The sequence below is a fragment of the Halictus rubicundus genome, chromosome 1 (assembly GCF_050948215.1).
Source record: "Halictus rubicundus isolate RS-2024b chromosome 1, iyHalRubi1_principal, whole genome shotgun sequence".
In the NCBI taxonomy this organism is placed as follows: Eukaryota; Metazoa; Arthropoda; class Insecta; order Hymenoptera; family Halictidae; genus Halictus; species Halictus rubicundus.
Window position 1 is genome coordinate 8,819,556 of NC_135149.1, and position 143,562 is coordinate 8,963,117.

The 143,562-nt window shown below is 36.7% G+C and overlaps 12 protein-coding genes across 26 annotated transcripts in view; 7 read left to right on the top strand and 5 right to left on the bottom strand.

The window, feature by feature from the left end:
* The first annotated feature begins 28,776 nt into the window (after positions 1–28,776).
* On the top strand, positions 28,777–32,626 carry Tum (Rac GTPase activating protein tumbleweed). Its single transcript, XM_076787163.1, has 10 exons — positions 28,777–29,227; positions 29,606–29,808; positions 30,013–30,167; positions 30,231–30,636; positions 30,698–30,867; positions 31,150–31,276; positions 31,365–31,597; positions 31,662–31,959; positions 32,023–32,198; positions 32,270–32,626. Exons 1-10 carry the CDS (start codon positions 29,143–29,145, stop codon positions 32,331–32,333), a joined length of 1,917 nt encoding a protein of 638 aa, XP_076643278.1. The 5' UTR covers positions 28,777–29,142; the 3' UTR covers positions 32,334–32,626.
* A 199-nt stretch (positions 32,627–32,825) lies between these two features.
* Iml1 (GATOR complex protein Iml1) lies at positions 32,826–45,884 on the bottom strand. 8 transcript variants are annotated; one of them, XM_076787104.1, is made up of 26 exons: positions 45,412–45,884; positions 45,097–45,330; positions 44,607–44,966; positions 44,413–44,538; positions 43,873–44,344; positions 43,607–43,803; positions 43,254–43,540; positions 42,948–43,177; positions 42,651–42,866; positions 42,117–42,263; positions 41,903–42,049; positions 41,300–41,308; positions 39,892–40,109; positions 39,592–39,794; positions 39,326–39,500; positions 39,049–39,249; positions 38,184–38,279; positions 37,069–37,142; positions 35,403–35,510; positions 35,117–35,324; positions 34,753–34,861; positions 34,449–34,682; positions 34,219–34,379; positions 33,798–33,966; positions 33,423–33,739; positions 32,826–33,367 (listed from the first exon to the last, which is right to left on the bottom strand). In XM_076787104.1, exons 3-26 carry the CDS (start codon positions 44,949–44,951, stop codon positions 33,170–33,172), a joined length of 4,647 nt encoding a protein of 1,548 aa, XP_076643219.1. In that variant the 5' UTR covers positions 44,952–44,966; positions 45,097–45,330; positions 45,412–45,884; the 3' UTR covers positions 32,826–33,169. The 8 variants fall into 8 exon arrangements, with proteins under 8 accessions (XP_076643219.1, XP_076643227.1, XP_076643210.1 ...); XM_076787112.1 differs by lacking the exon at positions 37,069–37,142 and adding an exon at positions 36,086–36,156 and having other exon boundaries at positions 45,097–45,884; XM_076787095.1 differs by having other exon boundaries at positions 45,097–45,884.
* Positions 45,885–53,212: 7,328 nt separating this feature from the next.
* LOC143353680 (uncharacterized) lies at positions 53,213–55,596 on the top strand. 3 transcript variants are annotated; one of them, XM_076787193.1, is made up of 5 exons: positions 53,213–53,399; positions 54,099–54,288; positions 54,365–54,727; positions 54,821–55,124; positions 55,212–55,596. In XM_076787193.1, exons 2-5 carry the CDS (start codon positions 54,154–54,156, stop codon positions 55,469–55,471), a joined length of 1,062 nt encoding a protein of 353 aa, XP_076643308.1. In that variant the 5' UTR covers positions 53,213–53,399; positions 54,099–54,153; the 3' UTR covers positions 55,472–55,596. The 3 variants fall into 3 exon arrangements, with proteins under 3 accessions (XP_076643308.1, XP_076643299.1, XP_076643290.1); XM_076787184.1 differs by having other exon boundaries at positions 53,214–53,461; XM_076787175.1 differs by lacking the exon at positions 53,213–53,399 and having other exon boundaries at positions 53,525–54,288.
* A 563-nt stretch (positions 55,597–56,159) lies between these two features.
* Positions 56,160–60,206, top strand: LOC143353741 (uncharacterized). Its single transcript, XM_076787290.1, has 4 exons — positions 56,160–57,485; positions 58,202–58,620; positions 58,679–58,819; positions 59,343–60,206. The coding sequence occupies exons 1-4, from the start codon at positions 56,878–56,880 to the stop codon at positions 59,498–59,500; spliced, it is 1,326 nt and encodes a 441-aa protein (XP_076643405.1). The 5' UTR covers positions 56,160–56,877; the 3' UTR covers positions 59,501–60,206.
* On the bottom strand, positions 60,031–92,340 carry LOC143353732 (uncharacterized). Of its 3 annotated transcripts, XM_076787276.1 has the most exons (21): positions 92,181–92,339; positions 84,930–85,088; positions 84,634–84,843; positions 81,630–81,831; positions 77,045–77,205; positions 76,262–76,390; positions 75,993–76,169; positions 75,487–75,723; positions 74,424–74,996; positions 71,684–71,893; positions 70,260–70,423; positions 69,709–69,856; positions 69,078–69,192; positions 64,274–64,333; positions 64,059–64,186; positions 63,311–63,451; positions 63,035–63,239; positions 62,497–62,645; positions 62,156–62,371; positions 60,505–60,606; positions 60,031–60,433 (listed from the first exon to the last, which is right to left on the bottom strand). In XM_076787276.1, exons 1-21 carry the CDS (start codon positions 92,196–92,198, stop codon positions 60,350–60,352), a joined length of 3,588 nt encoding a protein of 1,195 aa, XP_076643391.1. In that variant the 5' UTR covers positions 92,199–92,339; the 3' UTR covers positions 60,031–60,349. The 3 variants fall into 3 exon arrangements, 1 of the variants encoding a protein (XP_076643391.1); XR_013082200.1 differs by lacking the exons at positions 60,031–60,433; positions 60,505–60,606; positions 62,156–62,371; ... (1 more) ...; positions 63,035–63,239; positions 63,311–63,451 and adding an exon at positions 65,485–67,190 and having other exon boundaries at positions 64,124–64,186; positions 92,181–92,340; XR_013082201.1 differs by lacking the exons at positions 60,031–60,433; positions 60,505–60,606; positions 62,156–62,371; ... (2 more) ...; positions 63,311–63,451; positions 92,181–92,339 and adding exons at positions 65,485–67,190; positions 87,345–87,596 and having other exon boundaries at positions 64,124–64,186.
* A 405-nt stretch (positions 92,341–92,745) lies between these two features.
* Positions 92,746–95,002, top strand: LOC143353763 (uncharacterized). Its single transcript, XM_076787328.1, has 4 exons — positions 92,746–93,371; positions 93,443–93,585; positions 94,055–94,180; positions 94,755–95,002. The coding sequence occupies exons 1-4, from the start codon at positions 93,308–93,310 to the stop codon at positions 94,884–94,886; spliced, it is 465 nt and encodes a 154-aa protein (XP_076643443.1). The 5' UTR covers positions 92,746–93,307; the 3' UTR covers positions 94,887–95,002.
* On the bottom strand, positions 94,930–97,965 carry Pgrp-s2 (peptidoglycan recognition protein S2). The gene is made up of 4 exons (XM_076787318.1): positions 97,817–97,965; positions 96,085–96,248; positions 95,610–95,772; positions 94,930–95,202 (listed from the first exon to the last, which is right to left on the bottom strand). Exons 1-4 carry the CDS (start codon positions 97,893–97,895, stop codon positions 95,018–95,020), a joined length of 591 nt encoding a protein of 196 aa, XP_076643433.1. The 5' UTR covers positions 97,896–97,965; the 3' UTR covers positions 94,930–95,017.
* Positions 97,966–99,607: 1,642 nt separating this feature from the next.
* LOC143353750 (peptidoglycan recognition protein) lies at positions 99,608–102,056 on the bottom strand. The gene is made up of 3 exons (XM_076787303.1): positions 101,743–102,056; positions 100,904–101,227; positions 99,608–100,462 (listed from the first exon to the last, which is right to left on the bottom strand). The coding sequence occupies exons 1-3, from the start codon at positions 101,855–101,857 to the stop codon at positions 100,200–100,202; spliced, it is 702 nt and encodes a 233-aa protein (XP_076643418.1). The 5' UTR covers positions 101,858–102,056; the 3' UTR covers positions 99,608–100,199.
* A 13,679-nt stretch (positions 102,057–115,735) lies between these two features.
* Positions 115,736–118,036, top strand: LOC143353715 (histidine protein methyltransferase 1 homolog). Its single transcript, XM_076787244.1, has 6 exons — positions 115,736–115,935; positions 116,136–116,378; positions 116,774–116,934; positions 117,007–117,257; positions 117,532–117,647; positions 117,895–118,036. Exons 1-6 carry the CDS (start codon positions 115,896–115,898, stop codon positions 117,933–117,935), a joined length of 852 nt encoding a protein of 283 aa, XP_076643359.1. The 5' UTR covers positions 115,736–115,895; the 3' UTR covers positions 117,936–118,036.
* A 92-nt stretch (positions 118,037–118,128) lies between these two features.
* Positions 118,129–121,725, top strand: LOC143353695 (ATPase WRNIP1). 4 transcript variants are annotated; one of them, XM_076787213.1, is made up of 5 exons: positions 118,129–118,353; positions 118,789–119,156; positions 119,215–120,037; positions 120,124–120,351; positions 120,454–121,725. In XM_076787213.1, exons 2-5 carry the CDS (start codon positions 118,929–118,931, stop codon positions 120,549–120,551), a joined length of 1,377 nt encoding a protein of 458 aa, XP_076643328.1. In that variant the 5' UTR covers positions 118,129–118,353; positions 118,789–118,928; the 3' UTR covers positions 120,552–121,725. The 4 variants fall into 4 exon arrangements, with proteins under 4 accessions (XP_076643328.1, XP_076643337.1, XP_076643320.1 ...); XM_076787230.1 differs by lacking the exon at positions 118,129–118,353 and adding an exon at positions 118,590–118,714; XM_076787205.1 differs by lacking the exon at positions 118,129–118,353 and having other exon boundaries at positions 118,549–119,156.
* Positions 121,726–123,002: 1,277 nt separating this feature from the next.
* On the bottom strand, positions 123,003–124,828 carry Srprbeta (signal recognition particle receptor beta). The gene is made up of 4 exons (XM_076787255.1): positions 124,607–124,828; positions 123,651–123,817; positions 123,443–123,582; positions 123,003–123,377 (listed from the first exon to the last, which is right to left on the bottom strand). The coding sequence occupies exons 1-4, from the start codon at positions 124,698–124,700 to the stop codon at positions 123,044–123,046; spliced, it is 735 nt and encodes a 244-aa protein (XP_076643370.1). The 5' UTR covers positions 124,701–124,828; the 3' UTR covers positions 123,003–123,043.
* A 17,178-nt stretch (positions 124,829–142,006) lies between these two features.
* Positions 142,007–143,562, top strand: part of Dpn (bHLH protein deadpan) — a 13,486-nt gene continuing 11,930 nt past the window's right edge. Inside the window, exon 1 of the mRNA XM_076792807.1 lies at positions 142,007–142,229. Within this exon, the coding sequence (XP_076648922.1) occupies positions 142,215–142,229 (15 nt within the window). The 5' untranslated portion in view covers positions 142,007–142,214. The remainder of the gene's footprint in view (positions 142,230–143,562) is intronic.

The window sequence follows — 143,562 nt, forward strand, 5'->3', positions numbered from 1 at the left end:
CTATCGCGATTTCCTGTCTGTGATCTGTTGCTCATACGCGGTGCACGCTCCCCGCCGGAGGCAAAGTGTGCCGCTTACCCTATCGGCTTCTAGTATCGTAAATTTTTACGGATCCTCGCCGACCCCCATGGATATCCTCTCTCCCTTTGTCTTTCTCCGGCTTTCTCTCATTCGCCTGACCGATTACCTATCGAGAGTGAGATCCAGGAACGGCGACGCCGATAGGGAACGCCGCAGGAATTTCGATCGCGAGATACCTCGGATACCATAAATATTGGAATTTGATGCCTGTGTCGCTAAACCGGGGACCAAATTAGCGGAATCTTGAATGCTGAACCGACGGCCCAGAGTCTTCAGGGTGTAAATGAGTCGCCGCACAAGATGCTCTCGGGTTCTGTCAGGGAAATTCGATTTGGTTTGTGGTAATGATCTTCTAACCTTTCGTAAATATTTCTATTGTATCTTTAGATGAGTCGAAGGTGCTTATTCTCTCTGCGAGGCTAGATAGCAAAAGTATGCATACATGTAACTTAAAGCTTCTACTAAACCATTTTCCTACTATCGGGCCGTAACATAAATTCGATCGCTTATCTATTATTAAACTGCGGATTTTATAAATTTATGGAAAATGCGAGCAAGCTGAGCCCAAAATAGCAAAAATGTCGGGAGAATTTGAAAATGGTCTTACATTAATTTCAGACCACAACAATTGTTGACCCTGGTAGAGTACGGTAAGCGTGAGCATGGTCTTCGTACGTTACGCTTTTTGAAGAATCTCTTTCGAAGGTCATTTGAAGGTCAACATATTATACATGGTTGAATTTGTCTTTTCATTAGCTATAATGTTGCACTAATCAAAATTCGTCGTTCCATTAAAAAAAACGACGATGACCTTGTAATATCGGAAAATATGACCTAGAGAAAGAAAACTTCTCCATCACAATAATTGCAACACTAAGACAAACATTTCCTTCCTGAAACATTTTTTCGTATTACTAAAAACAGCGGAGATGTTTTCAGTGAAAGTCTTAGGTGCCTCAGCTAGTGTTCCTAATTTCTCAACATTTTTCATTTCTCGAGAAATGAGAAATAATATATAGTAATAGTTTATTTCTCGAAACTCGAGAATTCTCGAGAATTTTTAACGAAATAAAAAAATATTGGGAAACTTACAATATTTGGAATATCGTTAATAATATTTATCGAAAGGGCAAAAAATTTTAATTCAGTGTTTATTCCTGTTCAATATGTACATAACTTTAAAAACAAGGAAAAAATAGACAGTAAATATAACCGATAAATGTATTTATTTAAAACCAAACTTTTATCAAGTGAAACGTTACGTTTTTGTTTTGAAATGACTTCTTAAGAAACATAATGCGTCTAATGTAGAATCAGACAATCTACTTCTTTTTTTATTGTAACAAAATCTATAGCCGTAGAAAAATTTCTTTCATTTTGTGTGGATGTTGGCTTTATTGTATACAGAACATCCAAAAGTTGCTGAAGATTGAGTATCCTTTTGGGTGTGCATTACCTCACATCGACATGCATTCGCAACAATTATTATAAATTTTCACATTGCAAACATGCAATCGTAGGCATTGATATGCTGCCTGTAGATATGCTTATACGTACGCGATTGATTAGTAATATGCAATTTGATTTAACTGAAAATTCGTTTCCAAAAATATGTTATAAAATAAATGAGATTCATAAGAATTTTCCTAGATTTAAATTTCTCGAGAAATGAGAAATAATGAATTATAAAATTTCTCGAGAAATTCTCGAGAAAGAATTCTCGAGAAGGAACACTAGTCTCAGCCTGTATAACGAATTATTAGTAGATATTTACTATTTAATATTCTAGATCAGACCACACCATTGTATAATAACTTCTATTGCCAATGGTTACCTCAGCAATTTGAACAGTAAAGAAACCACAAAATATCAAAGAAAACCGAATTTTGTTCATTAATTTTATTCCATTACGTCCCAAAAATATCGGATTGTGGAGGGCGTTGACGGTTGACCATCGTCCAACGGAAGCCAGGATTACTATCATCAAAGCTCGAGTTTTATTCCGCGAGAGAAAACACGGCCATCGAGGACACTGTGTTCAAGGGTTTATTTGACATTTACGGAAGGGTTTAGGCGCCAGAGGAGACAGTGAAGACGTAACAAATCGATTTCTAATGCCTCGATCCTAAGCTTTTAGCTCCTCGCCGTTGTTTCTTGTTAATTAGAGGTATACGTTTCGACGGGCCAGAGTGCGACTGAATAATGCACAGTGGTTCCAAGCCGACAGTGTCCATTAGCACTGATCAAGCGAGATTATCGATTCCGCCGCCTGTTTGTGCTACCGATTTATTCCCTGATTTAGATGTGAGAACTTCTGCTACGGAATTCGGGTCGTTTTAGGTAAATTGGACACGTCTCACCTTAGTCGGTGTGTTGATCCGTGTAGAAAACGGATCCACAATTATTGTCAACAGAGGGGAATTTTAATATTATCGCGTTTTTTCGTTTTAAGCATTTCTACGGACAGGGGTCTTAAATACTTTGGTAATTGGGTGCGGTTGGGTCCAACAAGCCGATTTTAATGACGTTGACGTATTTTATCGAGATAAGTACACGGACATAAATTATTTTATGATACGTACAAACACCAATGAGATTTGGAAATGTATATAAAAGTCTTTTTATTAATATGTACTTTGCTGTTTGAAGGTTTTGATTTGTCTCGTGTTAAATTATTTTTTAAACCAATTGAAGTATTTCGCATTATATCGTTCAGTATAGTTTTTGAAGTTGTTGCATTTGGTTATAGACAAATTAAAGTAAAATTCGTACACTCCTCCCCTGAGAATGAAATTAAACCACACACTTTTGAACTGTGATGAAATTATTAGACTGTGGATTTTATGCAGTTATGGCAATAATGACTAGATGAAATACAAAAATTAAAAACATTGAAAGAAATTCTAAAATACTGTTATATCATTTTCAGTCCATTAAATCCATTAAGAGTGGAAATACATTTCAATTTTACTTTTGTTTGTTATAACTAAAAAAATGTTGATCACAGTCTAATGATTGTTCCCATCGTTTACAAATAATACATTGACGTGCGGGCATTTTTTCAGAACCATTTATGCAGTGAAAAATGTGTCAACAGTTTGAAAAATGATTTTATTTTACTCCTCCTATCAGATCAAACGCTATTCAAAAGATGAAACGAACGCAATTTTTGTAATCTCCCATCGTAGGCGATTCGGCACCGTCGAAAGATCAAGTTATTTTTTTTTTTTGTTCACATTTTTACAATCGAGGGACTTGTTTCGCTATCCCTTTCCGCCTCCGCGATACCGGTCCAGCCTAAACCCCCAATTTTCGCACAATGGAGCGTCTCGAGGATCCTTATAAAAATTCGAGATACAATGAGGCTTTTGTGCGCGGACTTAACCCATCCGTTCGATTGAACCGGACAATTTTTTCGTCCCTTTTCCCGACGGGCGTACAACACGGCGTGGTGCGCCGATTTCTCGTAAAACGTCCGAAAATCGGACACACTCGTGAAGAGGTTAAACCTATTGTGCGAGGGGAATCATCGTGCGAGCCATTCAACCAAACCTTGTTTCCACCTTTTCCTCGTATCCCGTTTTTATGATACCGACAGAGGGAAAAAAATCATGAACCGAAAACGGAGTGAGTGAAAAATACTGTGGTACACGGTGTTGCCGTACGCAAAGGGGTGGATTTTTTAAATTAACTTTTTAACGTTTGTGCTTGAGATATTTGGCAAACAAATGGACAACATCCAATCAAAAGAAGTCCGTGTATCATCGGATCAGAAAAATTAAATTCGTAAAAATTTTGGAGAAGAAACAAGGGTTTGAACTTTGAGAAAATGTGTACCAGTGGAAGAGAATACGAAAGACAATTTAAACATTTGATAATTAGATTTTCAGAAAGCTTTAAACATCTTTCCAAATTCAATTTTTACAAAGAATTCTATTAGTTCGGGTGAAACATGTTTGGATTAGGAATTTGGAACAGTATTGAAGACTATAAAATCGAGGACAAAGTTACATTAAGCATTTCACAAAAGTTTGAAAACAATGTTTAGTTATAGCTGTGCATGCCCTGCCATCGTTCATATATAGGAAATTATTGGTTCAAACTCGAAAAGAATAAAAAGTGTTTGTATCGAACAAATATTTAATAAATATTTAATGTTTAATATTTCTAAATATTTAATATCTAATATTTATAAATATTTTGATTTCCTATAAAACTGAAAGAGTTATTTAATCTCAATTAAATAACATTATGAATTATTTAAACGAAAGTCTGAGGCTCATTACTCTTACAAAGTGGATTAATTAAGAACCTTGCGAAACCCGGAAAATCCGATCAAGGGGAATCAATATTTGGACCGATCAGAATCAAACACAGGATCAATATTTCCAAATAATCGTTTAGCCGAGGAAGAGGCTCAGCTTTCTCGTGGAATCAGATCGAGGAGAGGAAAAATCCTTTCGGAGACTTCACAATGGCGTCCCCGCGACCACGCGTGTCACTCCATATCCGACAAAGGGGCATTGACGACTCTCGGTGGATATAGAATTTCCAGAAATCTGGATTCGCCGCGGAATAGGAGGGTTGAGATTGGGGTTTCTTAAGGGTTCGCTGCTTTTCTCGGTGAAATAAAGGGTCGGTTAGCTAGACTTTCATCCCACGCACCACCTGCGAGATCTTTTGCTTCAAAAGACGTTGCGTGGAGTTTCTCACGCGTTCTCGACGGAACCACCAGCTGCCCTATGAATCAACCCTTATTCAATATTATCAGCAACACTCCGGTACAACTCGAAAATCTTAGAAATTAAACTAATTCTAAAAATTTTGTTGTGCCCTGTAATAATTGATGGAGTTGACGGAGCTGAAGAAGTGAAGCTTAAAGTATACTTTAAATGGACGAAAAAATTTTGCTGTAATAATCTATTAGGCTGATAAAAATATTAACCACTACTTTTGCCGACTCTGCACTAATAACTATTAAATGAATATGAAAATAAATTAGAAACGGTATGGTTTATCTATAGAAGGTCTCAACGACTCCAGGGACCGTGTTCCGTACACAAAAGCTGTTTTACGTCTTCAATCCTTTTCGCACATGCCCCAAACATTCGCCCCATTCAACCCGCGCGCTTCAACAAAACGAAATTCTCAGAGCGTGCATCCCTTCAACGGACAACCTCCACCATAAATCACGAATGCTTCCACTCCATAAACCTGGATCGACGAGCTCCCAATTAGTGCCACCCTCCGCGCGGCTGAATTTGTAACATTTTAACTACAAAAATTGATACTTTGAAAGCCGGTGGCCCCGCAGCTTGGCCTATAACATTATGATTTATGATAACCCAGAGTGAAAGGGAGGAAACACTTAACCATCGGGTATAGTGTATCCGTCTTACGGCAACGGTGCGTGGAAAGCCGCCATGAATCTCGATCTGTCCCGAATGAAATCGATTCGAAGTCGCGACAGTGTCGCAGAAACCCAAGGCCGATGTCGTTTCGGAGGCCAGAAGCTGTTATACAAAGCGTCGTGTCGGAATAATAACGCCGCGAGGATACATAAACGCGTCGCGAGACGATGAAGGCCTCACACGCGCCATAAACTACCCCCTGCACGACGAATTTGTAACATTTTATTAGCGGACTATCCGCGGGGAGGGTGCCACAAGGCTACATTGTAGAGGAACGATGTGTTTTAATGGCCGGACTTTGTTCTCATGGGGGCCCTGTTAGGCGGTTATGCCCATCGGTTGCATTCATCCGCGGAGATTTATGCTCTTAGGCCCGCACGAGAAGAAGGATACCAGAACGGGAACACTTTTATGATCGGTTCTGTTGCAAAGTTGACTCTTTATGCCGGCATGGGAGAACCACAAAGAAACCGGGAACAGGAAGACGCCTTTAAAGGAGCGATCCGCACGAACTTCGCGGTGGATCAGCTATCCTGAGACGCTTTCTCTTCCTGCTTAGATCCTCCGGGGGATCAATGATTTTTCGACCATTGTTTGGTAGAAGACGTTGCTTCTAGAAGCTGAATTCGATGGAAGCACTCTCTAGTGTGCCACGTGTATTCTAGTTCACATCACTGGACTGCGGATTTTTATGCGAAATCAAAATTATTTATTGCAACTTACCGGAGCCGTATTGAAGTATGTATGCATTTGGAAATTCGTTGAGCATTGTCACTGTTGTCAATTTGATCTACTCATTTCTGGCATTCTACATAAAATCAGCAGGCTCCGCATCACTCTCGCTTAGTCAAATCTGTTTCGAGCAAATTTTTTCTTTGTATCATACTTTGCGATTTGTTACTGAACTCTGCTTACAGCAGAATTTGGTTCCTATTTGACTGCAAAGTGCCAAGGATCCATGACAAATCGAGGCCAAACTTTGGCTTCGTAGTAGAGGACAGGTTTACGAGTACATATCGGGCAAAATCGGAGTAAACATTGCTGTAGGAGGAATAATAGAATTTTATTTAAACTTCTGAATTATATAGTTTTAAGTTTCATGTATTTTCAGTAATTTAATTCCGTTTTCCCTTCTGCAGCAAGGTATACTCTCAGAACAAGGTTAGGTTGGCTCTTACTGCGACCGATCTGCCCTCTGCAACGAAACCAAGGTTTGGCTAGGATTTGCTCTTGATTTGGCAAAGAATTCTGCGTACAAACGTTCCACTCAAACACCGAGCCTAATGCGGAAACCGATGGATCGGAATTTGTAGCTAAATTTTGGTGGCAAAGTCATAGCAAGTTGCTTACTGGGTTATAACGTTAATATTAGAATCGATGGTCTTATTAGGTATTACTATAGATAATTATTGTATTTCTATTAAGAGATAGGATGTAGGGAATGGTGTGAGATATGGAAGAACGAGTGAGAAAATGTAAACCAAGTCCCGTTTCTTGACTACGAGGTAAAAATTCAATAAATACAGTGTTTTTGAAGAAGCAACTATAATAAACGTACAGTTTTTCATTTATTAAAAAATGCCGCATCTTCGACAAACACTTTCAGACTTCGCATATTTCAGTATCTTTAATGCCAAACAGGGTAATCATGTGCAGCCTTTCAAGAGAACTACTCAATACACTATTTTAATTGACACTTTAGAGCACCGGATACACGCTAATGAGCTTCAATTAGCAAAAAGGACGCCTGATTTCGAGCCGGTAATGAAACACACTAAAAAGGCTCGGTGACTTTCTCGAAATAGCATATGGCTTTCAGCATGAGGACCTTCATAAATTAAACAAGTAACGCAGACGGATTTTCAATTTAAACAGAAGTTCACAGAAATATAATTCTAGGCATGCCTAGAAGACACATTTCCTTCAAAATTCTGCAAAGAATCTATACAGGTTGTTTCGGAAATGGTGGGCAAAACTTTAGGAATAGATTTCTAATGCTTAGAGAAGACAAACAAGTTATATTAACATAGGTCCGGAAATAATTAGTTTCTGACAAGGGAAAATATTCCCTTAATATAAAGATGAAACTTATGTGAGATATAGTTCTTCGAAAAATATTTCACACGTGTTTTTTTTTTATCGGCAACCATCCACTTTGAAGGGGTGAAAACAGCCCTCAAAGTTGGGTGTCAAAACCACATTTTTTTAGATATCTCTAAAAAATTAAATATTTTTTAAATTGTGTGTTTTCTAATGGGAAATGTAGTCGCACAAGAAAATTTTTGACAACAGTTTTTTCTTTAAACAATATATTAAAAATTTGATTTTTTTTTGCAGTTTCTCTCATTTATTGTTAGTTCATTTGTATGTAAACTCGGGTGTGTGATCTTTGATCCAAAACAGGGGATACGTGTTTCAGGATTTTTTTCTTTTTGCCATTTAACAATAATTGTGCATAATGAAAGATAGTCTTACACGTCTTACGCGTGCGGAGGAACGAATTCTGGCTTGTTTTGTAGAAGTATAAGCATTTAGTATAAACGTGTATAGTATTTTGAACAATGCCACTGGGTTATATGTCGTTTATTGTTTTATTAGTAGCTAAACAAGATGGCGCAAGTAGCAGCGTGACGCAGTGCTAATCACCGTGGCATGGCGCGGCGGTGTGAGGATATCGACTGTTATAGTTAATTCGCCTGCGAATTTCAGCGGTGGTTGGGCCTTCGGTCAAAACAAACCTGGAGCCCTTTTAAACTGTGCATAAATGTCTATTTTGATTTTCTGGGTCAAGATAGACCCGACATTTTAAGGGTTAATGAATGTATGAAACTGTTGAGTATGAATTAATGTCTCTGTTGCGTGTACAAGTTTAATGAAAATACAACGCTAAGTCTTTGTTGGCCGGGACAACAAGCCCGGGAAAATGATCGTGCTTGTCACGTGATATTGTCCACTAGACTAGCGTACTCGCCGTTAAAAATTACAGGAGGGCGTGGAGAGCGTGGAATTATACAAGGTAACGGCCGATTTACGTGCGATAAAATCGTGCACCGTAGAGGGCAACCCAATATATATATACATATATATATGCAATCCATTTAGGGGCAATTACGGGCTAATTCGCGCCTTCGTAAATCAGCCCTGCGATCCACGCGATCCCCGGTTCGTCTTTCGCCGCGGACGGATCGGGGCTTGATGGGATATTACAGAGATACATGTACCGGCTGTTCTCGGACCCTTATCTGATTAATGACACGCTTCCATCTGCGACGACGATACCGAGACAACGATCGTCAAGATTTTATACCGATCGTGAAATCGGCCCGGCCCCGTACTTCCTATTATTAAACACCGATTTATGCGACTCCGGGCCTCTTAATTGACCAGTTCGGCCAGTGTTTCAATTAACTTGAAGCCCGCACGGCCTTATCGCGTAGAAAATTTCGCAGCTGTAATGCGATACGCTGTTGCTTTGCTCGCCACGATGCCTACGTACTTCCTACAAGTGCAACGAGCTGCGTGTAATTACAGCCCGGCCTCCAACGCTAATTTGCCGAAATAACTGTAATTTACGCACTGTAAATCGCTTATGTTAATTTATGCATCGATAGAGTAATTTATATTAACGGGTATCTTGTTCCTTTCGATGGGGATTCTTGTCAGTGGGAGAGAACTGAAAAGCGTTGTTAACCGCGTATTACTGTTGTCGTTTTCGCGGTGTTGCGTAGGGACGCGTGCTATGAATTCGGTGCTGGCGATTCTCATAAATAGTTATGAGGATTTTGTGAGATTTCCCGTTGGGAAATTATGTGAATTTTCTGAGTTAGACTGCAGCAGTTTATGCAAATTTATGGTTTAGTGGGCCAGCGTAGATTGAAATTGAATAATGTTCTATTTGGGAAATTCTATTTGGAAGATTTGTAAATATTATAATAATTGTATAAATTTCGACACCGTAATAATTGTCGAGATAAAGATTCTTCGATTACGATATTGTCCTAAAAATTAAGTTTGTAGGTGCACTATTATATTCGTCATTTTTACTTCATAGAACTAGATTTTAATATATATTATTTTCAATTTATTGAGACCATGAAAGAACAAAAGAATGTTTAATCTGTCCTCTGCTTCTCGCAATTGATCCAAACAATTTTTATTTTGCATAAAGATCTGAGATTTATTCATCAAATCTCAGATCGTACATCTAAGAAATTCGATACATTACGCTCGATCATTTTCACTTTTCATCGAAATTCTTCGCTTCTTCAACAAAACGAAATTCAGAATATTTCTTTACCCCGTCAACGCTATAATTTTTACAAACCGCGTGCTCGAAACTTTTGCCCATCAGCGTACTCAAACCTAAGGCTCCCAACCATTTGCCTTCGAAACTCCAAGTCCGTCAAATCATTTCAAACCCAGCAACTTGAACGTCCGACCATCCTCCTCCTCGTTACTTCGCTTTTGATTCTAATTTACTTCAGCAAAAAGAATCCTCCAGCTAACCCGAAGCAGACCCTTCTTGCCAGCAACCTCCAAATATATTAAGTCGGCAAAAATTCGACCTCGTTGGATCTCCGCGGTCCGCTTATCACGCAGAAAAGCCCTTAATTAACAGAGCGGCTCGTCCCATCATGCTCGGACTCGTAGTATACAGAAGAACAAGAGTGGAGAGGATTTTACAGCCTGGTATCCTTGTTAAGCCAAGGCAGCGTCTCAATAAGCTCGCGCATCCACGATCGTAAAGTTCGATTGCGAAAAGGGATTCTTTTTCGTGGGCAATAATTTATGATAACCCGGCCCGCCGCGGAGAGGGACGAGCTCGCGTCAAGTCGTAACCGGATATCGTCTTACGAGCGGTGTAATTATTTTTCAACGAGGCCGAAAGAAGCAGACAAGAGAGAAAGAGAAAGAGAGAGAGAGAGAGAGGTTCTGTCCTACGTGGAGAAGGAAAGGAGAAAACCGGAGAGAGAAATGCGAGTGAGGCCAGTGACGAGAGGGCGAGGCGCGGTTTCGCGCGAGATTTCGCGCTTCACCCCATAATTACGCGATGCTGGGAATTCATTAGCGTGTTAACCAGGTGCGAGCATCGGCCGAGAGCCGATAATCGAGAGGGACGGAGAGAAGAGGAGAGAGAGAGAGAGAGAGAGAGAGAGAGAGAGAGAGAGAGAGAGAGAGTCCCGAGAGCATAGCCCCAGGGAAAAAATTAATCCCATCAGATTAACCGGCCCATTATAATTACGAAGTACAAAGCGTTAACGCCTCGGCTCCGAGCTTCCACGGCCGAGAGGATCTGCGAGGGAAAGGGCTGGCCAACCGAGGCCGAATATGTTCGCGATACCACCGGATTAATTAGGTTCCTCCTTTCATTACGTGCCTTCTTACCCAAGGGCGAGGTAGGACTTGTGGGCTTCGATGTATGTATATTTCAATCGAACAAATGGCGGAATAGTCTTGCATTAAACCTGATGGATAAATTGCAATTGAAATGACCGTTTTTCACATTTGAAACTTCCCGTCTTTATAGTTTAGTTTCTTCGCGACAGATTGCGTCGAAGTTATACAATATGAAAAGTATATAGGAGCCGTTCATTGCACAAATCGATTAACTCCATAAAACAAAAAGTTGAGAAATGCGATGAAATAATGTACATTGTTTTTTAAAATTCCCTTTATGATATTGTTACGGGTTCGGGGCAACTTCAATGAATAAAACGTGTGAAATACCAATAAACCTTTATTAAATAGAGGAGAAGTACTCAGCGACGCACAGTGGGCAATTTGGACGAAATCGGATTCAAAATCAAAGAACTTTCGATAGAAATGAGGTAGAGCGATGAAACTTTTTTTTAATTAAAGCTGAAACTTTGTAGAATATGGGAACAATAGGGAGATTATGGTACGAACGTTTTTTAACCTTGAGAAAATTCGTTAAACTTGCACAATTTCAAGAAAATTATGGTTTTTCCAATACCACGCGCGGAAAAAATTTTTTTTAACATGCTATACATCATTTCCCATAGATTTTTTCACGCTGATTTCAAATCTGGTCTCAAAATTTGTCTACGACCTCAGGATTTTGCAAAAAATAGATTTTTGTGACAAAAACTAATGAAGTCATTTTTTCGTTGAAATGATTGGATGGTAATAATCTCTCTATTTTTCCCATATTCTACAAAGTTTCAGCTTTCATTTAAAAAAGATTTCATCGCTCTACCTCATTCCTATCGAAAGTTCCTTGATATCGATACTCGTAACAATATAAATTCAAATAAATATTGTAGAATGCATAAATACAAATGTAGCTTTCATCTAACGGTATGTAAAATTAGTAAGAAAGAATAGCCAAAAAATAATCATCAGTAATGTTACAATTTTTATGTGACTGGTGGAGTTAATCGATTTGACAAGTGAAAAAAGTAATAAAGTTAAATTCAGTGTTTAAATTTTTAATTTTTTTATTACAGAAAAAGTTAATTATTATATATTTTTATTACAGATTTTCCATAAAAATGAATATTAACAGTTCTGTTATAATGTATTATTTGTGATTAATTCATCAGCAATATAAATGATGTTTTCTTCATCAGCTGTATGTGAGGACTCGTCATTTCGATTTGTTGTCAAGTTTTTATAGTAATCATTTTTAACAGGAGGAATGAATTTTAGCAGATCCATCATGTCTCTCTTTTTTCCCCTTGTCACAGCTCTACCTTGAGGATATAATAAAAGCTGATCCACATTTTTCAAACTTTGTGGTCTACCTGCTACAGATTTCCTTATATTAATGGCATTAAATTCTGAATCTTCATTATAGTCACATTTGAATTGTATGAGGTGGGGTTTGGGCCTTTCTAACTATTCAACGCTTGCTAGTCCATTTGAGTTGCATTATTGCAACGATTTACATTAGAGTACGGAGTTAATCAAAATGGCCTCTGAAATAAATTATTTATTATTCAATGGCCAAAAAAATTTTGTCGTTTAATGGTGTTATTCTTGATTATTGAGGAAAGTTATTATAAATATAAAAAGTTATGATTATACCAAGTGCCTTGACACTTAAATTTAAGATTTTTCAAAAAGTGGAGTTAATCGATTTGTGCAGTGAACGGCTCATATTTCGTACATGAATTTGCGCGTATAAGTTTATTGATATTGCACAGTGTACATGATTCGAAGTCGATTTTCGTTCACCATGGAAAAGGGGAAATTAGTATAATTTACTTGTACGAGTTCGATCTTGGACATACTGCGTCTGAAGCAGCGAAAAACATAAATGCTGCTGTTGGTGAAGTTAGAACAAGTGATCGGACCATAAGGCGTTGGTTTGAAAAATTTCGTTCCGGTGATACAAATCTGGAAAACGATTAAGCTATGAACGATTCAGGTTTAAAAGAGATAGTTGAAAGGGATTCACGTCTAATTCTACGTTCTTCATTACTTTTTCAACAGAATAATGAAGGCATATTAAACAGTATAATTACCTGTAACGAAAAATGGGTTCTCTACGACGACGTTCTGCACAGTGGCTAGACGCACAGATGAAACTCCAAAACATATGCTGAAACCAAACCTTCATCCGTGTAAGACATTGGTATCTGTATGGTGGTCAGCAAAGGGTGTTGTACATTACTCATTTTTAAATAAAGGTGAAACCATAAACGGTGATAAATACTGTCAGGAAATTGAAATGACGTGGTGTATTATTACTGTATTATAAACTGTAAAAAAATTAGCAGAGTTGAAGTATGAAGTTCTCTCTAACTTATTCTCCTTATTCGCCTGACCTGTCACCTACTGATTACCATTTTTTCAAGCACCTAGATGTATTTTTAAATGGAAAAATATTTCAAGAACAATGTGCTGTAAAAACTACATTTGATGAATTTATTGCCTCACGTTTATTAGATTTCTACCGGAAAGGCATTGGCACACTTGTATCACGATGGAAGAAATGCATTGATGTCGATGGAAATTATTTCGATTAATGGAATATGAATAAGGTTTGTCAAATACAAGTTTATGTTAAAGATTCAAAAACGGCCATTCCATTTGCAACAACCTAATACATTAACAATATGTGTTGGAGAGATGGGATTATCGTGACGAGATTCGGAATGGTCATTGAAAACTTTTATCGGCTAAATATTTGGGGCATATATCGAGTAAAGACTGTATATAAGTCCCAGAACTATCTTTTGAATATTCGCTGTCCTTTTCTACGTTCGGCAAAGAATAGAATCTCCTCTTCAGATCAAAGAATAGTATCTCCTAGCCGATATATATCCCTGGGTAGACCCGTGTTGTGGACATATATTGAGTGGACACTATATGACTGGATGAACAAAATGGATCATCTTGCAACACATGCAACTGTTGTCGACATACCACCTCTCAGGTATAAATATATTCCAAGTTGAACAATTTAGTTGTGACTTATTGGAAATACAGATAACTATAACTCAATAAAACCTATAATATTTATAGTCAACGATTTTACAATTGATTGATTATAATTCTCTACTTTGTTAATAAATGAAAAGAAGATATCAAAACATAATAAAACACAATTTACAGTATGTAAATGCTCTGTGATGGATTTTTGCAATTATATAATTAACTTAAGACCATTCACAGCTCCATTTATCAATTGAATGGAAACCTCGAATAAGAGTCTACGTTGCATGTATTATGCACATAAGGTATAAGGCCTTCATTCGAGGTTTGTATTCAATCTTTAAACACATTTTTGAACTTACATCTTGCTGACACATTACCCCTTCCACCGTCCTTAATATAACAGCAATTCGTTCAATTTAATCGCGAAAAACCAATTAATTATAAAACAATTTAGATACTGTGACTCAAAATAAACTGAAACACCGCCGTCAACCAGCTTACTGTTATCTCCCAGAACCAGGCATCACCGCTAAACCATTCCAGTCTCCGACTTGAATATTTCGAATTCAATAGGTGCCTAAATCGTCGTCCGGGGAACTCATAAAACTTTTCATATCGTAAAACGAGTTCCGCAGCATCTTATCAAGGATAATTATCCTCGCGAATGCAATAAAAATCCCATGGAAACCAGACGAGAAGCCAAAGCTGTGTGGAACAACGCGTTAATGGTCCTCGAATGGACCTCGGCGAGATAGTCCTTCACCTTCACCCGAGGGCCTTATTTAATAGAATCGATCGATCGTATAGGACATCGATCGCTATTTCAACTCCGACAGCAAGAAACTACAGGGTGGTTCCAAAATCGTGGTACAAGCAACGGAATTACACCATCCTTTTTTCAGGCAAAAGGGTATTTTTAAATCTGAAGGTCGGGATTTTAAAACGCCACCAAGAGTGGGAAGAAAGTATAATTTAAACTAAAGTTACGATTGATTGAAGAAAAAGGCATCGAACTTATTTGCGCGCTTAATCGATAGAAATCGACTGATGCGTCCGGCCATGACTGTCCAGTTCTACTTACTGCAAATACAGTGTTTTCTCGATATATGTCCCAAATATCTAGCCCATAAAAGTCCCAGAACTATACCCACTGCCGCGGGGTATACTCCTGAGGGGCCGCGAAGCTCGCGAGACCTCGACTTAGCAGTGGTCTGCTGCTCTCACACCGATATACCCGACCCGCATTATGTTACACTCCTCGGCGACCGAGGCCTCTAGAGCTTCGCTGTCTTTTCTATGTTCTGCGTGGATCAAAGAATAGTATCTCCTGGCCGATATATGTCCCTGGCTAGACCCGTGTTGTGGGCATATACCGAGAAAACACAGTGCACAAACTCTGAAGATGTTCAAATTCGTTTTTTCTCGCGAACGAGGCATCAAACGAGAAAATGTTGTTACATGTTTTCGACTTGTTCCTGCATGCAGAATCACCAGCTTGTACGACGATTTCGGAAACACCCTGTACATCGCAATATCTGGCCGGATAGAGAGCATGGTCGACTCGTAAATTCGAATCTCCCGGGTCGGCCACCCGTCTGTTCACTCTTAACCGGGGTGCTTTCAAAGCGGCGAAATAAAGAGTTTAGCGATCGATTGGCTTTTTATCGTGTGGATTGGGTAGAGGCCTCTTCGGTGCTCGTGCGATCGAGAAGGCCACGAGGAGAGGGCCGCCCGAGAACGATTTATGCCCGGCGACTTATTTGGCAGCATTGTTTACGGGCCAGGAAGCAGTTTGTCCCGGACACTCGGCTCCTTTTTTGCGATATAATTGCAGATTCTGCGCGTCCACGCAGCCAGGGCGGTCCTTTTTTGCGGCGGATCTTTCTGTTCGAGCGCGCCATAAGAAACTCGCACCGGCGCGACCATGCTCTCATGGTCCCCCTTCGTCACCCCGTACGCGCCGTTCCTCTACCCCGTGTCTTCTTTGCCCTGTACTTTATCACAACGCCCTCCTTTTTCGACCAGTCGCGAGATTTCCCTCTCCTCGCCTGCCTCCGGTCGCTTTTACGGTAGCTCGAACACCGACGTGTCCTGATTTTTTCCCTTTTTGCTTTCCTACACGCTGGTCCACCTACCGGACTCGTTCTGCTCTCTGATCCTCTGCTGATGCTAACCTCCTTCGTCTTTAACCCCCTCGTCACCCTCCGGTCACTCGGGAACTCGATCATTCGGATCCCCGGGTCCGGGACAAAGGTGGAGAAAGTATATGAACGGAATCGCGAGCGTTCCGAAACTTAATAGCCCGCTCCCAAGGACGTGGTAATAAAGAAACCGGACCGACCGACCACTGATTGCGGGCTTTAAGGCTCGAATCTCGGTACCGTGGACCCGGACCCACGCGATTCATTAACTCCCCGATTCCCTGAATCAAGCTGTTCCGTTTTTTTGCTGACGGATCCGCGCGCTTCAACTCTGTGTATCACCTTCGAAACGAGCGCCGTTTTCTTTCGTTCAAGCGTCGATGAGGATCCAATCGTGGTCCGAAATGAGTACAGTAATGTCTCGATGGACGTGAAAGAGATGTGCAGGATGTTTGTCAAGAATTTGCCCTTGATCCTCCCGAGGCGGATGCTTTTGACAATCTCATGGCAGCCATTGCTACATTCACTTAGATCCTCTACTCACTACTATTTATTGTTAGAAACTTTCCATATTACAGTGATATTACGTCGATAATCGTCTAGAACCGATACGGAAAAAGTTTCCTCTTAGCGGTGGAACTAGGAAACATTTTAGTCCAAGAGCCGACGGATTAATACCTGACCTTTATTTGCTGATAACTGAGTTAATACGCTTCGTAGAGAATTTGGAATTATGATATTTATTGTTAGAAACTATGCATATTTCGGTGACATTACGTCGAAAATCGTCTAGTGCCGAAACGGAAAATGTTTCCTCTTAGCGGTGGAACTAGGAAAAATTTTCGTCCAAGAGACGACGGAGTAATACACCTGGCCATTATTTGCTGATAACTGAGTTAATACGCTTCGTAGAGAATTTGGAATTATGATATTTATTGTTAGAAACATTATTATTTACATTACTTATTTATTTTATGTATTTTCGAACATGGTTCTTTAAAATCAACGTTACTCTTCTTATTGAACCTAGTACAAATAGATACTACGAATTGACTACTAGAAAACTAGAACTTAGACGGAACGTTTCTGATTCTGAGTCAAAATGGACGCAAGTCCCGACATTCGAAGGTTAATACCGTGGGGTGTAACCCTTTAGGGGCTTAGAAGCTTTTGATTATTTTGTTATGATACTTCTATTATCGTGTTTGTGACACTTTTGTGGTTCAAATTAGATCAAACGTGACGTGATTTGAAGCATGTTTGCTTATTCAATTGACGATTTAGTGGAAATTCGATTATCCGAACCAGTAGTATCTGAATTCTCCATTACCCAAATACTAGCACTATAGCTAGGTAACTTTTCTATTAGTTCGGATAATCGTGGATTAAACTAGTATTTTAATCAAAAGAAGTGTGACGAATATGTTAGAAAAATATTATTCAACGAGTAATACTAGAATAAGTCTAATCGAATAATACTAGTCCGTCCCTTTTTCAAATGCATGTTAATTACCAACTTTACTACTTCTACTAGTTAACTATTTTCTGAAGAATATCTAAATCCCAAAATTAAATCTAATTGTAAGTTCCCAAAAAGAATTATTGTCTTTCGTTGATTTCTGGCCCCGTTATTATCAAATTGTAGGATATGCCGGTGCCCTAATTAAAAAATTCGTCCTAATTGCAAGCCCTAAAGATACGAAACGAACATGTTTGCCGTTCAAGACGTGCTATTTCCTTCAAATTTAGGTTTTACGCACTCGTAAACTAAACTCGTGCGCAAACGATCATTGCGTTCAGGTGAATTTATGTGACCGGTTGTTGTCAATGCATTAACGATGGCTATCATCGTCGGTAAGCATGCACAAATTGACGTTATCTGATATATAACTCGACTTCAAATCACGGCGGTCTAATATTACGCTAATTAAGGTCTGTATTCAACGAAGATGACATATCTTACCTGGTGTAATTGGAGCAAGATGTATTTACGTGATGGAACCTATCATCTTCTCGCCGTTCACCGGGGCTGATCGACTCGATGATAATTGATGCGTGCTTAATAAGGAACGATGCACAAAGTAATTAAGAACAAGCCCGCAGAATTTATCAAGATCGTTTTGGGACATGCTATTAATGTCGAGACGTCTAACGCGCGGACATGTAAAATAGCGGTTCCCAACGTTCGAGACGAAGACATACTGAAACTACGGATAATCTTAATTTTAACTGCACTGAAACGAGAACAAAATTAAATTGATTTGTATTAAAAAATTCACTACGTATCTACATAAATGTTCTAATAAAGAGTTTCAACCTTAATACCTACAAACTTTTAATAGTACAATTCTATCGCAATAAAGATTTGATCATTCCCTTTCTAATTTACTAGCGTCTAAATTACTGCATCTCTAACAATCTACTGAGAGAATTTGATCGTTCCTCGTCAGTTTCATTACATTTCTTAACTTATCGATATAATAAATATTATGCGTATCATATTCTTTGTTCTTCTATTCCATTCTACTTGTAGATACATAAACAGTTTATTTTTCAGACTCCTGGCCATAAAAAAGGAAATCGGTTTACAATAATTACCCTATTGTCTTGTACTCTCATTTATTAATTCATCCTTAATTACGCCGTATTATACATAATACATACACTACAGAGTAGAATAAAAAGTAACTGAATCATTTAAAATTCGAATTTGTTCGTAATAGAATAAATATGAAGTTTAAAAAAATAAAACGGTCATTCCATTTTAAAATGGTTTAATAACTTTTGGACCACCCCATATTTTTTACCATTATTATTTATGTTAATTATTTCTCTTCTATTTCCCAGCATACTACTTTTAGAGTCGGTCAATACCAACTTCGTTTAAATGAATATAAAATGGCTCGCACAAAAGCGTGATGAAATGGAGAGATAATCGATGCAAGGAACAGTGTCATGACCATAGAGAGGAATTGACACACAACGCGTAATCCTAAAGGGAATCCACCGAGAGAGATCGTGGGCCCCGGAGAAGCGAAGCCATAAATTCGCGTACACGTCGCCGACAAAAGGATCTGATAGCGGCAAAACTTGTATAAAACCCTTTTTATCGCCAGCCACCAAGTATGGAAACGCAAGACCCTTCGTTAAAACGATGTGACTCCGATACGGGTGCCAATGATTTCGTCGGACATTAAAAAGCCATTGAAAAACTGCAATTGTGGCGATTACCATTCCTATTGCAGATTTTTAGATATCACAATTAAGGATGTATTAGAGTTCGAAGATATTTGTACTACCGGTTCAACAAATAGGAGCAAGTCACTCGACGGATTTAATCGAAATGAAAGATTGTTGAATTAGAATTCTAAAGATTTTTATCTAATCTGATAAATTGAACTTCAAAGAATGTTAATTAGTGGAATTAAAATGAATAATTATTTGAGGGATGACTAGAAAAGCTCACTGTACAGCGACACCGAGTAAGAATGGACTGAAGGTTGTAATGATTGAATCTAGTTTTGAGCCTGTGATCTTCACAGAATAAATATACTTCTACTTTACCAATGATGGATAAGAAGATCTGAAATCACAGACACAAACCACAGACGTGTAGATCTGTGCTATAAGCACAGACGAGGTATAGGAGCACAGACGAGGTACAGGATTACACCAATCAATCACCCAATATATTTTTTTGTCTCATGTCCGCGGGGCTCAAGACTCGTGAGTCAAGAGCCCCCTTACCATTTTTGTGTCACATCCTACCGTATCGGTCGGAACTGATATTGTGGAACTAGTATCACAGACGAGATGTAGGAGTACGCCAGTCACCTTATTATACTGTTTCGTGTCGCACGATATACACATATTTGTTTCGGATTACCTTGTCTTTCAATGAACATCGTCAACTTTTTTCTGGATTTCTAATTGAAATTTGCTTCTAAACTTTTCCAAAGTTCCTTTTCTTAAAATGGATATTTTTTGCTTAAAATTGGTATTCCTCCGATCGGAGGTCCCCCCGGGGCTCACTCACGGGTGGGGCCCGTGTGTGAGTACGGGTATTTGCGAACCCTAAGCGCCTTTAGGTTGTTGCGTTCCCATTTTAGTTAGTAGTTTGAAGTTCTGACTTCTTCTACTCTTGTTGAATTCTTGTTGGTTAGGCCCTCCATTTATTATAGCAGAGAGGAATGAGAGTGCTCACGCCCGGGGTTTCGGCGTTCCCACTTTCGTGACATCGCCGCTTTAGCATGGCACAGAACCGGTCAGTCTTTCCTGGAACAGAACCGGTCAGTCTTTTAGCATGGCACAGAACCGGTCAGTCTTTCCTGGAACAGAACCGGTCAGTCTTTTAGCATAAGACTGAACGCACATTATTTTTTTAACCAGGATTAGAACGTACAGCTTAATTGTTGTATATGAAATATGTAACTAACATGTAAATCTTGTGTACAAAATCTCTAATTAATATAAATTAAGAATAATATTAATTGTAATGATACGTATTTTATTTTTTTCCAATTTTGTAGTTGCAAACTCTAGTTGTAAAAAATGGAAAATCCGGAAAAATTCGAACAAATACAGATTTCATATCGAAGTTTAAAAGCGACCAACCTGAATATTAATTTAATAATGAGCTATTGTCATCAACACTATCTTAATTTTTTTCATATATTTAGCTACTGTTATTACTAATTAAAAAAAATTTTCTTTCATGAATAAATATTTTTTTCCGCCTCAACACCATAAGATTTTTACTAGATGACTTTAAAAACACATTAGAACTATTTTTAAATAATTTTACTCGAAAACATTCTAGTTTACTCTTTATTTCACCGTTCTACTAATTTTTTATGGGCTGCATTGCAGCTCTGTTTAACACTCTTTTACAACTCAATACCATGGTACCATCCATATTCAAGGAAGAACAATTTTTTGCGACGATCATTGAAAAAACAAAAGTGTTTCCTTCATTTCAGTCCTTTAGTGCGTTGGTGACGTAGCGCCCAGCACACCTATTTACCTGTGTTCTGTGTCATATCTGGAGTTTTATGGTATTCTAACAATCCCTATTGAGTCGCAAGCCAAACCATACAAGCGAATGCATTCACAACTTCCAGAGACCTGCCTCCAAAACTAATTAAAGGAAGGCTAGACATGCAGTGTGTAATAAACTCCTCAAAAGAGGCGGATTCCAGTCGCTCGTGTTATAAACCTCATTCGATACTGCATCGAAAGTGCATACACTTTGTTCATGATACACTCTTTGTAATAATTAAATTCAATAAAATATGAAGTAAATCTTTCACGCTGCTAACGGCCCTCGCAGAGTTGGGCATTATTTGGGATAAAAATTATTTAAATAAAAATTCGAATAAAAGATACTTTATCTTTATTTGTTATTTGAAGGTTCGAATAAAAAAAGCATCTTTATTGGACGAGTGTCGAATAAATAATTTTATTAGATGAGAATTTATCCGACGAATAAAAATACTTTTTTATATTCGAAGCTCCAAATTAAATTTTCATTTTTTATCTGTACTGTTATTCGGAGGCTACGACTAATTCTTCCGAATTTCGAATAATTTCTTCAGCTCGAATAAGCGGCTTGGAGCCCCGTCGGCCCAGGCCCAGAAGCCTCGGTCGCCCAGCGGTGCAATAAACGGCAGCCGCGCGATCCGAGGCGAGAACAGGTATATCGGTGTGAAACTCCACCAATCAAATTACAAAACTTCTTTATTTTTCATTATTTTTTATAGCACTTCCATTAACCTATTTGTGGAGTTTTTCTGATTAAAATGACACTAAACACGATATAATTTGATGTGTATTGCTATTCAAACGCTTCGAATAATTTTCTTCGAATAATCTTTGCTAGCTGTAAGCTGTTAAAATTTTTGTACAATTTGATTGTGTGGAGTTATACGTGTAGACAAAAGTATTTACTTTGATTGTAATTTAACTTAGTTTAAAAATTAACTTATCTTATTTAAATTGAAATGTAGGGAATTTAATATTATATTTTTCTAGAATTGTTTAGGCATCATGATTGCCCATGCTCAGACATCATGTCTGAGTCTGTGTTACGAATGAGTGGGACACTGTAATTTTTTAGTTATTTATTGGCATGCTTGGCCCTAAGAATTTGTTACGGGCTTGGGTACGGGTCTAGAAACAAGAAGACAGACCAGCCGTACTCCACTCAATGACAATTGACACATCGCAGGCAGACACTCAGGAGTAAGGCGATACAAGTTTCGGGGAAAGATCCTTGAACAAGGATCTTTGTGCAGTATCCTGCAAGGCTTACGTGAGAAAATGAATTCACGGCGTCAGTAGGCGTTGCACAATTTACGTAAGGTTAATGATAGTTCAGTAAGTTAAATAACACGATATTAAGCAAGCCATATAGCAGTTAATAATAACATCACCCTCCAAAAAATTATGATGATTTACCATATTTATATACCTTCTATGTGTATGTAACTCCGTAAGGGTATTTTAATGATATTATCGATTCATATGTAAGTTCATTCGAAACAAATTCGTTAGAATGCCGGGAATATTGTCTTTTAAGTTTTTCACGTGAATTATTTCAAATATTAATACAAATAAAGATTACGCACATACTTGCCGAATATACCTAATGTAGTTATTTAAAAAATCAAATATATTAAAAATCGCGTTATAAGTTACAAATGAAATACTATTATTACCATTGTCTATTTCAAAAAGAACGCAGAGTTGAATCTTGGGTATTGCGATAACTCGCTCGCCCGAACTTTTCCGATTCTTTTCGAACGCGCTCGATGAGGTCGGGTCATGGGTCGTCCGAAAGGCTCGGGCCTCTCGACGTGTCCCGATTCGAGTGCCCGATTCACGAGCCGGCCCGCACATCCCTACTGTGTCACATCTGGAGTTATATGGCACGCTAACAATCGACATTGAGTTGCAAGTCAGACCGTACAAGCAAACCCATTCGCAACTTCCAGAGGCCTGACTCCAAGGCTAAAATAAGTAAAGGAACACAGAAAATGCCGTGTGCCAAAATCCTCAAAAACACTGGATTTCAGTCGCTCGTACCGTAAATTCTGTTATTCGTTAACAGGGGTTCGAACCGTCGCTTAACCATAACCAAGGGGTTAAATTGGGTTAACCAAGGAAGGTTAATGTAATCCATTTTAACTGTATGGGAACGGTTCTTAAATTCTAGAAAGAGCGGGCTAAAGTTACTTAAACTTTATTTTTTAAATTTCAGGAATTATTTATTCCAAGAACTGTTTTATGTCCGTTATGTACCGTTATGTTATGTACTGTTATTACTGTCATTCGAACAACAAAATAATAAGTATTATCTACTTATTTAAATAAAGTAATAAATATAATACAGATAATAAACAATACAATGAATGTAATAAAATAAGAAACGTTATCTAATTTAAGGAGAAAATAAATATAATACAAAAGGTGAACATAGATATAGAAAAATTAGCACAGAGCAGATTATAGAATATAAATATGGAACCCTTTACATATATATAAACAACAGTGCAAGTGAATATTTTAATTACTTGGATATGTAACTGAGGAAGTATCTTCTCTCAATTATCGAACACGATTAACTCTGTGTTCGCTCATTGTTCCGTCGTGGAACAAGAAAGGCTCCAAATTAAAACAAACTAAATTATTTTACAGCCACGAAAACAGCTGGTCACGACCATGTACTGGGGTTCGGGTCAACCTTCCCGCCCGTCTTCGGCAGCGCGTACACACCCGGTGAAAACCCGGAAAATTTTGCCGTCTCAGCAAGCTACTCTATGTACAAACCTGGATCGCAGATCGCATTTTTTACTATACAACAATAAATATTTTTTGAATTTGTTAAACAATAATTTTTAATTAATTCTCATGGATCTTTTTTATTAAAACGTAATTGTTTAAATATAAACTTCCGAACTATTTTTTACTTTCTAAATATGTATTTTATATGTATTTTTTTTATGTTTCACACATGTAATGTTTTATGGAATATGTAAAATACAAATTGGAGAAGTCTTTTTGTAATAAACGCATACAAAAATTACCGAGAAGGTATGATGATTTGAAATCTGGTGTTATGTCCATTTCCTTTGCAACTTTATTTGCTGCGATCATAGCTTTGCTAAATCCTTCATTTCTGTATTCCGCAAAGAATGACAAAACACAAAAGACCTTTCAGATGCTTCGTGGCCAAATCGATGTGCATCTTTTGATTGTGCAATACTTTGCTGACGATGTTAATTTTTGATAATATTTCGTACCAAATGATAAAACTGGTAATAAATTCAAATTCATTTATCTTGCGCATAATAGACAAAATCTCAATTTTCAATTTATTGTCAGATGCGTTGTTGCCAATTTTGATCAAGGCGTTTCGAAATTGGCGAATTTGAAATCGAATAGCCTTTACACTATCAAAACGGCATTCCCATTCCCATTTTCTGATAATGGTTTAGGTGTAATGTTTTCAACGTGTTTTTTTAGAACATCCCAACGCGATGTCGATGCTGCAAATATCGTGTAAATCTTTTGTATAACACCAAAAACATGTAGTGCTTGGGTTGATCATTTTGCTATATCTCCCAATAACAAATTCAAGTTGTGACTACCGCATGGTAAGTAAAACGCTTTAGGATTTACACGTAATATATTTGCTTGTACTCCTTGATACATTCCCCTCATATTGGCACCGTTATCATATCCTTGTCCGCGACAGTCGGATATTTTTATTCCCAACTGATCAAGAATGAGCATGATAGTTTCAGATAGTCCTTTTCCTGTTGTAGCGTGAACTATTTCAAATTGCAACGTAAAGGATTGCGGTGGTTGCGGAATGACAGGAGTCGGAATATCTGGAGACATAGGATATATTTTCCAAACACGTTAGTACAAAGGATGAGGTGATAGGTTTTGCCTAGGTTTTGTTATAAAATAGATTCTTTCAAAAGAGTGAGAGACAAAGCTAGCAACGATTAATTTAGGAAAAGATTTTATATAATACGCGATACCACCATCGGGCGTCCGGTTTATTTCAACCGTACTCTCCCTCTGGGAATACGACGACGACGCGGTTTCGCCTGTTTTCTCATGTCCGATCGGCGGCCGGCCTTCATGGCCGTCCTCTCCCATGTATCCAGAGAGGCGTCCAGGTGCAACCCCTGTCCTCTCCTGGGCTGCTGGGCGTCCGATAGCATTGCTTCGTACTCTCCCATCCTGTGGGCGGCCGTGGTCTTACTCGTCCTCTCCCACAGGTGCAGCCCTGCTGCTGGGCGTCCGATAGCATTGCTTCGTACTCTCCCATCCTGTAGGCGGCCGAGGTCTTACCTCGTCCTCTCCTACAGGTGCAGCAAGAGTGCTTGCTCCGCGGTAATCTACCGATATTAATATGGACTCGTTGCTATCTTTATCAATAACGCGTTACTAGAGGTCTAGAAGGTTCCAGACCCCGCGGTTCCCCTTGAACCGCCGGCCACTCTGCCTCGGCGCAATTCTTCTGTTACCTGGGGGGGGGGGTGACGAGGGGTCTCGACGCTTTATTGTTTCCTCGTTGCGTTACAAAATTTGATAAAATGTTCCTTGATTTCAACCTTCTCGTCTGTTATGTTGACATAACGAAGAACAACCGATAATTGCTCTTGATGGCTCACATCTGGTGTACAATCCAATAAAATGGAATAATATTTTGCTCTCCTTATTGCATCGATAATTACTTTTTGTACTTTATTTGCCACTGCACTTATTAATTCGTTTTGAATTGAATGCGATAAATAATGATGCCCTTTTATGGCTGTTCTATTTAAATGATCATTTAGAACAGAATCAAATTTTGCAATTAATTGTATTAAACCCAAAAAATTACCATTGTGCGGTGTGTTAAGACGAACGAGTTGTAGAGCTTGTTCCGATCGAAATGAGTCCAAACGCGACATCATTTGGACTGTCTTTAATGAGATTGTAATTTTTATCGTAACATTACGTATCAGTGAAACTTGATCGATTACACTCGAATTTGACCTCATTTTCACCAGGAAAATCCCCTCCATTCGCTCGTCACAATTTTATGAGGATATGTTGAAAAATCTAAACGTTTAAACTTTCATTCGTGCGCGATTCTCCATCCGCTTACATTGTATGTCGTCTGTCATCGCTGAGTCTTTGATGCTCGGCGCTCGGCAAAAGTTATTGGAAGATTTATTTGAAGCCTTCGAATAAAAGATACAGATAAAAGATGAAAAAATTATTCGAAGTTCGAATAAATCCGCTTCGAATAAAAAAAATTATCTTTATTCGTCGGATAAATTCTCGTCGAATAAAATTATTTATCTGATACTCGTCGAATAAAGATACTTTTTTTATTCGAACCTTCGAATAACGAATAAAGATAAAGTATCTTTTATTCGAATCGTTGTTTAAATAATTTTTTATCTAAATAATGCCCAATTCTGGCCACAGGTGCCTTTTGGAAGGACAGCCCTCCTGTTATCTAAACATTCTTTTAAAGTCCTTTTTTTACAGTCGCAGAGGAAGAAACGCTCTGTATTTTGGATTTCAAGTAATTGTAGACACTTGTATGATTCTGTTATATATACTACTTTGACAAAATTAGAAAATAAAAATTATGTGGCGTGTGTAATGTCGTACAAAGCAGTTTCAGATGAATGATAATGTGTTCAGGAACTGTTACAGAAATATATAAGATCACCCTGTCGATGAAGTATCGAATGCGGTTTATGACACGAGCGACTGGAATCCACCTCTTTTGAGGAGTTTAGTACACTGTCTAGCCTTCCTTTAATTAGTTTTGGAGGCAGGTCTCTGGAAGTTGTGGATGCATTCGTTTGTATGGTCTGGCTTGCGACTCAATAGGGATTGTTAGCGTACCATAAAACTCCAGATGTGACACAGAACACAGGTAGGTGTGCTGGGCGCTACGTCACCAACGCACTAAAGCACTGAAATGAAGGAAACACTTTTATTTTTTCAATGATCGTCGCAAAAAATTGTTCTTCCTTGAATATGGTTGGTACCATGGTATTGGGTCGTAAAGGGGTGTTAAACAGAGCTGCAATGCAGCCCATAAAAAATTAGTAGAACGGTGAAATAAAGAGTAAACTAGAATGTTTTCGAGTAAAATTATTTAAAAATAGTTCTAATGTGTTTTTAAAGTCATCTAGTAAAAATCTTATGGTGCTGAGTTGGAAAAAATATTTATTCATGAAAGAAAATTTTTTTTAATTAGTAATAACAGTAGCTAAATATATGAAAAAAATTAAGATAGTGTTGATGACAATAGCTCATTATTAAATTAATATTCAGTTTGGTCGCTTTTAAACTTCGATATGAGATCTGTATTTGTTCGAATTTTTCCGGATTTTCCATTTTTTACAACTAAAGTTTGCAACTACAAACTTGGAAAAAAAATAAAATACGTATCATTACAATTAATATTATTCTTAATTTATATTAATTAGAGATTTTGTACACAAGATTTACATGTTAGTTACATATTTCATATACAACAATTAAGCTGTACGTTCTAATCCTGGTTAAAAAAATAATGTGCGTTCAGTTTTATGCTAAAAGACTGACCGGTTCTGTTCCAGGAAAGACTGACCGGTTCTGTGCCATGCTAAAAGACTGACCGGTTCTGTTCCAGGGGAGACTGACCGGTTCTGTGCCATGCTAAGGCTGAGCAGATGTCAGCACTATATCGGGAACGCCGAAAACCCGGGCGTGAGCACTCTCATTCCTCTCTGATTATAGGTATATGGTCTAAGCTTCTCGTGGATCCAGTTGCAACATTTATCGTTCGTCAGCATAGAGGGCGTAAGAAATTTAGTTTTTGTTAACGATGTCGGTATTTCAGATCGTGAGACACGAAACCCCATACGGTGATTGGTCTACAGTCTACTCCTATACCTCGTCTGTGGTAAAAACGATGAAAAACGATAAAAACGACGAAAATCTGTGATAAACGATGTACTACATGCCCTTCAGATTATTCCACTTTCCAACAAAACCACTTTAGTCAACTAATAATTAACAAATTTTGAAGAGCTAGAGGAGCCTGAAGTTTCACCTACGAAGTCCGGCTTGAAGCGATAGAAGCGCCAATATAATTTTCTGTGATTAGCAGAAATTCCAATAAAAGCTCGATCGGTCGAGAATATTGCAAAACTTTGCTACCCTTGGTACTAATATTTGAAACTCGAGAACGTCTGATATACTTTTTATAAAGAAATTCTCGCAGGAACTAATGGTATAATGTTCTATTATAAGTAGACCGCGGATTTGTATGCTTTTATGTCAAATATAAATGTAAAAATACAATAAAACATACATTTCGATATGACTCAATACTGCTTACAGTTCCACGATAAAATATCATCAGAATCATTGATACACATTGAAAGAAAATTGCATTTTGCATAAATATTCAGTCTGTTAGTAAAATACCTTTTTATCAGATATACATTATTCGAATTCTGATATCAGAGGGGAAATGATACTCTGACGGTAATACGCATTGATTTCTCAAGAATTACTATATATCACCTCGCATAATCCTCCTCAACAACAATCGTCCGAAAAGAATTACGTTGCAAATAAAGTACATTTTTACATTTTTCTAATGATAGTACAAATAACAGTAATTAGAAAATTAATTTCTTCATCTTTTCGATCCGCTAGCTTCCCGCTGAATAACGATGGAGACACCTGTCGGCCTTATGTAGAACTTGACGTCGATACTGCTTCATGATTGGTCGAATTTAAATCGCCGAAGAAAGCGGTTGTTACGTGTTCAACGGTTTTATGGCGCGATACTTGGGCAGTTCGTTAGGATACAATTTTTAGTGGACAGAGTAGTGATTTGTGATGGATATGATCTACGCGAGTTGTGTTAACGAAGTTGCGAACGATATGAACGAATGAATTAATGTTTGTATCAGTGTAATCGGTGTAGGGGCGAATTAATCGACGGAAGATTGCCGCAGACCTGTTGCTTGGTCTTTATTACATGACAAGATATTGTAAGTTTGTTCGAATAATATTACACCGATTCAAAGATGACCACATCATTGTCATTGCTGGCGAGTCACGATGAAGTGGTGCGATGCAAGGACGTGCTCGTGAATGGGGCCTGCGAAGAAGGTTCGAGTTTAATGTGTTTACCCTCTGCAGTGATCGCTCATAACACATCTGTAGAAACATGCTTGGATAAGATGTGTGCATGAATTGTAGTATAGAAATGCTAGATTTTCCTTGTGTATAACATTTTTTACAGCTGCTTATTATGTATTTTCTCACGCATATTATGTAGCTGAAAAAATTCAGATTTCAAATATAAACTTTAAGACATCAGAACTTTTATTTAACAAAGTAATCATTACTGTTTCTGTAGCTCTTTTGCACATACATTAGTCTTGCTAACAAGTGCAGTAATAAAATTTTATAAAATCCATTAATGTCTCCTATGTCAGCGTTACAATTTAAATGTGAAACTAACATGGGTCACATACAACATTTTAGAATTTTTACAATTTGCCATAAATCAAGAAGAGATGAGACAAAAATGGTTGGCGTCTATACAAGAATGCCAGCGTCTCCATTCAGCTTTGGAGAAAGCTCACCAAGAAGCAGCAGATTTAGATCGTAAATTGAGTCATGCCAGGAGACTTCTAGATGAAGAGAAACGAAAGAGACGGGGTGTTGAGGAGCAGAGAAACTCATTGGTAGATAATATACTTCAATGAAAGTTATGATTAGACTGTGGATTTTATGCATTTATAACGAAAGTGGCTAGGTGAAATATAATACAGTAAAAGTAAAATAGGCCTCAGTACCTTGTAATTGATGGAAATAATTATTTTGCATACAAATCTGTAGTCTAGTTATGATTATTTAGTGGTACAATTTAATTATTCGTTTACCTATAGGAAAGACAAATCGCTATGGCTAGGGATCTTTTATTCAATGATGGTGGAAGAAATTTGAACGATGAAACCAGGGAAAAATTACAATTCCTAAATAATACCACATTGAATGGGCGTCATAGTAACATGCATATCAAAGATTTACAACAAAATGATAAGTAAGTTTGTTTTGTTTAAGGACAGATTAATTTTCTTCGGATACTGAGCAACTGGTATTTCAGATTAAATACTATAGCGGAGCTGGACTCCACTGGCTCCATATTAAGTGATTTAAGTTGCTTTTCAAAGTCAGAAGATGACTTAGATACCAGTGTACTTATTCAACAAGGTCAAAAGAAACGTGAATGGAAAGAGCACAGACCTAGTGGTGAATATTCTGCAAAGAAACGCCGTAGTGCTGTACAAAAAGTTGCAGAACTAAACACATCTGATAGAATAGTAGCTACAACTACTGTAGTTATGCCCAAAGAAGGTACTATCACTGCCTCTTCTGTAATTGAGGCTATACCAGGGAATGAAAATGTAGATCCACAGGGCTCACTACACAGCTCATCTAAAATGCGCAAGAGTGGTGATCGCAGTAAATCAAAATTAACGCCTGTTAACACAAATAATGTAAATGCAACGGTGAGTGAAAATTCTGTATGCAGAATACTCTTGAATATCTATTTAAAATATTCTATTACAGCCATCTGCACCGAAAGCTGATATCCTTACGTCGGGATCAGACTCTGAAGGTATTTTTAAACCTAGTCCAAATATAGGAGGATATACTCTAAACACGAAATCTGCTAGGGGTCATAGTTTTATAGCTAAAACCGTAATTAAGCCAGAAGTCTGCACACCCTGTGATAAAAGGTACCAATATCTAAACAAAAACTTAAGGGAATATGTAACCTTGGAAGCCTAAAAAATAGGTGAACCTGATATTATTTTCATCTATGAACAGTTGGTAGAAAACCAACGATTTTCATAAGGAATGTTAAGCAACATTTTAGTTTTATTTTCGGAGATCTACTGGATGCAAGTCATTTTCAGTGTTGTAACTCCATCATTTTTTTTTAACCAAGGTTACATACCAACCTTGATAAATTCAATTTAGATAAATAATTCAGACATTTCTAATAAACCACATTTCAGAATTCGTTTCGGTAAAGTTGCTCTAAAGTGCAGAGACTGTAGAGCAACAGCTCACACAGAATGTAAAGATTTGGTACCATTACCATGTATACCTACTGGAAATACACCTACTTTACGTGGCACTTCAGTGAGTTCTTTGCTTACAAAAGATTAATTTATATAATGATATAGGAAATACTGTTACCATTTTTTTTTATCGTTACCATTTTTTCTAGGGAACCATAGCAGATTATACTCCTATGATTCCACCAATGGTACCGTCATTGGTTGTTCATTGTATCAATGAAGTGGAACTAAGAGGGATGGGTGAACAAGGACTGTACAGAGTGAATGGCGGTTCAGCAGAAGTAAAATGTCTGAAAGAGAAGTTCCTTAAAGGCAAAGGTGCTCCAAACCTATCTGAAGTCGATATAGCCACCATATGCTCTACCCTTAAAGATTTTCTCAGGTATGTTGACCCGAAACTAAAAAACATAAGGCAAAGCATTTATCGTCACACCTCTTATCACTAGGTCTTTACGGGAGCCGTTAATTACTGTAGGATTATGGGCGGACTTTGTTCGCGCCACTACCATTACTGATAAACAGGATGCTGATGCTGCTTTGTATCAGGCGATTTCAGAATTACCTCAGCCTAACAGAGACACACTTGCTTTCTTAGTATTACACTTGCAAAGAGTATCGAGCAGTCCTGAATGCAAAATGCCTATAAGTAATCTTGCCAAAGTTTTTGGACCCACGCTGGTCGGTTATAGTTGTCAGGACCCGTCGCCAACTTCTTTACTCACAGAGACCAGAAATCAAGTTGCGGTATGTTTTCCAGCGTGATAAAATGTTCGAAATAAAAGTTGAAACGTATTAATATTTTTACAGATAGTTGAAAATTTGTTGAAAATCCCCTCAGATTATTGGGCAAATTTCGTGAATCCTGAAAATCTAAATAACGTTGCTACTCATAAAACAGCCGAATTAAGACATACACCATCCACGGAGTCTTTACTCAAACGTAGTACATCTCGTGGTTTCTTTAATACTCCTCTTGCTTCTAGGTATGTTTTTTTATTTCCTGTTTAAGCAATTGCTTAACATACATCTCATGTTTTTTTCGTAACTGTTGCAGTCGAACATTTATGAGGAGAAATAAAAAATATTTTGCAACACCACCCTCTAGAGCAGGTTTTTAAAGAGAATAGGTACGTATACGTTACTTAAACCGAGGTACAAATATATGCATTAATTGTCGATTATTTAAATATAATTACACTTTAGTATTTACAAATGTGCAACACGATAATTCTATGTTTTATTTGAAAACCTGCAAATAACATGTTGCTTAATTTGACGTTAAGAATCAATTCCATTAGGTTACATTTACTAGTATGTTCGAACTTAAAGAAATTAAACTATTAGTAATATAATGCATTAAATATAATTATTTTGTACATGTGAACAAATATATTGCCAATGATAATCTCAATATTCTTTTTTTTTTTAATTGAGATTAAAATGTAGGTATATCTGAATTTCGTACAACACGTTACATTCGTGGAGATATGTAAATGTTGTGATATTTCTTTTCTTTTATTAACCCTGACATGTGTAAAAATTTTTGACCGAGAACGAGATAAATTAATTTACTACAATGTGACTTCGTGTTCAAAATATAAATACATAGATGAGTAACAAAAATTATAAATTTATTATTACTAGTTTTGTAAAAACAACATGTGTCTTAAGCAAACTAAAGTAAACTCGCAAATGTATATTACAAACAACGTTTTTAAATTCATTTACAGCTGCTCCTTTAAATATTAGCAAATATTTTTGATTTGTACATGCTTTCTTTGTCGTCGTACTACTAATAATAATTATAATTGTATCACAAATATATGTTACAATTTAAAAGAATTCTTCAATAATTTAAAAGAGACACATAATCGATTATGGCAAAAATAAATTCTTCCATTGCTGTAACAAAAGTGTAAGCCTCTGAAATAGTACCTATTTAATACTCCATGCTTTAAAACGTTCGTGTGCCTGACTTTTCTTTGATTTCCCAACAACATTCCCAGAAGTGCTTTAATCTATTATCTCCATTCGAACAAAAATGTCTAAAATCTTGAATGAGTTTCTTCTGAAATAATTCATCGCCGGCTAGCGTCGACGATGACTTCCATTTTCGACTGACCATATGATTCCACGACCAAAGAAATCCAATCTATAAAAGGCGAAACTGTTCCTCTATTTCTCTCCAAAACATACAACTAACTTACCCTTCTATCCATGCTGTAATCATTTTTATTTTTCCCACTAACATGTCTCGTAATGTAAGCCTCGTGCGGACTAGGCTGATCAGGATGAACTGGATACCCTTTTTGTCCTGTATTTCGCCTCACGATGTTCGTAGACGTTCTGGGTCGAAACCTTGTGTTCGTTGTGGAAGGAATAAGTATAAATGCGTTGCCAGTCATATGCACATATTGGTGGTCATTTTCGGTACTCTCTATGAGACATGGAATAAAGCCGAATCTCTGTACAATCGTTTCTTGGAACAGAAATAGTCGTTGTGCGTAGGTCTCTTCTCCAAATTCTACAATCAACATCTTAATATAGTATCGACTTAATCTTGTGTAAATATTATAATGTACCTTCGAAAAGAGGTTGTTTATTTGTCACAAGACATTCTGTGTTGAGCGGTATAAATATAGGCCCTCTCAAAGGATCGCTTTTCAATGTGAATGGCAGCGCTAGTAGATCACTGGGAATAGGGACCATTTGAATCCCACATGTTTGAGCCTTTCGTTGCCATACGAAAATCTTTTTAAAATAAAATTTGTTATTTGTGCCGCATGAAGCTTTACTTTATATACATAATGTGTAAACTTAGAATTAAGACACTTAGATGCCTTAAGCATTTAAAATATAAGCAATAATAATTATTTTGCTTAACGCTAGATTTACGGAGCACTAAAAGTGACAATTTTACATTACTTTGACGTCATTTTGACGCGTCCAGTAAACCTAGTGTTAATGATTACATACATAGAATACGATTAATTATAGTCTTACAAGGTCAGCGACTATGCTCCCAGATGATGCTACCCATTGTACTACAAGCTCATAAGAATGGTCCACTTTGTATACGGACTGGTACCTCAAATGACCCCATTCAATTCTGTCGCTCTTATTATTTATATCAATATCTAAATGAGTATGCTTGTACGGTGGAGCTATAAGACAGCAGACAACGTGTAAAAACCAGAAATAAAATAATGGAATATTGTAAAGCATCACATTACCTCGCCACGCTGTGTCCTGCACGCAATCTATCAAATCCAAATCGTCTTTGAGGAACGGTGGCACATTTGACTCATCAACTGTATCACAACTGGGTATATTTATCGGAGAAGATATCGTTGGGAAGGTTGCCACAGAAGTGGGTTCACACCAACTCTTTGGTGGCTTTATTTCTACTTCCACCCATTCGTTCTCAAAGCTTTGCAAATCTCCGGTAGGAGAAAAATAATCTGTTGCTTCAAAAATGAAAATGTTACACACGATTATCTGTAAGCTTTTATGCAATGTTTGAAAAGTACTTCTTACCCCTTTGATTTTCCTTGTCTTGCACCACGTGGTACAGATAAAATCCTAAAATGAACGGTTTGGAAAAATCACCGGAAGCGTGGCAGATCAACTTGTCTTGAATCATGCCCTGGACGAGAAGATGCAATTAGAACACATTCGATCATTACCACGGCCATCGGTGGATTTTGTTAGACCCAAACATGTCTACACTAATATTTATATAAAAATGGTTATTTAATTCATTCCCTTTGTAATATGAATCCTCACTACAATTTATATGTTCTGCATTTGTTGTTTTTCTTGAAACTGTGATTTCTGGGTTTAAAAAGACTCGCCGATGGCCGTGCAAGTGTTAAACTGGTGTGAGGAGAATTTTTCTTACATTCATAATGTTAATCGCGCCTTCCACTGTCACTCCACCTTCTATACGATTATTCAACCACTGTACAGCGTCCGCGCTGACAAATGTTTGACTTGGTAGCGATGGATGTTGCGTGAGGAACCCTACTCCGGATTGCGGATGTTTCATTGCTTCCAAAATTTCATTATTCGGCGCGGTATTCTTTATCTTCATCAGCTCCATATTTGCACTATCAGTAATATTAATATATTAATCACGAGGGTAATTAGGTATGCAAATAATTTGGCAGGTTCATCGTTTATTCTACCTGTCCTCGTTAGACTCAAAATGGTCTTGCTGTTGTTCAAGCGAAAGAGGTAATACAGCTTCGCTAGCTGGTGAGATTCGACCTCTGTCCATTACTTTAGAGCCTGACCTGATAATGATAGAAAAATAAGGTTACAAAATATTCCCACGGTACAAAAGGTGCAAGACAGATAGAAGATAGAGTGATTAAAAAATTAAGCCATATGAAAAGCCACAAAATTTCTTTGCGTATGCACATCATTGCATTGATTTCAAATCATCATTGTAACAGAATCTTGTATCAACGATATGTATGCACAGTATTCAAAAATCTTTTTTTTTATTGACCCAATCAAATTTTGATTATGAAACATCTTTAACGGACATTTTTTAGCACCACTTTCTCTACAATTTATAGCTTTTGAGAGAAATAATCATATATGACTTGCTACTTCAACTTTGAGGGATACTTTCACTCCCGGGATGTGTGTATGTGGTCTAACAATATAAATTGGGAATAATAATTTTTGTTATAGAATTTGTATTATATTTTCTTTTAAATTATTGATTGGTTTTGTAAGAGTCTGTTATAGTTATAAATAAAATAGAAAAATGCAGTATTGACACGCGTGATGTGTACATACATATCCAGCCGTTCATAGCGTATATTGAGTTTATAGTTGAAATTAAAAAAGTAAAACCAACCTGTTTGGCACGTGGCGAGGAGTGTCGAGGCACGTGCGGGCAGTCGCAGCGGTATTCACTACATGCCTCTCCTGTACAGAGAACCCCGTCACTCCCTCACTCACTACCAATATTCTCTACTCTACAGAGCATTCGTATCTTGCACAACTTTTTTTTTATTTTAAACATTCACCGCAACGATACCTTTCTCCAAGTTTGAAATAAAGCGTTACAAATACTCTGTATCTTATATTTACTAAATGATGTAAAGAAAGATAGAAGCAGCTGAAAGATACAGAATGGGTACTATGTACAAAGATTTTTCAAACATTTACAAGTACAGCCTTTTTTCTGTCCCGATCACATCCCTTTCAGAAATAGTGTGCCTTACAAGTACCATTATCACCATAATGTAAGCATGTATCATTCTTAAGCACATTGTAAGGTATCCTGCTTAACACCGCATGACAAGTGTACCAAAACTGCATATAAACAGATCCTCTTATCCCCCATCCCTCGATAAAACATGCAGATGTGCAAATTGTAAGAAGATGTGTGCCTGTATCTATATATTGAAAAAAGGTACACTTATAATAGTTTACATATGCAAAATTGCATCGTTCAATTTACTATAACTCAACTGACAAACTGTTCATCATCATTATTAAAATAATTATTTCGATGACACTATATTATCGAAGGTACCATATAATATAGCTTTAGAGAAATATAAAAAATAATGTCTTTGCTGAGATAAAGGTTAGATGAATTATGCGATTGTCTGGTCGAAGATGAAACGATACCTATGTACCTATTAAAAAAGGAATTCTGTTTAACAGTCGAATGCATGTAGCACAAAGCAAAACAAGCAAAATGAAAAAAACCATCAAACATCAAAGAATTGCAATGGTCCACCATCACAAAATAGATATACTGCAGGCTATACCAATAACATTTGCACAAAGCAACAAATGCTGAAATCGTCAATTTAAGCTGGTTCAAACCTTGGTCTTGGTTTCTCTGGTAGACGATTGCTTCCGAGTCGCTCCCTGAAGGGAGAGCTGCCAACTAGACTGGTCTGAAAAGCATGATGAAGAGTACGGGTAACTGTAAATGTATGAGAAAGCTCATGATCGTGAAGATGTATATCTGGTTTGTTTAACTGTAATGATATAATCGTTAATATTATATTAAGAGAGGAGTATTAAATTATGAAAAATAAAAGAAATAAATTATACAACAATTTGCATTACATAAAAGCTTGCTAAATCATGTGCGCATTCGAGAGGCATATAACAGGCATGGTTGCATTCGTTTGTGAGATTATGTTGTGTAAGCTGTCTAGAATGTATTGTAGTATAAGGGTGTTCATGATATTACTATGTAGTCAGCGTTTTTCTTGAAAATAATAAATATTAGGAAAAAATTGAAAGAGGAAAAGATAATACTGTTTTTGACATGCAACATAATGGTGTGTGTAATTTTTTTGTGCTTATATAATTTCTTTTAGAAATGGAGCTGATCTTCAATCTTTTAAATGGTATGCTATAGATCATTGTAGATTTTTTAGATGTCATATGACAGTGTGTGTCAAGACAAATTCATTCACATATTCAAAATGTTTCTTCCATTTCTGATCTTGTATAACTTTGAAGGCCATTGTATCGTATACGAATGAATTTGTCTTGACATATTTTTTCGTATCATCTAAAAAACATGTGTAGAATTCCATTTAAAAAATTGAAGGTCGCCTTCATTTTTAAAGAAAGTAGTGCAAATACACAAAAATTAGATAGGCTATTACGTTGCATGAAAAACACAGTATTACTTTTTGTTCTTTCATTTTTTTTTTCAATATTTATTATTCGCAACAAAAACGCTGGCTAATAATGACGTGAACATCCTGTATATTCTATAAAATGAGGTGATTCAATTTAGTTGTAGTTGAATTTTTTCGAGGATAAGATTGAATGGTGTTGACGCAGAGAATAAAAGACACTGAGAGTTCGAAATTATTCCTAAATTGCCAAGAAGGCAGAGTGTAGCTAGAAGCCTAAAGTAGAATGATGTCATTGACACCTGGTTCAGCATATTGAGGCTACAGGATGCGAGGATATACCTGGTTAGTGAGGACTATCAGGCTCGTGCTGTGCCTGCGTCTGGTCAAATGAGAGGCAGGATCTCTTGGGGGAACACCACCTAGAGTTGAAGGGTTCTGAAACATATCATGCTAAATACCCCTCCCTATACTAACATTCCACTAGCCTATTTGAGCCTACTGTTATGTGTATATATTTCGTGTAATCGTGTAATTTCGGCATTTGCAACCCACTCTGTGGTAATATTATTTCAAACAAAGTTATACCAAATGAAAATAGTTAATGTCAAATAAAAATTCATTTTTTATCACTAGTATTACTTGAATACCAACAAAGCCGAACAAAATAAAAATCGTGCTCTTCTCGTCATATACTTATAGTAGACGGCGTGTTACTTTTTGTTATGTGTCCTACCTATCTAGTGCACCATGTAGGACCACACTAAATATCAAAAAGTGACAGTGTGACAATACTTTTGCACACGCACTGTGAGATAACAAGTTCTTGATATCAAATCAAAAGAATACATACTGAATAACAAATACGGTACTCAAAAATAAAACGAAAGCATTTAAATAAATTGCATTAATTAGGCATTGTACATCAGGCATGCGACATCCAATTTCAGAGTGCGACAATATAGCGTAATATATAATGATGATAATAATAATAATAACAATAATAATAATAAATTGTTGAACAAAATCATTTTATCATTTAAATAGAAAATAATGTCAAGGCACCTCTTATCGGACACTAAAAAAGGATTATCCATTTAAAATCTTGTTTACCTACATAAAAACCCAATAATTTGTAATAGTTTATCAGTTCCAACGAGTGGAACAGTTAAATTATATTATCAAATAGTTATTCCAAAACAATTACCCAGTTTTTGTTGGGATTTTGACGTCGTATTTTGTTCGGCCACAGTTCAATAAACCGCAGGAACCCATCCATTAGGGAAACTTGATCTGTGGTAGTGAGAGGTGTGTATATATCACATCTCGACGATCCTTCCAAAAATTTTCGAGTTACCGTATTATGCAAAGGCAGTAGAAATACGCGAAATCTCCAGTATTTAAGAGCCTGTAAATTTTTAATTGCAATACTTAATAGTTTAATTTTAATTTTCATGTGTTTTACTGAAATCAATGTTACACACCTCCACTAAAGCAAAATCGGTGTGACCCCTTGTACAAATATAATGATCCAGATAATTCCAATTATAATTTTCTAGTTTTTCGGTTGTAAAAGATACCCACGATACTTCATACGTATCGTGATGCGGTGCATGAAATCGATAACGATAATGAATATTAAATGGTGGATAGGGGTGCCTGCAAATGTAAATGATTAAAATATGTTCCATTAATTTCGTACGAATTATTATTATAAAATTTGTATTACTAACTTAAGGGGATTATTTACCTTGGCCGATATCTCGTAACAGTTATGCTGTTATCAAATAAAGATATTTTATGAAAAATTCTACCAATACTTAACAAATACTCTTCCTTGGGCTCTGATTCGGTTTGTCGACCGCGCATTACACTACTTATTGCTGGAACTGCACTACCAGGTGTATTACTTTGATTTTTGTTATTTGTGGGTAGGATAATCAATTGGAAACCCTTGAGAAAAAAAGTTTACCCAAATTGGTAAATACAAATGAAATATGTACAAAAGAGTTTAGATTTGGAGACCTGTTGAAATTATTGTAACGAGTACCTGTGCTAATCGTTGCGACACTAGCTCTTTAAACACCTCTGCAGTTGTTAGAGGCTTTTTATATATTGCTCGCTGTTGTGCAAAATCGGTATTAACATCATCTGGCAGAAGATTGTAATCTGAGACAACATAATCATTTTGCAAACTCCTTTTGTCTGGGAAATAATCTGTGGTAATAGGTAAACATGCTGGAATTGTCAGTGATTTCCAATCGACACCTAAAATGCAATTTACCAGATACAAATACATACATTCATTTTGAGTTCGTAGAAATAGTGGATATTACAAATGTCCGTACATAATATTGAATAGGGACGTACGTGTGTCAAAGTAATTCTATTAGTGCAATATTAAAAGTGCTACTAATATTACTAATTACTTAAACATGCAATGCAAAATATATTAATTGTAATATTATCCGATAAATCTTCAATATAATGAACAACACAGGTTCATACTATGAAGCATTAAAAACAACTGTATAGAACTTACAAAATACAGCATTTATGCATAGTTGGTGCAACCAAATTACAGTCTACAGAGAGAGGAGAGTGTGCTAAGCTAATACAGACGTAAATTACTATCTATTATTAGTTTTAAGTGCTACAAGATAATACACACTACAGAGACACATTATTCATAACAAAGAAATGTAAGGATTAAAGCTGCATGATAAAGTGAAAGGAGTATAAAGCAGATGAAAGAATGTTTGAAGTATGCAAGATCTAGAATAGAAACGACCTCGTGATAAACAAATGGAAATCTCAAACAGTGTGAAGGTACAAAATAAACAGAAATGGAACGTAACAAAAATCTTTCAAGTAGGTGTACACATAATAATAATGATAATAATAGTATGTACACAGATCGAACCGCTAAAAACAAAACACCTAAGCATCCCTAAGATAAAAGTTATACTGTTTAAAGGAACTAACAAATTTTTTTTCGATATAATTGTTAAGGTCATCAATATTAAATCGTAATAACCAATCTTTGATTGTCGCAATACTATAAAATAAAAATTCATGGTCTTATTTTTTAAAAATATCAGTGACCTTCAAATGACCTTGAAAGTAAAGTAAAACAAAAAATTGTTTACATGACTTAAACTTAATCGTTTGCATTATAAAAAATTATTTTAGAAATTATTCCTCCATCTTCAATTCCGAACAGAGGTATTTAAGCATTTTGTTTCTCGTGATTCACCCTGTATATCGTAAGGTCCAACAGACTACGTAAACAAACTACTTTGAAATTAGAACTTTCTGGTGTCTGGTGGAGAATACACATGCACAGAAGATTGATAAGAACTTCAGCAAATAAAAAACAAAACACCTATAATTTCAAGGCCCTAGAAATAAATGTGTACCATAACCGAATCAACCCCCAATAACGTATGGACGCTAACCTATGATTGCTGTATAATGTGACATCATAGTTGTACATCACACACGCGTCAATGCGTCCAGCGTTGTATCCCAATAAGACGTACCATAGCATGGAAATAAATTTAACATTATTCGTATAAATGATCAATGATTTCGAAAAATAAACATGATTACATCTAAGAATGAAAATACTTCTTATGCATGATGATTACATGATCGTGTACCAAACATATATTCAATATACATACATGACAAAAATAACTTCCTTTTAAAGTATACACCAACTATTTTCATTCTTTAAAATATAGTTCATCACAATACATTAGTCAGTTTTTTAAAGTATTAATCGTGAGTAGGACACATGATTTTTAAGAGCTGGTATTTTCCACATTTGCTAATACGATAATAGCTCTTTCAAAATACAATTAATATTATGCATTGTAAAGTTTTAGTGCTTATGTGATCGAAAATTGTTTCAAAATTCTTTCCTCAAACTGTAAACTCATTTCATAATAACTTGTGAATAATAACATGGCTAGTATTGTTATTTTGGATGAATTATATAATATTGTTTGCTAATCTATCCGTTTTATAATATTTTTATCGAGTAAACATATGCAAACCTGTAGTTAATGCTGGTGTCCACTCCTGTTCACCAGTGGCACCCCATAACAATGTCAGAGATTTGTTTCCTGTGGAAGATACTGGGTTTCCACCCTTATCATTGCTCGATAAAGACAAATTTAATTTTTGTGGTTTACTTTTAGCATCTATAAAAATATTATGTGATTACGTTCCAATCATTAACGATATACATAACCAAAATAAAATACTAACGATCGTGTAATTGATTTGCATTGGGGATCTCACCATGTTCCAATGGTGATCCACTTACAGTAGAAAAGGCATCACACTGAGGTTGTGAACACATTTGTGCTGGCACAGCTTGGTAATGGTGTTGTTGTATTAGCACACCCGTTGGTCCTATTACAGTAGTTTAATTGATTTAAATAGCTACAGTCAGTCTCATAATTAATGTCACACACTTTAAATCAGAATAACTTTTTTATAAATGGACCAAATGACTTCAGTTTTTCTGCCAAGCTAGAAGCATTAGTTTACTAGATGAGATGTAATGAAAATTTTGAAAAAACTGCGTTTTGTCTAAATTACGAAAAGATAGTAAAAGTTACTTTTTACAAATTTTTTATTTGAGTTTCTAACGAAAATTTGATCGAAGTTGGTCAATTAGTTTAAAAGTCATAAATGATGAAAAATTGTGAAAATCACCGGATAATAGAATAAAACGGCAAAAATGTACTGAAAATTGCGAAAAACTGTAATTGTAACTGTATAGTTATCGTTTTCTACCTTTTGGAAAAATATGTGTCCACCTCCGTCTGTTGCTAGTAAGTTTTATTGTAACATGGGAAGGGTCGAAAGGATTGATAAGTGCCCTACTGGGTCTAATGATACTTGTTGGTTGAGATATTGCGTTTGTTGGACTTCCCGCACTACCAACAACTGGTCTAAAGGGTGGCGATATTTCTGAATCTGTTAAATCGCTTTTAATCGATGTTCTTGATTCTATAGAATTTAAAGTAAATTTAATAAAAAGTAAACATTATTTTCAAAAGTTGCACGTCCATGAATGCTTCAAAGACATACCATTAATTTCTCCATTTGATTCACTACTAGCAATGTCGTCGGTTCTATGGGGTATTGAAATTGCTGCACTTCTTGTTGCAATTATCGGAGTAGAATGCACTTCAGGCGGTGGATGATGAATGTCAGGATCAGACATTTTTCTTTTTAAAAGTTTCAATATATGTGCATTATTATGCGTTTCCATACTAACAACACTTGTCTTCTTGGTTCTGGTCGTAACCCGTTGCAGGCTACTCGCATAAAATGTTAATCATCAATACTTTAATAGCAAACGTTGAATAATATTGAAATGTACTTATATTATACCTGGAAGTGTGAACAGAGGGTAATTGAAACACTTGTGCATCATATGCATCATAGTCGAATAAACTATTGTGTAAACATTCTCTGGGATCTTCTTGTAGAAGCTTATTTTTACATTGCAATTTTCCATTTTCTAGTGATGATTGTTTTGACACCCTTTGAGGAAGTTTTATTCGAGGTATAAACGTTGAGTAAGGAATCTTTTTATTTGTTGAGTAGAAGCTGAGATTAATCCAGTGTGGCATGCTGTAGTCGTCTGGTGCATTTACAGACGTATCCTTATTATGAAACTAAAAGTATATATAGTGTAATATTATTATGATGCCAATAATAATGTTCCAATATATCAAAAGTACCTTTAATAAAGGAACTGCATGCAATGGTTGTTCTCCAACGCACACCAGATCGCTACCCACTCCGTTATCGATAATTCTTTGTTTCGTAACGTTAGTCAACTCTCTATCAACTTCGAAAACACCTACACCAGGTGTAATTACCACTGACAATTGACCAGTTCTATCAAAACTGCGATCTAAGTAATGTTTCTCAAACACTGCAAAAGAGTCAGATTATGAATAATATATTGAAACTCAATATCATCATAATTACACAATTATATTACCATTTAATGACATATTTAAAACTTCTAAAAAATTTCCTTGTGCAGCTGTTGAATTAACTGCTTTTGGTATAACATCACCTGGCTTTTGATGGTACTCTAAAACAATTTTTTGATAATCTGTAAACAGCTTTCGCAATTGCACTAATACATTGCTCCAATCTTCAAATCGTTCATTTTGTACAACCACCCTATAGAAATCCTCATAAAATCTTCCTCTATAATCGTGTTGTAAACATTCGCGCATATGATTTGGAAATTCCTCCAAACTAGTGGCATTGTAAAATGTTCTTGAAAAGAGAACTATTGTTACTTCGTGATTGCTGCCATTTTTCTTCCATTTTTGAAATAAATCAGCCAAGAAACCATTAACTGCTTTTTCAAAGTAGAGATCACCGTGGATATCAAAGTCCCACATTTCTGAACTCATTTGAATGAAGAGATATACCATGCTTGTCGAAGAACGAAATACCACCTAAAAGCAAAGTTTCTTGAACCTACTGCTTTATACATATTTAAAGTGTTTTGTGTTAAGATAAAAACCTTAGTATCATTATTTATAACACCGCAGGCAACCCGGTCTCCTTGCGACCACATCTCGCACACCTGACACCTTATGCTACCTCCACAAAATTCAATTTTCTTGTGCATGTACACGCAAGTATTGACCTATTGAAAGTTTCTACGAATTATTAATAAATCTATACCTATAACTGGAAGTAAGTAAAATTATATACCAAGCTATTTTTCAGCCTCCACATTTCACTACGTCCCAAATATTGATCTTTGAACGTAAGTTCAACAGAATCTAAAGCTACATCATCTGGATTTACAACATTCATGTAGACATCTCCGAATGTTCTTAATTGAAACATTGTTGCTACATTATTTTCCACGCTAATCGTCTCACGTAGGTCTTCTTTAAAAGATGTGACTTGCAGTAGCAGACGACTGAATTCAACCTCTGGATGATAAATTTCGACCACATCTCCAGTTTTTATGCCTGGGTGATCTTTTGGACTAATTAAGAGGTCTTCTTCGCTAAAGGTTTTTTGATGTACTATCAACTTATAAAGCTTCATTTTTAGCCCATTACTCTGTTGATAATGAATATGTGAATTATATGTGAAAAATTTTAAATTAGCTAACATTAAATTCATGAAATGAAAAATGCAATGCTCTGCATATATAGGATTGTTGCTTTGCATACATTTCCCCAATATTTACCCAACATCAAATATTTCTTCGAAATGTCCAAAGTAAGTATTGCTTTCTGTACAATACATTCGTGTATTTGTCAACAATAAATTGTTAAACAATGGCAGTACGTTATCATTGTCAAAAAATAAACAAATATGTGTTGTTATAATTTACATGGACTTCCAACACCTTTTCCACCTCTGACTTATTTTTGTATGCATTCTACTGCATCGAAATAACGATAATTGTTGTTTGTTTATCCTTAAAGGCATATAATATATTAGCACTGTGCACAGGGGAGAAGAATTGACATCAAATTCAACATCGAAATTTGCAGTGTACTTTATTCTTCAGAATTTTGGTGACACGCATCTGTTTTTTAGAAATATGTAGCTAGTCACCACGCATCTCTTATGCGATCGATATAATTTACTTGATAACCGTGTGCAGTTGAATTAGTTATATACACATATATGAAGATATAATGGGATCACGTTATCACAGACTTGAAAGACCCTTAGCTCAGTAAAAACAGCACAAACTTGATAAAAGAGAAAAGAATCTTGAACCAAACATTATTTGAAATCAAATCTCAGATGATAAACAAATAGTTTTATGTTATCACAAACTGGTAATCCGTATACGATTAACACATAATCAACAAATTATGACAATGGAAGCTGGCTTGTTAACATTACGTAAAGTCTATTACTATTCACTATGTTTCCATGTTAGTAGAAAATTTACATTATGTTTTGACTTCGTTCTGTTACATCATGTTTTTGGTGCAGTTTATAGTGCATTAATTACAGAATATGGCTGACTTTGTTATGCAGAATTTGTACACGTATAAGAACTTTACACGAATGTAGTATACATTAAGAGAAATACACATTCAATCACTAAAAGAATATTTAAAGCATGTTTCATATTCCTGTAATAAATACATATTACACTTAAATGTATTTTTAAATATAACTAATTTTGTTAAATTTAGTAGCTCACGACGAATACATACATAGTAATGTAGTATTCAAAACTATCTATATCTCACATATTACGTATAAACGCAGGCAAAATATTCCTGTTTGTTAAATTTTCTCTATGGTGAGTATATGTACATATACAGGGATGTCGGATCACGGGGAAGTGGTGGTAGAAAAGGTATATATAGTCTGTCCAACGAGACGAGACAGCGAAGTACGAGTGTGCATCCTTTGCTAACTATCTGAGAAAACTAACTTCAACTCTGTCGCACTCGAGTGGCTATGTTTACGTTTTCTACCTCGTCTCGTTGGACAGACTATACAGGGTGTACCAGAAATGTTAGTACTTCCTTGAAAGGGGTAATTACGCCTTTCCCTCCTGATATCATTTGAAGTAACTTTTAACGAAAAACACGGACCAATCAGGGCGCGGCAATAACGAACGGTTTCCGGCTCGGCGGCACGTCCCGCTGAGTGTGGCGTTGGTATTGGCCGAGCCAGAATCGTAAGTAAGCAATGATCATATTTCAGGCTTCGGAGTTTAGGCTTGGCTTAGCAGTTTTCGAAGCATTTTCCGAGACATTCTCGAGGACTACGCACGGCCCTCTTAACCCGGCTGTGCGTCTCGCTCCCCGTGACGGTCCTGGTTCTCGAGCCACCTCAGGCCCGTACCATATGAACTGCACGTAGCGCATTAGGGTAACTCTCGCATGTTAGCACAGACGAGTTATAAGGATAGACCTAACATCTTATGGGACTTCGTGTCTCATGTTCTGAAATATCGACTGTTCAAAAAATCAGAGGTTTTGGTATGCCCTCTACGATTTAGAGTGGTGAGTTTAGGAATTATATTGAATTACAGGTATCGAAGGCGTAGTTGCCAAACCACATCGGAGAATATTCGTCGCATAGTTGCCAATTTACTGTTACTGCCGTGTAATGCACAGCGCGTATTTCGGCTATTTTCCAAGTTACAGTCGCAATTCTGGAAAAGTAAACGAAACGAGCTATTACCAGAGAGGAATGAGAGTGCTCACGCCCGGGGTTTCGGCGTTCCCACTTTCGTAACATCGCCGCTTTAGCATGGCACAGAACCGGTCAGTCTTTCCTAGAACAGAACCGGTCAGTCTTTTAGCATGGCACAGAACCGGTCAGTCTTTCCTGGGACAGAACCGGTCAGTCTTTTAGCATAAAACTGAACGCACATTATTTTTTTAACCAGGATTAGAACGTACAGCTTAATTGTTGTATATGAAATATGTAACTAACATGTAAATCTTGTGTACAAAATCTCTAATTAATATAAATTAAGAATAATATTAATTTTAATGATACGTATTTTATTTTTTTTCCAAGTTTGTAGTTGCAAACTTTAGTTGTAAAAAATGGAAAATCCGGAAAAATTCGAACAAATACAGATCTCATATCGAAGTTTAAAAGCGACCATTGTCATCAACACTATCTTAAATTTTTTCATATATATAGCTACTGTTATTATTAATTAAAAAAAATTTTCTTTCATGAATAAATATTTTTTCCACCTCAGCACCATAAGATTTTTACTAGATGACTTTAAAAACACATTAGAACTATTTTTAAATAATTTTACTCGAAAACATTCTAGTTTACTCTTTATTTCACCGTTCTACTAATGTTTTATGGGCTGCATTGCAGCTCTGTTTAACACCCCTTTACAACCCAATACCATGGTACCATCCATATTCAAGGAAGAACAATTTTTTGCGACGATCATTGAAAAAATAAAAGTGTTTCCTTCATTTCAGTCCTTTAGTGCGTTGGTGACGTAGCGCCCAGCACACCTACCTGTGTTCTGTGTCACATCTGGAGTTTTATGGTACGCTAACAATCCCTATTGAGTCGCAAGCCAGACCATACAAACGAATGCATCCACAACTTCCAGAGACCTGCCTCCAAAACTAATTAAAGGAAGGCTAGACATGCAGTGTGTACTAAACTCCTCAAAAGAGGTGGATTCCAGTCGCTCGTGTCATAAACCGCATTCGATACTTCATCGACAGGGTGATCTTACATATTTCTGTAACAGTTCCTGAACACATTATCATTCATCTGAAACTGCTTTGTACGACATTACACACGCCACATAATTTTTATTTTCTAATTTTGTCAAAGTAGTATATATAACAGAATCATACAAGTGTCTACAATTACTTGAAATCCAAAATACAGAGCGTTTCTTCCTCTGCGACTGTAAAAAAAGGACTTTAAAAGAATGTTTGAATAACAGGTGGGCTGTCCTTCCAAAAGGCACCTGTGGCCAGAGTTGGGCATTATTTAGATAAAAAATTATTTAAATAACGATTCGAATAAAAGATACTTTATCTTTATTCGTTATTCAAAGGTTCGAATAAAAAAAGTATCTTTATTCGACGAGTATCAGATAAATAATTTTATTCGACGAGAATTTATCCGACGAATAAAGATAATTTTTTTTATTCGAAACGGATTTATTCGAACTTCGAATAATTTTTTCATCTTTTATCTATATCTTTTATTCGAAGCCTTCGAATAAATCTACGGATAAAAATGCTAAATACAGTCCAATTTGTACCGTGTTTAGTGTCATTTTAATCAGAAGAATGCCACGAATTAGTTGGCGCAAGTCCCATAAAAAAATAATGAGAAATAAAGAAGTTTTGCAATTGGATTGGCAGTTGTTTCACACCGATATCTCGCGACTCTACGAGCTCGGAACTTCAAAGACCAACGACCGACCAACAACCTACAATGTAAGCAGATGGAGAATCCAGCATTATTGCCAATTTATGCTTTTATGTTTTTAATCAGAACAATATTGTTAAGACGAATGAGTTGTAGAGCTTGTTCCGATCAAAATGAGTGCAAACACGACATCATTTGGACTGTCTTTAATGAGATTGTAATTTTTATCGTAACATTACGTATCAGTGAAACTTGTTCGATTACACTCGAATTTGACCTCATTTTCATCAGGAAAATCACCTCCATTCGCTCGTCACAATTTCATGAGGATATATTGAAAAATCTAAAAGTTTAAACTTTCATACGTGCGCGATTCTCCATTCGCTTACATTGTATGTCGTCCGTCCTTGCTGGGTCTTTGAAGCTCGGCGCTCGGCAAAAGTTATTCGAAGATTTATTCGAAGCCTTCGAATAAAAGATACAGATAAAAGATGAAAAAATTATTCGAAGTTCGAATAAATCCGCTTCGAATAAAAAAATTATCTTTATTCGTCGGATAAATTCTCGACGAATAAAATTATTTATCCGATACTCGTCCAATAAAGATGCTTTTTTTTTATTCGAACCTTCAAATAACAAATAAAGATAAAGTATCTTTTATTCAAATTTTCATTTAAATAATTTTTTATTCCAAATAATGCCCATCTCTGCGAGGGCCGTTAGCACCGTGAAAGATTTACTTAATATTTAATTGAATTTAATAATTACAAAGAGTGTATCATGAACAAAGTGCATGCACTTGGAACTGTTACAGAAATATGTAAGATCACCCTTTCGATGAAGTATCGAATGAGGTTTATAACACGAGCGACTGGAATCCGCCTCTTTTGAGGAGTTTAGTACACACTGCATGTCTAGCCTTCCTTTAATTAGTTTTGGAGGCAGGTCTCTGGAAGTTGTGGATGCATTCGTTTGTATGGTCTGGCTTGCGACTCAATAGGGATTGTTAGCGTACCATAAAACTCCAGATGGGACACAGAACACAGGTAGGTGTGCTGGGCGCTACGTCACCAACGCACTAAAGGACTGAAATGAAGGAAACACTTTTATTTTTTCAATGATCGTCGCAAAAAATTGTTCTTCCTTGAATATGGATGGTACCATGGTATTGGGTTGTAAAGGGGTGTTAAACAGAGCTGCAATGCAGCCCATAAAACATTAGTAGAACGGTGAAATAAAGAGTAAACTAGAATGTTTTCGAGTAAAATTATTTAAAAATAGTTCTAATGTGTTTTTAAAGTCATCTAGTAAAAATCTTATGGTGCTGAGGTGGAAAAAATATTTATTCATGAAAGAAAATTTTTTTTAATTAATAATAACAGTAGCTATATATATGAAAAAATTTAAGATAGTGTTGATGACAATGGTCGCTTTTAAACTTCGATATGAGATCTGTATTTGTTCGAATTTTTCCGGATTTTCCATTTTTTACAACTAAAGTTTGCAACTACAAACTTGGAAACAAAATAAAATACGTATCATTAAAATTAATATTATTCTTAATTTATATTAATTAGAGATTTTGTACACAAGATTTACATGTTAGTTACATATTTCATATACAACAATTAAGCTGTACGTTCTAATCCTGGTTAAAAAAATAATGTGCGTTCAGTTTTATGCTAAAAGACTGACCGGTTCTGTCCCAGGAAAGACTGACCGGTTCTGTGCCATGCTAAAAGACTGACCGGTTCTGTTCTAGGAAAGACTGACCGGTTCTGTGCCATGCTAAAGCGGCGATGTTACGAAAGTGGGAACGCCGAAACCCCGGGCGTGAGCACTCTCATTCCTCTCTGCTATTACATGATTAATTCAACCTGAATATTTAATCTCTGTTTAAATACAATGCTTTCTGTTTCTATACTCATTTTAAAGCTAAATAAATGCTTTTTCAATTTATATAAACAAACTTTTATGCATTGATAGTAAACATAATAATAATTGTTGTTGAAAATTGAAATACCTATTTAGCGCTATTTTTATCTTGAAATTGATTTATATGAACTGTTGTTGGCTCCTTTGAACGTTCTGCTATCAAATACAATTTTCAAAAGGACGGAAAAATATTCAAAAGATTGTCAACAAAAATTTTAATGACAGCTGTTATGCGAGGTTCCATATTCGTTACAAGTTGCAGCGTGTCTGTTATTATATATTAACATTACACATACAATTATTGGTTCTTTTTTCCAAATATTTTCATAAGTTGTGCAAGAATTTATAAACAATAAATCTGTATAAAATTCTGTTTATTGCTGATCCTACTTATCGTTCAATCGTAAAAGCATACAGGAGTTCAGATTTAGTTGATCTCTTACCATTATTGTTATCAGTTTTGAAGCAATTGTTTATCAATAATAACAATATCGATAATAATTATCGATAATAACAGACATGCCGCAACTTGTAACGAATATGGAACCTCGCATAACAACAATTTCATTTGACTATTTAATTGCTACCTATTCAATCTACTTCTGATATTGATTTTTATTTGCAGCATATACAGGGTGGTTGGTAACTGGTGGTACAAGCGGAAAGGGAGTGATTCTACGCGAAAAAAGAAGTCGAAAATATACAATAAAATGTTTTCATCCGAAGCTTCGTTTTCGAGAACATTGAGTTTGAAAATGCAGCCAATGCGCGTGTTATTCGATAGGAATTGTCTGCTGCGTCTGATCATGACCTACCAATTCTACTTCCTGCGCGTACTAAAGCACGCGAACCCGACGGATCTTTAAATTCGATTTCCTCGAAAACAAAACCTCAAACGAAAAATTTTTATTCTATATTTTCCACTTCTTTTTTTGCGTAGAATCACCCCCTTCCCGCTTGTACTACCAGTTACCAACCACCCTGTATATATTTTAATAAATTTCATTATTTGGGATTGAAAAAAGATTGAACACCAATATTTATAGTAAGTAGTTTAGAACATTTTTCAAGGGTCATTAAATTGAAAAAAAACAATTATTTAAAAATACAAAATATATTTCAGTGTACACCATTAAACCCGATTTTTTAACTTCTTCAGTGCCAAGGCGGCAAAAAATCCATTTTATAAATTTTCGATTTTAATGTTGTATAGCCTAATAGTGCGTGCATGATGTGCCAAAGTCAGATTAATATATCAAAATAACCATTTCCTCGCTCCTGGGAATTCATCAGTTTTCAGTGCAATAGTTATGTAATTACTCCGTCTATAATTGAATACTTAGGGGTCTACAGATCATATGGGTTATTGCAAATGGTTTCAACTATTAATTGGCAAAAAAAATTTTCCAAAAAAAGTTGTTTAACATCTTGTTAAAAAAGTTGTTTTAACATTAAGTAATATGGACTAACCTGAAGCCCCTTTGTATTACGCTCATTTTTTATTTATGGAGGAATACAAAAAATCCTTTGAATAGCTTCGATCTGGAACTAATCGTGTTGGCAAGTTATAATATTGATCTAGCTTTGTGCAAAATTTCAAGAGATACTTCGAGATGCTTTCGCCGCAATTTAAGTTTAAATATCAACTTTCGGAATTTCCGAGAATGAATCGCGCGGATGTCACGATTATTTGATGTTTCAGGTGAAATTTTTTAGGGATCAATAGTAAATTTCAATTTAATTTCTTTTTCAAGTTCAGTTACAAAATATATTCAAAATGGATGCGTATTAATAGTGTTAAAAAATTTGAGAAATGCGAATAATAATTATACGTATGGAGAAATGTATAAATAAAATGTATAACGTAAATTTACGTTCAAGATTTATGAAAATTGTATTTCTATAATTTGAAAACGTGGTATCTATATTTATTAATATTGTATTGATAAAGATAATTGTAAATATATAACATAATGATATAGTCATAACATCAGATACATAACTCGTCAATCATTTGTATTTGACCAGATTTGATCATTTTAGTGGATCTAGTTCCAACATTTATCGTTCGTCAGTGTAGAGGGCGTAAGAAAATCAGTGGTTTACGTGTGAGATACGAAACCCCATATGGTGATTGGTCTACTCCTATACCTCGTCTGTGGTACTATCATTTATTTTTGCGCACTGAATTTTGTGTTTTGTTTATTTCAGTATTTAATTATTGCATGTTTGTTTATAATATTTGTTTCTCAATATCATTACGTAGCTGTTTTATGAAGTAATTCTATCAATCACGGAATATATTTTTTATTAATAATAATGTAGATTTTCTATATATTTCATTTTTTATTATACAATTGGCTAATGTCATTATTTTTCACTTAATGACATATTAATTACGTGAGTAGTATGTATTATTAAATTAATTTATGATTGCAAATAAATATATCTCACCGATAAAATAAAATTTTGGTAATGGATGTAATTATTTTCGTAACTTATATATGTTTTATATTTTATATACTTTATTTTTTATTTACAATTAATTTAATAGTAAGCGATTATCCGTACTTTATTAAAAGTGTGCAGTATATAATTAGATTTTTTATAATAATTGAATTAATTTCTATATTTCTTTTGTTTTTAAGAACGGGAAGAGTATGAGAACGGCCGTCTACTAGTCTACGAGTAACTCAGTTTTAATCAATTGTGAGGAATTTAAATGTTAAATTTCTACTTCATTTATCTAGTTGTAGAATCCTTGTAATCGTGTAAGTATATATAGCAAGGTAGAAATAAAGGTAGAAATAAAAGTATAAAAAATTTATTATTGCATGAGAAAATTATTATTTCTTTATTTAATATTAAATGTATTACGCAGTGCAAAATTCGTAAAAAATCTATTTCATTCTATCCTAAAATTTATAATAAATTTTTTAAAATTCTTAACATATTAACTACATTTATTATTTAGAAATAATAATTAAGTCATACTAGTGTTACACAACATTGTCGCAGTTACGTAATTTATTCCTATACATATTCTACGTGCATTTTGAAAGTTATTGCGGTTTGGAAATGCAGTTGTGTAATGCAGTTATCGCAGCTATGCAGTTTCTGTTGCGCAAATGCAGGGCTACCATTTGGTTAAGAAGTTCCTAGGAATGCGGCGTCTGCTAGAGCACTGACAGTGCGTTGTTATCAGAAAGTGTCGTTTAATCGGGATCTAATCAGTTATAATAACTGAAGTATTATATCTGTAATGTGATACTCATAAGTAAACCATAAATAATGTATATTGTCGGTGTCTCGCTGTCGGTAGCTTATTCTAACTATAGTGTTAACCCTACTACGATTAGTCATACCATGGAAGATGTCTAACCTATGTACGATGTTTCTAACGTAAAGTATCAGTGTCATTGTCATCTAAAACCTGAAAAACCATCTGATTAAATGATGAGAGATGCGTACCAGGGGCCTGCTATTGTTCCTTATCTGCATAGCAGGGAGCAGTATTATCTTCATTGCTTTCAGCAGCCAACGACCCTCCATTCAGACTCTGGTTACAGAGACTCACAAGCAACTACGCAACTTCCAAGTAAGTAATCAATGCTCCAATAATACCAAATTATTCTAGTGACTTTTATAACAATGTCTATGTTCTATTTTTTCAGGAAAATCTGAAAGATGTTGAGGAGAAACGCTTGGTAACAGACTCCAAGTATCTTGCGATGCTTGGTTTAGATGGACAAACGAGCACAACACCGTATAGTCTTAAATCACAAAATGTGACTGTTATCTCTCTCATAAGACCAGGAAACGAGCAGCACATTTACGGCTTTGTTAGAAATGTCAGTCACTTTTTGCCAAATAATAGTATTGTCATTTATAGCGTTGGATTAAATGATGATTCTTTGCAAAACATTAGAGCAACTTGTAACTCCACGAAGTGTAACGTGACTCAATTCGACACAAGCCTGTTTCCTACACATGTCGAAGATGATAGACTGCATGTTTATAGACCTTTAGTTATTCAGGTAACAAATGTGACTTGTTGAGGTGTCTACGAGCACAACTGTAATTAACACGATCGATAAAAAATAGTGAAATACTCTCTTTATGTATCACAGACAGCTTTAAACACATTAGGAAACATATTGTACATGGATTCGAATGTGCGTTTGAATTCATCAGATATTTCAAAGTACCTTTCACCGAAATCTGGGATTTTAACTTGGCCTACGAGGCACGCCATTAGCTCCTTGACGCATCCAAAGATGTATGAATATTTTCACGTTTCTGCAGAAAGTTTTTTCTTTCTCCCTTTAATAAGAGCATCACACTTAGTTATTAGGAATGTTAAAGAAATTAGAGAGAAAGTAATGTTGCCATGGGTTCAGTGCGCCCTAACAAGAGATTGCATTTGTCCCATTGGTATGTATATTGGAAATGAATTCATTCAGTTCAGAGAACATAAAATAGACAAATTGATGTAAAAACAATTTATGTATGCTATTATAGGAGCTCAATCGGCAGGCTGTCGATTTAATAAAAAACCACAATACCGGTACTCTGGTTGCCACGCATATGACACTTCTGCACTGAATATCGTGCTCGGAATGCACTTTAATTTCGACGACACGTATTACGTCCATCAGGAGCGGGAAACATATTTCAATAAGGTTCAACCCGATGAAATCACAGAGGAGTATTTGATGACCGCCAGACAGAACAATGCAACTGAATCGAACTTAAAAAACTTCATATCAACTGAACGCTAATTCCTGTACGATCTCAATTCATTTTGGGTCGAGAATTAAGTGATACGTCGAACAAGCACAAGTTAATATAAGGTTATATAATAAGTTAAAAGAAAAAAACAAATAAAGACTTAAGCTTAAATAAACTATCAGTATTTACTACCTGTAGGAAATAAAAACATTTTTCTCTCATACGGTGTTTCATAGATTAGAACGTACATCATTATTACAAGCTTCATTTACTGTGCTCTAACTAGTTGGACATTGCTCATTCATTAAATATAGTACTGTTTTGAAACGTTCGAATTGCAAATCATTTTCTAGCTCGGTACTATTATATTTTAATATTTCATTTTTAATTTATACGATGTTTTTCAATACAGGGCCCGCTCTAGGGGGGGGACAACCCGGGCATTTGCCCGGGGCGCCAAAATTTAGGGGCGCCATTCTGGCTTTGGCTGTAAGTGTGAGAAAAATATTGATGTTTTAAATATTCAATTAATAGAAAATTTCAGACTACCCTTGCCAGACAATTTTGCTAAAAAAAAAAAGGTCATTTTGTTCAGCGCGGTGCTTAGTGCTTAAAAAGGGGCGGCAATTTGTTTTTTTGCCCGGGGCGTCGTAACCGCTAGAGCGGGCCCTGTTCAATATTCCTGCCATCCATTCTGATTATAAAAAATTGGTAACATTCGTTTTATTAATATTATTGTTGGTATATTCTTTTGTATGTCTTCTAAGTTCTTACTAAGAATTATAATTTTGAGTGCTGTCGAGATTTAAAAAGAATTATCCCAACGAAGAGTCTACCTTGTGGAAATTTTTTAAATAATTATAAGCGGTGCTATAATTTTTTATAGGCTACATGGGTGACCTAAAAAAAGAGAGAGTTCGAACTGAGTACATTTTTATAATGTTCGAACGCTACAAACGCAAAACCAGCCGCGTTCGAAATATCGAACATCGTCGAGCGTGATCTATTTTCGTTGCGAAAATTGTCCATGGCGAATCAACTAAACCACTGTCGAATCTTGGTTGTGTAGCGTGACCAGAAGTCGCTTAACGGAGGGTGTTCCTTCCGGCTGAAGGCGACACCCTCGAAAATATCAAAATCTGCCCGCGGATCGTGCGGCGAAACAGCTCCGTAGTAACATTGAGCGAGTAACTCACTAAATCGCAAAGCGAAACCAATTAAACGTCGCCGTTTAAGAGGGGATTCGTCATTGTTTGTGAGCGAAAAGTGCAACATCGCGTGGATGATGGACGAATGCGCATCCACGAGTTCTATCCGAACTCTTCGGAGCTAACTGGAGAACGCGATCCGCAAGCCAACGATATGTGACGTGCCCCTAGAAAAATTCGACACACTTTTGTCTGATTATCAATCCACATCGTATATTACTGGCTCAAGGTTAACAGCACTTGACACGATGGTTGACAGCGACGCTGACAGATGGTACGATTGGAAACGGGATAACTTTAATCAAATGCTGAACGGAGGGGACGTTAATGCCTCGAGTGACGTGCGTCTAGCTACATCCGAACGTTCGAATACGTTGACTTTCAACGACAGTCAAAAAGACATCAACAACGGTCTGATCCCTTCGAGCTCTCGATCCGGTGCGGAAGTTCGATTCATTAATCCAGCGATTTACGCCGAGACCTTGAACAACGAAGACGAGGAACGCGAGATTGAGATTCGCGTGAAGGTCAGCTCCAAAGATTATGGGGCCACGACGGAAGGTAATTGCGGCGATTCTTCGGAAATGAGCGACATAATGTCCACGTTGTCTATCAAGAATGATTTAGCGACCTCGTTCGAAGACCACGTCGGCGACCAAATTTCAGCCCAGGACACGTACCGTTGTTACTCGTTAAATTCGCCGGTTGCCTCTCTGGAGAACGGCCCGTTGCGATCAAAGTCTGTCGTCTCGTGCAGACCCTCCAACAGGGTTGAAAGAAGGTGCAGGATTGTTGGCAGAGCGGACGGGAATGATGAACTTTGCTCCGCTAGATTTCTCGACCCGGAAGTGCAGAGGTACTCAGTGAATTTTTGAGTATTTTTAAATTAATCCGATCACCTGATCATTTATGTGGATCGTATAAAGCTCGAATCAGTTTCGCGCACTGTACGTCACTATAGTGGCTTCTGTGGAAAGCATCAGTTTGAACAGTAACGCCACTATAGCGGCTTTTGTGTCATCCGCGGCCAGGCGTCCGTCCCTGGGAGACAGAGCTGCGGACGAGCGCGCTGTGCTTAAGAGATTAACTGGATTGATCTTTTATCATTTAATATCAGCCTCTTTGGCGGCTTTTAAGAGAGTATAGCAGTTTTGGGTAGCTAAGTAGATAGTTGGCTAAGTTAGATACTTTTAGCCACACTTCTAGCTTAACTAGCTAGCTAGGCAGCTAAAACCAGCGGTTTCTTCTCATTGTTAGTAGAATTGCTTCAATGATTAAAAAAAAATACTAGGACATTAATTAAATGCCATTAGATACCTCAAACAGATTTTAAGGTCTGGTTCGTATGGATCTAACTCAGACGTTGACTTGGGCGTAGATCACTTGTCAACACATTCAAATCTTTCATTAATTGCAACAATTTCCTTCGTGAAATATTAAAACGATTTAGCAGAAGAAGGTCATGGTTTCTCTGTATATTATGTTATCTACTGTGTCTTTATACAAGAAAGTATATAAAATTAATCCAACTATCTTTAAGTAATTTTTCGTCATTCGAACCCTGACACATAGGTTCACTCTGAACGGACATCGAGTCGTGCGAGTTTCCACAGCCTCGTTGTCCAGCATCAGTATCTCGGAGGCAAGGTCGACGAACGATGATCCCCTGAAAAAGATTCCCTATAGTGAATGGATGCGGAGGAAGCAGCAGACGGCGCGTCAAAAGAAAGAAGAAGAGGAGCAAGTCGAGAGGAGAAAGCAAATGGAGATAGATCAGCTAGCTCGCGAGAAGGAAGAAAGAGAATCTCGTGAACGCGAGAATTTTCTGAGGTGGACCGAGAGGAAGAGGAAAGAAGAAGAGAGGAAGAAACAGAAGGTAGCAAAGGAGATGGACATGCAGAAGAAATTGAAGGAGTTCGAAGATAAAAGCGTTGTGATGAAGACTCTGTGTCTTCGGCAATGGGAGCATAAGAAGAAGGAAGAGGAAAAAGGTATAGAAGCCAATATAGCATTGTTTTGGTTAAATTTATGTGTTCGATGTTCGCATAGCTCGTCAGAAGAGAGAGGCGATGAAACAGAAGCAGATTGATGAGGAAAAGAAGAAGAGACTAGAGGAGAGCACAAAGGCTTATGAAATATGGCGGAAGAACGCGCGGAACAAGCCTAAACCAGCTACGCAGGGACTTTTGCGTTAGTTTCTCTGCTTCACTTTCTATTCTGACCTTCTACTATCGATGGCTACTATGTCATGACTCAAATCGATTATGATCGTTGCTTATATTTTTTTATTAAATCAGCTATGTTCTTCCAGTGGGACTTCAAGGTAACCGATCGTTGAGAGGATTTTAATTTCAACTTAGCTTCTACCTTTTAAACATCAGTAAAGTATTAGGGATCATGGTTGATCAGGATTCCAATGGCTCGCTGAAGCTTAAGCGGTCTTCCTAGTTAGAAATGGTCCACATTCCATTTTACAGTTTCTTCTTTCATAGTCTAATATTTTAAGAATACATTCTCAAGTATTAAAACGTTTCCAATTTTTTTTCCCTGCTAACCATCTGCTAACCAGTGCTAATAATATTTTTAAAAATTTGTATGACACATGTATTGCATTCGCAGAGCTTTCCTCTGGTAAACATTCGAATACTTTCGCGAGTGAGTGCATATAGATTCGGTCTGAAAGAAAATTTAGAAAATGATTTTAACCAAGCAGCTCATCAGAAGGCGAAGCCATCGTACGTGAACCCAACGCCTTGGCAGGGAATCATCGACGACCCTGAAGAGGACGATGCGGGTACATCGAACGGCAGAAGAACTCACAACCAGCCGGCAAAGATGAACAGTAAAAAGAGTACGACGTATTATCAATGATGCGCGGACGTCAAGAGAAGAGAAACGAGAATTCGAGGACTCGAAGACCAGTCACGTTTGTCCGATCGATCGATGCCGGAGCAAGGTAGAATCCCGGAAAAAGTGGCGGAACTTTCGCGAAAGATTCCGTTTTCGGATTGCAGACTCGTGGCTGTGTCTTAGGGGTCGGAACGATCCTTGTCACGGGTTGCGTCACTAGAATAATGTTCAGCCTCTCTGACTGTAGTAGATGTCCTGATAAATAACCTTATTTCGTAGCAGATATACTTTGTACGCTTTACAACCTTCGCCTCAATCTCCTTTTTTCTCTTTCGCCGTGAATCAACGAGCGCTCAATGTACAAAGATAATGATCGAGGATCTACGATCGTTACCGCAGACGTGTTAAGAAACTAGAAAGGCAAGAATAGCAAACGTGAAGCTGACTCTATTCGAAGAAACGAGTGCACGCAAGGAACTAGTACCCTTTTCTTCTTTTTTTTTTCTTGTTTATTTATTATTTCTATATCGCTAACACTGTATTATATATATATACATTATGCGACGTGGGTACGTTATACAAAACCATCGTCTTTTTATTTTACGTCATTTTTTTTTCTTCGTTTTTACATGGGATTGCGGAGAGTAGTATCTAACCGTTTATTTGTATACCAGACGTATTTTGAGAAACGAAGTCCGATGATATAGTCATAATACAGAGAATAAAGTGGCACATTGTCGTATTGCGTTCGAATTCTATGCGTCTCCCTGTTTCTCAATGTATGTCGATCTAGACAATATTCGTTCGATCGGGACCTGTATGTTTAAACGATATGACCGACAAGCGAGTCAGCATTGTTTCGGTCGCGTTCTACTTGACCAAACTTTCCTCCTCTTCTTGAAGCCTTTCGATTTCGGACTTGTTCATGAAGTAGTAGGAAGGTTGCCGCGATTTCTGAAACGTAAATTATAGTGGTTATTTAAAGAATTGTTTCGTAGGATTAAAAAACAGATGAAATTAGCTACCAGATCTTTGACGATGCGTTTTGCACCCGCCTTGGTCAGAATGTTGCTCAACTGCTCGACCGTTTCCAGGCCCATCGCGTAATGCAAGGCTGTTCTCTCCAACTGAAATGCGGAGAATTTTTTCTTGAAAATGCACTGAGTTTATAATAAACGATAGTCAATATTTTTTTATAAAACGTGTGATCTTTATTGACTTGCTGCTTTTCACTGGTACTTGGTATCGCTAGATAAGGATTTCTGTGAACTGGTTGCGATAAAATGTTACCTGCGAAGTCTAATCGAAAATGCATTGCAGGTGCACGATTCCCTGATTTCTGTGAAAGGCAATCATTGCATCACGAACCACCGCACAATGCGGACAAATGGCCTATTTTTGGGCACTTCTCTAAATTTGGTTATTAACTCTTCACAGAAAATGAAATTTACCAATATAATTAATAAATTTAACAAGAAATTAACAATTTTTATAACAAAAATTTATTTTTAAAAACTAACATTTAAATCGAAATTAATAATAAATTAACCATATGTAAAATGAATAATAAGAAATTTAAACAAATTATAATAGTAATAAACAAAATTAACACACTTAACAAATTGCTATTCGTTATCCGACTCATTCTCAGTACTTTGAATGTGATCCCCATTCACGTTCTTCCAAACAATCTCGACCTGTCCTTACATTCTTATTACTTTTCCAATAGGTATAAAACATATGTAAGAAACAAATTAAGAATACATAAAAATGATTGATAAATAATTATTGCAAAATTGTATTATACATAAAAATGATTATTGTATGATTTTTAATAACAAATTCCATTCTAATACGAATTTTTTACAAAAGAAATGTATTTCATATTGTGATACACACGAATATTGAATTTTTCTAGTAAATTCCGCACTGTGACCGTGGCGGACAAATGACAAAATTTTGAACAAAACTCCAAATTTGTTTCCGAATGTATATGTATTGTTAATTATTCACAGAAAATGAAATTTAACAATACAACTAATAAATTTAAAAAAATTAACAATATTTATGCATAAAAATTATTGTTAAATGATTAATAATATCAATTTCGTGTAGTGAGATATGCCCCGCTTGTCCGCACTTTGCACCGTGAACCTCGTTTCCAATAACGAATAATTTTGTTACAGTGCTTTTGCTTTCATTTGAATATGTTCATTAACTATTCAATATTTAATATTTTTGTTTATACATCCATTAATGTTTTCGTGTTTTTTACTTCATAGTACTTTTTCGTGTCATTACTACTTTTGTCGTTTTGTGTGTGTGTGTGTGCGTGTGTGTGTGTGCCTATGTGCGTGCGGGTGTGTGCGTGTGTGCTAATGGTTAATGTGAAAAGTTTGCTGAATGCGACTGGGTGCAAAGAAAAGAAAAAGATTTCGATTCGGGATGAAGTTTTTTAATAGTACCGTAAGTATTTATTTTATTATAACTGTTTTTGTGAGTGTTTTTACGGTTCATGATGAAGGTATTTGTTCAGTTAGCATGGAGATGAAGACAGTATGAAACTAGTAGTAAAGGAATAATAATAATGGAATTCTTAAATAACAATAATAAAGAATAATAATTCTTTTATAATATGGAGGATTTATAACAATTTATAAAATCTATGATACTTACGTTGTCTCCGATTCGTAGAGTTTCTGGATAAGTTTTGGCAATGAATTCGACTAGTTCCTCGTTTTCGCGAAGAACAGCAATATGAAGGGCGCATCTGCTCATTGGATTCTTCCCCATTGCTAAAAGTTTTCCACCCCCATTATTTCTATGCAGTAATTCCCTTACTCTTTCAATATTGCCTGTTCGAATTTCGTGGTGCACTTCTTCGCGTTGTGTCTAAAAACAACATATTGTACAACTCGTTTGATTGAGAACACTGATTTCAATACTTGCTAAAATATACTCATTCGTAGAATCAGTAACCATTATATAATGCTTTTATTGAAGCGTTTTCATCTTACCACGTAATTTGGTATGGACTGCAGAAATTGCACTGTTGCATCTCGTCCTCGTTCAGCTGCAATGTCCACTATATTCACACCTCCGTCTTCAACATCCAAAATATGATCGTATCCTTCCAATAAAAGCTCCACCAACTTCTCCGTTTCGCCTACAAATTGCAATATTAACAAAAACATAAAAATTAACGTTGTTGCGAAAAATTGATTAAAGCAAAATCTTCATCTGTGAATCATAATTTTGTAAAAAGTACCGAACAGGGTAGGAACGGGGTTGTCAGTAGGTAGGGTAAGGGACCCAATTACTGTGCGGGTACGAATTACTGTGCCTATATTAATTACATTTATTTTTAAAGCATAACGAATATGAAAAAAGTGATATATAACATATTAACTAATTTTAATGAAAAAAAATGTAATATCTCTTCTTTAATATTCATTATGCTTTAAAAATAAGTATAATTCATATAGGCACAGCAATTGGTACCCCCACGGTAATTAAGTCCCTTACCCTAGTGTTAATAAATTTTTAATTTCTCACCTCTCGCTGCCAAAAAAGCCACATAACGGTCAATTTCGTCAACATTCTCTCGAATATTTGCCAATTCAGCAACGTCCCTAGCGGTTCTGTACAGTTCGTCTCTGAATCCGATATTAACTTGGCTTTCCTGAAGAAGATGGAACAAACCATCCTTTGAATAAGAACGAATGGCCGCGAAATGAATTACGCTTTGTCCGTGTTCGTCCTGGAAAGAGAAAACGATTCTCAAAAACAATTCTTTTAATTCAATGTTTCTTTTGATAATGATCAAAGTACTCTGTTAGGGTTGCTAAAAGCTGATTCTGGCACATCGGAACCTGGACTCTGTGGATAACCAGCATCGTCATCCGGATTCTCATTTTCTCCATCGTCTACGTGCCCTTCCTCGCGATCGGGGATGATTAAAACGTTAGGCTCCTGCATAATTTTTCAGACAAAATTGATTAAAATTGTGTGATAAATGGTCACTAAACTATAGACCTTTATACAAAACGACCAAGTCAATTGCAAGAAACATGTATTCCTTTGTTTAATAATTTCTAAATGTCGATAATAACATAACAGTATACTTAAACTCTCCGAATGTATTACAGTAAATTTCCCTTGTAAGTCAGTGTAAGCTTTGTGCTTGAAAGTCATTGGAACTACCCACACCACCGCGGGGTATACGATATACATATCGAGCTGCGTTGTCCGTTTCTACATGTAACATTGTATCCGAGAAAGACATTTTCTCATAGGTTTATGACATAGAGATGGATAGTGACATTTGGGTTTCCAGCGAGCACTGTGTATTTCAAATGCAACGTGCGTCGAAACCCCAGATTTCGTCTAAATGTCTCTCGTCAGAACCGCGCGACTGACTTATAGCGGGAATTCACTGTAACTAGTTCGATATTTCAATTATTCATTTTCATAATAAATGCATAAAATTCCGTCGAATTATCTCATATAAAATATGATGAGCCGTTAAAAACATTTTATACTGCACATTTCTATTATTCGAATAGATTAGCATGATTACCTGTTCTTGTGGACTGTCCTTGCTCTTGTTGGCAAAATTGTATAAATACGTCGCTAGATAAGTGACTGGATCTTTCGGCCTCGCATTCGCAACTTCCGTTAATCCTTTCAGCAACGGATCACCGAGAGCTATTAACATAATCCATAAAAAACATCGTCGTTCTCTCAGTTCATTTAAAAACCTGAATTTCAAAATCGAATTTATTTTGTACGTACATGACGCTAAATATCGACCTTCCTCTTCTCTAAATATCGGTATCTCCAGCTGCTGGTCCTCTGGAAACAACAATCAAATTTATATTAAACTAAATTTATACTGATCTACACAATCAGTAACGACTTGTACATCATACTTCATTAACTTAATTAATATCCACTCAAATTTCGATATCAAAGCGTTTTTAGTGATTCTTAGCTGTTGGCACGGAAGCATTCAACAATAAACAAAATCAAACGAACTTAAAACACATGCGGAAGGACGCAGTGGAAACTTTCCAATTCGGAAAACAGTGTGAATACACATGAATAAATGCTTTGCTTCACTCAGCACAAGATGATACACAATTTGTACGAGCACATATACACACGCCGATGTGACTTGTTAACAGATCGGTTTTACAAAGGATACACGAGACGTACATTAAACAATTTTTTTTTCCATATTACACGGTATCCTGTAACTGTTAAAAAATATACACACTCATAACAATAATCTTTTTAATGGAAAGTGGCCATTATTTTCCCCGAGGAACAATTTCTTAAAAAATGGAGAACGTATTCTCCATTTGTAATAGCAACGATCATAGCTTCTCATACATTCGATTTTGTAACAAAATCAGATTTCTTCTTTTCTAGGGCCAGGGATCCAATTACTGTGGGTGTACCAATTACTGTGCCTATATTAATTATACTTATAAAAGTATAATGAATATTAAAAAAGAGATATTAAACTTTGTTCATTAAAAGAAGTTAATTTGTTATATATCTATTTGTAATATACATTATGCTTTAAAAATAAGTATAATCAATATAGGCACAGTAATTGGGTCCCGTACCCTATGTTACTGTATTTCTTCTTTCTAATTCGAATTGTAATTCTTACATTTTTGTAGATAATATTCATCAGTTACAGAACACCCCGTACACGTGGAAGGATGTACAGAAAATAGTAATCGTAATAGTAAGATTTGGTACATGGAGTTGGAAAGACATGTGCTACGCTATCTCTTTTTCTGTGAACATCGAACTCGTGCGTGACACATAAAGAAGCTCTGATAGGAACTCTCTGCCGAAGCTTAGCGACAGTGGAACAATCAATTTGAAACGGACTCTGTCCCCGGATGCGTACATACAATCAATTCACGTAAGCGGTATATGGTGTCGTTGACGAATTGCTCGTAGGCCAATGATGCTCGATTTTTACTAACCTAATTAATACTCCGGCGTTCCACTCAGACGTTATAATTCGGATTCGACTACATCGTGACTCGATGCACGAGAAATAGAGAGAGAGAGAGAGAGAGAGACAGAGAGAGTAACGTTCACGCACATCTTTCCAACGCCTCCTCCCCCCAATCATGTTTTGGCTATGATCTAAGTCAATTGGCAGTCAAACGTATGTATATTGGCTCAAGAATGATCACAGAAGGTTTCCTCGTGTAAGCGTATTATACCAATATCAAAAAAGAAAATATATTAAAAACGTTCGTTCCCCCCTCCCCCCGCCCCCTTCTCGATGATCATTGATAATCCAGTCAATTGTGAAAACGTTTCGAGCTGCTGCGTTTCCGGAATATTCCCGCGAGTAGGTTCGCGATTTTCATCGAGTTGTTTATCGCCACCTCCTTCTCCAACGCCAGGATATTCGAAACGGCCCTGGAGAAGTCCTGGAGAGTCTGGATCTCCGTGATGTTCAAGGATTGCTGGTTACCGACTTTGACGGTGTCGTGTCTCGGCATCTCCCGAACGCTAAGTCCTCGCACCACGCACAAATGCTTCAGGTTATCGTACTCTTTCGACAGCTCCGGGAATCTTATGATCATAGTGAACCTCAGAGTGTTTCCTACAGCGTAAGGTCTCGAGCTGAGGAACCCCAACTTCCGGTCCGTTCTGAACGCCAGCGCCTCATCGAGTATCACCATAATCTTCGCTAGCCTCACATAGGCTTTTCCTATCAGACCTGGTCTGTTATCTCCTGTTCGACAGATGATCCTCAAATGATCCTGCACGTTCACCCAGGCAGCTAGATCACCCGCCGAAGCTACATAAACACCTCTACCGTAAGGCCAATGTCTGCCGTGTAATCGTTTCTCGTCGTGTAAATTGAAATCAGTAATTGGTAGCAATAATCCAGCGGCTGCTAATTGGGCTCTAATGGGGCTGGGTTGGTCTAGGATTTCGTTCAGAGTAAAATAGGTCCCTGGTTCGTCTTCGCTGCTACCTTCGGCCATGATCCCCGAGATGTCCGGACTCATTAGTTCAGACGTGATCACGCGTTCTACATCCTCTAATTGATTCACAGTTAGAGTCAATGGGAAAGGGTAGTTTTCTAGGTTCCTGCAGCACTCTATTGTCACAGCCTGGATGTACTTTGCCTGGACATCAAGATCATAGGTCTCTATCGAGGCTATGGTTGCATCGTCGATGTTGTCTATCGTCTCTATCCTATCGTCGTCCTCTGGCAGGAAGAATCTCGGCGGAGGATGATCGGGTAGTTCGCCGCTGGCTGTCACGCAGTGGATGTCTCTGATCAAAGGGTCGAAGAACTCCATGAAGACGGTGTAGCTCTCGTAGTCCGGCGCCACGACGGACAGGGCGTCGTTGTCTTCGAAGTTGGTGCTGACGGTAGAGTACGAGGTACTCACAATGCTGCTGCCGTTCGAGGTGCCATGCCTCTTTAAAGCGGGCCAGATCACATCAAACAGGTTGTGGTCCATGCGAGTCACACGGTGCTTGATACGATCGAACACGGGCCGTTTCAGGCAACGGTTGATCAGTGTACCAGAATTCCCCGATGATTTCACACCAGGATAGTACTTGCTGCCTGCCAGCAATCGGAAACACCTCTCCAGGGTAGCTAGGGTCTCCGGCTCGGTTATGTCCCGGCGAGCTGACACCGTGTCGCCTCCGGGAACTGTTCGCCTCGAGCATCAGGACCACGGGATGTCCGGGAACGAGACGATCAGCGAAACGTGAAAGGCCGAGGATTCGTTAATCAGGAGGTTTCTGGGGCATTGGTGGTGATGATCGGGACTGATCAGGGTGGTCGAACGATTGATTACGGGGCATGGAAGCCTAGTGACATTTTGGGTCTAATGGTGTCTTAGTTCCTGGCAGTGGGTGTAGCGTAGTCACTGTTTACGTAGTTACTGTTTACGGATTATTCTTTGATTGTTCTGCTTTAGAGTCATATTGGTATCTCTTAGGGCAGAAGCTGACTATAAACTGTTTCATTTTCTGGCAGTGGACAATGTCACTTTTGATCACTAGCCACTGACAATAGTTTGATAACTGATTGTCCAATGGAATACTTAAGTATTCCTGGGTGTATGTATTTCTGGAGTGTATTTTAGGTGAACACGTGTTTTCATTGCAATGTTCCTGAATTAATTCAATCAAAATGATTCAATTTTATAAGCTGAAATTTTGTATATATGGTTATATATGCTTGAAGCAATAGCACAAATTTTTATATGACGTTCTATTAAAAATTGTTGAAGTTAACAATAAATGTGTGGGTCACGATTGTGTTCGTTCTAGTAATCTGAACGAGACAAACAACATGTCACTTTATTTGTCTTGAATATGGCTCAATAAAAAATATTGACCAAATAATTGGACAAAGTGTCCTGGAAAAATAGTCATTTTAGAGACATTAAGAAAATTTGAGGTCCAAGTATAGCAGAAAATGTACTTTATATGTGTGCAAAGTTCCCAGTCAGTCGACCCAGTAGTTTCGTTAAAAAATTATGTATTTCCATAACATATCACGATTATCTTCGTATTTAACGAGGAAGTTGTTTGGAAAGTGAAATAATTTGAAGAGGGTGTACACCAGGGATGAACATTTTTGTCTCAATTGTGACAGAACCTTCCCTACCATAGCGCCCACTGTCCCCGTCCAGTAAGCGTCCTTACCGTAGAGCAACGAAGACACGAGACACCAGCGGACGCGACGAAAATGCGCGTTGCATGAAAGAGAGGTTGGTGGGAGAAGCAGGAGTTTGAGGGGCCCCTACCGTGGCCATCACTAATATACACTATCTTCAGAAAATATCTCATCGCTTCTTTGACAAGTAATAGATTGTTTAACTGATTAGTTTAAAATGACAGGAGACAACTTCGGCACTGTTGGCACAGATACGAAGATGAAAGTTATAAAAAGTCATGAATATTCGAAGACGTCCACATAATACAGTCGATGAAAAGTGACCGAGATGAGACAATTCGATGGATTGGTAAAGTGGAAATGTCAGCTATACAATAATTCTATGTGTATGTGAATACGTCCTCGGTTCGCAAACTGCCAGTTCCGTCACCTTCGATGCAAGTGATGATATATTTCGTGTGCATCGATTCCCTAAAATTATTTTCAAGTTGTGCGAAATTTCTGGAAACGACACCTTTAGCTCAAATTGTCACCAAACTCCTTTCAACATTTACTTTCGATGAAATGTGCTTTGGTGTATGAAGAATTTGTGGATCTCAAGAAAAGACAAGGTTGCACAAACTCTTCACAATTTCTAAATGTTTAAAAAAAAATTTTCATACGCTCTGTTCGTATAATCGTTCGAAGAGTGAGCTATAATGTGATATTATTCCGTGACTGTGTGGTAAATGTCGCATCAGGATAAAAGTGAAGAAGCAACGTGATTGTACTAGAAATATAATTTGAGTTTGAGTACATGGTTTGAAAAGAGAGTAATGCAGTGGTTGTTTCGATAGTGCTCTGAACGATCGTCGCACAGTTTTATCTGATGCGATCAATGGTGCACGCAGGTGTCACGTTTGAATGAAGTACCTTTGTCAGTCAACATTTCGTCGGCGAGACTCTCGTCCGCTCCAAAAGCACGGAGCAATGATTTATGCGAGAATTCTGATTGATCTTGCTTGTAATAGTCAGCCTTTTGCCCGAACTACGTAAGCACAAAGAATAAATTTGCAAACATTGTCACGGGGTACAACAATATTTCCTGCTTAACCCTTTAAGGTTCTCAAACACACATATCAACGTTTAATACTTTACACTCTTTAAGTTTCTAGTGTAATTGTACTAAATAATTAAAACATTTAAACTATAAAGAGGTTAAAACCACCATAAGGGTTACAAGTTCCCACCATAAATCTGATGATAGTTATTGTAATAATTTAAAAAAATCTACGTCATAAAATTAGGACTTGATGAAAGAAATTTAAACCTTAAAGGATTAAAATAAAGTCCCTTAAATATGGCGTTAATTAGTTTATTAATTTGAACAAATTGATGTTGTAATATTATAGCCTGATAAATAGGATAAAGTATGAGCTGTTAGAAACTGAGGGTGGTAAATTTTCAATTAAGAATTTGTCAATTTGCAATTTGGATGATTGAAATCGTTGCTTGATGGTGTCTTGTGTCACATATAGTCGAGTTTTCGAAATATTCTACTTACATTGTCTTGAATCTGAGGATTGGCACCTAAATGAAGCAGAAGGTTGTAGTAATGGCCGTTGTCTGCGAGCGTCGCCGCATAGTGTAAGGGTGTCCGGCCATCTAAATCGATCGCGTTTGTGGTTTCTGGAAACCTGCCTGCCAGATACCTAAAGGAAGCGTGAAACATTAATAGAATAAACGTGAATCGATGGAACTTGATCGGAACTTGTCAAGGTGACGTAACTCCCCTCCCCTCCCCTCCTCCTCCGCAACTTTTGCGCTTGTTAGCTCTATTAAAAGAAGCTAACAAAACTAACGGTGGCACAACAGTAATCATTGTGAACTCAACGTACATTAATTCTATTTTAACGATAATCGTCACTGTTCTGTTGTTGTTGTTATAATCTGTGACTATAAATAGTATTAGTTGGTTAGATTTCTTTTGAGAATTATTTTAAGAAAATCGAAGAAAATTCGGTCGTTGTTCTATGTTTCTGTCCATTGTAGCAGCATTTTAAATGAAGTGAAAAGCATTTTTTATAGGTGACATTTATAATTTGATTTCGATACCTAATGACAGCGGTGTTTCCGAAAACGGTGGCAACGTGAAGCGGCGTGGAACCACGCGGAGACGAGCCATCCCTTGCAACTGCAAACTTGCGACGATCCAACGCACTTTGTAGATCCCTGAGATTCCCTTCTCTTGCTGCCATGTGCACTGCGTGAATCTTCCCCTGGAAAGATTTCCAAAAAAAAAATATTAAAAAATCGAAAATATTAAATATTTATATCGAAAAATATTAAAGGATATTTGCATTACTTTTGGAATGAATTCGTACAGAATTGTTCTTCTGCAAAGTATATAAATAATTTGCGAATAACGTTACAGTTTAACGACATAGACTGACAGATAATCTATTTGAACTATTCATAATTAATTGCGCAGAATTTCATAATATATGAACCGCGATAAACATTTCAAACGTAATAACATAATGTCCATAATTAATAATGTTCAGAGTTAATTTTACACAGGCTAAGTAATATTTTAATAAAAAGCAAAGGTTGTGGACTTGGAAACCAGCAAAACAAATATAACAACTTGACAACAACCGGTCGTCCCTGAATTACTCAGTACCGTTCGAATCAACCATTATGATCTGTTAATCGCATAATTCCTTCAATCAAGTATTTCCATCAAGATTCAATTACGCATGAAATTCTCTTGTAAACATTTCCGCATACAGGGTGAACAAAACGTAACTTGATCATCTCGAATATATTCAAATCACTTGTTTCTGATGATAGAAAAATATTGATAGATTCAACGGTACAAATATTATGGGAAGTAAACAAATTTTTTCTGTCTCATTCATGTCGACTTGCAGCATGATGACAAAAATATGCATCCCCATTTAAAGAAACAAAATTACCAACAAGAATAGCATAATAGCCAGTATGATTAAGAACCGCGAATAAGTTGACGCGACTTTTGAAAACCCAAGAAATAAAAAGTATTAACTTGAGAAACACAATTTCGAGAACAATTTTTTTGCCTCTTATAATACAGGATGGCCCAAGAATCACTGGTCCGTTTAAAATTCGAGTTTGTTCATAAAAGAATAAATGTGAATTTTTAAAAATGGAAAGAGTTCCATTTTAAAATGGTCCAGTGACTTTTCGGTTACCCGAAACCAAACCAAACAAAGTTTTCCATTAACAGTCCTTCTATCACAAATGAAAACAAGTGAAACATTTGAAACGATCAAGCTACCTTGTTCACTCGGTATGGCGCAATGCATGCTGATTAAAATGGCGCAAAAAATGAAAGCCGCAACGAGTCGTAACTATGCATATATATCCACACAATCACCGTGTCGGTAAAAACAATAATTTGCCTCGATTTGAATGCTACAACGGATTGCAATGCTCGGTCAAAGTTAAAGAAAAAAAAAGAACAAAGATTTTTTCACGAGACGAATAACGCGTAATACCATGTAGGAAGGGACTCGATCGATGAATGCCTGGAGTTCAGGATTTCCGGAATGTCGTCCGACGAGCCTTCTGCCTTCCCCGTTGAGAACCAACATTGCTAATTGCTCCATGTTGCCGTTTTCCAGCAGCTTCTCGATTTCCGGGTCCGCCGACATGCTCGCGTCGTTCAGCTCTGCCTCTGGCAGCTCCTCGTGTTCTCCAGCGATCACCTGCCAATCATGTACAGGTGGAAAACCGTGCGCACGTGCCGATCAATAATGAAAATACTAATCGCACGTGGGAATCTACTAAATCGATCGCTCGGTGTCGTCTTTCTGTCTCTACGTTGCGTGCCGATGCGTGCACACGATGATCGATCGTGTCACGTGACGGATCCAACGAGTTTCTCTAATCGGCTCGAGAGTCTCGTGCTCGACTTAACACTAAACCTACCATGGTCAAAATGACCGGGTTTCTATTTCACAATTATTGAAATTATAACAACGTTTTCATTGGAAATTACTGAATTGACTTTTTTGTTTAAGCACATATTATAATGAAAATCGTATAAAGTTTAAGTAAACTCAATTTTCTCCCTGTTATAAGACGATTCACTTTTATATGTTTTGTGCTTGGTAGGATTAGTGTTAAGCTGTCTAGCAATTGAATTTACTCTCTCGTCGACGACCACGCGCGAACGACGAAGTTATTGTACCTTTGTGCAAACGAATTTTCGTTTTCGCTGCAAAACGTTCCGCTGGCGCGCCGAGTGTAAACTGTTTCCGCAAACTTGTAGGTTGTTTGGCGAAAGAAGAAGTTGGTGAAAGAAAAATCGAAAAGAACGTAATAATGTTGAACGTGTGTAGTGACAAATAAATTGTTGCAGAGAGAAAAGTGAAAGAATAGCCTTTCTAAAATTCGAATGCGAATTCATGGGACTGTTCAAAAGTCACATAACAGAGGTCTTCTGTTCAGTCATTTATTTATTGATATATTTGTGCGTCACAAAGAACATACTGCATAGATATTTGTTAAGTTCACAACGACAATCATCCTGACACTCTTGCTACCACTTTCAATCACTCATCGGACTAGAATCGTTGGTTAGTTTGTTGAGTTTCCTACTACTTTCACAGTTTCGTTAAGAAGGAACAGCACGGTGAGAACCTTAGGAAATTATTTCTCGTATAGCAGCTCTAACAATTAATTAATTAATGATCAATGTGTAGAATCATGTTCTGTACATAGAACTAAACTGGTCGAATAAAAACTCATACGTGAAGAATACTTCACCTAGAAGCGAAATATTGTATATACTAAACATGCATCTACCAAATTAAAAATTATGATGTACAGCCAAGTCTGGATCGAACAAGCCTCGGGTCCGTGCGGTGTCATAGATCGTATAGGGCCGCGTAGACCGCGCTGAACGTAGAAAAGGGCAGCGCTCGTAAACACGGGCCGGGCTGCCGAAATCGCACTACATACCGTCAATTAAACCACTGAATACGGTTCAAATTATATCGTGTTTAGTGTCATTTTAATCGGAAAAATGCCACAAGTAAGTTGACCAAAGTCCCATAAAAAAATAATTAAAAATAAAGAAGTTTTGTAATTGGATTAGTAGTGGGACACAGCGATATATCCGACCCAGTATCGGATTACGCGACATGTTTACACTTTACACTGCTCGGCGACCTAGGCAGCTCGAGTTTCTCGGCCCCTTGTGGGGTATGTCCCCAGTGGAGGCGATAGGCGAACTGACTAAGATCGTGTAGCTCCGTTCGGCTTACAAGGGAACATATTCAGATGCGAAAATCCGATTTTGATGAAACTTATGGAGCTGCTACCTGCGCCACCTTCTTTAGCTACTGATAAAACAATAAACGACACATAACCCAATGGTATTTTTAAAATACTATACACGTTTATACTAAATGCTTATATTTCGATGAAACAAGCCAGAATTCCTTCCTACGCACGCCAGGTGCAAGACTATCTTCCATTATGTATAATTATTGTTAAATGGCAAAAAAAAGAAAATCCTGAAACATGTATCCCCTATTTTGGATCAAAGATCACACACCCAAGTTTACATTAAAATGAACTAACAATAAATAAAAGAAACTGCAAAAAAAAATCAAAATTTTAATATATTGTTTAAACAAAAAACTTTTGTTAAAATTTTCTTGCGCGACTACATTTCTCATTGAAAAACACACAATTTAAAAAAAAAATTCAAATTTTTTCGATCTCTGGTTTCCGAGATATCTCAAAAAATGTGGTTTTGAACCCCAACTTTGAGGGCTGTTTTCACCCCTTCAAAGTGGATGTCTGCCGATAAAAAAAAATACGTGTCAAATATTTTTCAAAGAACTAGAAGCTCCCATAAGTTTCATCAAAATCGGATTTTCGCATCTGAATATGTTCCCTTGTTAGATCAAGACATTACTGTATTGTCTATTAAAAATTTGTCGATGTCAAGAAACTAGATGTCGTAATTTAGCCTACTTTAAGTAACATTGTACAAATTCTACACATCTGTTCCAACGAAAAAATTTTGCAGTAGTGAGAATGGAGCGTCGAACAGTTTTGGAAGATTCATTATTGCTGTTGTGTTCCCTCTTAACTTACATACACCGACAACATAACGTACCTATTTGCTTCACAGTTCGCTTTTCCCTGTGTATTTATAAGTGTGCGTGCCAGCCGATTAGGTTCCTGAAACAGGACTTGTTTTAAGTGTTATGACGACTGTACCTGGTCTTCGTCGTTCGCTGGATCATCGACGCCAGAATCACCGGTGCTCGGTTCGTTTCTCTCTTCTTGTTCCTTATTTTCGTCTTCTTGTTCGGCATCCTCTGGCTTCGCATCTGCATCGTCCACTTTGGTTTCTTCTTCTTCAGCCTCGGGCTCTGCATTTTCTTCTTCTTTCGCCTCTTCCGCTTCTTCAGCTGGTACACCTGTCACCACATCATCGTCCGAGGACTTTTCCTCTGCTTCCTCGTGATTCGCTGTTTCCTCTTCTGGTTGTTCTTCGTTGTTTTCTTCGGTCTCTGCCTCGTTTGTTTCTTCGGCTTCTTCTGCAGCCTCTGCGTTTTCTGCATCTTCCGTAGCCTCTGCATTTTCTGCGTCTTCCGTAGCCTCTGCATTTTCTGCGTCTTCCGTAGCCTCTGCATTTTCTGCGTCTTCTGTAGCCTCTGCATTTTCTGCGTTTTCTGGATTTTCGTTTTCCGCAGTTTCCTCTGCTTTTTCTGCATCTTCTTCGGCGTCAGCTTCTTCTGCCTTTCCGGAATCTTCCTCGTCTTTTTGCTCGCCTTCCGCTCGCTTTATCTGTCCCAAAATGATTCATTAATTTAGTATTACGAAAGAGATTCCATTTTGCGTGACTTTCAACGATATCCGTTATTCTACAAAGATAGTATATTTGGTTGAATAAAAATGTTCAAGTAGAAGGCTATATGAAGTCAGAAGACTGCGGACTTTATGCATTTATGCCAAAAATGAATAGGTGCAATTTAAAACGGCGAAAAGGTTGGAATGATTTCAAAATGCCAATCTACTGTTTTCAGCTTGTTAAAATTATAAAATTATTAAATTATTAAATTATTAAAGTAAGAATAAATCCGGTAGTGATCACATAATAAGTAGAAGAAAGATTTCATTTTCAATAAATGAAAACTTCATGTCTCATTCAAAATGAAGATTTCATTCCCAATAAATAATAATTTCAAATGATAATTTCAGCATTTTATCAAGCTACAGGAGAGGCTTAATTTTTTCTTAAAAAAGAGAATGTTTAATATAACTAATTTGACAATACCTGTTCCATAGATCTACTGTATTTCTTCGAGGCAGAATCAGCGCTGCCAAAAGCACTGTCAATGTCTGCACTAACTGCTTTTTTCATTCCTCTAGGAACCTCGGCTTCCAAAATCCTCCAATCCCAGTATTTAGGGTACGTAACCCCGGAAACACGAGGCGCTTCCGGTATAACTGTTAAGAGCCCCTGATCTATATCTGAAGGTCGGTTCTTATAGAAAGCTGCAGCCTTTGATCTCTGGTCAAAAAATTATATTGATCAATAAAATCCCATAATCGACTGAGCAGGTGTCAAAAATAGAAATACTAAAATTAGGAACACCAAATAAATAATACTGGAGTATATACAACATTTTTCAAACAGCATATTGTGTTAAAAATTAAATATATCGAAAGCTCATCCAATTTTTATCTATTTCAATTGTCTACATTTTAGGTTATTAATATTTTTGAATATATCTAAATTAAAAAATTTAAATTTAATTATTGTTAGCATTAATTGCTTACATTGTCTAATTTGCTTTCATCAGCCCCATATTCTGTTAACAAATTGTACAATTCGTCGTCTTTTACCGAAGCTGCATAATGCAATGCTGTCTTGCCATCGTTATCCTGCGCTTCCACGACCGAAGGATATGTCGACAGGATTTCTCGCGTCATTTCTGTAAAGCCCAATCCAGCAGCCTGTTGTATCGATAACAGTTTGTTAATTCATATTCAATTAACAATAATCTAAAAGAACGTAATTTTTAACGTCGTAAATTTTAGATTACCACCTTATGTAGGACATTTAAACCATTAGAATCCTTACTACAAAGGACAATGGGCGAAGTAGAGTCTATTTTCTTCCTGAGTTCCTCTAAATCGTTATTCACTGCTGCTGTGTGAATTTCTTTTACTGTGCCCTATACAATACAGAAATTATTTTATTTGTTGAGGTTTGTCGTGGAGAGTGATAAGTGTTGCAAATATTCAAATAATAATCTAGTTATTATTAAAGTGCTGATTTCTAAACATTTCTAGCACACGGGTGGAATACCAAGAAATTTGTATATTAACCAAAACTATCGACATTTTCCACTTATTTTTACTACAAAAAGTCTTTTAATGATTAGAGGCACTTTTTCTTTATTCTTTTTTTCATGTAACAAACTGCAAATGTGAATAGACATTTTTTAAATTTATGTAGAGTTTGATATTGGAATATTAAAACACAGTGATTTCTCTATATATGTCGCCAAGACTTGGATGATAAACGTCGCGGAATTATCCCCACTACCGCAGTGTATACCCCGTGAAGGGTCACGAAGCTCGAGAGGCTTCGGACGCCGAGGAGTATAAACATAACACGGCTCGGGTATGTCTCCTGGACGATATACGACGCTGCGCTGGCAAGATCAGTATTTTTGACATATATCGAGAATTCACTGTGGTCTTATTTAAAATGTGATAGGTATTAGAATATTAAGATAATCTTAGCTAATCTTATATGCAGTTTGATGTTAAAAAATTAAGACGGTCTTGAGGGAGTGATATAAAATTTAGAGGAGAGTACAAACCATGATGAAGGGCACAGCTTCTAAAAATCTTTTTACGCGTGGGTTGTTGCTGGTCTCCCTGCGCAATTTGTTTCCATGTCCTTCCCATAAAACCTGCTGTAGTTTGCCGATATCTCTGTTGTGGATCCATATTCTAATATTAGAAGGCTTTACGTCCAGGGCTGCAAAAGAAACATTTTCCTTCGAATTAATAGCTACTCACACGATTCTACATGTATCAGGGTGCGTGTCGATTTGAAAGTGACTCGCGACAGTTTTACTCTCAAATAGACACGCACCCTTAATGTCTTCGAAAACCAATAAGTAGGTTAAAACAAAAATTTTGCGAAGAAAAATACGTGTACGCAATTTCTTCTAGGCATTCATTATGTGGATAATGCTTAATGTCATTTGACAAAATATTTTTGAAGTTCCATACAATTAAAATATTTTTTTCCTTAGAAATTATATAAAAATCCAAGACAATGAAAAATATTTTAGTGTTCTTCCTGTGTCAGTATCGTTTTAATAAGAATTGGAAGACCGAAAGTATGACGAAGCACAAAGTCATTACGATTTAACCGAATCAGACGTCTACATAATTCCACTCATAAATTAAGTATAACGATGTGGCCTCCATTTCTTGCGGTATGATTGGTCCTGTTAAGAATTTACCAGCGGCTGGATTTGCAACCGTACATCGCGTGTTAAAGCAATGCAATAAATATTTTAGATACTCGGAGGAATCCTTCCAGCAATAAACATCGATTTTATACTGAATACTCCTATTGTTCCAGGGTTGGCAGAACGAAAACATATCGAACGGTTTGGAACATGGAATTTTTCAAAATCATTTCACCAGGAAGAACAATTCAAAATCATGCAGTGCATAGAAACTCTCCAAAGAAATAATTCGGTAATTTGAATTTTTTATCTGAATTTCTACACTATTTCTTGACTCATTGAAGTACTACTATTATCAGACTTGTATATTCAGATTTTATATATGTAATAAATTTTTTCAACAATTCTTGAGCAGGAAATTGTCACACAATAACAATTATTACACACAAAACATCTTCCAAGAAGTGAAATTTTTGAACAAATGAATACTTCTGTCATTTCATAATATCTTTTGACTCAAAAAGATTAAGACATGGCGTTACAAGCATACCTCATGAAATGTTACAATTTTTCATTCAGTAATTGTTTCTAAAAAAAAAAGGTCGGTAAGCTTACTTATTTTCATACGCTTCAGGGTGGATTTCTTTCTCAAGAACATCGTCATTCCTGTTTAATCGAATATCAATCAAAAGAGATTGACGTGATCCGATTTCACAACGACATTCATTGTAGGAAGTTCGCGTTCGATCACATTGTCACAGCGAGGCTCGCTGACGAATTATTTACCGTAGGAAATATGCAGATATCGCACAAACAAATTGCTGGTTTCGAGTCCTGGGGAATGTGAGAGTCGGAGCGAGTAACGTTTTATTTATTGCGCGGTGGATTGCGTGATCGACGGTGGATTAATAAATATTTTAGAAGCAGGCTGGGTGCACGGACCTCGTCACATCACTGACACGTTTCGAACCGGTGCGGCGTTTACATCGTCGTGCTTTCTTGGTAAATAGATCAATCAATGTAGGCGGAAATGCCGGTGTGCATTATAGGCGGCGAACGCCGGCTTCGTGCGCCACGTGAAACGTCGCGCCGGCCGCTTATGACAATTTCATGCCGCTTCGAGGTCTGTCAATTTAACGAAACTCCCAACTTTCAATAATTCGATGGCCGCTCATGCGACTCAATGACGGCACACTTTGCATCCTGTTGCCTGCTATTCCATGTCGAGCGTATTCAGAAAGAGAGGAATCACGTTGGTCATTTCGTTAATCAACATTGGCCTAACTGGAAATTATGTCGTTCATGTATTTAATGAAAGACTTTTAAAGAATGTCTGTCTATTTTTAAATCGTTCTTTTAGATTTTTATGTAAAGAATTAACTCCTGCATAAAATAATCATTACAAAAATGATTACGAGACATAATCTTTAAAATTGAAAAGTGACCAACTTCTTTAAAATATGATTACAAAATTTAGGAAACAGAAAAACAAATAGGGCGAGGGACCCAGTTACTGTGGATGTGCCAATTACTGTGCCTATATTAATTATACTTATTTTTAAAGCATAATGAATATCAAGGAAGAGATATAAAGAAATTCAATACCTCTTGTTTAATGTTCATTATGCTTTTAGAATAAGTATAATTAATGTAGTGTTGTAAACAAACACGTTACTACTGAATACCTTCAGTTTTCAAACTAACACCCCATAAATTACATAATGTTGGCGTAAGTGAAAATTACAATAGATACTTAGTTTAACATATCGTTAAATCCACAAATACTTAAGGAACAGAAGTGTCTGCATCAGGCATCAATAAAACAATAAATCTGTTTTTGTTACAATCGAAGGCGTAGATTCAAAGAAGAATATTTCGCAACCATAAAGACACGTAGTACAACCATCATTGATTTACCACGTGAACTTGTCTACAGTTTCGCTGTTATTCGCAATTTTCCTCGAATGACTAAGCATTCACCTTTAAATTGTAAACTGCGGAATGCTATAAGAGTGCAGGTAGATCATGCAAGAAAACGCAAATGTTTATGACCAACAGAACGTTCCAATTTTCGTTGGAGAATTGCGATATTCTTCTTTGACCGTATAGATCGTGCCATTTCTGCGACGATGATCGCAAAGCAATAATCGTTTCCGATAATTTTCCTCAATTTCCTTGTACGAGGAAGGAGCCTAAACATGGAAGTGTTAAATCAACATTGAAGCTAGAGACACGCGACAGTGGAGATGATTTTGCACGATTTGTTTATCACTTAATCTACTCATCGTAAATCGTGCGAGTGTCTTGATGAAATCAGTAATTTGTCTACTACTTTTTAACTGTTTGTGGGCGAAGGAAACATTCCTAAAAATCCGATATAGGGACCCAATTACTTTTGGGGTGCCAATTACTGTGCCTATATTAATTATACTTATTTTTAGAGCATAATCCCTTTTTTAATATTCATTATGCTTTAAAAATAAGTATAATTAATACAGGCACAGTAATTTGGTCCCTTACCCTATATTTTCGTATTTTAAAAGTTGTATACAATATCTAGAAAATTAAGAACCATTTTTACAGTGTATAAAATTGTTAAATATGTCTTACAAAAATTTTATTAGTTTAATTGCACCCTTTAGTGCATTTAGGAAAGATGCCATTTTTACAGTGTACAGTATTTATTAATTTTTTTTTATAAAAATTTGATTAGAGTAATTGCATTCCTCAGTACACGAAGGACGCTAAGAAAGTACGTTTATTAAAGTTTCTTGCGAGTATTATTAAAGCTAAGCAAAGTATAAGCGTAATTGGGAAACTTGTTCAAACTGACAAACACAATGATTCCTGCTACGTCGTTCCATAGTTGAAAGGAGTTCGGACAATTATAGTTTCCGAATGTTCCTTTATAATTTCTGAGTTGATCGGCCGTCACATGACATCTTATCGATCCCCGGCAGTTTTCCTTGCCTTACGAACTTAAGTTCTTATTGATTTCGAGCGGTTATTACAGGTGGAATCCGTAGGGTATAAGTCAAGGAATCTACATCCCTGCGAGGTGGGGAATGAACGAAACGCAACGTTCTGCAAGGTTGCCGGGAATCCATTTATCGAGTCGTCCCTAATCGATCGAACCATCCGATTAATACATGGCAGTCGGTGATCGAGCTCGATTAAATCCTGAATCATTAATCATATTCAGCTAAAGCGAAACTAAATCAGACAGTATCTTCGACCAGTTTCGAATTATGACAATGTTGCATCCACTGTACTGATAAATTATAAATCTCGGGGTGCCTATTCTTGGTATACTTGGCCTTACAAAGAGCAGTCATCAAAGTTTTCAAGAACAGTCGACATTTCAAGATTGAAATGATAAGGTCGCGAAACCATGAAGTCTATGTTATCATGTTATTAATAATACATTAATTCTTACTCTGCAGATTATCTTGCTTGCGTGCGTGTTTAAAAGAGGAGTTTATTATTACCATAATTGTTAAGTGGGATTTAGTTCCACTAAAAATAGTGAGACTCTGTTTATTAATTAACTCTTCTATGCATCATCGTGAAATGGGTATTTTTTCATACATTGAAGGTCACATTTTTATTAATAATTTGTTAAAGAATTATAAATTTTGTGCTTGGGACACTCGTTCTCCTAGGAAGACTGTACTGCGCAACAAGGTGATTCTCAAATCTGAGAATGCTTTGCGTATAATTATACTAAATATAAAATGTAGGTAAATACGCTTACTCGTTGAAAATTCGATATGTTTCTTTGTCAATATGATGTATGATTAATACAATAAAAATTCCCATATCCCCTGAACAAAACAAAGATGACAGTCGGTGCATTTCGTAAATGAAGTATGAATAATTTTCGCGAGGCAAAAAACGACTTCTGTTAATTTTATTGATGAAACAGGGCGAAATTTGCTAGTTCGTGCATAGTGATTTGGTACAGATAGGTAAAGATACTCACGCTCTTTGACAGTACTGGTTTTTCGACGATGCATGCTCTCCGTTTCCGGTAGTTCTATCTCCGAGCTATTTTCTAGATAGTAAGCTGCTGGATTCCCTTTCTTGTCGCTGATACTCGCGTCACAACCGGCTTCTATGAGGACATCCCAAATTGCTTCCGGATCCTTGCAAGCTGCACAGTAATGTAGCGCTGTTCTGCCTTCCTGAAGACATGATAGACGACAATTGAGAAATCATTGTGAAAAAATTAATTCAGCAATAGCTAAAACATTAAGGTGCCCACATGTAAAATGTTTCTTAGATTCTACGCTTAATTAAAATAATCTTTTCATAAATTGCTCTGTTCCCTCTACTGAATGGAGAATCTTTTTGCTACCTACTTTGTACAAGCTGACCATAAATTAAAAAAAGTCTTAATCATACATTAAAACACTGATCTTAACAAAAAAAAAGTAGTATATTAGCTTACACACGGATTTAGACTAAAATTATGTATTCGGTAATTGTGGGTTATTATATATCCTGTTTTTAAATCTGGAACACACTTTCAGTGCAAAATCTACGTTGAAGAAATCTGAAAGTTACGTGGTAAATGTGTTCTTTTAAATGCACCAACTATTTAAAAGAGAATATTATACAACAAACTTAAAAGGGAAAATGCTTGTTCACCAAACATCAAAATATCACCCCCCAGCTTCAAACAATTAGGAGTTCCGTATCAAACAATTTTCAATAATTCACTAAGTCAAAACCGTACAAATGTTTATAACAAAAGCCTCAAATAAATCTGCCAGTCGATACAAAATATATAAATAATTATCAAACAATTTCCAACCGGCCACCATCGTACAATTATTAAACCAATGAAAATGAAACAATTTCGAATAAAAATATTGCAGAAATAATAGCATAGCTACTTGCCACGATTTATTAACCTTCACAGGGGTGGCAAATATTACGTCTGTCGTGGAATGAATGTTTCGAGGTAACAGCCGAGTGAACGATATCGACGACAGTTGAATGGGGAATGTATAGAAGTCGAATTGAGATCATGGGTGGGGGGATAAGGGGTGAGAAACACCCCTTAACGTATCCGAGGCGCTGCTACCTCCGTGCGTCCGGACACGAACTCGAATGACTGCAGGGAAGGAAGAACAGGTGGTTTACACTTTGTTATTAGCCGGGTCACGCGATGCGGGCTTAGGCGACCGTCGTCGTAGTCTTCGTCGTCGGGAAAAATGGCTTTTCGATTATTCAGGAACCTTAGGGTATCTCGCGAGAAGCGCAAACGCCCCCGTCACGACATCCCCTCGTCACGGTTCGAACGATCACGCGTTACGAAACTGGGAGAAACTCTATTAACAGATCGCGATTGGTTTATTGTAACGTCTTCCTTTCTCCTATTTTTTTTTTCTCCCTCTTCCTCCGTGTTTTTTAGGTTAATTGTGTCACGTGCAATGGGGTCAACCGATCGCGTGGAGTTAAATGGGAACGCAGTTCATTTAACTCTGCTGGCTTCGATCGGATCTGTCTGACCCGGAACCGCTTCTGACTGTTTCATCATTTCTTTTGTTTATACTGAATATTTTATATATATTATAAGCGCAATATTAACAGCGAATATATTTTGTTATCATTTTTATTAGATTAAATTATTCTATATTTTTGGGGAATATTAGACGTCAATTTTGAGATACAGAGTAAGGACGTTAATATTTAATTTTTGGTGGTTATATAAAATGGTCTTTTATAGTAATATATTTGTTACGTTAAATGATCTTTTATAGTAATATATTTGTTACATTAAGTAATTCTTTATATTAATACAATAGATTTGTCAAATGTATTGTAAATTGTCTTATTACATTAATACTTTTGTTACATTAAATTGTTTTTTATATTAATAAGTTTCCTTATATTGAGTGAGATTGTATTAAATTTTTCATCTTAATGCATTTATTGATTGATTCATTATTACAATTCATTTATTATATTAAATAGTTTCTTACAGTTTATATACATATGATAATTAGACTGTGGATCTTTATGCAAGACAAAAAAAATTGAGCCAATAATTGTCCAAGCCAATTGTAGAAAACAGAAGAAACAAGTGTATTTTCTCTTTTTATAATTTCAATAAGTCGAGAAAACTATGACATCATTCAATCTTTTTAATGGCCTTATAGTTTTGTGTTTGACTAATCCATGTTTCTTATACACGCATAAGACGCACTGTGTAATGGTAATTAAACTGTTCCTTAACAGTTAAATTATCGAAAAATTTGTATATTGCAAAAATTGTATATTTGTATGTTTGTAGCAGTAGAGAATTTTTCGAAATTATCGCTCGTTCTACATAGACGTTTGCTTTCCGATTTTATTTACACAAGGTATGTCGATTATGGTCAATGAAAATGCATTCAGTGTCTTCGTTGATGTTACTACTTATGGCGATCGCCAGTATGATAAACACGTGGTCGATATATCGTAGCGATATATTGTATGCGTACAATTAGGGAAATTGCGCTGCGATTTGAAAACACTTTTTTTACTACGTATGATTTGTTTCTCGCGTTTACCACTACACGCGGTAATTAAACAATAATTCCTATTGAAGATCATCTACTGGGTTTACATCTACTGGGTATCCCAAAAATGTTGTATTTCCTTGAAAAGAGTGATTCCTAAGGTCATTTAAAGTAACTTTTTCATTTACAAAAAATTTTCTCCGCAGCTTCGTTAACGAGTTATTAACGATAAACGCGGGCCAATCAGTTGGCATTGAGTTAATAACTCGTTAACGAAGCTGCAACATTTTTGGGACAAAAATGTATATCCCAAAGTCTACACAAAGTATACACAAAGTCTTTTATAGACGCACAACTTCGTAAAGACTCACAAATTAATATGTACGCCATATTAGGTACTGAATAAATTTTGAACGAAAAGTTGCCACTGGATCATTTCGACGATTTATTTAGTAAACAATTGAATGTAGAACTTACCCTGTCTCTCTGCTGCACAGTGCTGGGATAATTCTGCACGAGCCACTCGACGATGTCCTGTTGATCGTGGTAGACCGCTTTGTGGATCAACGGCCTCCCAGCTGGATCCTTAGCGATCGCTAATTTCTTTTTAGGCTCCTCCGCGATGATCCTTTGTGTCTCCGTTAGGGAACCACGTGCAACCGCCGCATGCACTTGGGAGATTTTCGTCTAGCCGCAGAAACGTTGTTAATCAAATTAGAAGAAAGTATACTTCATTTCACCGATTATATTATAAATCGTGGCTTCATACTAACCAAGTAATTTGGGAGTCCTTTCAGGAAGACACGAGTTCTGAGATCCGGCGACTGTTCACCTAACAGGCGAGCTCCGCGTCCGTCAAGTACAACATTCTCTAGCTTCTCGAATTCACCGCGTTGCAGCCACGATTTTATTAGTGTCGGGTTCATCTGCGCCTGTAAGTTGTCAAATCGACAGAGGTTTAATTCGATTTTTCTTACGAATTTTTATCGTACCGAAACCACAAATACATCGACTCGTGACGTCGAATAATAAATCCAGATGTAAAGAAATTCTACAAACAATTTTACAAAAACTTACTATAAATCTATTAGATAGTTAATTCTAATCTCTAGTCTACCAGAACTGTTATTATTTATTATAGATTAGACTAGACCTTGATCTTCATGCAAGATAAAAATGTTCTGCATCATTTGCAAGCAATAACTCAAATAAAAACGTACTTCTTCGTTTAATAATTTTAATAAATTGTAAATATTAGACATTCAGAACATTAAGTCTATCGAGCCTTAAAAGTGACCATTATGCGTTGCTTTATAAAAATGACAATATTGAATTTATTTAGACCTAATATATGTAATAATATTATCAACTGATTTTAATCTCTTTTTTAATATTTATTATGCTTTAAAAATAAGTATAATTAATAAAGGCACAGTAATTGGGTCCCTTACCCTAGAACTTTTTAGATTGTCAATATAAATCATTTACAATGAAAGTATCTTTATAGTCTTAATAATTGCGAAATAACAAATCCAATAATCTCAATACTGTTCTAAATTTCACTTACTCTTTTTACTATAAATGAGTAAGATCTGCAGACTAATTATGACTCGCAATTAAATGTGAATAATGTCTGATACAAAAGAACATTCACATTAAGCCATTAACATTTATAGTACAGTGAGTATAATTTGAACAAATCACTGTAAACAAATAATCTCGTGTGACCTGGCTCAATCGACGGTGACCACATCTTCTTATTTTGAACAAACGTCTCTATTTTAAAATTCTAATGTGCACGCTACGATTGATTAGAAAACGTTACACGGCTAGTGTCTACTCCGAAGCTGCAAAAAAGTGTCAACAGATTATGCGATCACTTAGGGCACGCATAATCGCCAGTGATTCATCGAGGCGATACACCGGCGCGATTCGACTGGGGCTTCAGTTTTCCTATTGCAAAAACAAGCGGTGAATTCCCCAGTTTGTGGGTCACTTGTGAAGCCAAATGTAATACGGACAACGTCATAAGCATAATCTTTGTCGCGATGGACCTCGTGCTTTATTTACGTCGCGAAATTCGTATGAGGCAATAAACCGTATGAATAAGTAATTTACGAGGAAACGGATAAATTTTCTCCTAAAACTTATCGAGTTCAATGTTTATTTCAACGGTTTTGCGAAGTAGTTTGCATACGCGATACTGGGAACCGTTATTTTAATGTTTCAGTGCAAGCAATTTTTTAAAAGCACGTCAATAGCCATTTTTAAGCTATCGTTTCACTTGAAAATTTGCTGTTTTTCTCGAAGAAAATGATAGTCACTAAAATCAATTAAGGCGCAATTTTTGTTACAGTTTTGATAATATGTTGACGAAACTGTAGCGAATGCTAGAAATTATTTACATTTATACTTATTTAAACTTTTGTCACATCAAGCTTCAAATAGATATAATTTTTTCAATATCCATTTTACCAATCAACGAATATGGATTGCTAATTTTAATTTTAAATATTAAAGAGTAGACTCTAAATATTCGAATTTACATAAAGATAGGCAGTTTAATGATAATTATTAGCGCTCTCTATATTTCTCGTAATTTTTTCATAGATCTATGCGTTAGTATGTACTTCCGTTTGAATGACTGTACTCAATGGTCGATTATAATATTAAGCACATTTGTAGATAACGGTGGCCATGTCAGGGTCATTTCAAAATAATGACTATTCGTGGCTACTCGTACTAGATTCTTTAAAATATATATACATATCTGTATTTTTTTTATTTTGCTTATTACTTTTTTTACATATATATCATTTTTATTTTCTATACTTTTTTTTATATATGTATTAAAATGAATGTTATTCGACGAAATCATTTGAACAGAAATAACTAGATTTTCGAATTCCACTTTTCAAAAGATACAAGAAAATTTGCATTAAACATTACATATACAGAGCCGCCATCAAGATCAGCGTCCATTATACTCAACGTTACAAGCGTTACACGTCGAGTGTTAAATAAAAAATGAGATCGATACGCAGTAGATGCATGAATTTCAAAATCGTTGCAATGCTGGTCAAGCGGAAGTGCATGTAAAGCTTCAAACAACGAAGAACACCATGTGCGTCGTGCGTCCGATTTTGTTTCGCCGGTTGCGATCTGTCTCCCGAGATGCAAAAAATTACCTGATCGGTTTTCGGTTCACGGTGCCGTTATCATAGCGATCTGACAGCTCGCGCGATACAATAGGGAGAACGCATCGCTGCGAAACAAAACGTGAAAACGAAGAACGAACGAAACCGCGGCGGTGTCTGTGTTGCACGACGATGAAGCGTCCCGCGTCGAATGAAGTCGATGCCGAGCGTCGCGACGCCACCTATGCTCTCTATTTTTTTCCATAGACCTCACCGGGTCATCGGAACTGGACATTGGACAAGAATGAGGAAGCAAGAAACAGGTAGCGTTCGTCCCCTGGGCCCGCGCGAACAAACATAATCGATCGCCGGTTCCAGAGGCTTGAACGGGGAAGGGCGAGAGAAAAGATCGACGTCACTATCGATCGAAACTGAAGTCTCTGAAAGCTCAAACGCTCGTGGCGACGTTATTTGCGCAATTTTTCCACTGAATAGAATTATTGACAACAATAATGCTGAAAGATTCAAAAGGAGGGAGATAACAAGGGCGCCAAACGCAAGATTTCGAGATTTTAGAGATTCGAGCTGTGTCCGGTGTGATGCAACGTGGATTATTTTTAATTAAGCTAGGCTGGAACCCTTGCAACGATATCTTTCGCACGGTTTTCGTACTGAATGAAATTATTAAGCAACAATAATGTTGTATCTTGTGTGATGCAACGAGGATTACTTTTACGTAAGCTGGATTAGTGTCGACTTTGATAGGTTTATCAGATCGAATATCACCCACAAGATTAAAATCTTCATCGTGGAATTGTTTGATCCATCTCTAGTCTTTTATTCATAACTAGAACTAGTGCAAAATAAAAATGGTTTAAATCAACTGAAAAACACACAAGATAAATGAAATCCTGTTTTGTAAGTTCAATTCTTCCAATGTCTCTATAGTTTCCAATTTGACCAATCCATTTTTGTTACAAATTCATAAAATCCGCAACAACGCAAGCTGTATGTATGCATTTCATGTGGCAGTAACTGTAAAAGTAGATGTCAAAAAGTAGCAGTAGATGTAGTCTCCGTAAAATATGTTTTTATTCCCGTTGTACGCGAGCCCACTGTATTTGTAAACAGGAACATTTTCTTATTTTCGATATTTATAGGTTAGTGATCGAACCATGCAGTCCACAAGGCCAAAGTGGCGCGCAGAGATAAAACGTCGATTCAAGGGGAATCATAGAAAGGCTATAAAAATATGGTGAATCCTTGAGTATCGCCGCCACTCGGGCTGAATAACACGCGCGAGGCCGGCCACGTGAACCTTCTCTAGGTGAACCCCGGTGAATCGGATTATTTGCGCGCAATGAAGAAATGCTTAATTGCATGCTCATAACGAGCCGGGTATTTGCGCAATATTTATTCAATGTCGAATGCAATTATTGTGGAAACGTGATATAATTTCCGCAGTAATTTATTATTAGTAATTTATTATTAACTCTTTATGCAGTATTTATCATTAATGAGGCATTTAAATATACTACCATGACCAAATGATTAGGCGAAACTGCAGCCGATACACAGATCAGTTGAAGAACATTTCAGAAATAACATAATTGTCGAATTTTGCTGAAACTGGAACGGAAAACGTCTCTGACGATCGAGAAATATAGCTAGAATAATTTGTAGAATATCAGATTGTTGTCTATGTAGAATATTATCAAATAGAATTTGTCGTGTCTATTAACTGATATATTAATATATCTTTTAAGAATATATTAATATATTATTTAACGTCGTATATAATAAAAAATATATTAATATATCTATTGACGAATTAATATATTCCCTGTTCATATCTTCATAAAAATTGTATACCAAAAAATTACTCCTGCTGCATAAACATTAATATTAACATCAAGGAAAAAGATTTCAAATGCGAAATGAAATGTCTATCCACTTCCCAAATTGTTGAGTGAATAAACAATTGTGATTTCGTAAGGCAGTAATAAAACGCGTACAATATAAAAAGAACTGTTTCCTCTTAAATCAGTAAATACGTATCAGAACGATCGATTGAATAATTCTTTAAACACCAGGAAGCTCTTATAACATTATGTGTTATGCAAGTAAAAAATAGTGTGCAGTTCTGACATAACAGAGGTATCACGTCTTCTTAGAAGTTAAATGATTGTACGAATTGGTTTATATTCCAATATTTTGGAGTATATTCGTCGATAATAATTATTGAATAAATTTATTTTACTATTACCAGTACACATGTTTAGCGCGCACGTTCACTGACACGCGTCTCTGTGTATGGCATCGATAAAAGGGGAATCCTGGAACATGTATTTTCGGTTCTAGATGCCTGCAGGCGATTGCTTCGCCAGTCATTTACGTATTTAACCTGCCGATGACTTGTTAACCGCTGACATAGCAACCGCAAAAATTATATCGAATCAAAAAAATTATTTAATGATAAGAAAACCGACGCGTCAAAATTTATGATAATTGTTTTTCTAATTCTCTGGCTTTTACTCTTTCGATGAAAGCAATTTATTTGATCAAACAAAAATTGATTATGTAATATTAACGATAAGCTAAGATTTATGGTAATCACTACCCTCTCAATCAAATTAGGTACAGATAATTAATCAGTGTAGAGATTAATTTTTAAGACAGCGCAAGTAACTGATAAGGTAATTGTCGTATTAATCGGGAAAGAAGAGCTAATTCGTTATTCAATACCGTCGTTCAGTAACTTCTTATTTTATTTTTAGTCACCTTTTATCAATAATCATTCTGTTTTTAAACTGCACTTTCTGTACGTTGATTGTGACTTAATTTATATTATGCCAAGCTAAATTAATTTATATTACTTTGGGAGTGTTTAGAATTGAATAATTGAATAATTGAATAAAGTTTAAACTACATTGTCTTTGGGAGGGTTTAGAATTGAATAATTCAATCTTTTTTTATTTACGTCTTTGTAAGTGCTTAGAATTTAATAATTGAATCATTTGACTTGCATTAAGTCTTCGTAGGTGTTTAGAATTGAACCATCAAACTTTTTGTGTTGTGTTAAATCTTGGTGGGTGTTTAGAATAAAATTATTGACTTTCTCGTCTTCTATTACGTCGTTCGAAGTGTTTAGAATTAAAAGTTACTTGGTTAACACACTAAGATCCAGCGTAGCCTCGGTGAAATCGATGTGCCATTGGAGCAATGACACATCGACCACGTTGCAACTATTTCCGTCAAATGGTCTGCAATTTATCGAGTAATTTGAACAATCTCTGAGGGAAACCTTGGCTAAAAGACCCTCTACCAAAGTGATTTAATCGTCAACAGTTTAGCTTGCAATCGCGATCTTGCGAATCTCTCGTAATTAATCGTAAAGACTAATTTATAGTGTTACCTGCACAAACTAAGAATTTCGGAACAAACAATTCCAGTAAATACGAACTGATATTAACAATTATATGGGATCACTTAGTGAACGTAAGGTGAAGTTTCATTTAATGAGAAAACAAGAATAATTGTAAAACTAGTAATAACCATGACATATAACCAGATTGGAGAGTTAGGTAAAATTCATTTATTAAGTAAAGCACGAGGCTAAGTACTACGCTAAATACAAGGTCTCCTGATACATATGTACGAATTTATAACAAAATTCTACAACATTTTGATTTTATTTTAATTTTATCAATTTGATTTATTTATTTTAATTTTATCAATTTGATTTATTTATTTTAATTTTATTTAATTTGATTTTTAATTTTAATTAGAATATCTTTTACACTCAGAGCGATCTCTTTCCGTATATTTTGACCTATATCATTTATCTACTGTTATTTTCATAATAACAGTACAGCTTATTTTCCTAACAGCAAAGTATCATAAATGAACTCCAACCCTTTCAGGCATAATACATATCGATGAGCAAGATGAGCACATCTCTAAAAGTATTTTCAAGAAAATTTCTGCAATGATTTACTGACTAGGAAATACTAAATGAGTGGTTTTCAATGAGAATTATGAAAAAGATTAAGCTGATAATAAATGGACAAGTACAATCATGTAATAGTCTGTCACAGCATGCTCAAAATATTCATACTGCGACGACAATACTCGCAAAGAATGTTTAAAAGAGAATGGAAATTACTTCCACCGGCTTTTACCATAAATCATGATCATCTTAAGCAAATATACCAATGAATTCGATTAATCACACATCTTAATTATTTATGTACACAATTGTACTGTACAAGGTTGCTTATTATCGATAGAATTTTATTATTCACGAATATAATTATGAAAAAACTTGAACCAAATAATTTATGAACGCTTTTCTTGATACTCACACTTTTAGGACAAGGTAAGGGACCCAATTACTGTGCCTACACTAATTATACTTATATCTGACGGATAATGAATATTAAAAATGAGATATATAACTAATAGTAACTGATTTTAATGAAAAAATTTAGTATCTCTTTTTTAATATTCATTCTGCTTTAAAAATACCTACAATTAATATAGACACAGTAATTGGCATCCCACAGTAATTGGGCCCCTTAGATAAATCTACAATAGTACAATGCTCAAAATGAATCATACATCATAATCATTTACGTACACAGTCGCTTTCTATCGACAGCATTTCATTATTCACGAATATAATGATGAAAAGGCATGAATAAATTTAACCCGAAAAATTTGTGAAAGCTTTCCACGGTGCTCATATTTTTAGGACAACTATCACAGAGATCTACAACAGCGCAACGTTCAAAATTAATTAGCATTCCTCTTTAGGTGAAATTTGCTGATCCGAAAGACTGATTAGACCCGTAATGGATCGCTAATAAATATTGCAGATGAACAAACCATTTTTAGATTATCCATGTTACGTCGCCGTTCTCACAAGACCCATAATCGTAGGCCCGTTAATAGATCCCTCGCATTCTACAATTAATATTGGCGATTACGACGAAAACGTTCACGGTGAAACACAAAAGGCTACGACGTCTTTCGGTCGACTGAGGACGCGTACTTTTCCACTTGTCCCGGACACACACACGTGGTTTCTATTATTCAGGAAGAGTACAGTACGGCCAGTGCTCACTGTGTTAGGGACGAAATAAAGGAGCTAATGAAATTTTACAATCAATTGCGATTGAACGACAGATTTAAGTACGCCTTGTTTGAAACGCTGTGATTTTCCAATCGATACTGCTCAAACCTGTATAAACATTTCTTCCCGCTTGACCGTAACAAGATTTTTGTTTATACAGTGTTTACTCGATATATGTCCCAAACATCTAGCCGATAAAAGTCCCAGAACTATCCCCACTGCCGCGGGGTATATCCCGTGAGGGGCCATGAACCGAGACCTCTAGAGCTCCGCTGTCCTTTTCTCCGTTAGCCGTGGATCAAAGAATAGTATCTCTTGGCCGATATATGTCGCAGGCTAGACCCGTGTTTTGGACAAAAAACGAGTAAACGCTGTACTAGTGGACTGCCGATTTGATGCATTTATGACAAATACGAGAAGGCAGAAGAAGAAAGACAGAAGAATTGTTAAAAATGTAATGAAAAATAATTCATTCATATTTTAAATTCTACATTTATAAGATGGAGATAAAATTTTGTAAACATGTAAATACCCTACCTTAAGAATGATAAATTGATTAAAAACAGAAAATAGATGAAAGTGACAATTTTTTCTTATGAATATTGTAAAAACAATTCTGTTCGTGCAATGTTCATGTATTCAAAGCTTTCATGAAAAATATAAACGTAATTTTTTACCACTCCATGATGCCCTACATTTGTCTTCGAAATGCCGATCGAATGACAAATTTCGGTGTCCTACAAGCTGAGATCAGCAGTCTCGTTGCACCTAAGAAATTGCAACAGCACTCAGTATTTCGAAGTCATTTCTCCATCGTGTTCAATACAGTGTCGAACTGCACAGTGCTGGTACAGTGAACGATACAGCGTTGTTCGAGAAAATGGAGAAAAAGTTGATAATCGTGTCGCTGGTGACATTCGCCATCTCATCTTCCCTCGCAAGTGGTAAAATAATATCTGTCGTATCTCTCGGCTGTTCTTCAATCTAATTTGAGTTCGATATTCATTAATTTTAGAAAGAAGTTTGAATAGACCAGACCTGAATTGCAGCGGCCGCGTTCATAAGAACGTAACAATGACTGCCTATTTTCCTGATTTTAGCAGTGACGACGAGTTCGATCACGTGGATGTTAACATGAAGAAATTGAGAACTCTGCAGGTTCGTCAAAAAGTTTACGTTGGTGCAGTTGTTAAGGGTGCATGCGAACCAGCTTGATAGAATTGAGTGAATTCAACATTTTTTTTTTAATAAAAATATTTCTGTTCTCACATTTTTTTATTGATCTAAAATTATAAAACTTACTTATGCAAACCAACAAGGCTTTTCTGGACAGTGATGTACAACTGTACGTTTTATAACTTTGGAGCAATAAAAAAATATGGAAATAGAGTTAAGATGTTGCTTATTGATTTTTACAGTATATTTATACACGGAAAAAAAAATGTTAAATTCACTCAATTTTATTAGGTTTCCAGCATTGCGCACACCCCTAAACGACGAGTACTACTTTTGGAGCAGTAGTACTTAGGGTAGTTGTTTCGGAACGAACTATGTTTAATAAACGATCAATTTGGCCACTTTAAGTATGCAAATGGTGTAACGTGAATATTACATGCGTGAATTATAGGATTTTCTTGACGGCCGCGCTGAGTTTGTCACCGCTTCTATGGATTTAGAGTCAGGCATACCGTATGGGACAAAAGTATGCATACCTGAGCTAAACGCAAAATTTGATCGCCAAATTCCCCTTCAGGTATTATTATTAATATTCGAGAAATGCTTGTTTTCCATGAGGCAGTCATTTATGGAGCCAATCCTAAAATATTGAAATACACCCAATTTTTTTTACATGATTTAAAAATTTTTTAAAATCAATATTTTGAACACTAAATTTCCCAGTCTCAAGAAATTGTCAATGTTCAAACAGTGATAATTTCGTTAAAACAAGTAGTACAATTACATCCTCCTACTTTTACTAACCATCATTTATTGTTCCCTAAGACGATTTCGCACGACGCGACAGTTGGAACACTGAAGACATGTTTTCTCTCAAAAATGCTATATACAGTGAATTCTCTACATATGTCGCCGAGGCATGGCTGATAAACGTCGCGGAATTATTCCTACTACCGCGGGGTATACCCCGTGAGGGGCCAAGAAACGAAGAGAGAATTCATTGTAATTATACAGTTTTGTGAGGAGTATATCCACCGTGTGAAAAAAAGAATTGGGCGTATATCTTTTGTTACTGAACGGTACCTTTTCTCCATAGATTTCCGTATTTTGATTATTTTCTAATAATTAATTTTATTAATTTTGACCACTAGGCCAGAGATAGAACTCACTACAGCGACGGTAAAGCAAAATCACCGGACTTTTCGCATATAGACATTTGTGTAAGAACTGAAGAGGACACTTACGACAATTCTGTGAACGGTGTCGTGACACTTTACGTATGAGTATATGTACATAAAAAGAAACGAAAAATAATAATGTACAATGTTACGATAGAAAAAGATGCATTTATTTGCGAATGTTCGGTACAGAGTATGAAATAAAGAATATGATAATACATGACAAAGATGCGTTTTCACACGTTCGCTGACCAATTCGGCCAAGTTTGGATCAAATCGTACAGTTTGTTTCCTGGACAAGTTGTACTCGCAGTTTGCCGATGACCCAGCAATGTGTAATTCTCTTGGATTTTTCCGATAGACACTCCGTACGCTATTAATTTCTTAGTTGCGTTAATCGCTGCTGCGTGTGGCTCGTGATCTGCAACAATTTTTAGAAAAATGGCGATCCTGTAACCGCGTTAACACTTTACGCAACTACTTCGAACTTCTGCCTAAAAGTTTAGAGACATCATCTCTGTGTGTGCTACTATTGTTTAAAACAGAAAAAGGGATTTTCAAAAACCTAAGAGCTGAATATTTTGTATCGTTTGTTGAATCTACAATTTACGTACACATTAAAGAGTTTGATCGTTATGCGAAAATTAAGTTTTTCTTGCACTTTGTCTATCATTGACAAAAATTGGCCAATCGCTTTGCTTCAAGTTTAAATGGACTATGTTAATAATGCTAATACGTAACTTACTTAATGCTTACGTAACCCGTAAGCGAACAAATAAGTATATGTATATACATACATACATAAAATTAACATGTGCTAGACCTTACCGACAAAATTACCAATTATACAGATTCCAATACTCTTTGAGTTGTAAGGTGTCGTATGGGCGCCATGTTTGCTCCATCCTCTTCCCTCGTACACGTTACCATCTTCTCCAACAACGAAATTATAGCCTATGTCGGCCCAGCCTTTCTCGTTCATGTGATAATTCTGAAATGATGCACAACAAGCCACAAAACAACATAAAAATGGCATTCTCGTCATTGTGAGTGCCATTTATTTTATGCACGTAAAAACAGAGTCTTTTACTAAAGAAAACAGAAGCCTATCAATTGTTTAAAATCATATCGGGATCCATGCAATAATATAAAAATAATTTTGAATTCAAAATTTTATACGAATACATTAAAAACTATTCAAGGATGCTGCTGTTTCTAGTAAAAATGGCTAATCGACGTCCAAAACATTACTTTCTACTTAGTTACTATAATCATAATTTTTAAGTTTTTCTAAGGTGATTACCTGAAAGCTTCGTGTTCTGGCTTGACAAATCGCTTGGGTCGTACAGGAATCGGTCGCAGAATGATGGATTATTACATAAGGTGGTGGATCTACTCTTAGATTTTTTATTGCTATTTTAGATGCTTTGGCTCCCCATTGTGACCTCGCGATTATGTTTGGACGATCTACGCACAATGTAATTCTGAATTAGCAAATGAAATATATCAGAAGTTCAACTCTTACCTTAAAAGTTTATTAGAGAAGAGGAACGAGCTGTTTCAATTTGTGTTTTAGAAATAATTTTTCCAATAAATTTTACTGCTTATATCGCTTTTTATATATCACTTCAAATCTATTTGCCGATCTAATTTGCATTTTAAAGTTGCCGATCAAAATTGTCCACAACGTTGGCACTAAATTAATTTGTTGTCGCTTTCTTACCGCAAGCAACCGAAAAACCTAATCGAAGTTTGCTTTCAACAATTTATTATGGCAACAAGTGAACTTGTTCCGTTCCAGAAAGTATTTCTCTATCGTTACATGTGCTCGGTTTATTTACAATTAACGATATATGACAGACGTTCCGCCATAACATTTCCACACGTCAATTAAAATAATGATTTCCGTGGAGTCGTAGAGAGATTGAATCTTGTAGATAATTCATGGCAGACACAAATTATTTTCTTGAATGTTAACGATGTCATCGCACTGGCGTAACCAGTAATTATCAAGTTTTCGCAATGTGCTAGTACTTTGCCGATTCGGACGCCGAGCCACCTCCAATAACAAATTCGCGACATCGCAAATAAAACGGTGTTAAAACTATCAACGTTAAAACTACCACAAGAGTCAGAATAACTTATTATAACTTTTTCATTTCACATTTATTGAAATCATAAGAATACTTTTGTGAAAAAATGTTAAATTTGATCTAATCATTTATTATAATTAAAATTACAAAAAATTTCAATAAATGCTTTCCTGTGATTTTTGTAAGACACTGCAAATCAGTTATTGTTAGTGTTCGGTATCTTCAGTGTTAAATGTCAACAAAGAAGATATTACAATTATTTTGAATATAAACATGAGCGAGACAATGTGCCAATTTTAATTACAAATGTACAGAAAGATCTCCAATTTTATCTATAAACGTGTAGAATATGGAATAGAATGCTTAATTGGTGGAGGCAGAAGGTCGTCTCAATAATTACGTGCTTGTATATGTTTGAGTGACCTTGACGCCTCCATTCAATGAAATTTCAACCACGTTTCAAATCCGAAATGAGAATACAACGCTTTACGTAAACAAAAACATTTGTAAAGATACTGCGCACATGTATGCATTTATAGTTTAGGAAAATATTCAAAGAAGAATAAGACATAAATTCGAATTTTCAACAAATCTTATATTAGCTTCAATCTATTATAACATATTCAAAGAACAGTAAACTATAAATGACTGTACATTTTCAACTATATCAACTACAATCTATCATAAAACATCCAAGCAACAAAAAATGTAAATTTTAGTACACTGTCAACAAGTTTTATGTTAGCTTCAATTTATTGTAGTTACTAATGCAAGTAAAAAAATTTTAAAACAACGTCAACTGGCATACATATTTTTAGGCTGTTTATTAATGAAGAACATCATAAAATGTTATATTAACAATTAAAATACAAGATCACATTAGCAACTTCAAGTATAATGTTGTATTAACAATTGAAATTAGAAGTATAAACAAATTCTTACCAGGAGTTTCGTGTATTACGGCTCCAAAAGTTACTTCTAAAGCTGCCAACGTGAAAAGCACAACAATTGAACCGTTCATTTTCACCGATTATAGAAGACTGCCATTGAAACAGTTTAGTCGTAGATATTTATAAGTGGTTGCTTTGACACTGTGACCTTTTATAATAAGAGCAATCAAATGTATTCAAGATGTGTTACTATTGGTATCATGAGGTTTTCCCCGGACAAAAGGACATGATAAGAACTATCAGCAAGGCAGACTTTATTAAATAAAGACAATATTTGAGCTGCTTACTTTCAAAGTGACCTAAGTCCAGTTAAATTGAGATATTGAAGAGTTTGCATTTCAATAAAACTAAAAATATACATATAGGATACCAATGTGTTATACTGCTTAAGTGTATCTAAGAGAGTTAAATTAATAATTCCTATTAAAATAATAGCAATTATTAAGTGAATAATATGTCTTTTCTTACCACAAATGGAGTTAAGCCACTTTCAAAATTAACTTTTGCCACACTTTAGCCACTTTTTAAAGTAGAATTGTTATAAAATTTGAAAGAGCTGTCCATTCGACAAAATTTAAAATGCTTCAAATTGAAAAACAATACTCAATTTATTTTATATTTCTTCACAACACTTCAAAAACACAATTTATGCAATTCAGGAAATTTTCTAGCTATATAAATTACATAACAATTTACTGCTCATCTACATTTTGTGTATGCGGAAGGGATTTGAAGAAGTCGTAGTAATTTTTTATGTATTATTATTATTCGTAACTTTTTATGCAAGCTTTTCGACAAAGGCAATCTTTATTTTAAAAAACTTTTGCAGGTATAACGTTTCCAGTTTGAGTATATCGTTTCCCAGTATTCCGTTTAATTGTTCGCACTTTTTGGATGTACATATGTGTCACCATTCTTTTCTCTGTTGTCATCTGTATCTTCAACCTCTGATGACGAATGTTATTCTACAATTCTCTGTATTAAACGGTATGGTCGTTTTATTCTTTCCCATGGGTGTAATAATTTCTACAATTTAATATTTTAAATTTAAATTCAATTGTAAATGTGTATTGCGTGAATTTTTTCACTGCATTAATTAAACGTACTGATTATTCAACTACATAAAGCAACTGTCCAAAAAGTGAGGTTAACTTTTTAAATATTAATTAATACTAATTAATGAAAGTTACCTTCATCACTGCCTTCAGACATTTGAAAACCCGCACTTTCGGATATTATCAATAATGTATTGGACTTGAAATAACTGCGAAAATTGATGTGTCAAAAATTATAGTATCTCTGAATACACTTAACCGTCAAATGTTATTTATGACAGCTAACTTCAAGTTTTGCACGTTACTTCAGTCAACAAAAAAAAATTAACAAATGGACTTAGGCCACTTTCAAAATAAATGGCTCATTTATAGTAGGCAAATAATCCTTTTATATTTGAAAAATGCAGCTTTGAATATTTCCGTGATTCTCCGTGTCAGTCTGATTACGCGCACCAATCGCACGCGTGTCGATTTTTTTAATCACTTTCATTGATTAACTATTATGTAACACTTCTATCCGCGTAAAGTGTATTTACTGAAAATTATTTCAATTTATCTGGCACACGATACAATTTTGGACATTTATATTTTATATTTGTTTTTAAATACCTCTGACTATAATGTGGACCAATTCTTTTTTTAAATTGTTAAATTAACATTGACCAAATCTGTACTAAAAATCACTTTTTGGGAAAAAATTAAAGCAATATTACAATAAATTCGTAAAATTTCGTGTTCACTGGTTTATTGTACGTACATATTAATTATAAAGTTGATAATACGATTATTGTCGTCTTACATACTCGTGTATAACTATTTGTATTTTACACACTATAAAAAGAAACAAGTTTCTCAGGAACATCAGTTACTATTAATAATTACAACCTAGTTTTAGCACAATTGTTGAACCATATTAACAAACATATACGATTATCGAGTGCGCAAAAGTCGCGTCAGCGAAGTCGCGAAAAACATTCATTCGACAATAAAAATACTGTAAAGGGCGTTTCAGCCACGGAAGTCTTTGTCATTTTTTACGCTCCTATGATAAGGAAAAGTATACATCAAAAATATGTTATATATGGATAGAAAATAAATAGCCGTTTAAAATAATACTGTCTCGTTGCTGTGTTTCAAATTATTATGCAATAAAAAGAGAACACTGCGAAAACGAAACGGACGCCATCTTGTAAAACGCATAAAACTGTAACGTTCCAAGGATGTAAATGCAAGGATGTTCATTTATACTAGGAATAAAGCATTTAACTAGATATTAACTAAGACTGGCTGACAATTGTCCTAAAAGTATGATCGTAGAGATTAAGTATTTTTAATTGTGTTCAAGCTGGTTTCAGTCGTAGCAACGGCAGGTGTCGCGTTTGTTGTTGCATTTTTTGGTACAGGCGTTTTGGTCCATCGTGGATTTGTTTGAACGTACGAGTAGAATTTATGACCAGGACATAGAGTGTCTCTGGCTTGACGATGACCTATCACGTGATAATTGTCGCTGATTTTACCCAGAGATACTCCGTATTCGATGAGCCCGCTCAGAGCCTTCAGAGCTGCCTCGTTCGGGAGAAAATCTGTGCAGGAAGATAAACATTTTTAGCTAAGTTTCCAGGATAATTGAACAGTTAATTTTATTCTACATTGATTCCACACTTTTCAAAATGTATGCATAGATAATAATTTAACAATTCCTCAATTTTCAAAATATTTTTTAATTTTTATCTGAAAAATTTTCATTGAAATTTGGGAATTTTGCATAGCTACTATTTTTGTAAAGTGTCTCAGTTTCCTTACATTCAATCAGTCCATAAATAATTTCTGTCTTCTTCTAAGCTTTACTATAATTTTATAAAGTAACTTATAATTTATTATTTGTTTATTATATTTTTTAATGAAAGTACAATGTAGGAGACAAGGAACTAGACATTAAATCTTTTTGAATAAATCAAATCAAATTAAAATCGAATTAAGATCCATGTCTCAAATGACCGTAAATTGAAATTGTTAGTACACACCACTGAAATCACCGATTATGCATATTCCGATGCTTTGGGTGTTGTAGCCAGGTGCATGAGCGCCGACGTAATCCCATCCACGGCCCTCGTACGCGTTCCCATCCTCGCCAATAACGAAACTATAGCCGATATCGAACCATCCTCGATCATCAAGGTGAAGATCCTGATAAGATCTCACGATCGCGGAACACGTTTTTTGGCTATGACAGTATTTCGCGATTCCTCCGTGATGGATCACAACGTAAGGTACTGGTCCGTCCATTAAAACACGTTCGACAGGTGTCCTGGCTTTCCATTCTTCTCTGGTTATTATTTTAACGTGGCCTGGAGAGAATAGAATTGCAACTTTACCATATATCTCATTCCTGATACAATCAAAATTTATAAAAAATTTATATTCATAAATTTTAATAATAAAGTTTAATAATAGAAATTTCCGATAATCAATCACGAATCCATATTTTATTAATATCCAGACTGCGTATATGCAAAATCTTTTTCAAGAAATAATAGCAACTCAGAATTTTTGTTTTTTCTTTCGTGAGAAAATTCGTCTTAGTTTAATTCACGACTAGACTTCGAATTGTATGCCCTTACGATAAAAATGAGTACATCAAAAGCATGACAGTGAACACATGTAAAGAATTTAAAAATATTGTCGTAATATTTCCAAATTAATAAAGTTATTCATAAAAAAATTCGAAGAAATTGATGTCTATGTAGTTCCTATATCTTGGAGACAATGCCCACACAATGTTTATTTTGCGTCGAATTCCGCAGCCTATTCGACAAGATGGAACATATTACCGAAAAAGGAATTAATTTTGCAAATTACTTACCAGCGTCGTTTTTAAAACTCTCCCACTTGATCGGGAACGACAAAACAATGAAGCCGAACGACACGAGAAAGATTACTGCACAGATTGCGTATCCGAATGAAGTTGATGATCCCATGATTACAAGCACCGTAGCAGCCCGTGTTAAATGTGTAACTGTACGCGAATCGTGAAACGGCGTCGGCTTTTAAACGAAAAATTGAACGTGGCCGGGAAGTCCCTCGAAGGAGTACGTTGGGTCTTTTAACCCTCTCCCTCTACGGGTCGTTGTGTCGCGAAAAAGAGCACAATCCGCGCGAATTTTGTTTCTCGTATAAAATGGGTCTTGGACTGCACCGACATCTCGTCGGCGCCCAAAAGGAAAATATCGTTTCGTAATCTGCGTCGGATGAAAAATCGACAAGATAATAGGTATAATGAGAAATGGCGTGCGATAAGATACACATTCGATAATTACAGGTCCGTTAATGGTCATCATGAACTTGCATTCGATAATTGACACGTTACACAACTATCCGCGGGGACAATTACTCGACCGTTTCGTTACGGAATTTATTATTATCCTTCTCTTTCCTTCTTTTTTTTGTTGTTTTGTTCTTCCTTCCGGAAAGAAAAAGTTTCGAGTTCCATAAAGCGTTATCGCGTGATGTGATCGGAGCTGACGATACGAATGTTTTCCTCGAGGCTCGTGTGTGAATTCGTTAGATGAATTTTTGTTGTTGTTATTAATGCACGGACCATTTACCGTGTCAACGATCGGCTGATAACGATTTCGTGTTAATATTATCTATGCTTTATCTCGCTCTGACACACGCCGCCTGTTTCCCCGAATTCTGACTAATTTTTGCATACGATTTCTATGATAATTGTTTTGCAAGTTGTACCGTCTCATAGTGCTTTATTTCCTTGAAATTTAAATTGATATTTTAGCAAAATTAATCGTAATTGAAAACTTTTCATTTTCTTCATCTCTTGTTAAATGTTGTATTAGCTATAGATTATTTATTAAAGAGTGTAATATGTATTTGAGGAATTAATTAATATCATTTTTTAATAGTTTTATATATAGTGATATTACGTAGTATGTTCTATATCTGTTAAAGATAACAACAATGAAGCTCAATGATATTGTTATCAAATCGATTTTAAAATTACTAGTTGTTTCTTCACGTTTACGTTGATCATTTCATTAGATTAGATTACAAACACGAAAAACAACAAATGATAAATATACTACTTCGTCGTTTCGCTAAATTGTCATGTGATGATGAAACGTGTAAACATGTTCTCTTTTTAGTTGTAAGGACGTCATTTATAATCATTTGTAAAGTCATTATACTATTATTAATAAATTCAATCATTTTAATATTATCAATAAAACAAGTTTATAAATTTATGTTATATAGGGTAAGGGACCCAATTACTGTGGGGGTACCAATTACTGTGTCTGTATTACCCAGTAAACAATTTGCTATGAATTTGGCGCCAAAATTTGTCTACAAATTCCTATCCATCTGTTTTCGCATTATGCTCGGTATTTGAGTGCAAAGTTTGCGGCCAAAATTCCATGCCAAAGTGATGCCAAACCTTGGCTTCGTTATAGAGGGCAGGTGAGTCGCACTAAGAGTGGGCCTAACCTTACTCTAAGAGCAAAACCAGGCAAAATCGAAGTAAACCTTTCTGTAGAAGGGAAAACGGAATTAAATTATTGAAAATTCATGAAACTTCATATTATATAATTTAGAAGTTTAAATACAATTCCGTTTTCCCTTCAACAATAAAGTTTACAATGTTAGATCCGCTCTTAGTGCAACCGACCTGCCCTCTATCACGACACCAAGGTTTTGCCCCAATTTGGCATGGAATATTGCCTGTAAACTTTGCACTCAAATTCCGATCCATCTGTTTCCGCATTTGGCTAGGAATTTACCGACCGGTTTTGGTGCCAAATTCATACAAAACAGGGACCAAATTCTGCTTCAAGCAGGGTTTGGTACCAAATGGACAAGTCTTTTGCTCGCAAAGTGTACAAACATAGCGCAAAATTGGTTCGAAGCAGCATTTGGCTAACGCCATTACCCCGTTGGGTAATTATATTTATTTTTAAAGCATAAAAAACAAATATTAAATTTTTTCCCTTAGAATCAGTTAATATATGCATATGTTATATATCTCTTTTTAAATATTCGTTATGCTTTAAAAATAAGTATAATTAATATAGGCACAGTAATTGGTACCCCCACAGTAATTGATGCCCCTACAGTATTTATTAACATTCTCAAAAAACGTATTTGAAAATCGCACATGCGTATAAAGTAACGTAGCAGACATAACCTTTGAAAACATTTTCAAATGTATGTTTAAATAATTTGACTAAATTCAGGACTACCTTTCGCGTCATTGTCTTTTGAAAACTCAAATTTGAACATCTTGATTTTGATATTAGTTCGTATATTCACGTTATGAAAACAGCAGGTAATTGATTAAAATATTATAGCGATGTACACTATGATTCACGATAAGTCAGAATTCTACTATAAATAATTTCTCGTCCACAGCGACATCTGAAGTTCATTTAGTGATTGAAATTAAAAAACTGCGAACGTTTCCTTCGATGATCATTTTTGTAATCCAAAAGTGCAGACGAGGTACAGTAGCAGACAGTAGTAGACCAAACACCCAATGTATTTTTTTGTCGCACGTTCGCGAGGCTCTAGTGTCCCCTTACCATTTTTGTGTCACATCCTACCGTATCGGTTGAAACTATTTTTGTGGAACTAGTATCACAGACGAGATGTAGGAGTACGCCAGTCTCCTTATTAGACTGCTTCGTGTTGCACGATATGAAATACCGAGAAATCTTAATGAGAATCGAGTATCTTGTATGCTCCGAATAATCATGCATAAAAGTTACTTTGGCATGCTTTAAAACATGCTCAAGACATGCTTTAAAAGTTACTCTGTATCTCGAGTACTATTAGCCATTTTTACTAAAAAGATTAGGTGGTAAGATAGCCAAGAGGGTATTCGGCAGCGTCATTGGTAAGAGGAATTCTTATAATCGTTAAACAAGCAGAGACAATAAATTTATCAGTGTACATTTATCCATGGTTCAAAAGTTATTCTGTACCTTGAGTTCTATCATCTATCTTTACTAAAAAATTAGATGACAAGATGGTCAAGGGAGTGCTCGTCGACATCATTGGCGAAAGGAATTGTTATAAACATTTATATTATAACAGGAGGTAAGGTTTATACAAACGGCGAGATGATAAGGCGGTAAATCAAGCGAGCCAAGGACGACGGGCAGCGGATTAGATATTTTGGAATTTGGGAAACGATGGCCCACGCGACAAGTATGACAACAGACGTAAACAAAAGGTTTACGTTCACCCGAGGCCGGCCTCGAACTCGACCAGCTGAGCTATTGTCAACGCCGGGACACGGTCGCACCGAGGCAGTTCTTATATGGATGCCATAAACTTTTTGTTTGGTAATCCACATAAGAACTGTGGTGGCCCGAAATGGTTTTTGCGTTACCGGAGTTACCTGTACGATAAATTAATGCGTGCGAATATTCATGGCTTGAAAGTTCTTCTATATCTCGGTTTCTATAATTTATTTTTACTAAATAATTAGTTAGCATGATGGTCAAGGGAGTGCTTATCGACATCATTGGCGAAAGGAATTGTTATAAACATTAAAGAGCCACAAATAACAAATTTTACAGTGAACTGCGTACATAAATTAATGCGTACGAATATTCATGGCTTAAAAGTTATTTTATATCTCGGTTTCTATAATTTATTTTTACTAAATAATTAGTTAGCAAGATGGTCAAGGGATTGCTGGTTGATACCATTACCAAAAGAAATTGTTATAAACATTAAACAGTCAGAAATAATAAATTTTACAGTGAATTGCGTATGATAAATTAATACGTACGAATATTCATGGCTTAAAAGTTATTCTATATCTCGGTTTCTATAATTTATTTTTACTAAATAATTAGTTAGCAAGATGGTCAAGGGATTGCTGGTTGGTACCATTACCAAAAGAAATTGTTACAAACATTAAACAGTCAGAAATAATAAATTTTACAGTGAATTGCGTACGATAACTTAATACGTACGAATATTTATGGCTTAAAAGTTATTCTATATCTCGGTTTCTATAATTTATTTTTACTAAATAATTAGTTAGCAAGATGGACAAGGGATTGCTGGTTGATACCATTACCAAAAGAAATTGTTACAAACATTAAACAGTCAGAAATAATAAATTTTACAGTGAATTGCGTACGATAAATTACTGCGTGCGAATATTCGTAAATTAAAAGTTACTCTGTATTTCGAGTTCTATAATTTATTTTTACTAAATAATTAAATGGCAAGATGGTCAAGGGAGTACTTATCGACATCATTGGCGAAAAGAATTGTTATAAACATTAAACAGTCAGAAATAATAAATTTTACAGTGAATTACGTACGATAAATTACTGCGTGCGAATATTCGTAAATTAAAAGTTACTCTGTATTTCGAGTTCTATAATTTATTTTTACTAAAAAATTAAATGGCAAGATGGTCAAGGGAGTACTTATCGACATCATTGGCGAAAAGAATTGTTATAAACATTAAACAGTCAGAAATAATAAATTTTACAGTGAATTACGTACGATAAATTACTGCGTGCGAATATTCGTAAATTAAAAGTTACTCTGTATTTCGAGTTCTATAATTTATTTTTACTAAAAAATTAAATGGCAAGATGGTCAAGGGATTGCTTGTTGATACCATTACCAAAAGAAATTGTTATAAACATTAAACAGTCAGAAATAATAAATTTATCAGTGAAATGTGTTCGATAAATTAATACGTGCGAATATTCATGGTTCAAAAGTTACTCTGTATCTCGAGATCTATTAGGTATTTTTACTAAAAAATTAGATGGCAAGATGGTCAAGGGATTGCTTGTTGATACCATTACCAAAAGAAATTGTTATAAACATTAAGCAGCCAGAAATAACAAATTTATCAATAATTACTATCACGGCGATCGAAGTCTGGCGAAGTTAGTTTGGGGTGGGGGAGTTGCGCACCGCTCACCGCGCACCCCACCACGGCGTCCGCGCTCAGTCAGTCAGTCGTGGTGCGCACTCAGGACGGAACGGGAGGGCTCCGGGACCAGAAGGACGAAGGACCTTGCAGTTGACCAGAGGTTCTCCAGAGCTGCCCTGGCCCACCCTGGCCTACCCTCACCTACCTTCGAGTGGACCAGGGATCCTCCAGAGCTGCAGTGGACATCACTGGTCAACCCTGGTCCACCTTAAGCTGGTTCGCGATCAGACAGCGGTTCCTGGAAGCCGTCTCCGCTCACCTTGGTCAACTTTCAACAGCTGGTAAGTGACAATACAAATATACATTTTCTATTTTGGTATATGTGTTTATTCAACGAAAGCCGTCAATTACACTGTCCAACACCAACAAAATTTTGCAATACCTGTTGGGTGATTCTTATAGACTTTGTTATCCTAAAACCGAATCTGAAAGTAGAATTGCTCCATCACGCAACGTTTTCGAAAAATTTTGGTTTTTGTAAAAATGCCCGATTTTGATACGAAACGACGTGTTACGCGAGAAAGTTCAAATTTGAGTCAAGAGATAGAGGGGACTCTCCTCTACATATTCATATAGTCAATTATATTTTTATGTACTTCCTAATAGTTGTAAATGGTTGTTAAAGTTTGAAGATGTGCCGACGCGGGTACTTTGTACGCTCTATTTTTGTATTTATGTGAAAAATCCTTTATCTAGCAGGAATTTACTATACAGGAATGCATTCTACAGACATTTCTGGTAAAGAAACCATTCACGAAAAGTATTTGGTTCCCTTAATGTACGAGAAGGATCAGAAAATGTTAATTGACAGCGTGTGCGCGACGCGTTCGCGCCAGACGGCCATTGCAGCCTTTTCGCGACTCGCCAGGGCCGTCGCTATGCGTAGTCGACGTTGGTACCACTCAAGTATGTCTTTGCTTACTATGCTTAATTAAATACATTTTTTTTGTCTTTTTGGGTGCCAATCATTACAAAAGATTATAAAAATACGAGTTATATTCACATTTCATTGTGGAAATGCTTAATAAAGAAAAATGAATACAAAAACTTACCTATTTCTGATGTAAACAAATTAAAAATGTTTCCGCCTTGCTTGACGTTTGTTCCTGGTATCCCGATTTTCAATAATAAGTGTCCAGCAGTAATCAGCAAGCATCCGCACATAAGTCTTTTCCTTTGTAACGTTTTTCCATTGTTGAAATATCTTGATGAAAGATTAATGCTGGAATTGTATTCCTTGTTTTGATTTTAAAATAATTTCGTCATGAATATAACAAAAACAGTCCGGCTGATTTATACACTTCCGCGAGATTTTATCGATTTAATCGATTTTATTGATCGAAGTACATAATTAAGACATAGATTGCTCTATATTAAATCGATAAAATCTCGCGGAAGTGTATAAATCAGCCGGACTGTTTTTGTTATATTCATGACGAAATTATTTTAAAATCAAAACAAGGAATACAATTCCAGCATTAATCTTTCATCAAGATATTTCAACAATGGAAAAACGTTACAAAGGAAAAGACTTATGTGCGGATGCTTGCTGATTACTGCTGGACACTTATTATTGAAAATCGGGATACCAGGAACAAACGTCAAGCAAGGCGGAAACATTTTTAATTTGTTTACATCAGAAATAGGTAAGTTTTTGTATTCATTTTTCTTTATTAAGCATTTCCACAATGAAATGTGAATATAACTCGTATTTTTATAATCTTTTGTAATGATTGGCACCCAAAAAGACAAAAAAAATGTATTTAATTAAGCATAGTAAGCAAAGACATACTTGAGTGGTACCAACGTCGACTACGCATAGCGACGGCCCTGGCGAGTCGCGAAAAGGCTGCAATGGCCGTCTGGCGCGAACGCGTCACGCACACGCTGTCAATTAACATTTTCTGATCCTTCTCGTACATTAAGGGAACCAAATACTTTTCGTGAATGGTTTCTTTACCAGAAATGTCTGTATAATGCATTCCTGTATAGTAAATTCCTGCTAGATAAAGGATTTTTCACATAAATACAAAAATAGAGCGTACAAAGTACCCGCGTCGGAACATTTTCAAACTTTAACAACCATTTACAACTATTAGGAAGTACATAAAAATATAATTGACTATATGAATATGTAGAGGAGAGGCCCCTCTATCTCTTGACTCAAATTTGAACTTTCTCGCGTATTTAGTTTTTGCGTAACACGTCGTTTCGTATCAAAATCGGGCATTTTTACAAAAACCAAAATTTTTCGAAAACGTTGCGTGATGGAGCAATTCTACTTTCAGATTCGGTTTTAGGATGACAAAGTGTATGAGAATCACCCAACAGGTATTGCAAAACTCGAAAAAAGTTTAATTTTGTTGGACAGTGTTATTATTTCTGTATTTTTAATTCGAATTTGCTTCGGAATTTTTCACAAGTTCCTTTTCTTGAAATTACATTATATTATATTTTTGACATAAAATTGGTATTTTGAAATTTTATTATATTATATTTTTGACATAAAATTGGTATTTTGAAATTTTTTTATATTATATTATATTATTGACATAAAATTGGTATTTTGAAATTTTATTATATTATATTGTATTTTTTAAATAAATTTGGTATTTTGAAATTACATTATATTTTTTACATAAAATTCGTACTCTGAAATATTATATTTTTAACATAAAATTGGTATTCCTCCGAACGGAGGTCCCTCAGGGGCTCACTCACGGGCCGGGCCCGTGGGTGAGTACGGGTATTAACGAACTCGGGGCGACCCGAGCTTGTAGGTCGTTGCGTCCCAATTTCGTTCGATTTATTTTTGATTCGGATTGTCCATCTTTCCGATCGAATATTTATTTCTAAACGTTCAAAAGTCCCCCTTGTAAAATTTGTGTATATGGTTTAAAATTGGTATTCCTCCGAACGGAGGTCCCTCATGGGCTCACTCACGGATGCGGCCGTGAGTGAGTACGGGTATTAGCGAACCCGGGGCGACCCAAGCTTGTAGGTTGTTGCGTTCTAATTTCGCTATATTTATTCTTGATAAAAATTCTTCAACTTTCAAATTAAAAATTATTTCTGAACTTTCAAGAGTTCTTCTTCTAAAATTTATTTATCTGATTTAAAATTGGTATTCCTCCGAACGGAGGTCTCTCAGGGGGCTCTCTCACGGATGGGGCCGTGGGTGAGTACGGGTATTGGCGAACCCGGGGCGACCCTAGCCTTTATGTTGTCTTCTATTATCTTACAAATAATGAATAAAATCGAGCTAATAGCTGCTCATTTGTAATTTGCGATAACATTGTGAAATAAAATTTAAGACGTACTGATAATAAAAACTTGTGTGTTTAATTGAATTGTGTGTGTCTGAATTTATTTTAAACTTGCATGGGGTTGGCCAAAGGTCCTTCCTGCTTTCCTTCGCGCTTTCCTTGTTTACCCTTGGCCCACCTACGCCTTCTTGGCAGCTCCTTTTAATTATTAACCGAAACACATACTTCTTGTTTCGGAATACTTTTTCATTCAATAAACATCGTACATTTTTTCTGGATTTCTAATTGAAATTTGCTTCTGAACTTTTTAAAAGTTCCGTTTCTTAAAATTGCTATGACCCTAGCCTTTATGTCGTTGCGTCCCAATTTCGTTTGATTTATTTTCGATTGGAATTGTTCATCTTTCCAATTGAAATTAATTTCTGAACTTTCAAAAGTTCTTATTCTAAAATTTATATGTCTGGTTTTAAATTGGTATTCCTCCGAACGGAGGTCCCTCAGGGACTCACTGCTGTGGGTGAGTACGGGTATTGGCGAACCCGGGGCGCCCCGAAGCGCCACCTCAGTAGATTGAAGTTCTGACTTCATCTACTCTTAGTTTCTTGTCGGTTAGGCCGTACTTGTGTACGGGGTGGTTTGGCTCTCGTGAGCCGTTAGATTTGCACTCTTGTACATATTAGGTAGGCCGTACTCGTGTACGGGGTTAGTTTGGCTCTCGTGAGCCTGTTAGATTTGCACTCTTGTGCATATTAGGTAGGCCGTACTCGTGTACGGGGTTAGCTTGGCTCTCGTGAGCTGGTCGTAGGTTGGCTCTCGTGAGCCGGTTAGATTTGCACTCTTGTGCATATTAGGTAGGCCGTACTCGTGTACGGGGTTAGTTTGGCTCTCGTGAGCCTGTTAGATCTGCACTCTTGTGCATATTAGGTAGGCCGTACTCGTGTACGGGGTTAGCTTGGCTCTCGTGAGCTGGTCGTAGGTTGGCTCTCGTGAGCCGGTTAGATTTGCACTCTTGTGCATATTAGGTAGGCCGTACTCGTGTACGGGGTTAGTTTGGCTCTCGTGAGCCTGTTAGATCTGCACTCTTGTGCATATTAGGTAGGCCGTACTCGTGTACGGGGTTAGCTTGGCTCTCGTGAGCTGGTCGTAGGTTAGCTCTCGTGAGCCGGTGAGATTCGCACTCTTGTGCATATTAGGTAGGCCGTACTCGTGTACGGGGTTAGCTTGGCTCTCGTGAGCTGGTCGTAGGTTAGCTCTCGTGAGCCGGTGAGATTCGCACTCTTGTGCATATTAGGTAGGCCGTACTCGTGTACGGGGTTAGCTTGGCTCTTGTGAGCTGGTAGATTTGCACTCGTGTGCATGTTAGGTAGGCCGTACTCGTGTACGGGGTCATCGTTTTGTCTTTATTTCATCGTATTCTTATACTTCGTTGTTCCTCCATTGTTTTGTGTCTAATCATTACTAATCTGTTTCAGATTGAGTACAACAGTTGCAGAAATTTATCATCGCACGAAGACGACGCATCGTACGAAGACTCGTTTCTTCTTCGATTACTTCCGTGTTCCTCCATTTTGTGTCTAATTATTATTAGTCTGTTTCAGTTAAATCACAACAGTTCAGCATGATCATCGTCGAACGAAGACAACGAATAGTAAGAAGACGTCACAGTATTTATAAGTTCGTATTAGTTCTCGAGCAATTATTGTGTTAGATTCACTTTGGTAGTTTCGCTTGTTGATTTGGGTCACAGCCTTCTGCTGTGACCAGTGGTAGCGTCACCCTCGAACCAGAGGCTACTACTCTGGTTCGCTTCTTTCATTTTTCTTTCTCGTAAATCTGAGCCTTCTGCTCCATTTTTATTTTCTCTGGAATTGTTCAGAGACTTGTCAGATTTAGTTTTTTTTTGGCTCACAATAATTGCTCGATTCGAGTGCGTGCGTTAGTTATTAAGCTTGTTTATTAGTATTGTATAAATGTCGAGTAATTATTGCCGTAACTTCACTTTGCTCGGTTCGATTTTTGATTCCGACACAGCCTTATGCTGTGTCGGACCTTGCTTGTATGTACCAGACCGGTTGGTACCGGTGCTCGGCGTAGATCCATTGAGAGGGATGTTCGAGAGACCTGTTCACACGTGTAAAATCCTCCCTGCCGTAAGTCCACCCGAGTCGCCTCAACGCTAGTCGTTGCCTGGCGACAGGTGGGTGGGGGAAACTTAGGGTATCGTTTGAACGCTTCTCTCGACCATTGCTCTTCGTGAGGACACGTCGGGTATCGGTACTGGCTGGAGTTGGTTCTGCAAGCATTGTACGCGTCGCGTCACCCTCGATCCAGAGCCTTCTGCTCTGGTTCGGTTTTGTTTCTCTCTTTGAAAGAATCAGAGCCTTCTGCCTGATTCGTTTTTAATCTCCCGTGAATCGGAGACTTCTTCTCCGACTCACTCCATTTGCTCCGCAATAATTACTCGACATACTCTGCGAAATTTAGTTTCTAAGACTCGAAAGCGTCGTTGTAAGAAAGGGAGTCAGAAGGAAGCGTATTGAATTCCTTCTGGCTTCCTTTCGGGTCTCTTGTGCAGCAACCTCCTCGTGGTGAGACCCGGGCAATCGATAATATTCTCTATTTGTTAGATCTTCTATTATCTAACAAATAATGAATAAAATCGAGCTAATAGCTGCTCATTTGTAATTTGCGATAACATTGTGAAATAAAGTTTAAGACGTACTGATAATAAAAACTTGTGTGTTTAATTGAATTGTGTGTGTCTGAATTTATTTTAAACTTGCATGGGGTGGGCCAAAGGTCCTTCCTGCTTTCCTTCGCGCTTTCCTTGTTTACCCTTGGCCCACCTATGCCTTCTTGGCAGCTCCTTTTAATAATTAACCGAAACACACACTTCTTGTTTCGGAATACTTTTTCATTCAATATACATCGTACATTTTTTCTGGATTTCTAATTGAAATTTGCTTCTGAACTTTTTAAAAGTTCCGTTTCTTAAAATTGCTATGACCCTAGCCTTTATGTCGTTGCAACCCAATTTCGTTTGATTTATTTTCGATTGGAATTGTTCATCTTTCCAATTGAAATTAATTTCTGAACTTTCAAAAGTTCTTATTCTAAAATTTATATGTCTGGTTTTAAATTGGTATTCCTCCGAACGGAGGTCCCTCAGGGACTCACTGCTGTGGGTGAGTACGGGTATTGGCGAACCCGGGGCGCCCCGAAGCGCCACCTCAGTAGATTGAAGTTCTGACTTCATCTACTCTTAGTTTCTTGTCGGTTAGGCCGTACTTGTGTACGGGGTTGGTTTGGCTCTCGTGAGCCGTTAGATTTGCACTCTTGTGCATGTTAGGTAGGTCGTACTCGTGTACGGGGTTAGTTTGGCTCTCGTGAGCCTGTTAGATTTGCACTCTTGTGCATATTAGGTAGGCCGTACTCGTGTACGGGGTTAGCTTGGCTCTCGTGAGCTGGTCGTAGGTTAGCTCTCGTGAGCCGGTTAGATTCGCACTCTTGTACATATTAGGTAGGCCGTACTCGTGTACGGGGTTAGCTTGGCTCTCGTGAGCTGGTCGTAGGTTAGCTCTCGTGAGCCGGTGAGATTCGCACTCTTGTGCATATTAGGTAGGCCGTACTCGTGTACGGGGTTAGCTTGGCTCTTGTGAGCTGGTAGATTTGCACTCGTGTGCATGTTAGGTAGGCCGTACTCGTGTACGGGGTCATCGTTTTGTCTTTATTTCATCGTATTCTTATACTTCGTTGTTCCTCCATTGTTTTGTGTCTAATCATTACTAATCTGTTTCAGATTGAGTACAACAGTTGCAGAAATTTATCATCGCACGAAGACGACGCATCGTACGAAGACTCGTTTCTTCTTCGATTACTTCTGTGTTCCTCCATTTTGTGTCTAATTATTATTAGTCTGTTTCAGTTAAATCACAACAGTTCAGCATGATCATCGTCGAACGAAGACAACGAATAGTAAGAAGACGTCACAGTATTTATAAGTTCGTATTAGTTCTCGAGCAATTATTGTGTTAGATTCACTTTGGTAGTTTCGCTTGTTGATTTGGGTCACAGCCTTCTGCTGTGACCAGTGGTAGCGTCACCCTCGAACCAGAGGCTACTACTCTGGTTTGCTTCTTTCATTTTTCTTTCTCGTAAATCTGAGCCTTCTGCTCCATTTTTATTTTCTCTGGAATTGTTCAGAGACTTGTCAGATTTAGTTTTTTTTTGGCTCACAATAATTGCTCGATTCGAGTGCGTGCGTTAGTTATTAAGCTTGTTTATTAGTATTGTATAAATGTCGAGTAATTATTGCCGTAACTTCACTTTGCTCGGTTCGATTTTTGATTCCGACACAGCCTTATGCTGTGTCGGACCTTGCTTGTATGTACCAGACCGGTTGGTACCGGTGCTCGGCGTAGATCCATTGAGAGGGATGTTCGAGAGACCTGTTCACTCGTGTAAAATCCTCCCTGCCGTAAGTCCACCCGAGTCGCCTCAACGCTAGTCGTTGCCTGGCGACAGGTGGGTGGGGGAAACTTAGGGTATCGTTTGAACGCTTCTCTCGACCATTGCTCTTCGTGAGGACACGTCGGGTATCGGTACTGGCTGGAGTTGGTTCTGCAAGCATTGTACGCGTCGCGTCACCCTCGATCCAGAGCCTTCTGCTCTGGTTCGGTTTTGTTTCTCTCTTTGAAAGAATCAGAGCCTTCTGCCTGATTCGTTTTTAATCTCCCGTGAATCGGAGACTTCTTCTCCGACTCACTCCATTTGCTCCGCAATAATTACTCGACATACTCTGCGAAATTTAGTTTCTAAGACTCGAAACCGTCGTTGTAAGAAAGGGAGTCAGAAGGAAGCGTATTGAATTCCTTCTGGCTTCCTTTCGGGTCTCTTGTGCAGCAACCTCCTCGTGGTGAGACCCGGGCAATCGGTATTATTCTCTATTTGTAAGAACTTCTAGTAATCTTACAAATAGGGAATAATATCGAGCTAATAGCTGCTTATTTATAACTTTGCGATAACATTTTAAAATAAAATTTAAGACGTACTAATAATAAAAACTTGTGTATTTAATTGAATTGTGTCTGAATTTACTTTAGGCTACCTCGGGATGAGCCGAAGGTCCTTCAATGCACTCCTTGTTTACTCTTGGCCCATCTTCACCTTCGAGGCAGCTCTCTTTCAATTATTAATCAAAACACGCTGTTTTTGTTTCAGAATACCTTTTCATTCAATGAAAAAGGGTTAGTTTGGCCCTGTTGAGCGAGTGTTAGGTTAGTGTTAGGTTTGCTCTCATCAGCGGGTTAGATTTACACCTGTTTACACCCGTGTGCGAGAACGGTAGGTCGTACTCGTGTATTGAGTTCAGAGTCGTATCTTTATCATTTATCATAGGTATATGCGCTGAAGTTCTCGTGGATCTAGTTACAAGATTTATCGTTCGTCAGAGTAGAGGGCGTAAGAAATCTAGTTGTTGTTAACGATGTCGGTATTTCAGATCGTGAGACACGAAATCCCATATGGTGATTGGTCTACGTCTATACCTCGTCTGTGCCTGTACCTCGTCTGTGACAAAAGTTATCATCGAAGGAAACGTTCGCGGTTTTTTAATTTCATTCACTAAATGAACTTCAGATGTCGCTGTGGACGAGAAATTATTTATAGTAGAATTCTGACTTATCGTGAATCATGGTGTATATCGCTATAATATTTTAATCAATTACCTGCTGTTTTCATAACGTGAATATACGAACAAATATCAAAACCAAGATGTTCAAATTTGGGTTTTCAAAAGACAATGACGCGAAAGGTAGTCCTCAATTTGGTCAAATTATTTAAACATACATTTGAAAATGTTTTCAAAGGTTATGTGACTGCAACGTTACTTCATACGCATGTGCAATTTTCAAATATGTTCTTTGAGAATGTTAATAAATCTATTCCTTAATAAAATCAATAATTTAAGTGTGGTATACAATGAAAAATGAATACTTAAGATACCAATTTCAGAAAGTGATGTTCAGACAAAAAAGTTAATTAATTGGATTCCTGCTTCAAAAGTTTGTATGACGGAATCGAATATTACAAAAGAATTTGAATCGAACGATTACATAGAAAGCATAGTATTCCCGGGATGCAAATTAAAATTAATTCGATCTGAAAAAGCTTTGCAAGACCTGAAAGAGGAAAATTGTGCAAATATTATAGAAGCCGAGTCGCAACACTCCGATCTTGTTCCTGCCAAATACGAAGGTACATGGCGGTTAATTTAAAATACTTATTATTCCTCGTTGAACAAGAATAGTTGTGAAACTAATTTCTAAGATCAATTCGAACGTCGTTTAATTAATTACTACACTACGAATGTTTATGCAAGAAAGTGGAACCAAATAAAAATTTATTTATTCTTTAAATTCTGCTTTAAACTTTACTTACACATTTTTGCCATAAATAGATACGGCATTCTATTAATTACTACTATTTAATTTAGAATAATTTAGTACATGATCATTTTTAAGAAATCAAATAAATCTTACACTTAATTAATTATTTTTTATTTAATGTCAAATGACATTAAAGTATGGAATGAAAGTAAATGCAAATGTTGTGTTATTCATAATAAAAAATTGTAGAATTCTTGTATCAAGGTGGTTTAAAAATCTGGGAGTGTAGTTACGATCTAGGTTGCTACATCTTCGAAAACAATGTAGATTTTCAAGACAAAACTGTGTTGGATTTGGGATGTGGTGCTGGTATCATTGGTCTCATAGCCCTTTCGAAAAATTCCGTCGTCCATTTCCAAGACTACGTTCGTTTCTTTCGTATATAATTTTTAAATCGACTTTTTAAGAACCTTTAGCTTATGTAAATCATTTTGCAGAACGTCGAGGTAATAAAAACTGTAACGATTCCAAACGTTTTACTCAATTCAGAGGATCGGGAAAATGTTTTAAAAAGATGTGAATTTTTTTGTGGGGACTGGGAATCGTTTACAAAATTAAATGTGCCCGATAAAAAAAACGAAAGTACGAAGTATGATCTAATTTTCACAAGCGAAACAATTTACAATCCTGACAATCACAGGAAATTGTACGAAGTTCTCAGAGAGAAACTGAAACAAGATGGCGTGGGGCAAGTATAACCGCTAAACTTAATTTCGGTTTATAACTTAAACATAGATAGATGTTTAATTTAATTTAGTTTCATACAGACAAGATTACCATTTCCAAAAGGTCGAGTGTAAAAGTTAACTCTTTTTTAATTTTCATAACTTACTATGAAAATATACTTTCGAAAAATCTGCTGAAAATGTTATAAAAAAAATTGTCTTGCTCTCGCAAAATATGTTTTTTAAAGTTGGGTTTCTAGAAAAATAATAAATAATTTCTTTTTTGCTATTAAATAGATTCATTGCCGCTAAAAGTTATTATTTCGGGGTTGGAGGAGGAATGAGACAATTTCAAAGTCTCATAGAAGATGATGGTATCTTCAATGTTGAAATAGTGTGGAAAAGTCAACAAGGTAACAAATTATGGTTAGCACGTTCTCAATTAACCATTGAATCTGATTTCTTGTACTATGAATCACGATAATCCTCTAATCAGTATTAATCTACTGTAATCTCAATACTGAGAGCACTTTAATCAGTCTGATATCTCCAGTGATAAATGGTCAATTGATTTCGCTATAACTATAGCACCGATGTGCTACGAATATGCATTGTTTGTTACTATGAAAAAGAAGCCACAGATGTATATTTATATTTCAGGTTTGCAAAGAGAAATTCTAAAAATTTCGAGGAAACAATGATCGTGAATTTAATAGGCAGCTGTTTGTATTTTTATATATAGAATAAGAATCTATTATATTTTTAATTTTGATACAGATAATTCAATAACTCAGTCTACTTTGTTATTAACTGTTGCAACAACCCTTCACAAACCCGTCCATTTTTTAATATGGGTGCGCAATAGTGCGTACTCTCGCGATGGCGTTTGATAATTGAAAATAATTGTATAACTGCAATTAATAGTAGAATAGTCAATATTTTTATTTTGAGTATTATAAACTCAAATATATGTCCCAGTGTGCAATTTACTACTAGATTCGCAGCAGATTTGCAGCAGACAGCCGCTGAACTCTGACACCAACTCCATAGCAGAGAGGAGATTTAGGTGAATTTCACTGGAACACATATGAACGCATATCCTAAACAAATTATCGAAAGGTACAATAGCACTTGTTACTGGCAGCAAGACCACTGTCTGACATTTTCGAAAAAGCTTCCTGTCACTTAAAACGATTAAAATGAAAATATGAAGAAATGGTAGTATTGTCAAGAAGTTTGACATTCTAAACCTAATTGTAAAATATGAGATCTTTATCAAGTATAAGAACTGTAATAGCATGTTTGAAGCGCAAGAATTTAAATATTGAATCTCCGGAAGTATTGAATTAGTTTTATGTCATTCATGAAAAGAGGACGCTCTACACAGTCTTTAATTACAGACGAGCTACATATTTTTTGCCCTATGGTAGAAGCACAGACTTCAGCATAGGCTACATACATAGGTATACCTTATGGTTAGGTTAGGTTTTATTTAGAAAAATTACAGAATTCATTACAGAAACAAACGTATGTAATTAACTATGTTGTGTCCAGTATGTAGGAAAGAGTATTCCATAGAAAACATAGGAAATCATATTGATTTATGTCTTTCTGCAATCGATGCACCTCCAGAAAAGTCGTTTCGAAGCTCAAAGAGACCTTTGTCGTCTGAGGAAACGGTCGAGTCAAATCTAATGAAGAAATCGAAAAAAGACTCTGTAACAATTACACCAAATATGAATCAACAAAGAGGAACTTCGAGCACAGATCATATTCCTCTTGCTGAGAAAATGCGACCTAAATGCTTTGCAGACTATGTTGGCCAAGATCAAGTTATCGGTTCTGATATGGTTTTACAAAACTTGTTAACAAAAGGACATATTCCCAGCATGATATTTTGGGGTCCACCTGGATGTGGAAAGGTAAGATACACACCAAGTATCCGTTTTTAGTGATACTTACTGCTTCTAACTTTTTTAGTCATCTTTGGCCAATGTTATATCGCGATTGAGCAAAGAAATATATGGAGACAAAGTGCACTCTGTAAATCTCTGTGCCACATCATGTGGCATTAATAATGTCAAAGAAGTTGTTAAAAAAGCTAATTGTAAGAACGGATCAAAATTTAGTAAACAAACTATTATATTTATGGATGAAATACATCGTTTCAATAAGCTTCAGCAAGATGTTTTCTTACCTCATGTAGAAGCAGGAACACTTACATTAATTGGCACTACTACTGAAAATCCATCTTATAGCTTGAATTCTGCCTTGTTAAGTAGATGTCGTGTATTTCCATTGAGTAAATTGACAATGTCCAACATAGTGGAAATTCTTCGTAGAGCAGTCGCATCCATTAATGGAGAAATAAACGGCCTCCAAAATAAAAGTATACATAATTCAATAGATAAATCAAGCTTCCATTCAAAGCCAGATTTTATTATTAACAAAACCGTAATTGAATGGTTAGCTGAAGTATGTGATGGAGATGCACGTGTTGCATTAAATGGCTTGGACTTAGCAGTTAAAACTAAAGCATCATATTCTTCCCATGTTGCATCAATAACCCTTGATGATATTAAAGAAAGTCTTAAGCAAGCACATATGCTGTCAGATAGACAAAATAATAATATTCAGCATTTATATTCTGCATTGCATAAATCAATACAAGGTGGCCATGAAAGTGCAGCTCTGTATTGGCTAGCAAGGATTATGGCAATCAAAGAAGATCCTGTAGATATAGCAAGACGTTTGGTCAGGATATCAAGCGAAGATATTGGTTTAGAAGATCCTGATGCGTTAGGTATATATATTATATTACTAGGTGCTTCGTTATTCTTATAAAATATCTAAATAAATGTTATTAATTTTAAAAGTATTTTGCTATAGGGGTAGCAGTTCATACCATGCATGGGTGCAAAATGATTGGAATGCCAGAGTGTGATGTAATTTTAGGACAATGTGTGGTTTATTTAACAAGAGCACAAAAATCAAAACTTATTTATAATGCATTGAACTGTGCCAAAAATATTATTATGAACCATAAAGGCCCACAACCAGCTGTACCCTTATTCATCAGAGATAGATCAGGGCAAAGAAAACTTCAAACTATTTTTGGTGAGTTAGCCTATGCACTCTGAGTCTTCACTAATCAATTTTCATTTATTTTAACTTTCCCTTTCAACTTTTTAAAAAATCTTCGATCACCTTTCTTTCTAGGACGCCGAGAAGGAGATTTGGTTCGAAAAGAGGAAAACGTTAAAACACATTTACCACTTGGTCTTCAGAATGCAAACTTCTTTCTAAATGATTTTTGACCGTTTTAGGCATACCTGAAATATTTATATCATGGATTTTGATGATGTACTATGGTTAAAAATAGTAATTATCGTAAGATTGTTACAAAAGATAACCATTTAACCAGTCGAGAAATGGTTTGATATTTAAAAAGCTTAAAATATTTTAATTCATCTTGTTAAGAAACAAAGCTTCGTATTAAGTCTTTAATATAGAAAATAACTTTATATTATTTTCTAATTATTTAAATTATATGAAGTTATTCCTCGAAAGTTTTAATTTATACAGGGTGAGACACTAACTATTGCCATCTAGAATAATTTGTACATTTGTTGAGATAGGAAGAAATGTTTTAGACAAAAGTTTTTTGGTTTTAAGGGACCCATTACGTGAAGGTCAACTTAATTTTTCAAAATGGAATTACATATTTTTTAACTCCTATGATTGTAGCTCTCCTTGAGACAATTTCAACGATATACATAGTCAGTCAAAATCATTCGAGGTCATTTAAGGTCATAAACGTAAAAAAGGATGAAAAATATAAATTTACTGTGAAATCTTACGGAATGGGGTATTCTCAGTTTTATTAACGAAATCAAACTGTCAATTCAAAATGTAAACAAAGTGGTTAAATCCAAAATAATCCGCTACAACAGATGCTCAAGATGATGACCAGCTTATGACAGCATCTGAAGCGTTCACCCACACCCACTGATTGCGTTACGTAGTAAAGTGTGTGGTGGTCAATAGCAGCGCAGGCTCTTTGTATGCGTGTCCGCATGGCTTCTTTTGTAGTGGGTGCTTCATAATAAGCATTTTCTTTTAACTTTCCCCGGAACAAAAATCCAATGGCGTTAAGTCTGGCTCTACAACGACTCTCAACGACCCGTTTCGTTGGTACATGGAACGACAGAATGAGAAGATTCTGCACGGCCGCGCGCAGTTCATATGGTACGGGTCTGAGGTGACTCGAGAACTAGGACCGTCACGAAGAGCGAAACCCACGGTCGGGTCAAGGAAAATGCCCCGGATCGAGCAGTTAATTCCGAAGCCTGGTATACTACTATCTCGTCTGTGATTTAATATACAATGAATGGAAATGTTTGTAGGAAGTTTACTAATCAATCTACTAAAAAATAAAACATACTTTTCGTTATAACTTAGATATGTTTTTTATTTTATATGGGTATCACACCGATCGCCGCTATTCATCTGTTGCTAATAGAATCAAAACTGCATATGCATTTATTAATAATTGTTATCACAAAATAGTATTATCTAGTCTTTATTATAGACTTTCTTAACACAGAGGAAGCAAGAGTGCTCTTGTGCTCTTGAGAATACAAACTTAATTATTTGGTCCAATTTTTAAAAAATTATTCTGTTTTAAAATAGAAATATTACAGACAAAAATTATAGACTTTTATCAGGTCGAACACCCTGTATATGTACACTGTATATACATATATTGTGAACTTGTGAAAACTTCCTCTCGCGTTATTTCTTTACCTATTCTAAGCTATCGCCACAGACGAGGTCAACGAGGTGTAAGAGTAGACCAATTACCGAATGTATTTTTTTGTCTCACGTCCGTGTACTCACGAGGTATCGTCTGTGCCTAAACATTACAATTTATATTCAAATTTCCCTCCGTAACCATTAATCGAGCATATGGTACTGTAGGGAGTATCGTTGACTCCCTAGTGCATCCGCTAGGCGACGCAGCGGGCGCCAATAAATAGGAGCACGACTCTATGTATCTAGGGATTTTCCCCGAGACACGCTCGGCGTCCTCCCTAGGCACCAGTCGCACTGAGTCTGCCGCCACGTGCAGATATAAATAAAGTTCCTCTTGCCAACATACACGTGCCTAGTTCTTTACCTGGATGGTAGGCCCCATACCTACAGTACAGTAGCGCTACCACGATCACGGCGTGAATGAAGTTAAAATCACGACCGTGATCGTGATTCTGCGATCACTGCGATAAATCACTGTTAGTGATCTTGGATGCCATCCCTACTACCAACTTGTTCAAATGTCCAATAATGAAATTAAGTTTGTTTTGGAGACAGAAATTAATTCCGCTTTTCATAATTAAGAAATCGAAAGAAAACCACTTTTAGATCTAATATCTAATTGGGAGAAAAACTTCCATGGGTTAAATTAATTCAATTTCTGAAGCGAGACAAAATGTATGGTGACTATTTTTGCACATTATATTGAAACCTTTAGAATTTTATGATCGTGGTGTCTAAAAATTCCTTATAGATAATATAATTCTTTCCAAAATATTCGATTGCAAATAAAAAGAGAAATATCGGAATTATTCATGATATGCTACTGTAAATATAAAAAATAAATTTTTAAGAAATTGTGTGTATTATTACACAGACTTAAGAAGGTCTGTATTAGTATAAAGCAGTTAATTAATAAAACCACAGACTTAAGATCCTAAAACCCATTTACCAAATTAAAAACAAATAATTTATTTTGAAAAACAAGTACAAATTTTTAAGCAATTTTTTTTAACCAAGAATTTAATTGTTCAATGTCAGCTGAAGTGTCAGGATCTTTATTAAATGCATTGCATTCTGCAAAATCCATGTGTGTATCCAGCTGGGAAAATTCGAAATCTTTGCCTTCTTTACCAAGGAAGACATTTGCGGATGATGCATCCGTAGCTTGCAACTGATTTGTCTTTGTCATACGTAATAGATTCATTTCTCTTTCTAGTAAAGTTTTTATGACAGAAGAACCCTTTGCCATAGTTTGGTCCTGTTTATTGCATAATATGAGCACAGATTTGTTTTGCATAGATGGGTCCGACAGTATGTTATACAAGTACCTGAAATTGGACAAATTCTTTAGTTGCTTCTGTTATAGGATATAAGTCCACCTGTATCCACTTACTCTGCTACATCACGAATATCCTTTTGAAAGGACACCGAATCGATTACATAGACAACCCCTTTTGCAGATAACTTGAATTGATCAAAGTATTTGTAGCGCAAACGCTCGTGTCCAGGAATATCAACGAGCTTTAAGGTACGCTAGATGTACAAATGGCAATGAAGAACTATGATGCTGATACTTGTTGCTACAAACTGCCAATACTTACATTATTAATTACTAGATCTTCTGTATTTTCCTTCGCAGATGTGTAAGTTTTAACAAATTTTGAGCATACTAAACGTGCAAATATTAGTGTTTTGCCAGCATCACTGAGACCTGTTAAAAGTATCCTATTTCCTATAGATTTTCTTCTGCGCCATATGACAAACAATACTGAACAGAGGAACAGACTAGGATATTAAACAGTACGGTAATGCCTATACTTGGCTTACCAATGTTAAACCAAACACAGTTAGATTAATAGATATTCTAATTGAAGGCCAGAAACATTTTTAAAGCTTAAAATTAGACAGCAATGAATTAAAATTATTTATTTGATTGGAAAAATTAATTGTTAATTACTAACTATAAATATTAATGGTTTATTAATAGCCATTAATTAAAAATATCGACTGTTAATAGTTAATTATTAATTTCTAGTCAAAATTTTAATTGTATAGAAAATGTATTTATTTTTGTTTTATGTATGCAATCACAATGTTATGTTTGTAACATTTCTGATATGTATCATTATATTCCTTCACGCTTACTGCATATACTATAACCACAAATTGGCTTTACACGAATAAACAGTTATTACCAGACTTGATAAATAATTTTAATAAAACCATGAAAATATTTATTTTACAAATATGTGTTTCACATTTGTAGTCTTAATTGAATACAAAATTATATGGATTGCAGACAAAATTTGTGACATTATTTAGTGTAACTTTTAATACATGAATGTCATTTATTCTCGTATAATGTATGAAATACACAGTTATTTGAATATTTTAGGTTATATCTTCCAACTAGTTATTAGGAACTCTATAATAGCTATGAAATTAATTCGAACTGCGAATTTAACTTAATCATCCAATTTTAGAAAATGCAGTCAATATTTTTCAATTTTATGCAACATATTGATATAATTGTGACCCGTAAAAATATGTGCTTTACCTATCGTTATGATAATTGCTATTACAGCAACCAATATGCCCACAAATTCAGAATCAACATTGTGACTCGTTAACGGCTTCACATATTTTTCCATTGTTATGTTTTATTATAATTCACCTCGTGGACATAGTGTAATTTATTTAAACTAGAATAGTGTACAGAATAGGCGCACATATACTACCAGTTCAACGTGTACCAGATGACATGGATCGATATTGTAAAAGCGACATCTTTATCAAGAAAATAATTGTTTCAAATATTTGCCGCTCTATTAAAGATTTTTCTTCATTCAAAGTGACTAAAGATATGACATTTATTTTAGATAAATTCATACTATTATAAAAAATGGCGAATAAATTAATAAGTTTAAATTTCTTGAATAAAGTGCATTTTTCAAGGTAATTTCAATTCTCGAAAATCAAACAGCATTGAAATTTTTGTTATTCAACAGCAAATGATTCTCGTCGTTTATATCATAAGATTATAAACGAGATATAGGAGTAGACTAGTCACCTGACGGGGTTTCGTGTCGCACGATCTGAAATATCGACATTGCTAAAAATCAATGGTTTTGTAGCGCCCTCTACACAAATAGGACAGCCAACTGATAAATCTAGATCACAGCGCAACTAACATAACTCAATCTGAGCATATTAGTGAGAATCGAGTATCTTGTATCAAATGATCATAAATAAAAATTACTCTGACTTGCTTTACGCCATTATATTGCACGAAATGTCTATATCTCCAAGTCATGTACATGTATCGAGTTGCAAAAAATGTTGCATTACCAACAAACGATCAAGACTACTTCTTAAATATAATTTGAAAAGATTTGTAATTCTTGTTGATTTTCTGTGCTAGAAATTGGGCTGTATTAAATACCAACACATTTGCTAGAAAATGCAACGCATTTGAACCGATTACATTGAACAAACATTAATGTGTTTCATAAAATAATCATTGCATCTATCGGACAAAACCTTAATTTATAAGTAGTGGAATTAATGGAATTTAGAGTTTAGAAAATTACATGGTCTTTGAGGAATAATTGTACTCTTAAGATAGAAGCGCTTCTAATAACATCTGTCACGAGTTAAACTATTTGCCATGTGCGTCAGCTCCCCACCGGACGTTATTAACAGACAATTATTGTCTATCGGAACGTACGTGCCGGCGTAATCCACGACCGGAACCCTGTCTTTTTTAGGGACGAAACTTTTACCGCGGCAACTGCATTCTGCCAGGTGTCGAGGCATCCATGGGAATTGTGCTGATAACTCATCGCGCATTCTCACGGTGGTCCAACACACGACAGTGTATATTAATGGGCAATTACTTCTCATTAGGTACGAATTAAATTTCATTAATATTGTATCATCTCACCTGTTCGCTTCGAGCAGGTATCATAGACGCTTCCTAGTGTCTCTCAACAAACAAACTTCTAATCCTAGCAAAAACGATGCCATAAATGTTTCCGGATCAAATGTGCGATGAATGTTTTGCCAGTAAAATATATTTTTCAAAAAATTGTAGGGCAACTAGCGCCACAATTTTAAAATAAAATTCGCCATTTTTAAATGTGTTGGAAGAAAGGTGTTTCGAATGAATTATTAAGTTGGATAAATATAAAATGTCTCCAATACAAGAATTGTTGACGATAATTTGACTGCAGATTTTATGCACTTATAACGAAAATGAATATGTGAAGTACAAAATTGTAGAAACATTAAAAATATTTAAGCACTTTGTTGCATTATTTGCAACTTGTTAAAATTATTGAGAGATGAGACTAATTTATATGTAGTTCCTGCTTGTTACAATTGATGCAGACAAGTTTTGTTTTTCATAAAAATCCACGGTCTAATGATGATTATTGAGGGGTTTGCTTTCATAAAATACATTTAATGATGTACTATTTTTGCCAATGCAACGTAACAAGAATACAAATTGCTTTGTGGTTTGAGGAACCCAAAAAAACGTTGCGGTGTTCGATAAATTGGCTTCCGTGTATGCCATTGTGCTTTCGAAACATACAGATAGCAGAAACAAAGCTGTCCTGCATCGGAATGATGGTATTCCCATAACGATAGCGTCATAATCACGCACATGTCGTTCGCTTACCGGTGCAACCACCTGGAAAGTGTTTCTCATGGCGAACGACACCGATCATGGGGGCAATGTGTAGACATCAAGACAAATAATTTCAGTCATTTTTATTTCAATTCGAGCATAGTGAAACTGCTATATGTATACGCAAATGACGTGATATTATGTTATTCAAAATAACAAATATCTAGACAATAGAATTTCCAATGGAAATAAACGGTAGAACAGATGAGATAATGAGTTCAAAATGAAGTTACAAAGTTTTTAGTCATATACATAATCATAAAATAAAAAGTATATTTGTAAATTCAAATTTTAAGAGTATGATATTTTATTCAGTCTTGACTTATTATCATAAAAATTGAAAACAACTCGAGATATTTATCTTTGTATATCAAATTATTGTATCTTTCCGTATAATATTATTAGGTTGTGGATCTTTGCGTAAAATAAAACTTCTCTTTTTCAATGATAAGCAATAGGAGTATTCTAAGAAGTAGAAATTTATTTCTATATTTTAATGTTTTTGTAAAGGTGAAGATAATATATCGATGTTTTTAAAATGTTTCAATTTTTCAACTGTTTTAAATTGACTGTTCTTTCATGATTTTTAACAAGATTTTTTTAACACTATCAATTTTCCTTATCTTCTTATACGTCGAGATTAATGCATACTCTATTATCGTTTTTCATACAAAATTAGATTTCGAAGAATAAGAATTTTCCTGAATTATTCGTCCAGAATTAGGGTTGAACGACAGTCTAACAGTCCCAATAACAGGGAATTCGGACGGTAAAGTATGTAGGTGCGAAAGGTTCATGTAATGGAGGTTCAGCTGCAGCCTGAAATCGATCAGTGAAACTTATTAACCCTGTTTCTTTAGAGGTACTGAGGAGCTTCTAATTTCTGGGCGAAAGACTAGACCGCTCGTCTTCAGATGCAAATGCATGCCCCACTTAAGTAAACTGCAGGACATTCCGGCATATTTTGCATAATCCTAAATTTAACAATAACAAGTCTGCAGTCACAGCTGCTGTAAGTACGTTGCATGCTGCGAAAGATTAACCTAGTCCTGAAAGAATCGGGGACACGCAACATCGGGCATACGCTCTGCAAAAGGGTGCGAGAAAACCATTCCTGTCGGCGCGCCAATAAAAATCCTTCATTTAAAATCTAACAGATCAATTTAACATAGATTGATTATTATAAATAGACATTATATGCAAAAATAAATAATTGGAATTAAATTAGAAGGCAAGGGATTAAAGTCGGAATAACTTGAAACAATCCATGAAAATTAACAAAAGATAAACGACACCTTGGAAATCGATGTGATTTTTTTCACTGTTTCATGGAAAAAAAAATGATGACCAAGTACGATGGTGTAAAGCCTCGTGGTAAAGTTGGCTGAACACCTTTCATTGAAGAGTTGGGTGTATTCAGAGAATCTATGATGTTCCCTTCTTAAATTGTTTTAACATTTCACGAAGAAGGTTGCATTTTAACAGGAAAGATAAGCAGTAGAACCAATGCTGGTAGCGAATGTGTTGAGCACATAAATTCTCGATTAACAGCAGCAGCGCACGCACGTTTAAAGCGAAATGTACAATCGTCTGCTGCTTAAAAAACATTGCTGAAACTCGAGGATGCCATGGCATGGGCCCTAACAAGCACAATTGCGGCAAACAAAGGGAAGAAGGAACGTTCCGTTCGGAACGACCGGGCCCCTCGCCGCGCGCAATAATCGTCTCTTTGATCGATCTCGGCCCGCCACGCGAAGTCACACGAAGGAATTCCGGCGGGATGGCGAAGCTAGGGCCGTGCACTGATAAATGCCCGAAAAATTCCAGGTGTAAGTGACACCGGGCCAAAAGAGGGACGCGTGCCGTTTTCCCACGTGTGTGCACCCCTCGCGATTCCACTTCATGCTCCTTGCACGATCCCCTTCTTCGTCTTCTCCTTCTGTAAGCCGTGATTACAACCTCCCCCCTCTCTCTCTCTCTCTCTCTCTCTCTCTCTCTCTCTCTTTCTCTACCTTCGATCCCCAAAGCACCCTGCAGATGCTCTGTTTAAGATTTCAAACCCCCCTCGGAGGATTCGACGTCACCATGACGTGTGCATTGCGTGACGTCACGAGCATGTGCCCACACGGAATCCCCTCGGTGACGTCGAAGAGGGGGTAATCATTCCTTTTTTCTTTTTCTTTCTTTCTCTCCTCTCTTCCATGGTAAGTCGATCCGGAACGAGGAATAGTAATGGCCAAGGGTCGTGGGACTCGAGGAAATTGCAGATGCCAAAGACAGATGCGAAACAGCACGTGTGCTTCGCTGATACGCGCGTATGGGCCCCGGTGTAAGCACCAGGAAACGTGCTATCGAAATATTTGGGGATTTGCGGACACAGGGAACCGGACAAAGAGGAAACCAGTTTACTTGCTCCCGGTTTCTTCTGTCCGCCTTTTGCGATTCCTGTTCTTATTACCTGAATTGATTTTTACTGCTGCCCCCTCGGGCTAACCGGCGTGGCGTTGCTGCCCTGACCGTTTGGAAAATCAGCTGTTTTGCATTCTTCTACGGCTTTAATTTTTGTCACACTGTCCAACAAAATGAACACCCGGAGCAATTTTGCTATACAATTTTTCAGGACATTTTCAAAGAAAATATTGTAAACGCGCAGCTGGTGGTACACACGCAGGGGGGTCAAGAAACCTCGTATCGAACAATGGAAGACGAGCATGATACCACTGTCGTCCTAATTCCGATCGTCCCGGGTTCGTGACGAAAGTCAATCCTGGCGGAACGCATGGATCATTTCAAGATGCACGCGCGATATGTCGCTGCATGAAGATCAGGGAGGGCGGCCCTTATTCGAATCCCGAGGGAAATCCCTTCACGACATCCGAAGGGTGCCCGGGTCTTCTTGGGCCCTATGTTAAAGGGACCACAAACCGTGAGCAAGAAGGGAGCCGAGGACAATGGGGTTGCGCAAAATGCTTTTCTTACCGGCAAAAGGATGGGGAGTCTGGCACGCGACCAACGTCACCTGCCTCGTTCCACGACCTACTGAAGTCCTTGTATCGATTTTCTTTTCCATGCAGCTGCAATGTCGTGGTTTCTTGCGCCCGGTGATCAGCGGACCGGGTCGCCTCTGCGTCGTTATCGTCGCGTCATATGGCAGAAACGTTGAGATTCCCCGTTTTCGTGGGATCGCTAGGCGATTTTGCGCTACCTACGCTCGGAATCGGAGGCGTTTCAGTGCACCTGCTGCTTCCTTCGATTCCTACGAACTGCCGTTTATGCTGCTTCCGGATTTTCTTCCTTTCCCCCAAGACCGAACGCGGCGAGGACTAGTTTTACACGTGTTACAACTTTTAACGTGATTCGTGGCTGTGAACCCTTCCAAGGCCGATCCTCTCGACAGATTTCAAGTTGCCAGGTTTATTTTACAGATTTCTGTACATACAGTAATGCCTCGGTATGTGTGAAAGAGGTACACACGATACATATTATTGTTAACGCTGTAATTACCGAGCCCATCGAAATGACGGATTTCGGATTTGAAATTGTAAATATGTTTCCTTGAGAATGTTGTTAGTGTGCTTCTTCACCAACGGGGGATACCTCGGAGACTTCCTAGAAGGCCTTAGTCCTCCAAAATATGTCTTGATATGTGTGAAAGAGATGTGCAGGATTCTAGTGAAAAATGCATGTATCTCCATGAAAGTACAAACTTGTGTAAAATTCTGTAGCTTAGTGATTACTAAAACAATTAACAGTGTACAAAATAAACATGTGAAAAGAAAAACATTGAGTGTTCTTTTTTTAACTAATTTAGTCTTGTAGTCATTAATAAAGGGTGCATGGTGATTAAAAAACGTAGGAATGCGCTTCGAAAAGCAGACATATTAACAACCACCTGCATGTGAAACGTATTTTAGTTAAAAATTGTATAAGGATACAGAGATCCTCAAAAGCAGCGTGCCTCAATCTCACGAATGAAACGTATAGGTACCAGTGTCTCCAATTCATTTTCCTCGTCCCGCAAGGGGATCGTAAAAGTTTTCGGAACCTTTCGGCAAATATTGCTCCTTAATCCCGGCAGAACATCAATTTCCCAAGCATCAGCTGCTTTTCACAAATCAATAAATCGGTCGCAGACCATCGTCGTGTGGCGCGTGCCGTTATTCCTGGTCTCCTTCATCGAAGACTAGAAGCAAAGACTCCTACAAGAAGAGTTTCCCCCTCGACCCGCACTGGACCATTGTTCAACACCCCAAGATTCAAACTATAAGCACGAGAGCACATTTGGCTCCAGCTGATGCAACGATTTCAGCTTTGCCCCTTCATTCTACGTACCGTCACACCGGTGATCTCAGGATACAGCTCCCGTGTCCAGGGGAATTTCCCTAAGAAGCTACGCAGGAACTTCGGAAGAACTGTCTGATTAACTGGGATTTGCGCTGTAATTAGCCGCACGCCGTAATGTGCACTAATCGGTTTCTCGATCCGGCGATTACGGCGTCGCTGGCAATTATCCCGTTTAATGACGACGACGGAATTCCCTAAGAGTTATCAATTCTGCATGCTCGACTGAAGCAATCTGGAGTTTCTAAACCTCAGCGTTCAAGGATTCTCTTTATTGAGCGAACATTCAAATCAGGAAAAAATTACATTAGTAAAAATTACATTCGCAATCATGTTACTAGTATACTGAAGATTTTATGCATTTAAGACAGTAACAAATAGAAATCAAAAGAAAAACAGTAAAAAGAAATTTTTAAATATTGTTGTACAATTCTCAACTCCACAAAATTACTAAGAGAAGAACTAAGTGTCTATGTAGTTCTATGTAGATTTAACGAACACAGACATGCATTGTGGCATGCGTAGATTAGTAAATTACAAGGAAACGTATGCATCAACGAGAACTTAGTAGCATTTTTATTTTATTTTCACAAAGCAGAATTTCTTAGTTGACGAAGAAAATGTTTTCCATAGTATTTTCCAGAATTTGCATAAAGTTTCGCAGTTTAGTTATAAATATTACATAATATTAACAATAAATGAGAGACGTCTTTGCTTGACGATCAGTGTAGGTTAAATTTCGAAGAATTTTCAACGTCGTCCATTTGTCTAAACAAATTCTCGCCCATTTCCCAGCGCATTTTCCCACTAAAATGCGGGCCACTTATTATTCATGGTTCATAATCCGAATAAAATTTGACCCATCGTGGGCCCCTCGTTCACAATTTCCTTGTATGCAATGACCTCCGAGCTGAGGCAGTAGACAATGCGTTGTTCTCGCAACGAAACAAGCGGCAATGATTTCTCGGGACCTAATAGCCGGTTTACTTGCGTGAACTAACTCGTTCGAAGTGACAAATTTCACTGAAGGTCCCCCAATGGGACCACCATTTGCATAGAGCTGCGGTGACGAGCTTTTTCGAGAAATGGGCCGCGTCGATCGTCGTTCAAAGGAACACCATTGTTCGAATGTCGCGTTACATCATCGGGAAAGCAGATGCTTCTGCAAGGAGACCGCTCGACCAATAGTTATCCGATTTAATTGCTGCCCCCTCCCAATGTTCCCCTCTTCAACAACCATGGATTTTTGGGTATCGATGAAACGCAAGCTATAGTCCTTTCGAATATTCGAACCAGGTTTTGTGCAATCGCAAAGGATCAGGACCGATTTCGTACTGTAGAAGATCTAACTGTTTCCTTGGGAAGGCTAATTTTAGATAATTGGCCGATTCGACGGAGAAAGTGCAGGTCGGTCAGGATTATAATGGCCCTGGCAGTCTTGGTGGCTGTAGAGCAGCATTTTTCTAGTTCGCTTAATGATTTACGTTGAGTTTAGGATTCACTTTTTAGCGGGAAGGATGAAGGATTTGATAGTAATTCTTTGATCCTTTGAATTTCCCTTAAGGATATCCCCCATACAAACATTCTAAGTGACATGCTTCTTCAGGAAATAATTAAAAAAATTAATTTCACTACAAAAATTGTATACCTAAAATATACCTAAAATTTAAAATTGTATACCTTCTGCATAAAACTGTATCTTGAAAGTATAAATAAATATGCCCACAGAGTGAACGTTTTCACTCTGTTATGTTTTACAAGGATATTCAGAATTCTTTAAGGAAAGGATGAAAAGACTCTTCTTAAGGGGGCAAAATTGTGTAAAATAAAATTTTTTAGCATTTTTTTTTTGTTTAGATCGATAGGAAATTTCTCCAGGAATGCGATACAAAAGTTCGAAAGTGATCAGAGATGTTCTTGAAGGTTATTTTCAAAATAAAGTGAACGGTTGTATTGGGTGGAGCGGCTCACGTAGTCGGGCTTTTATCGGAAAGGCTCGTGCTTCTCGAAAAGAAGAAAAAATGGCTGGTGCACAACTTTTTGAGGAAAAGGAAGATCTGTTCTATGGCCCTGAAATCGCAGATTAGCAAATAACCGCGGTAAATTAAAATGAATTAAGATTTTTTTATGATATACAATCACGTAACGTGTTTTTCACGTTGCTCAAACTTTAAATGCAGTTTTCTCGAAAAGCAAAATTTCGCACGCCGTGCAACGTAGCTCAAAAACTGATTACTCGATCTTCGTGAAACTTGGTATATATATTCTATAAATAACTGGCCACAAAATGACGAACTCCGATTTTTTAATTTTTTATTTGAAACATTGTTATTAACAGAAAATCCGTTTTTCTCAAATCTTCGACATTTTTGCAATTTTGCAAATTTTAATACAAGAGGAATGTCATGTTGTGCGTATTTGCGTAAACTAACGATTCCATTTTGATTTTTTGTTTTAGATCATTTTTGTACACTGTACGCTGCACGGCGCATTTCCAGCATGCCATTTTCAACCCCAAATTTTAAATCTACGTATTACATTTAAAAAAAAATTCTTGAAAAACAGGCCATTTACGCAAGATTCCCCCCTTAAGGGAAAGGACGACAAGACTCTTCTTAATAAAAATATTAGCAAGTAAATTCATTTATATCAACCAAAAATTGCACACAATCTCAGATTATAAGTTAAGAAGAAGACATTGTGGTTCTGAAATTGTTTTAACGTTAAGATTACGATCGTGTTTTAGATTAGTCCTGGAGGTTGCTGGGGCTGGAGAATTGGAGAACCGAAGACGTCGAGGTTAGGGAAGACAAAGCCTGGCATTTCGGGTACGGATTTCGCGGCAAACTTATGGCAGGTTGGTGCAGCTCGGAGACGGCAGAAGCGCGGCGTCACAGCGGCAGCAACCTTGCTCCGTAGCGGCGCTCCTAGGCGCCCTAAAAGAGAGAGAGAGAGCAAGCTGGTGAGAACACACCGCGCCACGCGTTCCCACCATCCTTCTCGGGCATCTTCGTCCACCTCTTCGGACGTATTCGGCTCCGTACTTCGCTCCCGATATCAGCTCGGGGCCCCACCACTCAGGATGGCCCCCCTCGTTGGGCCCCACGATGCCCTTTTGTTACTGAAAATTGGCAGCTTAGTTTAGGTGTTGTTTGAAGAGGAGAATGCCCCGGATGAGGTGTCGTAATGAAGTTGCGCAAAGGATGGCCGGTGCCTGGCAGACCCAGAAAAGGATCACGTGGAGTCAATTCTCGAAACGTCTTATTAATAATTATTTTCAAAAAATATCTTACATTTATCTCGTACAAATAATTTCGGATTCCAGATTTGCTTGAGGCACATGAAGATGGCAAGAGAAATATTGCATATTCTCATATTGCATATACTCAATTTTCACTGTTGTTAAAAAGTTAATCGCCTCTAAAAATACGTTCTGTAACATCGACAAATAATTTTGGATACATCAAATATTGAAAAGAAAAAAAAATTGGAGCAAGTGTTTCTGTCCAATTCGAGCTTCACAATTTCTAAATGAAGTTCAACAGGATTATGAATACCAAAATGAGATGCCTATTGCATTTCTGAGTAATCAATTTATTTACACATTTATGGCTGCTGTAGATTGATGGATTATTTCGGGAAACGGCGCCAAAACTGCTAGGTGTTATCTGAAGCGCAGTGCTATAATTAAAAACTGGGATTAGGCGAGGTTCTCCTATCAATGGCGCTCGCCAGCCATTTCCGACGAGGCCACCGGAAACGGGAAAGGGTGATTTAAGAGAGGAACCTGCGAGCGCGACCCGTTCCCGTAAATCGGAGTATTCCTCGAAGGCAGTTAGGAAGACAATGTAAAAACAATCCGGTTCCACTGCACGGATTACTGTTCGCTCGTTCGTCGAAGCACGGGTATCGATACTGCTGGTCCCACGAAAGAACACAGAGGAGGGTTCACTTCGGAGCACCGAAGACTAAACAGATCGTGTTTCCTAAAGATCAGCCGCTGAATGATTTTAACGGACTTGTGAACAGATTCTTAATACGGTTCGGCCTCGATATTTAGCTCGGTGGCCTGTGTGTTACCGGATGTGTTCGGAAGATTGAGTTACTCTACTCATAATACTCTTGGACGGAGTCCTTTTTTTAATTCTCAACCAGGCGGAAAACAATCGACGACCCGAAATTTACCGAACTTGCAGTTTGCCGTAGAAATTTCGTCTGTATTATGTTTCGGAGCGATTTTGTATTAGTTGGTTTATACAATTAAATTATTGATTCCCTAGACACGTTCCTGATACTTTTACGATTGATACGACATCAAACACGAGGTAATTTAAATCATATTTACTTCTTCGATTCACGATACAGTGGAACCCCGATTATCGGAACTAATCAGTTGAAACACGAGTTCTCTAGAGCACTTCACTACAGTGCTTGGCTAAATTTTGACTATCTTGTGTACGGAAAGCTGCTTTACATTGAACTGTTTGAGGAACTTTTTTGGATAATTCAGACATGTTCGGATAACAGGAACCAAATGATGAATTGAACAGGCAAATAAGCTCCGAATCATATCATGTTTAGTATCATTTTAATGAAAAAAATGTCGTCAGTCTTTTGATAAAATAAGAAGAGTATCCCCCGTGACAGTGCTTAAGGTTCAATTTTTCACAAGTATCGTGCAAATCTGTTTCACGTCTATGAAAATGTTTGGCATTTTCGAGGACTGAAGTCGTGAAGAGTTTCCCAGGTGTTTTCTATCGGTGAAGCTCCTTCCAGGCGCGATCGTCATTTTAAAATCGATTTTCCATCGACCAAGAGGATCCTGGTCCCCGGTGTTTCAAGGTTCCAGCGAATCGGGCGAAGAGGAGGCATAAAACAATAAACTGGAAGCCTGGTAATTGCCTGTTCGCGGACCAGGCCAAGTCGTATAAAGGATTACCACTGGGGCCCCGAAACTCCCACGATCTTCCAAAGACGAAACAGTTACAGCCTAGTCACCAGGGACACGAAATTTCAGCCTTTCCATGCAAATACATACCTGGGCCGGTGCACGGGTCCGGTCGGCCTCCGACTCAGCACCGTTTTCTTTTTCCCTTCCCAATAAAACGTCGAACGCGGCGCTGCGCCGTGCCGCGCCGGTGCCCTATCGCGGGCCCCTCGTGTGTCAGCCACGCGCGCCTCCATAGCGGTCAGGCCCCCATAATAGATGCACGAGGCACGGCTCGTTTTCTTTTCTTTCCACCTTCCTTTCTTTCCTCGTTCTGTCCTCTCTTCTTTCGACCAAAGGATCTGCCCCCACTGCACGATCTAGCCCCCCCCCCCCTTTGTCCCCCTCCCCTCTCGTCCCTTTTAGGTCCGTTCCATCACCGTTTTCCTTCGTACAGCATTATGGGCCCAGGAATATCCACCGACACGACGACACGACGAAGGAATATAAGGCGAAAAGGGTGAAGCGAAACGCGAATCGCAGAAACGTGGGAACCGTCGCCAGGTGATCCCTTGCGCCACGATAGAGGCAGGGCCAGGCACGAACTTTTGCGAGCCAAGGAACAGGGCCCACTCTCCGGAAAAGGAGGGGGCACAGAATGGGGTGGCCACTGCGTCTAGCCTCCAAAGGGGTAGACGCAACTGCCTTGAGGTCCAGCTACCCTACGCTGCTCCCTGGGGGGTTGGATAAGGTTTTTTTTTCAACCCTAGCTACAGGTATGAAGTGTGCAACGGGTTGTTACTCTTCTGGAATCGATGGGTTTGGTTTTCTTGGGATAATCGGTGTATTAACGCCTGGATAATGAACTTCTGCCTTTTTGTGTTTGGAGGAAGATGAGTTTGCCCGAGACTTATGATGATGTTTAAGTGTCTGTTGTTGATGAGATTTGGGTAATTGGATGCTTCATGTTTGTTTTTATTTGTTCTTTCCGTTGGAATAATTTTCTAGCTTTTTTACTAGCTTGCACCCACCCTTGATTTGTTCAGTTAGACCACTTGAAGTGTCTTTGAATGTTTACTGTTTGTGGGAGTGTCAAAGATGAAATTTTAATCTGTTTATGAATATTGTCAACTCCGGGCTATTCGTTAGCATTTTCTATAAAGATTATTTTTGTTTACTTATTTCGACAAAAATGAATAGATTCGTTCGTTTATCAATTGCATTATTAAAAAGCTCAGAGACCGTTTCAATGGTTATATAAATGAAATACTAGCGTCTATGGAGACAAATCGAGATTTCAGTCGTTATATAATTCATATTGTAATATTAGTTATATTGTTTCAGCCGTTATATTAGTGGGAAAAATTGGTGTGGACTTTTTGGTGTTGAAGAGAATAAACATGGATCAATAAAAATTGATAAGTTGTTTAGCGTTGAATGGAAGAAATATATTGTATTGGAGGACAATATGCTGTATCCAGCAAATTAATTTTTTAGAATTTTTGACTCTTGTGGATTCAGGATGTTTGACTACAGTTGAAATTATAGTTACCTGGCCGATCCATTGTAATCGTCTGCCTCGCGTGTGTCCAGCACACGACCCGATTCCCAGCGGCACGACCCACTGACCCAATTCGAGTGAATGAGGCACTTTCGATTTACGATCGGGATTTCGTGGAGCATTGTTCGTGAAATCTTCAAGTTACCGTCGAACGGATCAATCGACATATGGGGTATAGGCTGTCTGTCAAATTCACCGTTCACGCCCGCTACTTTCTAGCGGACAGCATTGTACTCATTTACATTCACAAAGCCTCTGTAAACAAAAATTTCCCAAGAACGTACATTTGGCCACTTCCATAAATTATTTCACAACTTGGAATTTCATTTCAGAACGAAAAAATTCATCTCGCAGTCTAAAAGAACTTTGCGACAAAGATAAAGCATGCACGTTATTAACCCTTGGCACTCGAATGGCGACTGTAAGGCACCACTAAAAATTGCTGTATCATTATTTAAAATATTTTTTACGTTATTAAATTTTTTTGTATTTAATAAATCACTGAACACTTCAGTATTGTACGAGCAAATTGCACCATTTTTGTATGTATAACATGAAAAAATATATATAGAAGGAAAATATTCTAGATCGGAAGAAATGTTTCGTTTTGGAGTTAAAATAGCTTCGAGTGCAAAGGGTTAATGTTTGCCAGTAAAAGTGTGTTCTGGTATTTTATAGATTTTTGATCATCGCAAAATTGTAAAGAACAGCAATTTTAAGAAATTTCTTATTCGTTTACTTTAGTTATTACCGCGAGTTTCACGAGCAAATGGAAGCAAATTCAAAGCACATAAGAGCACAACTTTTTATTAGAAGGAAATTCATGGGAATCGCGCCCCACTCGTGCAGACAAATACCCGGCTGTAATAAATGACGCCGTCTGTCGCGCGGGCGAGACATTTTTTCATTGAACTCCCACGGAAACGAGTTACATTTTCCTGTATTCCACAATTCAGCCGTTTCCCCGCGACGACGATCCAGATGTCGTCTAAAAACGACCCCACGCATGTATTTTTTTCCGATGGGGCTCCTGGCTACTGAATATAGAAGCGCCATTAAAAATGAAGCAATTAAAACACTATTTCTGTAAAGACCAGACCTCCTAAATAAACTTCGGGGCAGCTGTGTACAACGCGATTTCTTGGCGATCATAGAAATTGTAACAACGACTAGTTTATTTGGTTTATGAAAGAATTACAGAATACTTAACAGTAAAATTTTCATTAGGTTTGTCAATGGCTAATTTACTAATTTAAACACGGTAGCTCTGTAGGTGAAGGTAGAGACACCTTGGACTCTATGGCGCACGTTTATGAGGAACATTGCCAAATATTAACCAGGTAGAATATGTCTGAGTTAGGCATTGCAATAAACATTGAGTTTGATAAAACAGAATGACTCTTTTATTTCCATGGCTCCCGAAACTGCTCTAAGATTAAAACCCAACACTAAATGGTATTAAACATCATCTAAGAGAAGTTAAGGGATGAAATTTTTTTTTGTTTGAATCGATAGGAAATTTCCTCAGAAATACGATAAAAAAGTTAGAAAGTGATCAAAGATGTTCTAGAACGGTATTTTCAAAATAAAGTGAACGGTTGAAAATCTGTTTTTTTTTCAAAACTTCGCCATTTTTGCAATTTTGCAAATTTTAATAAAAGAAGAATGTCATGTTGTGCGTATTTGCATAAACTAACGATTCCATTTTGATTTCTTTGTTTCAGATCATTTTTGTGCACTGTACGCTGCACGGCGCATTTCCAGCATGCCATTTTCAAGCCGCCATTGCACCATTAACATTAACGATTATAATTTATAAAAACTATTTTTGTTTACATTATAACGTTAATAAATGGTTTCTCAACTTTTAAATGAATCTATGCATTATATTAAAAAAAAAAAAAAATTCATGAAAAACAGGCCATTTACACAAGGTTCCTCCCTTAAATACTCGAACGCGTTAATTCGTTTAGGCGAGATTGTGATCCAGGCAAGAGCGAATCGTGTGAAATGAAATTAATTTCGGACACCTGGCGGGACCAAGGCCGAGGGAATCGATTAGGAGGTTCCCCCGTGAGACGAGGAGAAGGTCCGGTCTTCTTGCTGGGCGGAAGCAAAGATTTCAAGATTCGGGGATAGCGTTTCCTTCTTGTTGGATCCCATGGCGAGCGCGAGGGCGGCTGCAGGTGTATCCGAAGATCGAGCCGCAAAGCAGAGGGTGGGCGTTCCAAATTTAGACTCGCCTCTTGATCTTCCTCAAGAGGTTTGTGGTCAAGCTAACTACTCGAGCCCACTCTCAGTCTCCCGGGGTTAATGAGGAGGTCGCGACATCTGACCGAACGCCTTCCGTTATGACAGCTAGCTCGAATATTTATGGGAAATCGTGGGCCATGGGAATCGGACATGGAGCGGTCGATGAGAATTTTCATGGACGACCCACGCGGCCGCGTTTCGTCAAAGCTTCCTCTCTTTTTCGCCCCAATTTTGACTTCACTGTAATCTTTCAAAATTTTCTTGCCATTTAGAATCATGCTTCACTAATCCGCCATCCTGAGGTTAAATCTATTAGTCTTTTCGTTGTTCCTAAGGTAACGCATCTAGTCACAAGGAATCGACTAAGTAAATCTAATCGTAAATGTCAATTTTGATCCAGTCCCGGACAAAATGATAGCACATAGCAAATAAGGTTGACCTGGATAGCTTTCTGAGCAAGCAGAAGAAATATACAAATGCTTAAGGCGAAATGATAGCACACCTGTGCTTTGTGCTGATATTGCCAAGCTGTTGCCAAGCAGTTAATAGCAAGTGTCAAGTTTTAAAGTTAAACGTCGACATGGGCCGCGGAAAAAAATTAAGTCAAACTGAAATTGCAACGATTATTGAATTAAAAAGTCAAAATGTTACTGTTTCCGAAATTTCAAAGACTGTTAAAAGAAGTCGCAAGGTAGTATATAATTTATTAAGAGATCCTGCAAATTATGAAAGGAAAAAAGTCGTAGGAGACCGCCAATATTATGAGAACAGGATAAAAGGGCTTTTATTCGCATTGCTTCGAACTCAACATTGACGTCACATGAAATTGCTCAAAAAGCAGGCATCACTGGAAACATCCGAAGTGTTCGTCGTGTTCTTCAGACGTGTAAGTTTATTCAAAGATTGAAAATGAAGCAAAAACCTCCGTTAACAAAACGTCATAAGGAGCAGCGATTAACATTTGCAAAAGAACGTATTCACTGGAAGAAGAAATGGGGACGTATTTTATTTACGGACGAAAAGAAGTTCAATATGGACGGCCCAGATGGATTTTCATTCCATTACCACGCTTAAGAAAAGAAAGAATTGTGAAAAAACGAAGACAAATGGGTGGGGGTGGTGTGATGATCTCGGTCGGAATTGGATACTTTCTTGAAGTAATACGAACAAATACAAGTTTCTTGAAGGAAAAATGAATAGTCAGAAATATAAAAATCTAATCTCGCAACAAATTAATGAACACGCACAACGAATTACCAAAGGAAAATTTATTTTTCAACATGACAATGCTGCCATTCCACGAGCTAAAGTCGTAAAACAATTTTTTCAATGAGAAAATGTATCAGTTATGCCATGATCCGCACGCTTCCCGCACCTGAATATTGTTGAAAATGTTTGGGGAGAACTCACACGAGTTGTATATAAGAATGGAAAACAGTACGATAATATTCAACAATTAAAAGAAGCTATCAAGGTAAAATGGGGTTATTTGTCACAAGATACGATTAAAAAGCAATATAAATCCTTACCAAATCGGATGCTCGAAGTAGTAGAACATAAAGGCGGATACACCCATTATTAATTTGCTGTTAATTATTATGTAACTTTCTTTTTTGTGAAAATATATGTATAAATTTTGTTAGTGTGCTATCATTTCGCCCTCACCATTTGTATATTTCGTCTGCTTGCTCAGAAAGCTGGCGAGGTTAACCTTATTTACAAAGAGGTTTCGTCTCTGTGCGTCATGACAATTATGATATTCTGTGTTACATACAAAAATTCTGAATGATCTTCGAGATATTAAAGATAGCACGCGTGTGCTATAATTTTGTCCCGGACTGTAGTTCTGTGCCTGCCAGAGAGGCAAAATTTTGCAATTCATGGTTCATTTCATGAAAACCAGAACGAGGAGCAAGTTCAATTTGTCAATTAGAAAATTCCTTGTGACGAGCGTAGACCAACTGAAATTTTCTCAAAATCTTTTTTTCTTAATTGCTGAACGAAATAGGGTCGTTTGTTCCAATTTAAAAGAAAATTATTCTGTTTTAAAGGCCGTCCAAATAACTGCACTATAAACTAAAACATTGGATTTGGATGTTTTGGTCGAGAAATGGGAACAGTATACTCAGGTATAACGAGCATTAACGGTGAATCGCGATTGCCGGAAGAGGGGCGATAAGTTAAAAACAAAATTCAAGGCCACGGTCTGTTTTATTGTGAAAGCCAGCCTCTACCCTCGACGGAACTTCCGAGTCCAGAGTTTGCAGATGCAGGAGAGCAAGAAGGGGCCCCGGGGCTCTTACTTCGGCCCTCTTGTAACTCGGGGAGTCCTCCATGGCTACGCAATAATATACCAGTCCCAGGGACAAAGCCGCAGTTTAACGTAGCACATTATGCATTTACTGATGGTAGGTACCCGAAATAAAACCATTTAGTACCTAGTTTTAGTGGGGGGAGGGGAGGGCTATCTTTTTTTCCGGAATGCAACGGACTCGACGGATGAAATACAAAAATTCTTCCTGGCGTACTTCAAACGTCTCGGAAAATCACAAAACCAAGCGAAGTCCACTGAGAAATCAGATAAACGTAAAATTTGAATACAAAACTTTAACTTTAAACTGTGCTGAATTCATCGAGAACCAGCTGTCTGTCTGACATTGCTTGCGACGTTAAGGGGTTGGTTTTAGGCGAATAAGTGTACACTGTTTGAGCAACGAGTTTGTGTAATATACTTGATAAATTTGAAAACCATCGAGATTTTTGAAAAAATATATGTGAAAATTCCTTTTTCTGACACATTCTCCCTTAAAATGATTCAAAATTATTATATAATATTATACCGGGCTACAACGCAACCGTCTCTTAAGCCTGAATTGCAAAGTTAATCTAATTTACAGATTGGTACAAATCCAGATGCACTCCCGTGGCTTTAGGGGGTGGAAAACGCAAATTTTTACCGTTCAAGGATCCAAAGGAATGTGCTCGACGTCCGGTCAGTCAAACATAAACATCCATTTCGATAGCGATCGGTCGAGGGTCGAAATTTGCAAACCTCCGTATTTTCCCCTGCGCCCTTAATCTTTGATCGATCATCTGAAGGGCGATCCAAGAGGGACATGAAAGAACGTGAAACAAGAGCGGCGAACTCGTTCGTTCCCCACGGGAATTTCAGGTCTTTATGCGACCGGTGATCCGATCGTGGCTCTGGGATCTTGATTTCTCAATCGCGGAGGCCCGACTCTAGATCAGCGTGGATCGTGCATCTGGCACGCATGCGCGAGCATAATGCAAGTAGCATGTATACGGGGGCCTCGTGTGTCGACGCGGAAGTCCCGTGGACCACGGGGGCACAGCTGGTCGCGAGAACCGATTTATCGCGGAACTATCGCGAGACACATTGTGACGCAATGACGCGTCGCACGATCGTTCACGGTAATCACAACGGGCTGAGAGATTGAGAGTCTTGAGATACTCGACACGAGGCACCGGCGACTAATTAAACGAAAATTTGATTCGACCCCTTCGCCTGCGACACTCCGAAAAGCATTCCAATATTAAATTCCTGATCTTTAACAAATCAAGCTGTTATAATTTTGTAACAAAAAATCGTAGGACGATGAATCTGCGCTCATTCGAAAGCTTGAAGCCCCTACTTTTACAGCTCGTTGATCATTTTTTCCTAAAATATTTGCGCATGATATAGCAGTTTGAAAACTGAAGCTAGTTCCTTTTAGACAATGG

Coding starts and splice junctions, on each gene's coding strand:
- Iml1 (XM_076787104.1), bottom strand. CDS start 44,951: ATGAAGCTTTATAAGTTGATAGTACATCAAAAAACCTTTAGCGAAGAA. Junction 38,280..39,048: donor AAAATCCCAACAAAAACTGG/GTAATTGTTTTG, acceptor GATATGTTTCAG/AACCCTTCAACTCTAGGTGG. Junction 34,380..34,448: donor GCAGGACACAGCGTGGCGAG/GTAATGTGATGC, acceptor GCTGTCTTATAG/CTCCACCGTACAAGCATACT.
- Tum (XM_076787163.1), top strand. CDS start 29,143: ATGACCACATCATTGTCATTGCTGGCGAGTCACGATGAAGTGGTGCGA. Junction 30,168..30,230: donor GATTTACAACAAAATGATAA/GTAAGTTTGTTT, acceptor CTGGTATTTCAG/ATTAAATACTATAGCGGAGC. Junction 31,960..32,022: donor AGACCAGAAATCAAGTTGCG/GTATGTTTTCCA, acceptor ATATTTTTACAG/ATAGTTGAAAATTTGTTGAA.
- LOC143353750 (XM_076787303.1), bottom strand. CDS start 101,857: ATGGGATCATCAACTTCATTCGGATACGCAATCTGTGCAGTAATCTTT. Junction 101,228..101,742: donor GAGTTTTAAAAACGACGCTG/GTAAGTAATTTG, acceptor TATTCTCTCCAG/GCCACGTTAAAATAATAACC. Junction 100,463..100,903: donor CATAATCGGTGATTTCAGTG/GTGTGTACTAAC, acceptor CTTCCTGCACAG/ATTTTCTCCCGAACGAGGCA.
- LOC143353732 (XM_076787276.1), bottom strand. Junction 76,170..76,261: donor GTTTAAATGTCCTACATAAG/GTGGTAATCTAA, acceptor TCGATACAACAG/GCTGCTGGATTGGGCTTTAC. Junction 62,372..62,496: donor AGTCCATACCAAATTACGTG/GTAAGATGAAAA, acceptor TGTTGTTTTTAG/ACACAACGCGAAGAAGTGCA.
- LOC143353715 (XM_076787244.1), top strand. CDS start 115,896: ATGTTCAAATTTGGGTTTTCAAAAGACAATGACGCGAAAG. Junction 115,936..116,135: donor AAAAGACAATGACGCGAAAG/GTAGTCCTCAAT, acceptor TACCAATTTCAG/AAAGTGATGTTCAGACAAAA. Junction 116,379..116,773: donor TGTTCCTGCCAAATACGAAG/GTACATGGCGGT, acceptor TCTTGTATCAAG/GTGGTTTAAAAATCTGGGAG.
- Pgrp-s2 (XM_076787318.1), bottom strand. CDS start 97,895: ATGAACGGTTCAATTGTTGTGCTTTTCACGTTGGCAGCTTTAGAAGTA. Junction 96,249..97,816: donor CGTAATACACGAAACTCCTG/GTAAGAATTTGT, acceptor CATTGTGCGTAG/ATCGTCCAAACATAATCGCG. Junction 95,773..96,084: donor CCAGAACACGAAGCTTTCAG/GTAATCACCTTA, acceptor GCATCATTTCAG/AATTATCACATGAACGAGAA.
- LOC143353741 (XM_076787290.1), top strand. CDS start 56,878: ATGGTTGACAGCGACGCTGACAGATGGTACGATTGGAAACGGGATAAC. Junction 57,486..58,201: donor CTCGACCCGGAAGTGCAGAG/GTACTCAGTGAA, acceptor CCTGACACATAG/GTTCACTCTGAACGGACATC. Junction 58,621..58,678: donor GAAGAAGGAAGAGGAAAAAG/GTATAGAAGCCA, acceptor ATGTTCGCATAG/CTCGTCAGAAGAGAGAGGCG.
- LOC143353763 (XM_076787328.1), top strand. CDS start 93,308: ATGGAGAAAAAGTTGATAATCGTGTCGCTGGTGACATTCGCCATCTCA. Junction 93,372..93,442: donor CTCATCTTCCCTCGCAAGTG/GTAAAATAATAT, acceptor CATTAATTTTAG/AAAGAAGTTTGAATAGACCA. Junction 94,181..94,754: donor ATCGCCAAATTCCCCTTCAG/GTATTATTATTA, acceptor TTTGACCACTAG/GCCAGAGATAGAACTCACTA.
- LOC143353695 (XM_076787205.1), top strand. CDS start 118,776: ATGTTGTGTCCAGTATGTAGGAAAGAGTATTCCATAGAAAACATAGGA. Junction 120,038..120,123: donor AGAAGATCCTGATGCGTTAG/GTATATATATTA, acceptor ATTTTGCTATAG/GGGTAGCAGTTCATACCATG. Junction 120,352..120,453: donor AAAACTTCAAACTATTTTTG/GTGAGTTAGCCT, acceptor CTTTCTTTCTAG/GACGCCGAGAAGGAGATTTG.
- Srprbeta (XM_076787255.1), bottom strand. CDS start 124,700: ATGGAAAAATATGTGAAGCCGTTAACGAGTCACAATGTTGATTCTGAA. Junction 123,583..123,650: donor AAGATCTAGTAATTAATAAT/GTAAGTATTGGC, acceptor TTGTACATCTAG/CGTACCTTAAAGCTCGTTGA. Junction 123,378..123,442: donor GATATTCGTGATGTAGCAGA/GTAAGTGGATAC, acceptor GTCCAATTTCAG/GTACTTGTATAACATACTGT.
- LOC143353680 (XM_076787193.1), top strand. CDS start 54,154: ATGCGTACCAGGGGCCTGCTATTGTTCCTTATCTGCATAGCAGGGAGC. Junction 54,289..54,364: donor AGCAACTACGCAACTTCCAA/GTAAGTAATCAA, acceptor CTATTTTTTCAG/GAAAATCTGAAAGATGTTGA. Junction 55,125..55,211: donor AGATTGCATTTGTCCCATTG/GTATGTATATTG, acceptor ATGCTATTATAG/GAGCTCAATCGGCAGGCTGT.